Below are 121,896 nucleotides of genomic sequence, written 5' to 3' on the forward strand. Positions count from 1 at the left end.
CAAAAACAAAAACAAAACAAAAAAACCTGAATAGACATTTCTTTACAAATGACATAACATATGTCGAAAAAGCACATGAAAAGATTAGGGAAATACATGTAAATCAAAACTACAATGAGATACTACTTTATGCCAATAAGATTAAAAAAACTGGAAAATAACAATATAACAAGAAATGTAAAAAAAATGGAATTCTTATGCCCTGCTGGTGTGACTGTAAAATGGGGGCCACTGCTGAGTGGACACGGAGTTTCAATTGGAGAAGATGGATTGTGTTGATGGTTGCATGACAACGTGGATGTGCTGGAACTGTACACTTTACAGTGGTTAAAATGATATTTTTTGTTGTGTGTATCTTCCTATGATTAAAAGCTGAAAAACAAAAATAAATGAATGAAAAGAATCACTCTAAATGAAAAGCATTTTGGTAATGAAGTCTGAGAATCCCACCCAGATTTGAATTCTGATGTTATTTTCCATGTAGGCTGTCAGGCTTCTCTGAAAGGCTAAAGGGCCGTGGCAGCTGAAGCAGACAGAAGAGAGAAGGTAGGTTGCAGGCAGTGTTTGGAGTGAGGCTGGAGTTTAGGAAAACCCAAAGACATTGGCCTGCAGAAGCTTCACTTCCTGCTTCTTTAGACACTCGTCTTTTTCAGGGAAATGGACTCCATCTGGTCTGAGTCATTAGCACTTTTAGAAATGTTGCTTTGAAGGGCTTGTTGATGTGCAAGAAAATCAGCCTCTTCTTGATTCCTTTGTTTTTAATCAAAGAAACTTTGAGATTGGCCAGAAGACTGCACAGCCAGTAAGACTCAAATTCATATCTAAAACTGATCCTGTGGAGTTGGAGCACTTTCAAAACTTGGCCCAGAGGAATCACACTGCAAAGAAATGCTGCAGAATCAAAGCTGTAGAGCTCTGGGTGCCTAAATAGTGAGCTGGGATAACTTTAACTCCTTAAGGATTCTCCCATCAAAAGCAGGAGGACGGCAGGAAGGATGGGATCTGGGTCTGGCCTCGGGGTTGCCTGGCTCATGTTCAGAGACACACATGGAAGAGTGACATGCCCCACCAGGCTCAGACTCAGGGTTCATGTGAACACATCACATTCCAGGAGAGCTGTCGAAGATAGAAAAAGTAGCTGCAAGTGGGAGGAAGGCCGGGTGCAGGAGGATGCTCTTAAGGATGGGAAATGGTATTTTAAAAGAAGATGAACCAAATCTATTTATGATCTTTCTAATATTATTTTGTGAGATTCAAGGAACCTCCACATCAAATTCATCCTTTTAGAGTCATTGAGTGGCCTTCTTTTGTTATTTGGTCCAAAGACTATTCATCAAAGGTGCCTCCAGTCAGTAGCAATGGGAGATACCAAATATACTTGTCCCATGGACAATGTCAACTTTTAGAAGCAAACTATTTCCAAACCTGAAAACAGATCTCCTCCAGCTGTGGATTTGGGCCTATTTCCATATGGATTCATTTAAGAACAATTTCTCTTAGAATAGTTACTTTCAGCCTGTTTTAAGTGGGCGGTGCCCTCATATTTGAGACTCAATGGATCAGGTCCCTCCCTGCTGATAACAAAGAACGGCCCAGTCAAGAGGCACTTTAACCCATTAAGTCCCAAGTTTTCAATTCTGCAAATATTTCAATGAAATTGACACAGGTGCATTGAAATAGGTTGGAAATCATAATCTAGAGCATATATTAATATTGTTATAATTATATCTTTATTTTTATACGATTATATTACACATTATGAGTTATATGTTATATACTATATTTAAGGGTTTTTAGGTGTTCTACATTTGGCACAATGGTACAAAATGAGTTAAGACTCAAAGCCAGGGAAGCTGTGCACATGAGAGGTAGTCAGTTGGGCAGTTCATAAGGGAGGGACAAAAACAGAAGGTGGCATGAAGAAGGATTTTTTTTTCCCCCAGAGTCATATACAAAATTTACTGGGAGAAGTATCAAGGCCAAGAAACAGTCATATGTTTCCCAAGGCTAAGGAAAGGCTGAGTCAATCTAAGGCAGTCTAGAAGAGGAGGTATTTAAATGCCCTGTGGTTGAAGGACCAGAGAAATCACAAAGCCCCAAGAGAAGAACATTGCTGTCAATGGCTTTCATGGAATTTCAGTGAAGGCTGATTTCTGATTTCTCCTTGTTCTGACCCTGGGGTATTTTTATTGTAAAAGGCTTAAAGTAAATATCAATTAATAACCCAAATGTTAACACAGTTTTAAAATGTGGTTTCCAATTTTTTTGACATTTCTCCCATCAAGAAGTGAGGTCAGGGCTTGGGAGGTAGCTTGGTGATAGAGCGTTTGCCTACCATGTACAAGGCCCTAGGTTCAAGTCCCAGCACTACAAGAAAGGAGTGAGGTCAGCATCCCTTTCCATCCCTCCCTTGGATCTAAGCAGGTTTGTATTTCTTTCACCAACAAAATACAGTGGAAGTGGCTATGTCATGGCTTCTAGACTAGTCCTCTTGGGAAGCTCACTCTGGAGGAAACTAGTCACTTCAAAACCCATCAAACTCCTCTAAGATTGCTATGCTGGGGAGGCCATGCTGAGATGGTAATGTCTAGGCCTCTGGCCAACCACCCAGCTCAGCTTCCAACTGACAGCCAGCATCAAATGTCAGTCATATAAGAGGGTTCTCTTTTGTTTTTGTTTTGTTTTGTTTTGATTTAAAGAACAAAACAAAAATATAAATAAATAAAATAAAATGTGTGTATAAATTGATCCTAATTATATTGAACACAATATACAATGAAGTTTTTATATTAACTTCCAATTTTTCCTTCTAGCAATTACTGAGTCCTCAACCATATGTGCCTAAGGAACAATTTCTGTTCCTGCCTTTCTTCCTTTGAATATTGTTCTTAAGGAGGCCAGTTTCTGCTCTCTTCTTGTGTGTTCTGCAGGTGTTATGGTTTGGACGTGAGGTGTCCCCCAAAAACTCACATGTGAGACAATGCAGGGAGGTTCAGAGGAAAAATGATTGGGGTTGTAAGAATCTTAACCTGATCAGTGAATTGAACCCTGATGGGATTAATTGAAGTGGTAGGGTATGGCTGGAGGAGGTGGGAATTGGGGCGTGGCTTTAGGATATATATTTTGTATCTGGAGAGTGGAGTCTTTCTCTCTCTTCCTACTTCCTGATGATGCAAGTTGCTTCCCTCTGCCGTGCTCTTCCGCCATGCTGTTCTGCCTCACCCGAAGCCCCAAGGAATGGACTTCTATGGACTAAGACCTCTGAAACAATGAGCCCTCAAATAAACCTTTCCTCCTCTATAATTGTTCTGGTCAGACATTTGGTCACAGCAGTAAAAAAGCTGACTGAAACAGCAGGGCTGCTGAAACAGTCAGTTCCTGACACAAGCACAAGAAAGTTCCCTTGGACATCCAGCCCATGGTGCACTCAGATGATCCATCTCCATCCACATGCTGGCTAAAAGTACTTAGGAGAGGCCAAATGAGCTGCCCCACTGAGCTGTTCCTGAGTTCCTTATCTGTAAAATTGTGAGCAAAATAAAAATGTTGCTTTAAGCCACCAAGTATTAGGGGTAATTGACTACACAGCAAGAGTAACCTGCATGTGATCTGCTAGCAGTTTGTGGTTTCAGAGGAAAAAGTCAGGAGACAACTTTGTTTACATGCATATTACAAATTTGCAAGGCAAAGCAAGTTATGGTTTTTACAAAAATCCCATTCTGTCCTCAATAACCATTATGTTTTAAGTTACACATCTAGCATTAGAATTCTAGGTGGTCAGTTTGTTATGGCTAACAATCAGTCAACAGTTCATTATATTTGCATGTTATTATTTGCAGTGAGTAAAATTTATATTTTTCATTTTTGTTTATGTATATGTATATATATATACATGTGTGTATATATTATATGTATGTGTGTATGTATTATATGTATGTATAATATATAATATATATATATTATATATATGTGTGTGTGTATATATTTTATATATACATATATATATTTTGGGGGGTAACCAGGGATTAAACCCAGTGGCATTTAACCACTGAGTCACATCCCCAGCAGTTTTATTTTTTATTTTGAAACAGGTTCTTGCTAAGTTGTTTAGGCCTTCACTGTGTTGCTGAGGCTGGCTTTGAATTTGCAATCCTCCTGCTTCCGCCTCCTGAGCTGCTGGGATTACACGTGTATATCATCATGCCTGGCTCTTTGTTATACATATATTTTCATTTGTTAGATGGAAAATATTTACAAAGCACTTACTACATACCAGATATTGTTTCAAGTGAATATACTTAACCTTCAAAATGAGTACATGGACAGGTATTATTATTGTTAACCCCATTTTTGCAGATGAGAAAACTGAGTTGAGAAATTAAGTCTCTAGTTCATGAGCATATAAATTACAAGTATTGGATTTGGCATTTGACTTTAGGCAATCTGGCTTAAATACATAAACTTCGACCCTCTTCTGCCTCTCAATTTTGTATGATTTTATTCCTGATTTACACACATACACACCAACTCTAATGTGGTACCATGAAATGCAAAAGAAGTAAAATAATAGTAATAAAAATATTACACTTTAAGAGAATGTCATAAATGTAGGTGGTCACAAGAACTCACATACAAAATATAAAATATGTGTATATATGGACTGGGACAAGTGAATCAGAGTATACAATATCTGAAAACTAGATTATATAAGATTATTTATTCATCATCCCTATCTCTAATACATTCTCTCTTATGAAACTTTGTCATATAGAGTCACAAAGTGACTCAAGCCTTTCCCTTATATTTTTAACACAGTACAACAACCTTTCTGATAAACCAACAGAGTTTCTCTAGAACAAGTGCAAATAATACTATCCAATAAAATATTTATAAATCGTGTGGCTAAGGAACAGTAAATACCAAAAGTACAGAGGTATTAATTAAACTGTCACTCTCTACAGCAAGACCAGTCACACTGTTGCCAGTAAGTTTTTAAAGCCAGCTATATACTTACTTATTGAGGTATCATATTTGGCAAGAAAGCATTAGAAGCCATTGGAGAAGCTCTCTTTCCAAATGGCACTGTGGGTGTTACTTAATAACAATGACATAAAGTGTGGAAGAGTCATTACTATCCTGTGTAGTGATTAACAGCATGGACACCAGAGCCAGAGTACCAAAATCCACATCCCAACCCTGCTTCTTGCTAACAAGGTGACCTTGGGTGCTGAGCTGTCTGTGCCTCAGTTTTCTCATGTGTAAAATAAGAAGAATAGTACCTATCTCAGAGCTGCAAGGAGAATTCAGCAAATCCATGCTGCAAACCATTTAGGACCATGCCTGGCAGTGGGTGCCTACCATATAAATGTTTGTCAAATAAGTAAATAAAATGTGTGCTAATAGATATTTCATGCTGCAGTGGGACAAAACCACTGGTATATAGTGTACAGATGTAGAATATTTACAACACATAGACAAGGGAGAAGTGTTAGGATTTTTGTGTTGACACTGAAAGCTAATGTTATAGAAGAGAGTTGTTTTGTGAGGTTAATAGTTACTTTGTGGGATATGCTATAAATGGGAAAATTGAGCTCATGTGAGTATTGATGAGGTGCTTAGCTATGTGTGTGCAGCAAGAATAAAAGAATAAAATAATTGTCCATAAGTGTCAATCCATATTCAACTTCATTCACAAAGAACAGGGCTAGCAGGAAAAAAAAAGCCTCCAAAACTTAATTATTTGTTGAAGGAAATAAAGAATTGTAAATACAATCAATTCACAACCCTGAATGTCTTTTTCATGGACTGCATGAAAAAGTAACAGTAAATACAAGGACTCTGGTTCTCCATGCTGAGCTCTGTTGCCTGTGGTATTGATTATCTATGGCCACAGTTATTCCTTGCAACAGAGAATCACAAAGTCCTTGTGGCATGCTACAAGCAATGCATTGCCCATGCATCTGGAATCACTGGGGGATTAGCTTGGTGGGCCTATTGAATTTATTTGGGCTCACTCCTGCCCAGGGCTTGGCTGGTGATCAGCTGGGGGCTACTGGGGCAAGCTGGCTTAGCTCCAGTGTCTCTTATTCTCCAGCAGACCATCCCAGGCAGGTTCTCTTGGCAATGAAGTAGGTGCAAGAAAGCAAGCAGAAATGCACAGAACCTCTTGAGATGTAGACTCTGAGCCAGCACATCATCACTTCCAACACATTTGATTAGCCAAACAAGTCAAAAGCCAGACCTTAATCAAGGTATAAAGAAACAGATTCCACCTCTCTAGTGACCTAAACCACCAAGCTATATGGCAAAGGAAATGACTACAAAGACATGTAAAGTCACAAACATTTTTAATGATTCAAAATGTATTATACTGGACATACAATGCTATTTATTTATTATCCAAGATGAATAATCCTAGATATGCATTTTAAAAATATACCTAACATTGAGGAGTTGTATGTATATGAATTACTCATAATGGGCTCTAAGGTTGCCAAAAGTTTACAACTCTCTGATTCTATAATCAGCACTAAGGATATCTTAATTTTTAAGTTAAAGCCATAATTTCTAAATAAGACCAAAGTGGAATGTAAATATCTAACTATCAAGCTTTTCTGGTAGATGACCATAAAAATGGTCACTTGTTGGAGAAAAAAATATCAGTAATATATTATTGGATGCATTTTTTAAAAAGTTTGTTTTAGTTGTTGATGGACCTTTATTTTCATTCATTTATTTTTATGTGGTGCTGAGAATCAAACCTAGTCCCTCATACATGCTAGGCAAGCGCTCTACCACTGAGTCACAACCCTGGCCCCTTGGATGCATTTTTTTGTGGGGGATGGATATCAGGGATTGAACCCAGGGGTGCTTAACCACTGAGCAACATTTCAGCCTTTTTTATTTTATTGTATTTTTAATTTAGATACAGGGTCTTGCTAATTTGCTTTAGGGCCTCACTAAATTGCTGAGGCTAGCTTTGAACTTGCAATTCTCCTGCCTCAGCCTCCTGAGCCACTGAGATTACAGGTATGTGCCACTGTGCCTGGCTACAGAATGTATTTTAAAACTATAAACAATACCACAGCAGAACAGGAAGAAATATCTTCCACAACCATACGTAACCAGAGTGAATTACAAAAACATTTGCCTTCAACTCTCAGGTTGAAATATCAAATTTCCAACTTCGAAATGGTATGCATTCTTCAGGTTAGAGTCTGGCCAAGTGCTAATAGTAGTTTTTCAGTGATAAAGTTCTCTTATGTCCTAGGTTTGTGTTTAACCTGAATGTTGATGACTCTCACAGACCCACCAAATACCTGCTGCCAATGCCAATAACTTAAAATTGGGAATCGAAGATTTCTAAATTGCAGGAAATAAGGAAAAAGAAAAGAAAATGACAAGATGAGAAAATGGACCAATAGGTCAGTTTATCCACCACAGAGTCATGACCAGATGACCTTCCTGGAAGATGACTTGGGAAAGATTACATCATTACATCATTCTTCTAGTTCACATGAAAAAAAAAATCTGATGGATTTTAAAATGTTTTATTATTTCAAAACTTACGATAACTTCTTTAAAAATACACCTAAAATTTGTGAGCTACAAATGTGCTCTTTGTCATTACAACCTCTAAAGACAATGACAATTTGGAAAAACAAGTACTGATCAATGTTATGGACTGAATGCTTATGTCCTCTCAAAACTTACGAACGGAATGTTTATGTTCTCCCAAAATTCTTATGTTGAAGCCCTTATTCTTGATTTGGAGATGGGGATGTTGGGAAATAATTAGTTTTAGAAGAGGTCATGAAGTTGGGGCCTGATGATAGGAGTAGTGCCCCTATAAGAAGAAGAGGGAACCGAACTTCTTTCTGCCCCTCCCACCACAGCAAAAGGATACAGCAAGAAGGTGGCCTTTTGCAAGTCAGACCACAGCCCCTTAACCAGGAAACTCATCTACCAGCACCGTGATCTTGGAATTCACAGCTTTTAGAACTATAAGAAATAAATGTCCTCAGCACTCTATGATATTTGTTAGAGCAGCCTGAAAACATTGAAGAAGTCAGCAAGTGTGTGAAAAGAGCTTATGAAACAGCTTTGTCCTGAGATTCAGAAGTGTGCAGATTCTGTAGAGAGCAAATATTTGGTCACAGTTAAGGATGGTTCTTATTAGAGAATGTGGTCATTCTGCATTGCAAAGCAGCATGGCAAACCTTAAGCAGAAATGAAATTATCTTGGTGGAGAGAATTATCATAGAAGTGAATACAATTCAAATTAAATATTGCCACTTGCTGTTTGCAAGATGTTGGGTTATGAACTGCAATAGTGTATTAGTTTTTTAGAACTTATGCAACAAATTGGTACCTTTAAACAACAGAAATTTATTCTATCAGAGTTCTGGAGGCTCCAGGTATCTGAAATCAAGGTTTCAGCAAGGGTCTTGCTTTTTCCAAAGGCTCTAGGGAAGAATCTTTCCTTGACTCTTTCAGTTTTTGGTGGTTGCAGACATTCCTTGGTTTGTAGAGGTCTAACTCCAACCTCTTCCCATGGACTTTCCCTCAGTATGCCCTCTCTTCATTTGTCTCCTCTAAGGACTCATGTCATCGGATTTAGGATACTCCTGGATAATCCAGAAGGATCTCAAGATCCTTAACTTAATTATTATCTGTAAAGACTTTTTGCAAATAAGGTCACATTCACAAATTCTAAGTGGACATATCTTTTTTCTTGGTGCAGGGGACACAATTCAACTCACTTCATGGTAAAGATCATGATAAAAACAAAAGAGAGAATACAAATAATGGAATCTTGCAATTCTCTTATTAAAGATATTAAAAATAAAATAGAAAGAATGTTGCTAGGTGCACATACATGTAATCCCTAAGACTTGGGAGGCTAAGGCAGGAGGATTACCAAGTTCAAGTCCAGCCTGGGCAATTTGGTAAGCCCTTGTCTCAAAATAAAATAAAAAGGCCTGGGGATGTATCTCAGTGGTAGAGCTCCATGGGGCAATCCCCATACCACCAAATTGATTAATTCATTCAATTTTATAAACAAAATAGACTGGATGCAGTGGCACATGCCTGTAATCCCAGTGGCTCAGGAGGCTGATGCAGGAGGATAATAAGTTCAAAGCCAATGTCAGCAACTTAGTGAAACTCTGTGTCAAAATTAAAATTAAAAAGGGCTGGGAATCTGGCTCAGTGGTCAAGCATCCCTGGATTCAATCACTGGTACCAAAAAAATAAAAATAAAATTGCTATCGCTTATAAAGTGTGTGTGTGTGTGTGTGTGTGTGTGTGTGTGTGTGTGTGTACTGTCTACCCAAGAGAAAGGAAAACTGAAAGAATTTGCAAGTCCACTCCCCACTTTATTATATGGTAAGTTGGGGACTAAATGTTCTGTTTTACCTAGTAGACACCAAATAATTGATTTTGGTTGAGCCTGGGATCCCCCCAAATAAGTACTCTCTTATAATTGGGTGCATGTCATATATAATGTCTTAGTTTTGTTTGTTTTAATCTGAAGGATGAGAAAAGGGAATAATTTGGTATGACAGCAAGTGGGGAAAATTTCTGCCTGTGAGTCGCCCTTTTAGATGACAGCAAAATGATCTGACTTGTTGATTCTGGCGTGTCTTTCTGGGTTTCTGAAGCCTCCTACCAAGTCAAAGGGAGGAAGAGAAGTTCTTGGTCCCTCCGTCCCTTGTCTCTCTTGCTATCAGAGTGAACCAATGAACTCTTTTTGGTTTTCCTTATTACCTAGAACCCTCATGTAAGAGAATAAAGAAATACATCTGATTTTATGATCTAATAGAGCATAGGATTTTATTGTTTTAAAATCTAATAGAATTTTATTGTTTTTATCTCTTCACAATCTTTTGAAGCTATAATAGACTATTGAAAGATGCCATTTCAAATTCAAGATCTCAGAGTCAGTGGTGTTAACTTGGGAGTCTAGGCTGCTTCCCCTGAAACTCAACATGGACTTTGGTGTTTTGTGAATGTTTTTGTGGAACAGTCCATTTGTCTCACATTCCCAAAGAATTCTATTACATCAAAAATGTAAGGACATCCACAGATTGGCTCATTGCCATAAACCATCAGTTTACTGTTGACCTTTGGGAAATTCTTTGGTTTTCATGTGCAAAACTATTATCTACATGGTGTGACAGTGATGATCAAATTTTTTTTTAAATAACAGGAAAAAAAAAACAAAACTTTCAAATGTGAGACAATTGCCCTAAGGAAGAGCAACCCAGGTATCCACCAATGCAGGAGTTCCCACTGAGCCCACAAGGGTGATTCCTTGTGGTAGCTGCTTAATTAGGGATTCAAACATTTGTGAGTTCATTTCAACTCACATCTCAGAAAGCAACTCCTTGGACTTGACTGAACTCTTCCTTTCTCCAGGGGAACTGGCTACTTTGTCAAATCTGTCCCCACTGGTTCTAGTATAGCTTCTTGCAATTTCTATATTTTAATTGATTACGTATCTTTCTCGCTGCTTCATATTTTATAACCTACCATGCCCTATTCATTTTTGTAAGAATTTTTAGACTTTTAAAAATATTTAAGAGGGTTTCATAAGTGGATGTATGAATGAATGGATTAATAACAAATAATAGTTGTCTAGAAATAGAAGTTTCATTATAACTGACAGAACTATCCAAATTAGAAGGCTGAAAACCACCAACCACCCAGCTGTTTGGTACTACCCTGCCTTTCTTAAGAGGGGACTGAACTGGGCCTTTAGCCTGACTGAGAAACAAGCTGTACAAATAAAAGAGTTCATGTCTATTCTCTTTCCTTGAAGAATATCCGGAAGGAGACTTGGGTGTCCCATGATTACAGAGAACTACTATATCCAACATAGATCTCCACTTCTGAGGAGTCTTTTTTTCTCAAGAAACATTTGCATGTCATTCCTGGGAAGAGGACTATCCATACAGTGCCATAGAAGAATCAAGATAAAATTCAACTCTTCATTTCCAGTTGGGGCTGGTCACTGAACATGGCCACTTTGGGAAGAGATAGCAGCCTTGTCAGCTATGTGCCTATTGGACATGATAATTTTCACATTTATAATACTGGAATAGTCTGGCACTTATGGAAAAAGACAAGAAATTAAAAATGAAGTATAATACACAAACCCCAAAGCTCTATCTTTCCTGTGCCTTAGACCAAAAACCTTAGAGTCATCATTTATTCCTCTATTAATCTAATATCCAAAATACAATCCTCAGCAAATCCTGTCAGTCTTTAAAATATGCCCAGAATCTAACCACTTCCTACCCCTTTACCACTACCACCCTGGGGAAAGGTAGCAACATCTCCGTCCTGAGATATCCACCTAACCATCTCCTATCTCCAGCCCATGTTCCCCTACAGTCCACACTCAGCTAAGCAGACAGAATGATCATCTGCAGTCAGAACACGTCCTGCCTTTGCGCAAAACCAGTTTTTCCCATCTCACACTGAGATGCCAAGTTCTCACGGTTCTTCAAGGTTCCGTGTGGTCCACTCTACCTCTTACGGTCTCCCCTCTTTCAGTCTACTCCAGCCTGTGTCTTCCTTGCTATTCCTTGGAGCTTATACTTTCCCCAGTCAAGTAGAACTTTATTTTTCAACAGAACCAGAGATAAATCAAATTGCTGACTTGGTCTTTCTAACTGAAAGCCCCTGGTCCAGTATATTTTAAAGGGTCACAAACCCAGTTCACTCTCAGAGCAAGAGATTTCTGCTCCTCTCCAAGGTTTATGGGACTAGAGATCAAATGTTAAGTCCACCCTAACATAGATGGTGGCTGACCCTCTGTGCCTGAGTTTGCTGGAAGTAGACTTTACTTAGTCAAGCAAATGAGCATGCAAGCACTTGAGAGAGAAAAAGAGTAATCCCAAATATATTCTAATAAATCACAGGGATGGTTTTAATAACCTTTCTGCGAGTTAGTTCTATTTTCCAGCTAAAGCATCCCTGGCAAGAGTTTGTTGACTGCCTACTACCCAAGCTGCACATTAGAACCAAACAGTTTATTCTTGAGGAAATGACCAACCTGGGGCTGGGTATACAGCTGCATGATACAATGCTTGCCTAGCATGTAGATCATCCCTGATTTGACCTTCCACACTGAAACAACAACAAAACAACACAAAAAAAGAAGACCCAAAACCATGGGAAGAGAAAGACAGAATCCAAGGGCAGATCAAATCTTCATAGAAATGTTTTATTAATCAGATATATTTACATTTCTTAGTCAATGATCTCTAAACGTGTGCCTGTTTTTCATTTAACTACAATGCAGTCCTGGTAGATTCTATCAGAAGAATACAGGCAGCATGCATGATCTCATTGGTCTTTTGCAGTTTTTTTTCTTTTTAAGATGTGGGTTTAATGAAGTTTAAAAAGGTGAGCAAATTGTTTACTGCTCTAACTTCAGGATAGTCCCTTTTGTCTCATCAGTAGCCCTTGTAGCAAGCTGTCCACGCACTCCTCAACACATAGTGACTTTTTCCTCATTCTCTTAACTGGTTTTTTTAAAAAAACTTTTCAAACTTCAGAAAAAGAACTGAACTAAGCATTCACCCAGCCATTTTATTTTGGTGGGAAGTTGGAGAGAGACATGTCACTTTTCCAATGAGGAACAATTCATAGTAAAGTTAAAGTAATCATATTCAAGAACCTTACACAATGCCCTGGTAGCATCTAAACATACTTCTATCAGCATACATAAGAGATGGATGCCTTCCCCTTAGTATAACCAAATAAATTAGTCAGGAGACATTAGGTTTTCAAAATAATTTTGCTGATCTGAGTCGAAGTCTTCCTTCACACTTAGCACACTTGTCTTTTGCATTTTGAACCCTGGGGGAGCCACTTTTATAGAGTACTTGACACTTCCAAGGAGAATCAGCCTCTGTTTTTGCTATTTCATTCTCTCTGAATTGAGATACATCTGAGAGTGTGTGCTTGATTGTTCAGAGAAAGTGAGACTATAGGGCTGATTTTGTTAGCATTAGACAGCGCTCCACTGTGGATCAACAAGACTGCATTGGAGGACATTTGGTCTAGAATGGCTGCTCTCCCAAACATGTGGGAATCACCTGCTATGGCAGGATTTTTTATTTTTAACACAAAGAATTCTGCTGTAGAAATATATCTCCAATTTGTTAAGTTTATATCAAGATTGTTTTTGGTCAAGAATAACATGCCAAGCTTTGGGGAAGAAAGGCAGCAACAGGGATGTTTTGTAAGGCAGGGAAACAGGAAATACTAAGAGGCTGCCATGTTCAACTGACTCGGAAAACTCATTCATTGTTTTAACAAATGTGCCTGTTAGAATCTGGAAGAAAGTAGCACACCCTGTGGCTTCAATACCACAGTAAGAATTGCCTGCTAACAGAGCCAGTTCATGAAGAAATATCATAAACTTACTTTTTGAACAAACCTCACAAACATCTAGATTATGCCTAGGAACTTGAACCAGGTCCTTGAGCACTCCACACATGTAACTACAATATTTATGCCTTTGACGAAGGGAACCTATAAAGACTGCAGTCTCTCTCCCTCATTGCTTTAAACCAACAACAGGCTAACCACATAAGCCCATATTCTTAATGGACACAACTGCATAATTGCTCCATTGATGCCTGAAAGGTAACTCACTTAGCATTCAGTCAGAACAAAGAAAGAACACTAGATTTCACGTAGTGCTGTGCAGGATGTGTTTTCACTTGTCGATAGTGTTCAAGCCTCCTTCTCTTTTGGCCACTGTCCAACATAACTGCCCTTCCCTCCTGTTGCCATTTGTCCTGATGTGTTTCACACACTTGAGAGGGTTATTATTTTTTTTAATGTGGAATTTTAGTTGCGTATTTAGAAAAACAAAAAGTGCCTGCCAGCTATGAGATGTTTGAAATTCTGCTACCCAGCAACACAGAACCGGAGATTACAGAATCAGCAATGATGATGATGCATAGTTTAAGTATTCTAGCATCGTTTTTACCAACACATTTTATAAATAAATTATACTTTGTTAATTTCAAAACGTTTTTGTTCTCACAAAGCTTTGCAAAAGGACACATTTTTCCTTTTTTAAAATGACATGGTTTTGGAGTGGAAGAAAAGATGTTGCTCGAAATAATATTGTTAAAGTATATATAAGAACAAGACAATGATGTTACCTTTATTACAGAATAACTGAGGAATAAGTTAGATAATCCATGTAAAGCAGTTAGAACAGTGCCTGACAGTAATTGCATAATGTAAGTTACAATCATTGTCATCATTTCCATTGATATCTGAGGGAATAAGCTCAGAGTTTCCTTATTTTTCCATTAATAGTCACTTCTCAAATTCTTTTCTATCTACAAAGGTAGTATCTTCAGTAGGCAGGGAAGACAATGCAACAGTTTTGTGCTTTTGCCCTGTTTTCTAATATATTTTTGGTTCTTGTCATTTTACATATTGATCTGATGAACCATCTGCCCTTATTACTTAAAAGGGGAAGCTAAATTTTTTTTAAATGTTATAACCAACTCTGGATTATAGCCTAAGCATCTGTGGCAAAGCTTCCAGAGATAGAACAATATTCTTTTCAGTTTGACTCTCTCTGATGGGTTCTACCTGGCAGCTGATCTTTGGGTTTGTAGAATTTAATTTGGAGGAGGGTTGAACTATGTGCTCTTCCCAGGATTCCGTTGTTATCTTGTGGCAGTTCAGATAAATACTAGCAATGAGAAAACCTCACTGGGTGATAAGTACCCAAATATCTAACCACTTCATAAGGTGTCTCCAAAGTTCTCTACCTCCAAAGGATCTGACAAAGGAATGACATTTCTAGAAGTTACTGTTATCACTTAAATAACCATATCCCTTAGAGTTATTTGGGATTTGATGTCAAAAATTAGTGAAGCCTAGTCAAAATAAAATTAAATTCACATCAAGGAGTTTATCTGTTACTTTTGACTTGGTTTCTTTAGGCATGTGTAGCCTTCACAGGAGAGCAATGAATTTGCTCCCAAACACTGGGGATGGATGCTCAGAATGACCACTGGCCCCACACTGCTCTGGAGATGTCCTGCCTTGTGAGATGTACCATGTTTCCCATTTTATACAACTCAATAGATACTTGCATTTGATTTTCTTAAATTAGTGCAAAACAAATATAGTAATATTCCTACTTCTGCTATGAAAAGCAATTGAATATTAGTTTCTTACTTGAACAACTCCAATAACCAGTTACAGGAAATCAGTTTTACAATGATGTACCCAGAGACCTGGAGCCTCAGAGGATGGTGCCACTGAAGAGAAAGACCTTCCAGTTTTAATACTTAAGGAGTTTGATGGTGAGATTAAAATAGTAAATTTAACCAAGCAATTGCTATTTGTAAGCCACTGATGAAGACGGTGCGCTCTGAAGCAACTGAGTACAGTGAGGAACATTCTGAAGAAGACACCGGGGAGTCCCCACCTCTAGGAACACCACAGTCACATGCTGGGGCCAGGGGCGGCATTGGCTAGTTTTGTCACAAAGGAGTCAGCTCACATCTGTTCAGGGTCTGTAGAGTTTCTTCAGCCAGCAACTCCAGCCCTGTTCCCATTTGTTGTCTTATCACTGGAATAGGGTTGTAAAAACCTAAGACATTAGCCCTAGTCCTGTTTCTTGATATTGTTAAGAACCAATAGCCTGGTGGGCTAACCAAAGACAACCAAGTTGTGCCTCTGAATTTGTTTCGAAACATACCACTTTCAGGTCCCTGACTGAGTTTTATCTTTCAGATTCTCTCCATTGCAGAAATCTCCGTAATTACGCTGAGACAATGGTCCAAGGGGACTCAGGTTATTAGCTGGTCACTTAGGAGACTATTATTTTCTCACCAATAATTACTTAAATAATGTTACTTACAGTGAACAACTACATTGGGGTGTTGATACAAAAAAAAAAACAGTTCAGTAAATATATGTTGAATAAATGAATGAAACAATGAGTCAATCAATTAATAAAAAACGAATGAGTTGGTAAATGTTTATAACTATTTGTATATCTGGTCAAGAATGAAGTTTTTCCAAGGTACAACCAAGAAATTGTAATCCCTGTGAGACAAAGTATATCATAATCTTTTCTGTTAGATGTATTTTTTCAACAAAGCTACACATGAATGAGTATTCAATACAAATTTACTGAGCCAAATTATATAAATGTTTTAAGAGTAAACTCTACAGCTTTAATACCCACATAATAACTTTATAAAAACATATCTGCCCTGAAAAAAGTAATTTTAAAAATGAAAATAAAACCCAAAGGAAAAGTTTATTTGCAAAAAAAGAATACTTCTTGGGAAAAGTATTTAACTTTACTTTCAGTTACTGAGATTTTCCTAGAAATGTGATGATCTGTAGCTCCACCCCACTTCCCCTGCCCTGTTTTTCACCTGGCATTACCCTTAGGCTTAGACTCTTAGCTGAACCAATGAGTATATATGCTAGGATGGAAAGTCTTATTCTAAAGAAAAAAAAAATCTGTCCCATTGATCAAAAAGGGTAAAGAAAGATTGCTTCAAGAGCCAGCCTATAACTCCAGCACACACCCAAAATCCCAGTGACTGGAGGGGGTGCTGAGGCAGAAGTTTCGCAAGTTCAAGGTTAGCCTCTGCAACTTATTGAGACCCTAAGCAACTTAGTGAGACTCTGTCCCAAAATAAAAAGGACTAGGTATGTAGCTCAATGGTGAAGTGCTCCTGAGTTCAAACCCCAGTACCCCACTCTGAAAAAGGAATGCTAAACCCTGATTCGGTTCTGACAGTTCACCTTTCTCATCTTAGATATCCTGTTTACTCCATGACTCAAAGCTTCTATTCTCTTCATGCCATTATAAGGTAAGAAGTTGCTAATAAGGAAAATGGGCAAATCTTTACAACTGTAGTTTCCACCACCCAATGACTGTGTCTCAAGGGATTGGGTGTACCTTTTAAATAGAAACAGTTGAAGCCTTTCTGTTGTTGGGAAGTTTCAAGGAAAAATCTGCTTTCTGTATACACATTGATTAAAAGCACTTGGGACCCAAATGATGTCAGTACCTGCTCCAGGGCTCCAAGGCACTTTGCAGGTACAGGTCTGTGTTACGGACAGATGGCCTGGGCTGGTCTGCTGGAAGCTGGGAATAGCTCAGAAATGTGAAAAGTGTGAATGTCCCCAAATGTGTGGAAAATTACAGTGTCCAATTTTGTTTGTTATGAGAATGTTTTCTGGCCAGATTTGGTTGAATACATATGATTTTTTTCTTAGTAATAGAGGAGAAAAAATAGACTTAAATGGAGAACGAAGAATCTTTTGGTAGAGGTTACTCCCACATGGTGGGAGTTTGGGACCAGCTAGCAAAGCCATTAGGGTGGTAGAGATCACAGCTATAGAAACGTTTCCCATACCAGATATCAAGGAAGGAGGTGTTCATTCCTGCCAGTGCAATCCATGACACCTGAGTGAGCTTTGTGTTCAGTTAGGAAATGGAGCAATGGATGAGCTGATTTTTCTCACTAAAAAAAAAAATTAGAAACATTGAGTCCCTTCTTATCATTTTCAAAAAAGTTCAACCACATCGTACAGCCTTAATATATGGAACAGTTTGCTCATCTCCATAGGTGACCTGTCTTTTTTTTTTTTTTTTTTTTCAGGTTTTAGGTAAATGTGGATACAGTTTATTCACCCTTCCCAGTGACAGACGTTGCTGGCAAATATATTCATGACTTTGGGCAAGGAATGTAAAGTCTCTACCTACTGGAGAGAAGACTTTCAGTCAGCAAGAGTTACATAGTAGCACAGATCACTTACTATTTCCAGATTTGGCAAGAGAGGTCAGAATTAGCCAAGTTTTTTTTTTTTTTTTTTTTTTTTTTTTTTTTTTTTTTTGTGGCTCACAATCCTAGAGATGATTCTAACTACAAACATGGTTAATGAGGCCATATTTTATCACATTTTAAATGTGGCAGTTGGCTCCTATGGGATAGAGAAGCAAAAGTAAAAGACAAAAAGATTGTCAGAGAACCAAATACATGGTGACAGATTAAACTGAACCACACAGTATTCTTGAATTTCAGTAGTGAGCTTCTTTTTGTTTTTTGAGGGAAGACAAGAGAGAGTTTGAAGACAAGTTGTTCCTTAAAAGGCTGTGCCTTGCTAACGGGTGACCAAGAAATCTACAAACAGAAAGTGTTATTGAATACTCTAAATAAACTATTTAGCTCTTTTTCAACTGGCATGGAGGTAGACTCAGCCTCTGAGTTGCAGCTGGGAGCTAATGGACCAAGAGCTACAGGAGACATCATTTCTTCCTGACATGGCATTGTTTCATGGAATGTGATCCAATTTTATTGAGCACCATTGGTGAAACACCAAAAGGCTAGCTGAAGTTCAACTCACTTTCCAGGCAACTCAAAGAAAGTGAAATTGTGTGAAAATTCTTTCCCTTTTGATGAGTGTATCTGGAGAGAGGAAAGGTAATTCCTATTGCTAAAATTAGCTGCTCCTGGGCAATGTGGTCTAACCACAAGCCCCTTGGTAGCTCCTCCTCTCAATGTTTCCTTGTCTGACCTATTTTCACCCATCACTGCAGAAATACTCCTGCTGCACTCTGGAGTAAGAAAAGGAGCCTCTTGGGCTTCACCTGAACCAGCAGGAAGACGAAGGTGCCTAAACTGAAGCTGTTGACAATGAGCACGGCACCATGTTTGTTCACATATTCACCAGTTGCAAAGAAAGAACAAAAGAAAAATTACTTGAAGCCTAATACCTTATATTCAGCCTCAGAACGAAGAACTTTATTTCCATTTTCTTTCTTTCTTTTTTTTTTTTTTAAGCTAAAATGTTTTTGAAAACAAAATTTTCTCAACTAGCTGCTTCGGAACAATGTACTGTATTATGAAGCTCCAAACATTTTAAATGTTTTTGAAATCCTGACAGGACAAAGTCATTCCCCCACTTTCTCCTCTGAATTTCGAAACTGAAACCATTTTCTTCCTGTCCCAGGCTTTCCTGCATCAGGACCAGGCTGCTGGATGGAAGGAGCCACGTGAAAGTGCATGAGAAGTGAGAATACGGAGACGGCTGCCACTGGAGCTGCAGATGGTGCTGCCTTAGCGAGGGTCTCGCTTCTGCTTCCAGGGTCCCTGCTGGGGCAGCCAGTATCGGGCCAGGCCAAACCAAAACAGCAGGAAGAATGGCTGCACACTGGGTCTTGAACATGCTATGAAAAAAGGTGCAACGAGAACCAAGTCCCTGTGCATTCTTAGTCACAACCGTGGGCAGAAGAACCCCTCTGATTCCTCACTTTGGTATTAAATAACAATTTTAAAAAAAGCTTTTTAGAAACAAAGCAAATACATGGTGGGACTGGAAATGTTAGCCATCCCAGGTTAGTTGTCCACTGAAATCAGTCTCATCACTAGTCATAAATAAATAATCTCTTTCCTGGTCTGACTTCCACGCCAGGATCAATATCTCTTAACATCTTACTTATTTTATTACTGCTTTTGGTTTTCTGGGACTGATTGAAAGTTGCTCAGAGGAAATCTTTGGTTTTGCTTAAGTGTCCGTGACATTTAATCATGACTTTCCTTGCAGTTTAATTCCAACCAGTCAATCAGTTAATCCACTTCGATTGATTCTGGGCTCTCCGTTATTGGCTTGCACTCATTGGGCATCCGCTGGTGTCGGCTCAGCTGGGTGGCCTGCGTGAAGCTCCTCTCACACCTCTCGCACCTGGTGGAGGCAAGAGAGAAAATTGAGACCAGGGAGCGGGGCCTGCAGGGTGATGGGCTTCCTCTCATCCTGCCTAATCAGAACAGACACTCCAAAGTGGCTTCAGATTTTACCGGCTCAAGAGGTTTAATTGGTGGCTCCTTCCAAGGCCTGGATGCCTGGGATGGGACAAAGCCCGTCTGATGCAGAACAGAGGGATCTGTCAATAGGCAGGGGGAAGGTGATTTCTCCAGAGAGCCCTGTCCTGCTGCAGCTCTGATCACTGTCAGTTCAAATAGATAAAGAACAAAAAGAGATTTTTAGGAGTGAGCCATCAAAGCAGCAGCTTGTCTGCAGTTTTCTGCTCCGTAACCCCAAAGAGAAATTGATGACAAATAGAATTTCACCTGCTGCTAATTTAAAACCCAGAATTCTACTCCCCTCAGCACAACAGCCAAAGAACGATCATCTCAGAATTTGGAAACTAATGGAAGCAATACATTAGTTTGCCGTTGACTAAGAGGTGGGGGGTGAGGAGGCTGCTTTTTTGCAAAAGCTAGTTACAGTGTCACAACCCAAACCAAATATAGGGTTAGGACAATTTACAACACTAGGGTTTATAGTGGTGTCGGGGAAACTCAGAAAAAGTGAGAATCAAGAGATATTTGTGTGGTTTAAGTGATCAACCCTCCAGAATGTAGAGGAGAAATAGTGTACATGTGGGCCACAATTAAAGGCCCCTATGTCTAAGAGGAGAAAACTGGCTTCCTACTTCAATAATATTGCCTCTCCTTAACTTAAAAAGAAGGAAGGAGGAAAGAAAAAGATTGTTATCCAGAGACCCTGGGTGCATCTCCATCTCCCACACAAGCCTCACTTACTAGTTCAGTGGCTACTTGATCTATAGAAAACAACACACACACAGACACACACACCCTGGTGGGGACTCCAGTCTTTCTGTGACTGTTGTTCCTGGCTAAATGTCCATGACTATGTGTACACACACCACTTGCAGTTGAACCGTGGCAGCAAGCTGGGCATAGCAACTTCCCGTCACCATCTTACACATCTGGGCTGCTGGGAGCACTGGCAGGCAGTAGCCACCTCAGTCATCCCATTAATGTTCTCTCCTCCATCCTCCAAAGGAAAGAATATTCAAGAGGAGCTGCAGACAATTATCCTCTGTAAAATATCACAATCTCCAATTCTCAGGTCCCTACACTGCTGGAGCTGTGGCAAAAGCCACCACAAGAAAGTCCCCCTGCCCTATCACAGAGGAGGAGGCCATGTGTCCCATGATGTGTCCCCCTTTCCTCCTCACTAGTAAATCATAGAAAGTGCCCTGCCACAAAAATAATCTCCCATAGAAACAGAGCACGCCTGTCCAGTGTGGGGTTCTGGCATGTCCGCGAACGTGGGGAGGCTGGGGCTTCAGCACTTACTTGGATTTTCCAGACTCTTGTGGCCAGCTGAGTGTGTCAGGGTGAAGAAGTTGCGTTTCTGTGATTGTCTTTCGGGGAATATTTTTAGCAGCCTGTTCCACTGTTAAAAACTGCACTGTGATCTTGACAAATGTATAATGTCAGCTTTAATGTATCAGACCTATCAGTTCAATGAAAATAACTCAGAAGTATTGATCACCTAATGATTTTGGGTGTATTCATTAACGTCCGCAGGCAGCTCATCCCCTCTCCAGAGCTCCTGGAGTGCTGATGACATGTTAGCAACCGCTGATTGTTTATTAGAAAACTGATTAGTTACTGGATTAGTGTGTCAAAATATACTACCTTTCAACTACCTGACAAACTTTCAAATTATTATATTCTTTTTTTTTTTTTTTAATTTTGAAGCTCTAGGATCAATTTCAAAGAGAGCAAAAGAGTTTGAACAATTGTGAAGAATGACACTTTACCTGAGCCAGGCCTCTGCCCCGCTAATCTTGTATATTAGAATATGAAGACTTCGCAAATGGGAAGCTTAGTGCTTCAAATAAAGCAAAAGTGTAACACTTAAATTCCCACAACCATGGAGGTATTAAGGGCAGAGTTAAACTTTTCTTAAGGGTTTGCCTAAATGTCTCACAGAGACTTACATGTATAGAGCAATTTGTTGGAACAGGAAACTTTTTCTGATCTGTAGTATGCTTGCAAAGATCATTCCTGAAAGATCATCTCTAGGACCATCTTCCCACCAGGTATGAGAGAAAACACATGCAGATGTGTTGAAAAATGCCTGAATTTAGATCCTTTTCTCAGTGATTTCTCCTTCTTAAGGAAAGTGGGCTAATAGAAATACTATCTATGTGGATTGAGAACTATAAAATAATTGGTATATTTGAGGAATTAAAGACAGCTAGATATAAAAATACATTTTTGAAAAAAGAGAAGGGCTTTATGTTTATCATCTTAAATTTTGGAGAAATCTTGCCCACAAAATATTTTTACAGCCTTATGAAATTCAACAGAAAGACTAACCAAATTCAAGTACCTTGGTTCTGGGAGGTCAGAGACGGATTTTAGGTGAGTTGGCATTAATTAACCCTGAATTACAATCTTATGCAAGTGATGGGGTTCAGGCATCTCTAAACCTGGACTTCATGGAATATAGCAGAATAAAGAAGGAAAGAAAGAAAGAAGCAGGGGTGAGCCCAGAGGAGAGAATGCTCTTGCACACAGGGTCTTCCTTATTGTGCCTTCACTTGGCATAGGTGCTGATGTTGTAGCCTTGAAGAAACACATGTGTGGAAAATCTTCCAAGCATTTCAGCAAAAAGAATGTCCCCAACTTCCTACTGGCATGAGAGTCTTAGACTTGATTTCCTTTTCAGTTTGGGATCCTCCTTTACTCAAATGTGCTGGTTGATTGGATTATATGTACCGGGAGCTTAATAAATGATATAAAGTTCTGTTACACAGAAAACATGCTAGAAGTTTTCTGTGCATCTGCAACATGTCACAAAATACTTCTTGAGCTGGACCAGATTGCACAGGGCTTCATACATGTAATGTGCTCCATGCATGTCTACTGATTTGCTTGGATTTTGTCTAGGTCTTGTTCAATTGTTAGGCATCCTTTGGAATTTCCTTTGATTTTTTTTTTTTTGTTCTCAGACAAACTGCTTTATTTGAGGCAAAAACATAGGGCACTATTTCCACTTGCTTGTAACGAGGGTGAAGAGCCCCTCTATGGACAGTCCTGGACTGCTCGTGCAGCTTCCCAGACTCAGAAGCCAGGAAGGCGGCTCACATGGGTCCTCCCAGGCAGAGCAGAGTGGAGCAGAGCAGCCCACCTGAAATCTTGAGATTCTGTGTTTAGTAAGAACGGGTCCTCGTCATAAAGAGGTGTTTTCAGACTGCCAACTTTCCTCCCTCCCTCCTTTTCTTCCTTCCTGCAATAAAGTGCTTGGTCATTGCTATTTAATGAAATGATGTCTTCCTTTCGTTCCTTGTTCTCCACAACTCCCAATTTCAGAACAAACTGAAATCCAAGACCTTCAATGTGATCTTTGACTTTTTTCATTTTTCTATGTGCTCTTGTATCTCGGAAATTCTAAGTCTACAGCCTAGGTTAGCTGTCAGCAGTCCTGTGATCTACCTAGAACTCGGGAGATAGATTCTTCCAATGCGATTTCAGCTATGCAGGTTGTAAGAAGCCTGGAATGAATTCTGACATTTTAATGGCAAATCTTCTCCTGCCTTCTTTGGATGCCAGCGGTCTTGATCTGCCTCCAAAATCCACTGCTGAGCAGAAGATTTTAGAACTTGGAAAGGGCTTTCCTCTGATGTGGCAGGCTCAGACTCGGTAAAGGCCCCAGAGTTCAGGGTGGGTGGTACAACTTGGGGACTAAGCCATTTGGGTCATCTATTTGGAAGCTGCTCCAGTCATAGGGTTTAGGGTTGTGCATCTTTACAAGATTCTTCTTCTCTTCCACATTGTTTAAGCCAATACCCATTAGCTGAAGTAGTAAAATTAACCATCCTGACGAAACCCTTTTTATTGACTAGTATGCAACAAAAGTTTTTTTGAATGTTTGTTTTATAAGCTTGTAAAAGGATATCTTCATAATATTTACAAATGTCCACGGGTTGGATATCCATGGGCTGTAGTTGGAAGATTCCCAAAACTCCCTTGGGATAGTTCAATTCTGAAAGACCTGGTTGTATACACTAAAGGATTTAACTTTCCATTTCCTAGAAGATGTTTAAGTCTTGCACTTTCCAAATAAGCATACACTCAGCTCTTCTGTGGAGATATATATTTGATAAAGTAAAATTCTCCCCCCACAAATGATAGCCTGTGGCTATCTTGATAAAAGTGGGAACAGAAGGAACTATAACGTGTATATTGAATGGCATCCAACAACACTGCTTGTTTCCTTATTTTTTCCTTTTGTTTCTTTTTCCCAGATGAAATTAGGTATGGTCACAAAAAATACTGTTGGAAAGGGGGAAAAGATGCAATTGCTAAATTCCTTCAAATATTAATTCAACGAATTAAAATTAAGTTAAGATGGCAACTCTATTGGAAACATGACAAAAACAGGATGTTAAAGAAAAAAATTGAGTGGAGTCAACGAGGTTACACATAAGTAACACCTTAACATTAATAGAAATCTATTTCCCATTTTGACCCTGGAACCTCTTCAATTAATTACTAAAATCTATTTACACAGCAACAAGATAAAAATCAATCTGATTCTTGGCACTGTGTCTGTCTGACTGCCTGTCTAATATGAGGGACCAGAAAGATCCTCAGACCTCCTGCACCTCTGTTTTTGAAAAAACTCTCTTGCTCAAAGGCACAAGAAATGTGCCCTTGTCACTTTCCACCTCCAAGACAGTACTGAAACCAGAATCTGTGAAGCCCCTGGGGGTCAGGCCTCAGGATGGTGGCAAAGTCCACCAGCAGGACACAAGCACCAACGAAAGGGAACTCCTGCAACTGGGGTGAGCCCTCCAGTGCCTCAGGGTGATTACAGAAAGGTGCACCACTTCAGCTAGAGGTTCCCATGCTATAAGCCCAAGTCTAGGGCCCATCCTACCCTATGAGCAAGCTAGGCCTATGTATACAGACAAAAAAATCACTATTTTTATTATTAATATCAATTAAATCACAATGGAAAATAATGAAGAATGATGAATCAAGGTAACTTAATTCTTGGGGAGATGACCAAAGATCACAGGCTTTTATGAGGTCCTTCCTTCACTGGAAGATCACTGAAGCAGGGAGGACCCAGATCTGCAGGACTCTGTTACCCTAAGTTCCACCTATCAGTGTGAGCACAACAATATGTCCAAACAGCAGATTCAGAGGGAAAATCATGGGTCACGAGACTTTTGGAAGACTCTCGGAAGAATGAACAAAGGGGCTATCTTCTATGGACTGGATGGTTTCCACTCTTGCTTATCTTTTCTTACTGAAGGCAAATAAGGCTGCACATATACGCACTTTTAATTTTCTTTCTCAAACAGGGAAGCCAGTATGGGAAATGAGTTGAGAGAAATGTAAGAAGGTTGAAGGGAAAAACAGCTCACTGCATAGTTAAAACTGCTTTGAGACCACCAACCACCTATGTATATAGGTTTACTCTCCCAGGCCTTTCTGCATGCTGTTTGAGCTACTACTATTGATAAACACCTCTATCCCCTGTACATCTGGTAAGCTCCTACTCATTCTTTAAAACACATCTAAAGCATCATCTCCCAGATAGCATTGGTTATTCCATTTCTTTGCTACTTTCAAACATTGTATGTACATGTCTTATTGCTGCACATTTCACCCTGTGTTGTTACATTTGTTGATTAATTGGTCTTCCTCTTAGAGCATGAGGTCTTCAAAGTTGGGGTGGGAAGGAGCTGAGACTCATTTACCTTTGTATCTCTTGTCCCTAGCCAGGCGCCCAGTATAAAAGTAGGTGCTCAATAAATATTTGTTGAATGAATAAGCATATATAATTGAATAAGTGAATGAATAAATGAATGAATGGATCAATGAAGGGATGAATGAATAAACAGGTCATATCACATGATTCAGCAGTCCACTGGTTTAATGACTGGGTTATATTTTGAACACACAATCTTATGCAATTGCCCTGACCTTGCCAAAACCTTTAGAATTTAGTTTTACCTCTTTTGATGTTCCCTTAAAAACTTTATGAATCTTCAAAAAGTCAAAATGCCCTGTGTTTGCTTTGCTTTTTTGTTTTGTTTTGTTTTTCACCAACATGATAATTTTGAGTTCTGAGTCACAAGTTGGCTACTATAATAGATTCAAACTCTTTAACACATGATAAACAGGAGGAAATGGTTCATCAGGATCCTGAAGGGTTCAAGTTCTCCAAGAGAGAATTACTCTGACATCCTAAGTTTATGCCCACCCTTAGGGCAATAGGGCTTGCTGATGGCCATGAGTGCTGTGTGGCTCCTGGATAAAGTTTAGACACACAGATCCTTAGAAACTGGAAATATGCAAATTACTTATTCAAACTTCCTTATTTTGCTGATGAGAAGACGCACCCAGAAAGATCATCCTAAGTGTAAGGTAACAAAACTTGAACCAGAGAGCCTTTTCCTGAGGGGAGCTGGGCAGTGCTGTGCCAACGCATCTGCTGGCTCTCAGGAAAGGCTGAGAGGAAGAGGACGGAGCCACTACTTACTTGAAGGGCTTTTCTCCAGTGTGGGTTCGGATATGGTTGTTGAGAGTGGTGGCTCCCGCAAAGGCACGGCCACAGTAGCCGCACTTGAAAGGCCGGTCACTGGAGTGAGTGACCACGTGGTTCCTCAGTTCAGAAGGCTGGGAGAAGGACTGAGAGCAGTGGCCACATTGATAGGGTCTGAAACAAATAAAGAGACTGCCTGGTCATTATTTTCCATGTTGGTTAGTTGGAAATCAGCATGATGAAACAAGAACCCAAAACTTTTTGGTGATATTTTCATACTTTTTAAGACAGAATACAGAGTTTTGGCCTCTGGGTCCCCACTACTTTACTTGTTGCCACAGGAACAAAATTCACAGAGCTGCTGAGACACATAAATTCCCAAATGAATATTCCCTTCCAGTATTAAATCATACCATTTCAAAATCCTCTACTTTCTTGTCTTTATCTCCCTGCAGGCAAATATTAGTGTATCTTTGTAAGCCTTAAAAGCACAGGCCTCATTAAGCCAAATGTTACAAGAGAAAAGCTGTAATCGTCTCTCATGTTTCCCTGGCATTCTTAACTTTTCCAAGTGCTTTAAAATCGATTATCTAGTTTCATCTTTACAGTAACCCTCTAGGTCAGGGAAAGTAGTTATTATTTCTGTCAGTTCAGAAAACTGAAACTGTCCTCACAGGACATAAGTAGTTGATGCCAAGGTCATTCTAGGGTTTGGATCTTATTCTAAGTGCCAGTTAAACATTTGGGCAAGATGCATGCATGTTTTAATAAATCCTAAGCTGTCTTGGGATCTGTGTATAGTACCAATGCTGGTATTGCACAAGTTGAACTCTGATGTGCAGCACCCAGATGCATCTCTTTGTAAAAGAAATCCTGACTTTGACCTCCTACCCACCTCCCGAATATTTATCCATTGAGTCTTTTTCTTGAACCTCGGCTCCCAGTTTAATCTGGTAGCAAGGAATGATTTATAGCAGCATACAAATGACAGGATGCCACTATGCTTGCAGAAAGATGACTCTGATGCAAAAGCAAATGGAAGGAAGTTGTGACAAATACCTGATAATTAGCAAGATTATCAGAGCACATTCTTTCCAGCTCATGAGAAGTAAATCAATTTTTGGTTTTCATAAAATAGATTAAAATTCTGTCTTCTCCACAGAAGTTCTTCTGCTTACTTAAGCAGAATCTGGTGAGTGATATAAAACCTGAGGAGTTTTCCCTGTTCGAAGCTATTTCATATCATTCCTTGACAGGTCTCTAATTTGTTTATCAAAATTTTTGTTCAGAAAATTAATTTGTCATGAGGGATAGTAACAGAGCTCAGTGAGCCCTGGTTTGTGGCCCAGACATTTCTGGCTACATTTAGAAAGCCAATAGCAAAAGCAGACTTAATTGCTCTACCTTTAGCAAATGCATAAACCCCAATGATCAGAAACCAAAATGCAGGACTGGGAGACAATGGTGACCGAGCATGTACAACAGTTCAATTAAGTGCAGAATAAAGTGTACCCTCTCATTTGTCAAGTGAAGTGCTTAATTGTGGCTACTTGCCTCACTGAACACAAATACTATTATTTTACCCAGCTTCAGCACACTGAGCACTGATTGTAGAATTTTTTAGCTTGATTAATAGTCCAGGATTGGTCAATAACTCAATACTATACAATTTTAATTACTTACATTTAGAAATCTATCTAACTGCTCTCAAACAAGTTTCAAAGAAATATATAAGAGTCCTTGGTAAGGAGTTTATCAATCTTGACAAATCACACATGCATTTTACTACAATTATAAAACGATGCTTTGAAAGCCATTAAAATTATATGTGGATAAAAATATCCTCCTGCCAAATCTGCTTTGGTAGTAGATACTAACCTTAAAAGAATTCTTCAACAAATAATTCTCTCAGGGATAAATTTTTTTAAATGCTACTGAAGATTATAATCAAAATAATATATTAATATATGCTATATCCACTGACAATTGATTTTTTCTAATAGTGAAGGAACCATTAACATTTATTAGCCTCTGGTTATCTATTTTTAATAGCTATCACTATAAACAATAAGCCACTAAATAAAACCAATTAATCTTTTCTTTTTTTTTCTAATTCTGCTGTCAAAAGTTGGGGTGATTTATTTCCCACAGTCAGAAGTCAATCCATCCTTTTTATGTTAATAGTCAGAGTGGCAAAGATTTACACACAGAAGAGCAGAAATGACCAGAGAAAGGACTAGTTGAATTCTTAAATGAAGGTAATACCAATGAAAAGTGAAAGGATTCTAAAACATCACCTTTATCCAAGACCAGCCTGAGAGGCATTTGCTAGGGGAGCAGTGGCCTGCCTATATAGCACTATTTTTAAAAAACCTTGCAGAAATGTAGCTTGACTGAACAGAAGGACCTAGAAAAGGAGAGAGAGCAGAGGTGAGTCTACTTCAGCCTCTGACCCCAACCAACTGTGGGACTTGGCCAAGTCACTCAGTTTCTCTGACCTGTTTTCTCATCCATCTGGAAAAGGGAGTGGACTGAGCTGAATGTTCTCACATCCCATCATGCTTTGCTCTTGCTTCTGGGTAACTGATCAACAAGCCTGGCCTATGGATTGGTCCAACACTGCCTTACAAGACACAGCATCACCAACACAATCTCCATCTTGCATTGTGAGTACCAGTCAGTTCCCTGGATGGATGTGGAGATTTCTGTTTTTGTGTTTGTGTGTGTGTGCACAAGCTCACTAGAATATGGACAATTTTAATGTTTTGGCCAAAAGTTGAGAATTTCAAGCAACAAGAAAACCTAGTACCATAATGTAGGACCAAACCTTATTATAATTAATTTCAACAAACAAAGCTATAATCCTTTATTTTTAGGTACATTGAATAACATTTTAGATCATCTGGTCACATTCACCTTTGCAGAGCCTGATTTCATGTAGAATTTAGAACTTAATTATCTATCTCCCTTGCTACTATAACAGAATGTCTCTTTCAGTCTAGAAATTTATAGAAAGTCAGCCCTCAGAAAGTACAGAAGTTGCACATTTGATAGACAATATTCCCTTAAACTTTCTTGTCCTGTATTTCCAGGATTTCTTTTTAAATGAATAAAATAAAATAATCAAAAAGAAAATGTGGAATATATACATAATGAGTTTTACACATCCATAAATAAGAGTGAAATTATCATACTTGCTGATAAATGGATGGAAATGGAGAACATCATGTTAAATTAAAAAAGCCAGACTCAGAAAATAAAGGGTTGAACACTTCTCTCATATTTGGAAACTAGAGCAAAATAAGGAAAAGAAGGCAGTGAGGGGGTGGGGGGACTGGATATCAAAAAGATATAGGGAATATCAGTGGAGTAGAAGAAGGAGAACAAGAGGGAGGGAGGAGGAAAGGGAAAGGAGAGGAAACATGGAATAAATTTTATAAAATCATGTTATATGCATATATAAATATAACACAGGAAATTTCACCTTTAAGTATATGTTGAAAATTCCAGTGAAAAATAAATAAATGAAATAAACGAAAGGAAGATCAGTAGAGTAGAGGAAGGAGAAGAGGGGGAGAAAGGAGGGGCTGAGGGGATCCAGGATTGAAATCATATTCCATGCATGTATGATTTAGTCAAAATGAATTCAACTACTGTGTATAATTATAATGTTCTAATGAAAAATAAAATAATCAAAGTGTTTGAAAATTTATTATGTGTCTAGGACTTAAGGGCACAGGAAGACATTCAAGACAGAACTAAGCTTTTTTTAAAAAAGTTTTTAGCTTAGAAAACATCATCACTTAGGAATCTCAGATGTCACAGTTTCTTTTGGGACACTGGCCACAGGAGTTAAGACTACTTATGCATATTTATATTAGCACACCCATTTTCACACCTCCCAAATTAAAAAGGAGGGTCTTTGACACAGAATTAGTTGCTCTTATTTAGCTTTTTATTCTGATGACCAACTTTTCCAATGATTTTTTTGAAGTCTGGTACAAAGATAAGATTGATTTGGATATAATCAATCTTAACTCCAAAGCTCTGTCTCCCTTCCAGGTATCCTATCAGAAGAAGCACACAAGGACTGACATCCATGGGTGCTGTGTTTAGCTTTACTCTTTTCAACATCTCACATCATTGTATTTGGGACCCTTCTTTCTAAAGCACCTCATTCTGCCAACTCATCATGTGCACACAGCATTGCGTTGTTCTCAAAGCAAAGGGATAATGTTTTACAACCACAAGTACCCTGTGGCTTTGTTGTAACGTGAGACCTCTAGTAGTATTGTCTAATGATGGAGAGTTCTAGGTCTAAGTTAATCCAGTACAGGAGCCATTAGCCACATGAAGCAGTTGAGCACTTGAAATGTGGCTAGTACACCTGAGAAACTGAAGTATTATTTTATTTACTTTTTTATTAATGTAAATAGCCCCCTGTGGCTGGTTTCCAACACAGAAATATCAAGCTTCAAGAAAAAACTATAAAATGCTCCATACTCAATAAAAAAATTAAAAAGAAAGACTGAAAAGCAAAGTGTGGTTGAATTTAGTAAGCATATATCAATGGTAGTAAATTTTTAAGCAGAAAGAAAGCAGCAAGAAGATTTTGTACATCCCCTGGCTTTCTCTGTCACTGGCAGCTCCTCTGCCAAAGATTACGCCAGTAAAATGTGCAATTCATTTGCTCTGAGTCTGTAATTGGTTTAGTGTACACATAGGAAAAGGATGAAACATTTAACAAAATTAAGTGTGGTTTGGTTTAAAATTATTAATCCTTCTTTGATTTTTCTTTTATGGAATGAACGCCTCCAGGACAAAGTTATTCAGTTGGAGCTACATTCTCTCCTTGCTCCACGACAGCCAGCTGAAGCGCAAATCTCCCAAGACTTCAAAGGGACCCTGCTTAAGTCACTGCTGGCTGGCTGGGTGGAGTAGGAAAAGAACTTAGCTCTCTATAAGGAGAAGAAGATTCAGAAAAGTGACAGAGTACAGAACCAGAGGGTTTGCTGAACACTGAGAACTAGAAAGAAGATAACCCTCACACTCGGGTGGGGGAGAGGCAGAAAGAAACAGGAATACAAGAACATTGATACATTCCAAGAAACTATTATGGTGATGGATTATCTCCAGGCTCCTCCCACCACACAGCACCTTTTAAAGTCATGTCCCCTCTGGCACCATCACATCCAATTATAAACAGTGACTTTTCCCATGTGCCACAAACAATCAAAAGGGAGAGAGAAAACGAGAAAAAATGCAAAATAAAGAAGCATTATAAAGATACTTTCTGTGAAAAATAAAAGAGAACAAATTCATCAGAAAATAATCCACTGTGATTGAAGGTTTTGGTTACCCCTTTCTGAAGACCCCCAACTTCTCAACGCCCCAGTGGGACTGTTGAGAGTTTTTGCAGCAGAAAAACAGAAGAGAAGAGGGATTTCTAACTCCCGATTCAAGCAAAAGTCAGTCAAGCTGCCCTAGCCTACACAATCAGCTTATGCAAAAACTCAAATGTTTATGAAATCTCTAAATAAAACCTTGGTTGATCTAGATTCCAATAGCTTCTAGCCTTTGAATTCACCCAGAGGGAAATGCAAGCATGACCTGAGAAAAAGAAGAGACTTTTGGTTCTGTTTGTTCAATATTAACAGAAAAAAATATATCAAGAAATAGCAATCCCATGGCTCTTAGACCCCTGTGGATATGTCTTTATCTTTAAGGCTGATTCCTACTTTGTCAGATCACACATAAGTTCCTTCTTCATTCAATGTGAATAACTTGGTGGTGGGAAACGGCAATGCTGGCATTGCTGGGTACTTGCAGATCTCTTTCCTTCATGTCAAGGCATAGACTTTAAGATGGTACCTGACATGAAAAAGCTCATGAATATAGACACACCAAGTGTCTTTGATGAAGGTTCAAATGGCTGAGGTTTTTGTGGCCAAATATTCAATCTCTTGAGTGAAAAAAATCTTTTGTACTTCGGATTCCGAGGCCCATTTCAAACTTGGACCCTTTTGAAACTCTAACCCCTTTACCTTCTGATTTTTCTTCTGTGTCTCCCTTTCCTGCCTCTGATTCTAACAAGATTTTCCAATCAAAGTAAAAGCACCGAGTTTTTCAAACATAAGGGAAATGGTTTCTGATGGGTTTAACTTTTTCACTGGAAAGCTGGCCCTCCATCCATAGATGTGGATCCAGCATACAGGGATTTAACCAACTGCAGACTGGAAACATTCAGAAAAAAAAAAAAAATGTGTCTGTACTAAACATGTATGGATTTTTTTCTTGTCATTATTTTTAAACAATACAAAATAACAATTAGTTTCATAGTATTTACATTGTATGAAGTATTATAAGTGATGTAAAGATTATTTGAAGTGTATACAGCAGGATCAGCAGCATGTGCACAGGTTATTGCAAATTCTATAGCATTTTATATGAGGGACTTGAGGATGCATAGATTTTGGTATCTGCCATGGGGCTGGGGCATGTCTGGAACCAATCCTCCAGAATCTGAAAGACAACTGTATATGGATGAATGGGCACAAACTTCCAAAGACTATGGAGTCAATCAACAAAGAATATATGCATATTCAGCAATTGGAAGCTTCCGTGCGTATAACAGATAAGTTTCCAAATTGAGCAACTATCATGAATAAATCTGATATTCCATTGTGGTTCTGTGCATTTCTCCTATTTAGCAATTCACTGATGTGGTTAAGAATTATGGAGAGTATTTCTTACTTCCAAACTTTCTGGTACCAAGACAGCATCCTGGGTTCTGGAATAGAAAAGAGCTATTCCAGTCCGATGATCTAAAAGCAAATTATGCAGCTAAAATGAAATTAGTAGATCAAAGTGCCTGGGTATCTCCCTTTACTTCCCCTTATTTCCTATAATCAACACAGATGTGATGGACTCAGACTCAGTTTATCTACCCATTGTTACCAAGAAACATAGTACTGATGTTTAGAAGTCATAGTCTTCGTTTTAACTTATTCATGAATGATGTCAATCACCTCTCAAGTCTTCACCAACAAAATGTAGGGGAGAAGAGGGAAACCATTGCATAAGTAACTTGATCTCATGCTGGCTATTAATCTCAATAACAACATCCATTACTCCACCAAATCTGGAAGGCTGGTCACAGCACACCTGGGTGTCTGAGTCAAATAAGCCCATTACAACCTAGCACAGGATGGGAGTCTCACACCATCTAAGTTTTCCCCAATAACTCTAAATTAGCTAAGAATCAGCACTTACCCAACAATCTCTCATGCAGGTATATCTTGTATTATCTTGTACATATAAGCTAATTTTAAGGTATTTTTCTGATAATTTTCATGGATATGTTATAAATTATGACTATTATTTTACATGATAAGCGTCACAAGAATATAAATCATAATACATGCATGATTTTCTAAATATAACAGTCCAGTATAATAAATAAACAGTCCATTTCAGTATCTTTGTTAACCTTAAAACAGTTTCATTGTTTTATGACTTTCACCAAAATATCCAGAAACTTTCAACTATTGCTTCATTTTACCTTGCACACTCAGTTACTAAGACTACAACAAACCTTTGCAAATAACAGATCCATATATTTGAACTAGCTCAATTTGTAAAGCAAGTTTATGAGATGATTTTAATGCATCTTTTATATTTTAATTAAAATCACTAAAGTGCTCTGTAAAACTTAGACTGTATCTTAGAATGTATCTTAGATGTATCTTGAGGCTATTTGCAAGGAAGGTAAACTTAAAAAAAATAATTCTTTTTGAATGAGGACAAGATTTTCAAACTTTTCTATCACCTCTAGAGCCAAAAGTACTAAGATGTACAAGTCTATTGAACCCTTTACTAAGACATAGCTATCTTCACAGGCCTAATTACATGTTTCAGCATTAATTAGTTACAGAAAGGCTTGATGCAAGTAAGTAGTTTCTAGAATGGCACACAAAAAATGTATATACCTGTAAATGTGCATATGTACCCTAAAATTATTATTTTTAATATATCCAACCCCTCCACTGCACCTTCATCTTTGCTCATACTTGGATTTTCCAAGAACACTGTGGTATCCTAAAAAGCTGGGAGTGAAGAGCTAAGCATATGTTATTGGACAAAGAGAGTTAAGTGGATTACTTAATTAAGGCTAATCCGTGTCAAAATTAAGAAAATAATTCAGGAATCCTGTTTCCAAACTCCTAGTTCCAAAAATCATTTTCTGCTTTTATATTCAAAGTGCATTTTCAAAGCTATACTTAGATATTTTGGTTTTAATCAAGTTTTCATGACATGAAGGAGAGATAAAACACAAGCAATCCTTTCTTATTGAATTAATTTGATTTTTGTCTTTTGCACTCCCAGCTATCAAGACTGTCGAATAAACCAGTTTTGATTCATAAATAATAGTTCCATTATATCTACTGTGCCACTCGTCAGAGTACCTGAAATTTTAATTCACTTGTTCAGCTAAATTTCATCCTCAGTTCATGGCCATAAAATTCTTTATTGACAAACTTTCAAACCAACTTTGACTCTGAGGTATCTAGTCAACATTTTTCTTCTGTGTGGATATTAGTTTATTGAATAAGTGGCATCTGTTTTCCTCCACATCACTAGCAGAGCAGGTATTTCCTTTTGACAGCTTTGCAGGATTTATGAGTTTGCATGCTCCGAAGAAAAATAGTACTAAGCAAAAAATTCCAATTCATTACCTCTTAGTACTTAATTAAGTTCATACCCACGGCACACTGGAGGTGAACTCTGAAATGACTGTGACAGCCGCAGAGCAGCCAGCTATATTATCTTTGGAAGACAGAGAGGATTCTAATCATCCTGACCTCATTTTTCCACCTATGATATTCATAAATGTTCCTTCTATTTTGCTCCCTTTTAAACTTGGACAGAACTGTTTGGATAGCAAGTGCAGATTCCTCTCTGTAGTCACCAACCTGTCTGTGCAGCCCTTATAAAGCAGAGAGGCAAGCAGTGGCCTAACATTACTCTGCAACCTTTCTGAATGCAGACAACTCTTAGCACAGGGTTTTCCCCAAGATGTGGCTGGAGGCGGTGACTGGAAGCTGGCAGCAAGGCAAGCAGCGGATCTCACTAAGCAAAGACAGCATGAGCAGTGGGAGTCGGGGTTACCTGTCTGGGTTCTGTGTGCACACGTGCATCTGGAGGAGGATCCGCTGGGTGAAAGTCTTAAAGCACTGCCCGCATTTCCAGAGATGCCAGTCACTGAACTCCGAGTGGAGCTGGCTTGTGGAAGTCGGGCTGGCCAGGACTCGCTGGTTTTTCACGTTGATTTGGTTAAATCCTGATTCAATGGGCCCGGACTTATCCAGGAGGGAGAAGTTTCTGCTGCATGGAGTCTGTGGGAAAACGACGGAGCGCTGCTGGGTGGCAGGGGAGAGTTTGCTGCTCTTGTTGAAGGGCTGCAGGGCGTCTTGTCGGCACATGGCTTCCATTACAGTTGAAGGGACATTTACTGGGAGAACAGCAATAGTTTTAGAAGATCAGTTTTACTAGCCCTTAAAATAAACACAATAACACATACTTGAAAAAGTTATATAAATTAACATTGTAAAATTTAAATGTTAAAATTAGCATTTTAAAATTTAATTTAAAATTTTGTGGTTTTTTTCCCCCTAGACTCAAAATCAACATAATAAGAGAGAATTAAAACACTATAATCACAAATTAATAGCTGGTCTATTGCCTGTTTATTAAGCAACTACCATATGTTTGGGATGGTTCTTACATGGGCTTTACCTTCAGAGTTCACTTAAGACTTGAAACATGTAAGACTCCATTATGGGGTTCCACCTGCACCCTGTTTGCTGGCAGTTCATTGGGAGGTACAGCAAAGGAGAAGAATAGAGCATGGGGGCTTTCTAGAGAGGGTGCCTTGAGCTGTACACAGAGGGTGGATTTGGCTTCAGTAGGTAGAGAATATCTCCCCAGAACAGGTATTCAGGAAAAGTTGGTTGAGGAGATGAAGGACACTTGAAGACAGGGGAAGCCTGGAATGCTGATGGGCTAGGAATGGAGACAGGCCGACCTGGCAGACACAGATATCTGGGCACTGTGGGAATAAGAGTTGGAGGGATGAGGAATGGGGGTGGGGACAGAACTCAAAGGAACTTACAAGTCCCAATAAATAATTAAATAAAGAAATATAAACTTTAGGCAGAAGAAATAGACATCGCCGACTCTAGGTAGATAAATAACAGGAAAAGAAAAACTGTTCAAGGAGGGCCTGAGAGAGGCATGATTGACAGATGAGTACACAGGGTAAAGGGGGAGTGGGAGGCAACAGAGGTGCCTGCAGCAGAGACCTAGGGGCAAATCCCAACTCTGCCTTTTATTAGCCTGGTGATCTCAGGCAAGTTATTCAAGGACCCTGTGCCCCAGTTTCCCCTTCTGTAAAATGAGAACCGTGGTAGTAATAATCCTAAAAATAATAGCAGCACAGCTTAGTGGTTAAGATGACCTAGATTTTAACTCTGCTATTTACCAGCATGTGACTTTGAGCAAGTATGGAACATCAAAATCCATGATTTAGTCCTCGGTAGAATGTAAAATGGCCTCTCTAAAGACTGAATGAGATAATGCACAGATGGCATTTGAAGGCTCCACCTATGGTTGACAGGAGCTCCATGAGCCCTGGCTCCTCATCGTTCCACCTCTTCTTCTGAGGGTTAAGAGTGATAATGAGAGCACACATCAGAAAGCCTGACAGCTACGGTATCCACCTTCCATATGGTAGAAGAAGAGGCTAGAAGGAAGGGAATGGCTAGGGTGGTGGCAGTGGAAATGGAGGAAGAACTAGAAATAAGAAACATTTTGATGAGGGAAATCTCATACACTTTAAAAGTATTGTTCTTTTCTAAAAGTTCTAATATTTATCAAGTATTCACTGATTAATCTACGGGTCCAAAGACGATTAGAACCTACACAATAGATTATTATTTTTTAAAGCAACTACCATGTCAAAATAATGAATTTATTTGTCATTTCAGGGGTCAAAGAGATTAAAAGTTGGAGGGTGGTCAAAAGAATGAAATTAGAAACCAAAAAATTTTAAAAGGATGATTGGCAAAAAGAATGGTAATGTCAAGTATAAAACCACGTAAAACTGCATCCATTGACCACTGGCTCAGGATCATGTGGAAGAAAACATCAATGGGGGCTTTCATTCTGCCCAACCCAGACAATGGCTGTGCTTCCTAAATCATGAAGACTCAACATCCTCAAATAGGGCAAAGAGAACAGTAAAGGACTGTGACTGCCAGAGGCTCTGTGCTTGATGTGGCAGGCAGATGACACACTTGGGGACAGTTGGTGTGCTGCTTCAGGACTCTTATCTCAGGATGTTCTGCAGAATCACATGCGCTCAACAAATCCAACAGAAAGAGTAGCCCTGTCTACAGGGCTCTTAGCTCAGCCCATCTCGCTTAGGAAGGAAAAATAAAGCAAGAGACTCACATACCTGGAAAAACCTGGAGTAGGTCAAACCTGTATTTCTTTCTTTCTTTCTTTCTTTTTTTAAATATTTTTTTAGTTGTCAATGGACCTTTATTTTATTTATTTATATGTGGTGCTGAGAATCAAACCCAGGGCCTCATGCATGCTGGGGAAGTGCTCTACCACTGAGCTACAATCCCAGTCCCGAACCCGTAGTTCCTGACCCTGGCACCTGCCCATTGGACTCACAGAGGAGTATCTTTAAAAATTAAATCAGTCTCTCAAATAGGGCGTAGGCATCTACATTTTAAAAAGTTACCTGAGTGATTCTTAGTGAAATCAGAGAATCACTGATCTAATCCTGTCCTTTCTCATTACAAATGACAAAACTGAATCTCAAGAGGATCTGTTAACTTGCTCAGAGTCACACATTCAGAGGGACACATGGAGGCTGGAAGTTTTCAGCTTTCTGACTTTCAGGGAATTTTGTTTCTGACAACACATCTATATCATCTCTGCTCATTAGCCGTGTTCAAAACTACACAGGACATTTACATAGAAAAGTTTGTGTGTGTATCAAATATATCAAGTCATATGCTATATGGACATACAAGTTATATGTACAGCTAAAGATTCCTATATATGTATTTTTGCATACTGTCTGTATTTTAAATAGAAATATTTATGTATAATTTGACGTTCTGAGGCAAAAATGTATTATCAACATGGAATTTGTGGACATTTCTCAGACTTTCAAAAATCTTTTATTGCACACAGATTGTTACTTTTAAAGTAAGTGCTGAAAGATAATGTTTTGCCATGTTTGGGCCTGTTTTTAATAAAATATAAAAACAGCAGCATTGTCAGAGATCAGGGAGGAACCCATCTTGTTTAGCCCTTTCATAAGTAATCGGGAAGGGGCAAAGCACAGGGAAACCCACAAGTCTTCAGGCGACACTAAGCTCTTGCAGGCCAGGAAATATCTGACTAGCAGGAAGGAATGCACAGGGGAAGACGGCAGAATAAAGATGTCATCAACATGCCAGAGAGCTGGCTAAACTGGCTAGAAGCTTCACTGTTGGAAAGAGGAATATAATGCCTTTGGGGGAAGTAATTCAAAGAGTAAAAAGTATAGATGATAGATTCTGGCTTCCCACTTATGCTCCTAGAAAGTAACCTAGTCTGTTAATTTTTTAAATTGCTAAGATCACATAATATTTATACAGAAACAAAAGAAGTTGTGGGCCAATGATTTTTGTAAATTTAATGGTCAATGTCAAATGGCAATAAAGAAGGATTTATATATCTAAAAGTTTGTGTAATAATTGAGGGTTTATGGAATCTGAGTTAATGAAAATACAGTATAATAGCATTTAGACAATAAGAAATGGGGATGACTGGAGTCAAATTATTCTCCATTTTATTATTTTCTTTTCCAGAACACTCCATAACAAGTGTAAAATGTTTTCCAGTTAAAGGTAGCAATACTTGCACCCTGTATTCCTCTTTGAGCATGGCACTTTACTATACTTATGAATAAATTCAATCCTATCAAATGAAACAATATATAATTTTTAAGAAGCAAGTAATGATAGGAATGAATAATTTTTACAAAAGCAACCATATCCCTAAGCTGTCCTGCAGAGTTCCTGCACACTTCCACAAGATCCTGTTAGTCTCAAAAGTGTCTTGTTTTGCTTTTTTTAAAAAAAAATAAGAACTTTTCAAAAGACAGACTATTCTTCCTATATATCGGCCTCTCTGGCTATGGCAAATCCAAAGTATTAATAAGATTTAGGAAATTATCACAAAGGGGACAGAAATGAACCAGAAAACTCCCAGACTCAAGAAGGATGATACAGACACAGGCCAGACGTGGTAACAAAAATGAAAAGATGAAGTGGCCTGTGCACAAAATGATCCTGAGCTAGTAAATTTCTTCAACCTATAAAGACAAAGACGAAGGGAGAGAATACAAAGCCCTCAAGGATGTAGCCAAGGTAAAGCATGAACTCATTAAATCTGGACAGTAAAGACATTGGGAGAGACAAATTCAGGATCCATAAAATAAACTTACTTTACACCCCACTTGTCCATTCATTCAGTCCACAAATACTGAGTATCTATTACATGCCTCACATGGTCCTAGGTACTGAGGTTAGAAGGGGAGCAAGAAAGTTCTGCGTCCCTGCCCTCCTGGCACTGAAACTCTAATTGGAAGACAGATATTAAACAGATAAACATTCACTCAATTTCATCAAATCTAAAATTCCATTAATTGCACCATTATAACTGTAAGTCACCATTCATTGGCAAGATACCTGCCAGTTTCAGAAGGATGAAAATATGAAACACATGAATTTCAGAATTGACAAAATGCAGTTACCACAAGTGTGAAAAGTGCTGTAAGAAAGAAAGGGGTGCCAGGGAATCATATATCAGAGAAGGTTAAATTTAGGGTATGAGGGAATCTGCCCAGGCGTCAGGGAGATGGGGAGGAGGGGAAAGCACTGCAAGAGAAAGAACACTGGCTGCTTTGCCACAGAGCCATGCTGAGGGGGAAGGAACACAGGGCCCTGAAGGCACTGAAAGAAGAACAATGTGGCCAGAGAGGGAAGGGGAGATGGGCAGCAGCTGGGGCTGGAGACAAAGCCAGCCCAATTGCCGGTGTCTGTGTAAGTTGAACAGGGAATGGAAACAAGCCATGGGTGGTCGGAGGCAGTTCATACAACAGGGGGAATGACGTCTATAGCCAACTGAATAAGCATGCACGCGAAGGATCTTGTAAAACACTACGTGAGCCATGCAAAATGTTTCTGAAGACTACATGTGGCCCAAATGATACCATGTTAAAGTATCAAGTATTTAGCATAAGAGTCATAGCAAGTCAAAAACTGGTTTTGAGCTAAGGATGTGAAAACATCAGATTTATGCTTCCATGAGTCATCAGTCTATACCAATAAATTAAAAAGCGAACTTCAGAACAATGTATATAGCATGCTACTGTTTGTATGTAAAGTTGTGGGGCAGGGATGAGAACCAGAGAAAGAAAAGGAGAATATGCTTAGATGTCTGATGGACAAAAATTATCTCTGAAAAAAAAAAAAAAAAAAGCTAAGAACTTGTCAAGGCTACTGATTGTCTCTTCCAAGGAGACTTGCATGTATGTGGTACTTCCTGAACTTTGATCTATGGGACTGAACAACTGTTAGCAAAACAAGTTGATAAACTGAAACAAAATAATCTAATCAATGAAACTTCACTCTGGCTGCTGTTGATACTAGAGAGGGAAAGGGAGGCTGCTGCAGTGGTCCAGGCCAGAGAAGACAGTAATGCTGATCAGCATGGTGCAGTAGAGGTAAAGAGGAGAAAAGAATTAAGAATACACAATCAATGGGACTTGGTGACAGAAGGGCAAGTGAGAGTGAGATGTCTAGGTTTCTAGAAAAAGCAACTGGATGAATGGGAGATTAGATCTGGGGGAGAGGCAGTGAGTGGGAGTGAATACCATGGTTTTCCTTGTACTATGTATAGTTTGAGACTTGAGACATGAAAAGTGGAGATGTTAAGGATGGTTGGATGGGAGACTGGCTCTCAGTATGGAGGTCTGGATTGAAAATGTAAATCTGGGAGTACCTGTCTCAAGTCAGGTTCCCTGTGAAACAGACTCTGGAATGGAGATCTGAAGCTGTGTGCAGGAAATTCACTGGGGAGAGTGTTCTCAGGATCAATACCTGTTGGGGAGTGATGGTGAGCAGAATTGGGCTGAGGGAGGTTTTTAACAGCTCTGGAGCTGGGAATGTTCTTCAGAGCCGCCTGCTTTGAGGAAACAGAAGCAGTCCCTTATACCTCACACTGACCAACATGGATTGGCAAGGGCAGGATGTACGAGGGAGGTGGTTTTCGTATACTGGAGTTAATTCCTAGAGACAAGTTCAAATGAGAGATGTCTTCTTTCCACACACCCATGAACTGCAACGAGGCTGGGAGAGATGCAGTGCCACTGCGTCCTACAGTACTCCACATTCAGATCTCTCACACGACAATGGCTTTCCCTAAGTCGTTTGTCACTCTTCTCAGTGAACACACTTTCAGTGCTTTGCTGCCTTCTCTTGGAGTCCTGATATGGAGGCATTCCTGGGTCATTTCTCCATTACTTTTCCTAGATACTTAAAGGTTTCTCCAGCTCTAGACCAACTTTTATATTAGTTTCTTGGCCCAGGTGTTCCGTATCTGGCATATAGTGTAAAGTCAAGCTCCATGCCATCCTACAGCTTGTTACAGCTAGTTTTTGGAGTTTGACTCTTCACAGTCACCCAAGATGGACAGTTGCTTGGCCCTTTGGCTTAAGGGCAGCATTTTTGTAGTCCCTATTGGGGGACAGGATAGTACCTTCCCATTCTTGACTTATATAAGGAATTCAATCTCAGCCTTCTCTGTACACAGGCCTGGAACTCTGGCTCCTCCCATTATACTCAGCCTAACACCCCCAGCTCAGGCTCAGTGCTGTGGCCACCTCACTAACCTGCATGGTGTCTTAAGTTGAAGTTGTGTATTTATGCACCTTCTGTCTTTCTCAGCCCAGAACAGGCCTTAGTTTTGCACACCATCACATGCTTCCCTTAGGGCTTTGCACACGAACGTTCCTATTGGATGTTACACTAAAGGTCACAGTGAGTAAAGTTTGAGAAGGGCCTTCTTTCACTCTGGGCCCGGTTTCCCATTCTTGGTGGGATGGTAGGGATGAGAGGCACGGTGCAGAAGTGCCCCTTTTTATTTTCTCTTCTTTCAAATCAAAAGAAACAGGCAGGCCTCCCCGAGGCAGGGTCTAACCCAGCACAACTCCCCTGTTGCCATCGAGTTTCACATTCTGCAACCTCAGCTTCATATGCCGAGACAGAAAAAGCAGCAGGAAGACTTGTTTAACATTTATTCCCAGAATTTTTTTTTAATTTCCTCTGAAACGAATATGAATGCACTATGGTCTTTACACTCTGCAGGAGCTAATCCCCCACTGGAAGCTTTGGGGAACCTCGTTCCTTCTTGCGGATGCGATCTGTCGGCACCAGCGTTCCTTCAGGCTCTTTTGAAAGGCCCACAGTGGATGGAGGGGCTCTCTCTTTGGAGCTCTATTACATGTATAACTGTGATTCTTTAAAAAGAAAATAACACAGGAATTGCTTCCAGAACCCAAATGCCTGTGTGAAACCCTGACTTCTCTCTGAGTGCAGGCGGCTTTCACTGGCTTGTAGGGCAGCGAGTATGCCCAGCGCGCCCCACTGCTGAGGGCCGCTGACGGAGGGGGGCACTTACGCCGACCTGAGCCCACTGCACACGCACAACGGGAAATGTGTGCTTTCAATGTTGAAAGAACCATGGGAAGAAAATGATATTTTTATAGATGAAAGTGCTTAATAAGTATTATTTGCTAAGTAAAATCATATTTACCTTGAATGTCTTGGTCCGGGTGTCCATTTCATTAACAAGGAAAAATCTGGCTGAAGTACTTAATCTCTTCCAATAATGGCAATAGAAATTCTTTCATTTATATCCAATGAGCATTTATTAATTGTTTACTGTATGCACGGCAACATAAGGAGGCTCTCTGGGGGCATTTTAACCAATCAGTCTTTGATCTCAAGAAGCTTCTTTTTAAGGTAACTAATTTATTTGGGGGTTAGCTTGTGCGATAAAAATGGTCCTAGAATTGCTAATCCAGTTGATATGATTTAAATTTCTCAAGGCTGTGAAAGGCTATCTGTTAAATTCTCTGTCCATGCCCTTTCACACATTTGTGCTTTTAAATCACACAGAATCTTTTTCTCTGCACAGAATAAGGAACCCTGATTATAAAGCATTCCCAGGTCTCTCGGTGAATCATATGGAATGAGAATCCATCTTAGAGTTAAAGCCATATATCTCTCCCACACTATCTGATGAAGCCTTCTGCAGGTTTCTTGGGTGGCCAATCACATGACAGATATATGACTTTGAGACAGGAACTGAAATAAAATTCCTATAATACCCTCAGGGGAGAGGCATTGTCACTGCTGAGCCTTTTATCCATGACTTAATCCCCTTTAAACTTCCCTTAACCCTTACTTAGGATTCTGAACTGAACCCAAGAGAGCTAACTGCTCAGTTTTCCTACTGAATCCTCAGTACTTCAAACTGCTATGGCTCTATGAATTTTCTTTCAAAGATTTCAAGTGCTCATTGATAAAACACAGGCCCTGGTAGACTTTATTCAGTACTGTAATCAGCAACTTCAAGAGTGTTTCACAAAGATGGGACCACAAGAGAAAGATGGACTAGACAGCAAACCATATGCTGTTTCCAGAAAGTACACTTTCAATGGCACTACAGCCCCAAACTGGAGACCACAGGTACACTCTTGGCCACACGTGTTGCCCGATGGTAGAGAACTGCAAACATACCCCCAAATTCTCCAACTGACCCCTCCATCCTGCCCACCCTGGAACAGCATGGTAAAGTGGATAAGGGGCTCCTGCTCCAGAGACTCACGTCAAAGGCAAGAAAGGCAATCCCTAAGCAGTCATTCCATGGTTTCCCTTTCAGTCTCAGAATTCAGTAAACGGTCATCCACCCTTTTAATTCCTCAGACCAAAACCTCAGGATCATCTTGACTCCTCTTTGTCACGGCATCTAACATGTCAGAAAAAGCTATTGGCTTTACTTTCAAAATATGTTCAGCATCCAACTTCTTCTCACCACCTCCACCACTTCCATGCTGGTCCAAACCACCATCATCTCTCCCCTGGGTTCCTGCAAGAGACTCTAACTGAATTCCTTGCTCCCTTTCACCCCTCCCTGCCTACTCCCACTCAGTAGACAGAATAATCCTGTTAAAACTTCAGTCAGATCATCTCACTTTCCTGCTGGAAACTCCACACTAGCTCCGGGCTGGCTCACACAGAGTGAAAGCAAGGGTATTGTCAGTGGCCTCCAGGGCCTGACCAGACCTGTGCCCCTGTACCTGAGTTATCGTCTCCTGCTCACTCACTCTGCCATGCCCATGCCAACATCTGTGATGCTCCCCCATCTTGGGCCTTCCAGTTGCCTGCAGTGCTCTTCTCCTTGTGCTTATCTCCTTAAGTCTTTGCCCAAAGGCAACCTCCCTGTTGCGGCCTTCCCCAGTCACTCCCGGTAACTGCAACCCCCAACTCCTGACCCCACTTACCCTTTTCTGTTGTATTAGCTCTGCAACACATGACCATCTGGCCAACTATTTATTTACATATTTGTGGATTCCCTCCCTCTGCTAGAATGTGAGCTCCGTGAAGGCAGGAATTCTTGTCTGTTCCCTCCTACATTTATAGCAGCTAACAAAGACACTGGCTCATGGAAGGTGTTCAGTTAATACCTGAATAATGAATGAATGAATGAATGTTAAGACTGTGAGCTGTACTCTTTAGGACTCGGCTTTGATGTGTTTACTCCTCCCAAATATTCTGCAATACACATAGTGTCCAATGACTTCAGAGTCTATAAGCAGGTGTGTTAAAGGGGGGAACAAGGGCCCTCACAGGATGTCTGGAATCCTTTTGAATCAAACTCCATACTTTAGGAGGTGAGGTTATGGTAAGCTTCCACATACAGACAAGCCCATGTCAGCAGATCAGGGGCTGATACTGGAGCTGTTCCGTGCATGGCCCTAGATCTAGTTTCAGTGGAGGGAGGTGTGGAACCATTCTGGGCAAGGCAGAGCACAGTGGCCTCCATGTCCATATCTGCCTCTAGCACCAACCGCACACTCATGTCCAACACTGAGATTTTCTCCTATGAAAACAGACACTCCCTCAAATAGGAGTATCACTGCAGAAAAGAAACTTTCCAATGGAAACTTGGTGAGAGGAATGTGCTATATGTCCAAAGATTCATTTTTTTGATTTGAGATTGGTTTGGGGTTAGGGTAAAATAAAAAAGGAAAGTTGATAGTAATAGGCTTTTTGAGGACTTAACTTTTTGACAAAGAAATTAAAGACAACATGAGAAAGAAATATCTGATTATCAGCATTTTGACCAGCAGTAATATGAGCATGTTTTATTAGAGTTTGTGTGTGTGCATGTGTGACTAAGAAAGTCAATGGAGAAGGAAAAAGAAGAATAACACTTTCTTTAAAATGAAGTTTCCTATTCATTAACAAATAGACCTGTTGTCTCTGTTTCTTTTTGTAGCATAATCTCAAATTATCAGTTCACAGATCAGTCAATTTAGGGACAAGAAAACACAACATCACTGAAACCAGTGTTTCTCACTGAAGCACATCAGTATTAAAATGTTTTCCAAAGAATTGTAAAACAAAAATACAAAGTTCTAGTGAAAATTTCTTCTAGTTCATGGTTGCCTAAATGTTAGATTATTCCTTTAAAGATAATGGTTGGCATGGTAACAAAGATAGAAGAAAATTACATTCTAGACCTGGTTTTGGACAAAGAATTAGAAAGACACAAATTCCACCATCACCTATCTATGATTTTTACTATCATTGTAATGAATACTTAGGAGGAAGCACACCCAGTCAATGACTTCAGGGGTGTTACCCCTCATTAAAGGGCATTGTTTTCTCAATATTTCATTTGTGCACAGAGCATGGGTCAAACAAGACTGTGCATCCTTTCAGAGCAGAAGCTGCATCTTACGCTGCTCTTATAACCCCAGGTGGCAAGCACAGAACCAGACACATAATAGTAGGCACTTAGTGAATACCAGCTGACTTCACTTTGTTGTCAGCAATTATTTAAAACTCTGGCAAAGGCTTTGAAATTGTGCACAGACAAAGAAACACCAGCCAGCACAGGTTAAGATGCCCTACGAAAAAGCAAACATCATACAGGATAAAGAAAACCATAGAAGGAACTTGTGCAGGTTTGCATCAGGTATCACAGTGAACCACATTTCAGAAATTTCAAAAAACACTCTTAAAAAGTTAGCTTTGAAGTAGGTATTTTTAAGACGTGAATTCAGAGCTAAAATAAATTCTTACAGTTTTCATCCTGGGCAATGCATTGTAAGGGGATCCCAAAGAAAGACGTATAGCTGTCATTGTACCACACCAGAAGCTCGGTGCCCCTGGGGATATCTATACAGGCTCGGTAGAATATATTCGACCTATTCAAAACAAAAGAAAACCCAGCTTAGTAATACGCAGGACTCATGTGCCCCCACCACATTTTTATTGCCCTGAAAACTTTCTGCCCAGCTCCACCTAAACAGTTTGTTTGTAATAAATCTACACCCACCTTATCGTCCCCAGCAATCAATCAGAGCCTGTAACTCAGTATGATAAACAGCATAGAGTTTATTTCCACTGTGTGCCTCCATAGAGGATCTTGAAGAGACAGATATTTGGCCCAGGAGACAGCAGAAAGGCAAAGTTCATTTAAAACAAATTCCATCTCACACTAATGAGAAAATTCCCTCTGTTGGCAAACTGCAAAGACAGTGGTGCCTCCACCTCATATATAAATTAATACTATTGATCTCCTATTTGAAGGAAAAGCAGTAAGTGTATTCTGGCAACATGGCATTGGGAGTTCCCAAATTTGTAATAAAAATGAACAGCTTTGTGATATAAGGACTAAGAGAAATAAAAATCCTCTCCACTGCCTTTTTATTCTGAAGTTTGATACAGGAGAAGAGAAAAACCCTCTTATGTGAAATGGATGGAAATTCAATAAATACAAGAGGAGCACTTTACGCTGGCTGAAAGATTACACTCTGGAATGATGCAGTGAAGGTACCAAGAAATAAACATTTTTTATATCAGCTTTGGTACCGTAAAGAAAGATCTACAGATTAAAAAAAAAAAAAAAAAATGAGGAGATGGTGACTGGTTTTCTCAATGAAGAATGGCTACAAATATGAGCCTCAAGTTCCAGATAAAAGTGTTTGGGGTTGGTGGGCCTTAAATTTCGCCTTTCTGTGAAGAATTGGCTGTAGCAGGGCAATTTGTTCCTTGTACAACACTGCAGACATAAGGCGAATCCTTCTCCACATTTTTCATGGCAGTGAGATATGCACTTGTCAACATATTTTGTCACCACAAAGTGGCTCTTGGCAATAGGATCATAAAGATCAATAAAAAAGTGCAGATTCTCAATATTTTACTTGCAGCTGCAAAAATTTCATTTATCTTGTTATTTTCCTTACTTGCTGCCATTCTGTCTCACGAGGGCACTGCTAGCTAAGCAGAATGTTTTTTTCCCAACATTCTATGAATATCTGACAAAAACTCCAGCCAGTTGTCCGGCCCCGCCACCCTTCCTCCCTCCGCATCTCTAGGAGCTGTGCATTTTATTAATTCTTTCCACTGCTACATAAAAGAAAAAATCAAAATTGGAGCGAGCTATAAATCACTGGCATCTCCTAACTTGAGAAAAATTGAGTCTACTTTGTACTTCACCCTTGCAACATTTCATCTCTCGGTTTGGCTTCTCTTAATATAAACACAGCGCCCGGCAAATGAATGTGCTAAAACCAAATGACACACTTTGCCGCTGAAAGAGCAGAACTGTTTTTGAGCAATGGGTGGTCTTCTGAGGCACAGAGTAGGCCGAAGGAGGGAAAAAAATGTGTAAGTGTACACCGTTCCTTACAAGCGGGCAGAGCTTCCAAAACTCGCAGAAATCTCTGCATGTTGAAGCACATCAAAGGGATTTTTCCCTTTTCAGATAATATTTCCTTTGCTGACATGTATTTAGTATTGTGGTTGGATGACTCATAAAGATAGCTTCATGGCGTCCCAACGCAGTTGAAGCAGAACACATGCCAACAAACATTATTGTCAGCCTCAAAATAAAAACAAAACGTTCAGCTAAGGGTCAATCAATCAAGGGCGCTTTGAAGAAAATTCCATTTAGATATTACAAATCATAACAGAATGAATTTAAACCAGCTGACTTTTTGTGAAGAGGACATTCATGTACAATAAAAATTAGGCTGGCTCTTCAGGGTCCAACTTTTCTATTTTCTTACTTTTGGACGTGGTCACTGGTGATGGATGCCAGTTTTTAAAATTGTGTTTTTGTAGCTCATTTTATAAAGATCTGAAGTAATCGAAAACAGATCGTCTGAGAAAGCTCGTAGCTAAAGCGCCGTCATGAAAAGGGAGTTGTAAAATCCACTTAATATTGACAGATAGGTAATGACTTACTCATGCCCCCCTTCCTCTTAGGCGTTTCTTGTCCCAGATTCAGAATTTGCCTCAAGAGCTCCCTGGGTACCCATTACAAGAACCAGCCAAACTATCTTTTGATGGCTGGAAAAGAACAATCTTGACTAATTTTCTAGCTCAGAGTTTTGGCAAAACTTCATGACAGTAAAGGTGGGTAAGGACTGTAGACAGCAGTGTAACCAAATACCGTCTTGCACTATTTCATTTAAACCATTATTTAATGAAATAAAACTGCATAGGAAACCAAGGCAATGAGTCAGATGGTGCCCAAATTTTCTCCTTTTGAACTGGAGACCTTTAGAGAGCAGGCCAGATTTGTGCAGCCTTTAAGCTATAAGGCGAAGAAAGTTAAAAAAAAAAAAAAAAAAAAAAAAAAAAAACACTTCATTAAAAAAAGGCAGAAAAATAAATAGCCACAGGCAGAACTCCAAGTTGCCAAGCACAGGGCCCTTGGCTTTGATGTGTCTATGATGCCTAATAAAGCTAAACAGTTGCTTCTGATTCTAAAGAGAACACGGCTGTTTATAACTGAGCTCATATATTTATATGGCACATGTTTTCGAGGGATTTTGAGAAAAGAAGGCTTAGTGGTGGGTTTTTTTTTTTTTTAATTTTTTTTTTTTTTTTTCCCTCTCATCTCCACTCCAGCCTTCTCAGGCAATAAGTGGAAATGCTTGCACAGCAGGTGCACTGAGGTGGCTTAACTTCCTGAGAATCCACCTTGCTTCTCAGCTCCCCCAGGGGCCTCCCTATGTGATTCCCTGTGGGAAAGGGAGCTGACTCCACTTTGCCTTTGCCAACCTTTGGGCTGTGGCCTACACTTTGAAACTAACTCATTTTCCGAAACATATCCAGAGTCATCAAAGGACCAAACCCAAATGTTCTGGAACCCTTTGAGGGAGCAGGAGAGATAACCCTGGCTCAGTCATTGTTGCTGAGCACAACAGGTTTCAGCAGGGCAGTCCTGGGAAGGTTGAGAGTTCCTAGATTTCCATGCCTTTATGCAAACGAAACTATCCTTCCAGGGAGCTAACCCGAGGAGCTGAAAGCAAGGGATCTGGGGACTGAGCCTCTGAACTACTGATCTGTGGGTACCCATCTGCTGGGGAGCCATCCCAAGTAAGTGGCTTTTCTGGACTCAATCAGGCTTTTGTGGAAGTTCAAGTGATGATGTGGAAGTAACTTTGGCATGTGCACAGAGTGCAAGAGGCCATTCACTAATCCCTTTATAAGGAGGCTTCAGAAAAACTAGCAAAAAAAAAAAAAAAAAAAAATCTCTGCCAATCTGTGCAGAGTTCGACAGGATTTTTCCAACCACTAGCAGCAAGCCTGAATTTATATATATGCAAGCCATAGGGCTTCAGCTTTGTAAGTGGTAAATCAAGATATACTTTACCTGTACTGAACTACTGTTAGATTCTGTTCTCCGCAGTGCCTTGCACATCGGATATACCTCATCCAGCTCGACTTACTAGGTTCCCCACCATCAATAAAGTGCTGTAGTGTCCCATCTTGATCATATATCTGGAGAAGAGGTCAGAAGGTCAAGTAGTTAGAACGAATCATCAGCAATCATTTTCCCTGCTTCCCTTGGTGTCTTTATGTGTCAGCTGCAGAAATTTATTGCCCTCAGGTTTGCTAGTGCTTATTGATGCTTGGAGAAACTCAACCGGAATAACAGGAAAATATTTTTTGGTGATGCAAGTCGATCACGTTTCTCTTATCAAGCCAATCTTTCCTTTATTAAACAGATTTGGGGTATCTCGAGGATGTGGTGATATTTCCCAAAGAAATATTTAACCTACTTTGACAGGCTAGTCTTAAGTAATGAGCTGCTGGATAAACAAAGCAAGCTGAAAGAAGAGGCCACGCTGACATGGTTGGAACATCCACATAAAGGGCCCCAGTCTCGAACGTGTAACTATTCAAAGGCATTTGGGAGACAGTCGCTGTCTGTCCAGCAAGCTGGGTGACACCCAGCAGAAGGCAGTTGGAAAGTTACAGAGCTGTGAAGAACTGCTTAAACAGATTCTGGTTTGGATGAAATAAAGGGATTCTCACCTCATAGTAGATGTGGGACTTCAGCTCTCAGGACCTGACACTATTAGGAGAGGAGTCATCAAAAAAGGGAGACCCTCAAAAAGGCAATGAAAAAAATAGCTGTTTCCTATGGATTTTAAATTTCTTAATGAGGTTGCTCTCATAATCATTGCCTTAGGCCAAGTCAAGCAGATTTTCTTTCAAGATAAGATATAAGAAAACAAAATCCGCTTCAAACCAGGTAAAAAGAAAGGACAAAAAGTCTTTTGCAAAACAACTAGCTAGCCAAGCACACAGAGTCAGAGCTGACAAGAGAGGCCACAGCTCCCCTTCTAGAAAATACTTCCAATACAGGGCACCCCGGGGGACATGGTGTCTGGGGCAGTGAGAGATGACACAGTTACCTATCAACAGCAATTCTAGAAGGAATCCCTAGTCCTAGGGGCATCTGGAAAGCAAGGTGCAGTTAGAGTTTCTTAGAGGTACAGTGCTCTAAAGGACGATGGTATAAACTGAGAGTTTTCAAATAAAATCAGCAATAGGACCGTCTAGTAGCCACTGAGGTGTCCCCAGAGCATACTGGGAAATCATGTCTCTTATTCTTGCTACTTTGTCTTCCCACTTTCCTTTTCCAAATACACATGGAGAGTCAGTCTCACAGAGAGACTTTCTGGTTATATTTAGGCCCTAAACTTAGTATGGTCATTCATATTAATTTAGCATAGTACTTCTATTCTGGAGGGCCACAGAGTTTAGTGATAACAGTTTCTACTACCACGAGTCATTTTAAAACAGTTGAATTTTTTTCTGCTTTTATTGAACTCATTCTTCTTCACCCCCAACCTTTCCACTAACCCCCACAAATAAAAAATAAACTTAATCTAATAAAGATGATCATTTGAGAAGTTATGGCTTTATAAACACACCAGAGGGATCATAGCTGATAATCAATTTAGCCTGAGAAGAATGAAGAGATTCCTGGATTATATTACATGTAAAGCTAATGACTTCTTTAAATTCCAACTTTGTGGATAATGACAGAGAACAGAAACATTTATGTGGTGGGTACATCTGCTGTGTGAGCAACCTAAAGACAGTCATCACGCTTAGATTAGATTACACTGTAGTTGTTTTGTGTTTTTGGTTTTTTTTTTTAGGAAGTCAGTTAATATTCAAAATTTCAACTCAGCCTGCTGTTGACAGCTAATGCAACATTGAACAATGTTCCCTTAGTGCCACTGTTGAACAATAATGGAATAAAAAATGTTGATGACTGTCCCCCACCCCAACTCTCCTCCACAAACAAACCTTCCATAAGGACTACCGGTGGATGGTAATACTAAGCATTTTGAGAAGTGCCACACCATCCTCTTCAGTGCTTCTATCCCATGTCCTCAACAGCAAATAACACTAGCATTCATAGGTTGAGGGGTCTATCTTGTTAGCTCACTTGAAAACCATGAACTCACCCAATTTGAAAATAAGTACAAACGTATTTCTTCCTACACTTCTGTTTCAGCAATAATCTACTTAACTAAGTATACTGTGACCCCAAGGAAACCCACAGTCTTTGGTCACTTGATGTATACTGCTACTTGTCTTGAAGAAAAAGTAGATGCCTATTTGTCAGTAAATGTCATGTGATGCAGAATCTGACAGGAAGTTGGGCTTCCCTGGCTTCAGTTAATATTGATATTATAATATTTCTCATGAAATTGTAACAAAATTCCCAGGCACCTACTTAAATCTTGTAACTGCATACCTAGAGTTGAAGAAAGTCATTTGATCTTGATACCGCTTTTGGATAGTGCCAAAAAACAGAAGGAATTTAAGGAGATGAACTAATGCCAAGACCAAGAGTTATTTTGTTTTTATTATCTTTCAAAAGATTTAAAATAAGCAGGAAAATATCAAAAATCATGCACAAAGTATTTCAACAGCCCTCTCAGGACCTATGTAAAATGTTTAAAAAGCCTGAAGTTTTATTCATTCAAATAGTGAGAACAAAGGCAAGAGCATTACATTAAGACTAAGGAAAAGATTCATTCTGAAAAAAAAAAAACAGTTGAATGCAGCAAACTTTTGCTGAAAGTTGTGCCATTTATTCTGAATGAACATGAATGACATTTAAATATGTACTCCATTTTTCAGAAGGAAGTTAAAAAAAATGAACCTTCAGAGGTAAGAGAAATATATGTGAAGAAACGTACAGGACACTGGGGGTGGGGGTAAAGTCTGGAATGGAAAATCCTCAGAACCATAGAATGTGCATTTGGCATATTTTTAGAAAGCCTGGACCAGCGTTGCTGAAAAGGAGTATAACCTGGTACAAACACATTGGAAAACATTTTGACAACACCTAAATTTGATAATGCTTATATCCTGTGATTCAGGAATTTCACTTGTAGAAAATTACCCCAGTGAAGTTCTGATACATGTGCTTAAGAAGACAAGTTCAAGGACATTCACTGAAGCATCACTGTAAACGCAAACAGTTAGGAATAATAGAAATATTCATCATCAGAAGAATAAATAAGTTATCTTATTCATTCAAAAGCATTTGTATGAAACACTTGAAATTAATGCACTAGACCTGCTTGTATTAAGATCCAATTAAGGGCTGGGGTTATGGCTCAGTGGTAGAGCACTTGCCAAGCAAGTGTGAGTCACTGGGTTTGATCCTCAGCATCACATAAAAATAAATAAATAAAAAAAAAAAGGTGTTCACCTACAACTAAAAAAAATATTTTAAAAAAAGGATCCAATTGAGGGCTGGGGATTTAGCTTGATAGCAAAGTCCTTATCTAGCATGCACAAAGCCCTGGGTTCAATCCCTACCACCACAAAACCAAAAATAAACAAACAAAAAAATCCAGATGATAATATTAAAAACATAATGTTGACTGAGAAAACTGAGTTGCAAATCATTATGAAATCATTTATTAAAATTTTGAAATATACAAAATAACACTCTAGTATATTTTATAGTAGCATATAATTTAATAAATATGGTGCTGAAAATAGAACCCAGGATCTTGCACAAGCTGAGCAGGCACTCTATCACTGAGCTATACCCCGAACCCCTACTTTGTACGTTTCCGATGTTTTTTAGTCAAAGAGAAAAATAATAAGCAAAAAGAAAATCTATTCCTTTATTTCTTTGTGCTTCAGTTTTGTATGCATTGTTAAAATGAAGACACTATGTTACCCAAGATTAAAAATGCTCTGTTATCCTCCTGGGAAAATATTTGTAATATGTATCACTACATTATCAGCCTCTGATTTCTTTTGTGATTGCTGTTGCTGCTATTTTAAACCACTGCTTCTGGTCTGTACTTTCTCTTTTATCTTGTATCAATGGGAGTAGAAAGATAAGTAAAGGGGAGAGGTAATTTTTACCTCTAAGGGGACTTTAACAGTTTTCAATCCAATAATAGCTATTGAGACACCACACACATGGTTTAAATAATGATCACACAAATGCTCACTCATTACAAACCACATGTGGCACTGACTGGAAACCATCGTTAGACAGCACTGTATTACAGGCCTGGATATCAGGAAATACACTCCCATGATCATATTTTCCTAGAACAAAACTCTACTTTAAATGAAAGAACAAGAATAAGATATGTACTGGTATCATGTATTATAACAATAGTTTGTGAGTGGCTTGCCCACAGTTTTGTAGTTTATGAATCCTGACCCCTCACATTAACAATAATAATCAAAGAAACACTGTAAGCCAAAAACTGATTTGATCTCATTGTAAAATTAATAGCAAGAAACTACCTTCCAAATGATAAGAATCTGTGTACCTTGGTGATCTGAACAAAGTTTCTCTGGAGCAAGATTTATAAATGAGTGGCTCCCAGGCTAAATTCTAGTATGTAGTATAGTATTTTAAGTGTTTTAAAATTTTTCCTAATTAGATTTCCAACTTCTCTTAAAAAATCAAAAGGTGGGCCCCCAATCTTATCATCATGCACTGAAGATACACCCCCCGTTAGGTTGGGTGTATGATTTTCCAGTTCTCCATAGTCCCTACCCTTCCCTGTTCTTATATGCTACTTCCTATGTGTATTAACTTACCTGCTTGACCTCATTAAACATTTACATTGATGACCACAGCTATAAAGGAATGACTGCTACCACTGAAAACCAGTCTGTTGTAGCTGGGAGCAGTCTCACAGAAAACTGAAGCAACAGCCTGGAAGCATTACAAACATTCATTACTCCTGTATCGCCCAGGAGCCTTTGCCTGACCCAAGGAACAAGGCTTCAGTCCTTTAGTTTTCCAGGGAAAAGAGAGAGCACAATCCCCCTGCCTCCCCATTTTTACCAGCACAGGCTTCCAACAATCTTTTAAAGCAAAGAATCCCTTTTAATTGAAAGATTTAAATGTAATTCCACTATAAAAACAAGAAAGCTTCCCTGGTTAAAGAATCAGGAGGTAGCAGAAGCACCACACTAGTTCAATTAATACTACTGTTGCTTTCTGAGATAGTTCCTGTGACATCTCTAGGTACTGTAGTGAGCCAGGGGAGCCTGTGCAGAAAACAGAGCATTTCCTCCAGGAGATAAGGCCTCCTTGAAGATTTCAGTCACCAATTCTTCTGCTAGAACACTGAGTACCACGGCTAAATTTAGAGCTCAGGAAAATCAGATCTGGAAGGAACCCAGAGGCTGTTCCAACCTGATCCGTTCATACATAAGGAGATGAGGTCTCTCAGTGACTTAAGCAAGTGAAAATTACTAGTCGGCAACAGAACCAGGTCTCCTCCCCTGTGTCCACATCTCCCTGCCTAACTGGAGTTCACTGAGGCCTCTCTCACATCCTTTAATTCTCTCAATGCCCTGACAAGATACAATGTCCTTAAACAAAAACAAACTGAATTGTAACTCAGACACTACGATTTGCTCCTCCCAGCACCTGGGTCCCTGAATTTTGTCATGGCAAGGCAAGAAGACAGATCCAAAGGGGTTACATATAAAAGGATTAGCTGATTTTCAGGGAGTGGGGAAATATTTCAGTCTCCCTCTCCTTGTTCCCAACCCTGGCATGTTCCTGTGCTAAGGCTAGAGACACAGGCATTGGTTTTGTGCTGAAGAGTCAGTCTCCTTCACTTCTTGCCACCCAGCAGAGGTGAAGGAGTGTATTTTACGCCAAAGCATCTAAGGCAAGACCTAGCACGTGGCAGGAAGGCAGTACGTGCTGAAGTGAACTGAATCCAACTCTCACAAGAATCAACGGCTTTGTAAAGATCTCGGATTTTATTCAAAGCTTGAGAAGAAATTACCACTAAATGCAATGAAACCTGATTCTAAGTACTAACAACTAGGGTCAGGAAAAAATTACATTCTCCTTTAAGCCAGCCTCTTTCAATTTTATGAAATAGAAAGGTGATGATTAAATATGTAATAAATTTACCAGAAAGTGCCCAGAAGTGGTCACTGGGAGTTTCCAGCTTACACCTGTGAATTCAGAACTGTTTTTGTTTTAAATCTTTTTACAGCACAGGGAGGATTCAGGGAAGAACAGATTTTAAAAAAATGGTTTCTAAAATCTCCTCTTCCTGTTCTCCACACAGTGCCTTTATACAACCTCAGCTTTCTGTAAAATTCTGAAAATTATGGGTTCAACAGTCCAGGGTACTAGCAATTTGAGAAACTCAAATGAAAAGTATAGAGCTTGCCAAGGTGGATAAAACTGTTTTACTATGAGATTCCTCTATATATCAAACTTTGGACTCTGAAACGTTAATAATTAGAATACTTTTATTGGAAAATAGAAGATTTCACATTCAGCAATACGTTCATTAGAGAACTTAAGTATTATTGGTGAAAACACACAATAGAAGCCACCCTAGTTAGGGGTGATAGCACAGGACACAATACAGAAGCTAGGAGTGTGCACCTGAGTGTCAGTTCCAGGGCCTATGAGTGACAACTGTGGCTCCACCATGAGTTGGTGATGTGACTTTAAACAGTTCTTTAAATTTTCCAGGAAGCTGAGACATTCTTTTTATAAACCGTTGCTAAAGATGCTCCCTACCTTAAAACACTGACGTGAAATCGGATAAGTAAGTAATGTTGGGGCGTTAAAGCCCAGTTGGGCACCCAAGAATTACTGAAAGAACGTTAGCTACCCTTCAGCCAGCACTATTGCGAGATGAGAAATGTCAGCCCAGGCAAAATTTCCTAACCTGCTTGTGGACCTTGACCACAATACAGGTGTGGCATATGCAAATACATTATTGCTGAGGTTACCGGACCATAAGCTCATTGAGGGTAGAAACACATTGTAATCATTTTAAAATTTTAACCATACACACCTTACACAGAACTTTATATACAGCAGGAAATCAACTTTTGTTGAAAAAGAGGGGAAGAAAAAAAGTTGGTCATATTTTTATCTCCTAAAGTCTGTTTTAAAAACAAAAATGCTGTATTAATGTAAATACTGTCCAGAAAACAGTAAAGATGGATATCTTCAATTCTACATTTTCCATTCCTAAATTTAATCCATTTTAAGTTTAACACAGTGTCCCTTTTCATCCAAAGACACAGGCACCTACTATACCTTTAAGAATATTCTTGGCACATGGACTGGGGTTGTGGCTCAGTGGTAGAGTACCTCCTAGCACATGTGAGGTACTGGGTTCAATCCTCAGCATCACATAAATAAAGTTATTTTGTCTATCTGCAACAAAAATATTAACAAAAAAAGAATATTCTTGGAGCATACTGGAAGCTAACAGATATTTATCATGAGTGCTTTAATTAGTTGTGGCTTCGAGAGACCAATATTCCCGTCCCAGAGCATCACCTATACGGGATTGCTTGACCACTGAAGTCTCTGGCACTTTGACCAGACAAAGTCCAAGCATATAGTATGTTATTTCTACATAGACACTCAACATGTTTAAGATAGTGAAACTGTGCAATCACATGTACCTGGATGAGGAGCAGAACGTGTGTGTGGGTTTCAGCCTGGATCCTCAGATGAACAGGGACTTGCCAGAGCTTCTCTGTAAAAAGGAAGACAGCAAGACCACACCTGTGTGGTCTCCTTGTTCTCAAACTTTCAAATGGAGCTAAATTGAGTCTTGAGAAGAAAGATCACAAAGTAATATGGGTTGAGCATCCCTAATCCCAAAATTCTAAACCCACAATCTGAAACTTTTTGAGCATCCTGACACTGCTGAAAACATTTCAGATTTCAAAGCATCCTGGATTTCAGATGTTTAGATTAGGAACGTTCACCCAGTAAAGTCTATGCACACATTCCCAAATCTGAAAAATGCAGAAGCATTTCTTAACCCAAGCATTTCCAATAAGGGAAACTCACACTGTACTTTCAAAATGAGTAACAGCATCTGCCTCCACCTTGATGGGAAGGAAGAATAGCACCAGGTCATCCATTCCTGTGGCATTTGAGTTTCTAAAGTACTTTCACAGGGTAATTTGATCCTTATCTGTGACCTAAGGGGTAGGTTGGGAGTATGATTCCATTTTATAGACAGTAAACCTTGGACAGAAAAAGGAGAAATGACTTGCCCACAGCCATACAGTTGGTAATGGCCACTGTGTCACTGCTTTCTTATCTCATCCTATTTGTCCTATCAGGGAGAAACAGTAGAGCATTTTCTTTAAAAGCATCGAAATTTTTCCAAATGAGGGTCATAAAAATGTTCATAATGATTAATAGTGTCATTTATCAAACAAATTCCTATTTTCAGAGCAAATGTCAATTTAGTGAGAATTACTTAATCTGTTAGTAAAATTTACACAACCAACAGTGCAATGAATAAAGACATAAATCCCCAGTTCTGTGTAAAGTCACTCTCCTTCCACTGGCAATGTGCCATAGTGACCAGAGACATCAAAAAACAGACAAGGCACAAGTCATTGGATAAAGATGCATAATTTATAATAAAACTTTCTTCATTAAAGCAAATACCAGCTAGAGTGTCCATATTAGCCGTGTCCAATTTTTAAACTTTTCTCAAATATATAATATTGTAGGGCTTTTTTTCATTTTGACCAATTTTCCCTCCTTATTAATATGTTAATAAGAATTACCTTATTTCATTGCTTCTAACAAGAAAACCCTCTCCTGTCACTTTGTTTTGGAATATTCTGGAATGTCTGGAATCCCAAGATTCTAAAACCAGACTTCAAAGGTCAAGTAATAAATGCCCCATAAAATAAATGAGTAATGATTATATACACCGTTGCTGTATTTTCAGTAATGCTGATATAAAGCTATATACTGTACTTTGTCAATTCACATTCATCAAGTTCCAGAAATATTAGAAAATCATTACAGGTTTATGTTGAGTGTGCAGATAATACTAACATATAAGTCAAGACTGAAATATGGTAATCAGAAAAACAGTTGAAAAGTGTCAATAAACTGTAAAACACCCGTGGTGGTGTTGGCGAGGCCTTCATCAGAGAGCTGGCCATGTGAAGAGATGGAAATGGGTATTTTTGTCACACTGGAGGTCAGCTGCTGCTAAGTGTCGGGTTAGCAGAGGAGAGGCGGTGACTCTGAGGATTATGACACAGGGACTCGGGAGCTCCTGAGAACTGTGGAGCATTTGGTGAATCCCACTTATCTCAGAGGACGGCGGCGGCCGTCAATACCAAGCCTGCCACCCGTCAATCTACAGTCCTCTTCAGACATCTTCTGTCTGTTGATCAGAGGAGGACTTTGGGGAATCAGGCTTCCATTATCAGGATTTTGTCTGTGATCTGAACAAGCCACTGAACCTTTAACTTTTCACTTGGCAGAAGAATCTATGCTGGAAAAGTCCTGACAGTTCATTCATTTTGCTCCATCCTGGAGCCAGCTGATGTCTGACTGGTGAGACCCGCCCTCTTTGATGTTGTACTCTTTTGAGAGTGCCCTGCTGTGAAAAAAATTTTATCCGTCCAAATTAAAGAGAAATATTTCTGCATCCAGCTGTTAGCTGTGACATGTTTGCCATTTTTCAGGGCACTGGCTTGGTGCCATCCACAAGCTCTGCTGCAAACCTATCTTTTTCCCTCCTCCGTCGCAACAATAATATCCACAGTGCACAACTGTCTCCAGTGTCCACACAACAGCAACTCTAAAAAGGAAAATGCTGGTAATCCTCCATTGCTAAGAAAAATCTTGGAAATATTTGCATATAGCAATTTCTTTTTAATTTCTTTCCTTCTCCTTTTTTTTTCTTTCTTTTTTTCTCAGTATCAGAATTAAAATAGTCCACAAATGTAAAACTCTTTGACACAACCCATCCATTTAAAAACTGTTTAATCCAGTTGAGTTTTGGGGTATGTTTTTGCAGTGCTGGGGATCCAACCCAGGGTCTCTAGTCAAATACTCTACCACTGAGCTATGTCCCCAGCCCTTAAATCTAGTTTTTTAAAAATGCAGTTTTAATCAAAGCAACCAACAAGTCCTGACATCTGTTAAATACATTTACTAATGAAATGAATTTGGATGAATCTGAAAACCTGATCTGTATAAACTGAATTCACATTTAAAAATGGACATTTACTCAATGGAGAGAGTTCTGCACAAATGAAGAGGAACACTCATGAAAGCTTGAGTAAACATTTAGATCTAAGTAATCAAGAAAACCTGTATCTTCTTATACTTATTAAGTGCCATTTAAGGGCTTATAAAGATTGCTGCCATTAATTGTGTGTATTGTAAACATAGGGCAGCTTTTATTATTACCACGTTTTTCTCATATCCTGAGATGACTGTAAAACACCCATTTCCAGTTTCCCTCCCATCCTGGCCTTGCTTCATCCTGTCTCTCATTTTCACTTTTGCTGAGATGGAAAAGGATCAGTGAACAAGATCTCAGCACTTGGCATCAGGGAATCCTGTCTTGCGACGGATTGCAGACAGACTAGAAAACGTGAATAGCTACTTGCCATTGTTTCTCCCACCAGGAAAAGGCGGATTTGAAAAAAATATATATATAAAAAATATGCTATGTGTGAGAAAGAAGCTTTTTTGGAAAATAAACCACAGAGAACTCTGAATTCATATCCTCCTCCACTTGGAAAAACAAAGTCTTAATTTTCTACCAAACTGGAAAGGGGACCATTATTTTGTTAACATAATCCTAGAAATAATACCAATATGAACTGACGGGATTCACACATCACCTGTAACAGCAACCAAACAGTTCTGCACTTAACTATAAAATCACATCTTGACATTCATGCACACACAGCAAAGCACACATGAAATCTCCACATGGATCACACAACATGTCTCATGGAGTACTATTTAATCCTTCATTGGAAATCTTTGGTTTATCTATTCTAGTAAGATCACTGTATAGACCTTGGTGAAAACTTACTGATTTTACATCTTGGCAATAATAGCTACTGAAGAGCATGATTTTAAGAAGTAGCATGAACCAAAGACTAAGTGCAAATTGCTACATTAGACGACAATGATATTAAAGACTTACAAGTACTAAGTGGGGGTGTTTGTAAAGAGAATGCCCCTGAAATATCATCGACTACGTCTATATTTGTGTAGACACACACACACCATGCCCTAGAGCTCACCCCTTTTTTTAGCAAGAATTTTCTGAAGAAGCAGAATGTTTGTCCCAATGAAGTAATGGTTTCCTATGGTTTTATTTCTTTTCAGAATAGTCTACTTCTTTATTTCTTTGCTGAAATGTGTCTCTCTTTAAATTATTATGTTTTTCTAGGTCTAAAGCATTCTTTTCCTAACCACACCAATAAAGTGTGATTGTTAGACACATTTTATTAAAGGGAAAGTGACCATCTGAGGACAACAGAAAAAATATTTTCAGCTCCTAAATAATTTGGGAGACATTCCTTAATCAGGTTGGAACAGTGCTGAGTGTGCTCTCAATTCCCAATTTACACCATCCTGTTCTGGACCTTGGACAATGGCAGAAAGGAAGCCAACCCTCAGATGCAGGGCACTCAGGAAACTGAGAAACTGAGAGCCACAACTGACCTGAATCAATTATGGGCCCCACAGAGACTCCCCCAAGGTTGTTGTCACCCTGAGATAACTTGCTCAGGGGAAAAACTTCATGAAATTCCAAGTTTGTCCTGGAATAGGACAAGAAGAGATGTGAGAATGGAATGAGATGGATTTTGTTGTCTCTGGGCCATTTTTCTTGAAGGAAGAGCTGTACAGTTGCAAAGAGGACTAAACAAACATATTTGTTTGCTATCAGTCTCTTTCCCACCAAAATCCAGGAAGTGAGGATGGAAGGTGATGGCTGTAATGGCAAGTCTCACAATTAGACCTCTGACTATCCAGATAACATTATTTCAACAAACATTTGCTAAGCAGCTACCATGCACCAGCTGTTGTTCTTGCTGAAGGGCATTAAGAACCTAAGATCAAACTCCACCCTCAAGTCATTTACATTGCACTGGAAGAGATATGCATAAAACAGACCATAGACCTTTATTCTGGCATCAAAACATGTAGATTTTCCATCTGATTCTTGGACATTTGTTTTTTAGAATAGGGTTTGTAGATGTGGAAAGAGTAATCTTTTATAATTTTGAGAAAAGGACATCAGGACTTAGAAAGTCAAAGCTAGTTGTTTAACTCAATTTTGAACTGTGAAGGCAGCCATTAAACAACCATTTGATTAAAATCTGCCAGACCATATCACCTCAATGAGGACAAAGATAAAATTCATCTTCTTTTTTATGGCATCACCAGTTATTTACAGAGCACTTTAGCACTCTGTAGTGCAGGGGTTCAGGAAATGTCTGTTGTTTGGCTTGTTGGTTAGATGGATGAATGGATGGATATATAGATGGATGGATTGTTATTTGGATGGGTAGCTGGATGGATGGGTGGACATCAGGTGGGGATGATGAAAGGACAGGATGGCTTGTGACTTACCCAAGCACTAAGGGCTGAACCCTGTCTTTCTGCTCTTGGGTGGGCCAACACAGCTAAGGCAGAGTTGAATATTCAACTAGGAGAATTTCAAGGGCTACACTGTTGCCTTAAATAGTCTGCCATGCCTCACCAGATAAAATTAACATGCCCTTTAAAAATGCCCAAGAGTTTCTGCAGAGTTGAGGCTGCTGCAGAGTATCTGGATGGAGACCAGTTCACAGAAGGACCAAAGGATGCTCAGGGCCCCAGCATGTACCTGGGTCTCTCCAAACGTCAGTGCTTCCCAATCCAATTCCCAAACTGTCCCATGATAAGGCTTATTGTTACCATTCTACTCTTCCCTATTAGGGGCTCTTTTAATCCCCCCATCCTGCTTCCCTGCCTTTCTTCCGGGCCCAGTGCTTTCTCTCATAATGATCCTGATGGGTGTGATTTATACCTAGCTGTGAATATAGGTCAAGGTGCTACTCTTGAAAAGAATATTTTCCTTTGGAGCTTTATCTTCAAGAGAAGCTTGAAAGGGGGCAAGGACCTCTTAAAGGAATTCAAAGACCACAGTAAGGGCTGACGTCATCCATCATCAGCGCTCTTATAGAGAGTCAGAGGAAGGCTGCCCAGGGTGCTGCAGCTCTAGGACTGCAGAACAAGCTCCCTAAGGAGAGGAAAGTGGGTGCCATGGGGAAGGTATGGGATTATTGTAAAGGAGTAACCCCCGTTTTTCAGAAGAGTTTTCCACAGCTCCTTTCCAGGGAGGGGCAGTGGGGCCATTCAGCCCTGCTTTCTTAAAGGGCCTCAAATTGAGAACTTTGGTGTCATTTCCGAAGGAGGTTATACATACAATCACAAAGACAGACTGACGGGACTCTCAACCTGGGTCCCAGGCCCAGACCACACTGCCTGTAGTGAACCATAAATTAACATTTTTATAAATCCTGTAATTAACTTATGAATAGCACAATTATATGTTTCTGGTATTAAAGGCATTAAGTTGTTAAAGGTAAACATTTTGTAACCCTGTTTTGGCATATTTTTTTTTTCATTTTTCAATATATCAAGAGTCTTAAAAAATGGAAGTGGCCCAGGCCTCTAAATGGCCCCAGTTTAGGTTTGTTAATAAAGCGCCTTTCATGCTGTTGGGCCAGAGGGCTGGCAAGTGTGCCACCAGCACTGAGGCACTGTGCCTTCTTAACAGAGAGACAACCCTGTATTTGTGGATACGCATTCAAGTCCATGAGGTGTGATTCCCTATGAATCTAACCAAGAAACTCAGTAAACCTGAAGGTCTAAGGCACAAGTTTGCCAATCCTTTGGTCAGCAGAGGTTATGACTAATGTCAACCCCAAAAGAAAAGCAACCACCTAATTAGCATACTGCTATAGAACCAGCTTCCTAACATGACTTAGGATTCCCTTCTTTCCACAGGAAGCTCCAGTAGGCTGGAAGGAAGGAATGGAATGGAATCTCTTGCACTGTGGTCCACAGAGTTTTCAAGCAGGGCAGCAAACACCTTGAAATTGCAAGAAATTGGTGAATGTGCATCTGAGAATCTTCTGGGGAGGAAGTTCATGGTCCTTATTCTCAAAGAGGGTTTGTGCACACAAACATGTTACAAACTGTTGCCAAATCCATGCTTTAAAATAGGAGGGTAGTGAATGGAGGAACAGAAATGAGAACACCTGTGGGTGAGTCGGAATTCTTGGGGTGTTTTATACATTTTGGGGGAGATTCTCTTCACAGGTTGACAGGTTTCTTTGGTTTCTGAAATATCTGACCTTTCTCTTTTCTTCTCCCTCTTCTTCCTCCCTCCACCCCACCGCCCCGGCCCGCCTCTCTCTCTTCTCTCTCTCTCTCTCTCTTCCTCCTTTGCAGAGCTACATAGCCTGGATTTCCATGTGCCTTTCACTAGACCTTCATTTTGTATTTACTTGCAATTGTGTTTTGATGTATTGTGTTTTGATGTCTCTGAGTACATTTTCAGGACCACTAGAGATATGAACTAGGGTGCAATCTTTTGGTCAGTTTATTTCATAAGACAGATATTTTTAGGTTAGATATCATACACAGGCCAGATCACACTGGACAGGCTCAATGTTTCAGCTTTATGAACATTTAACACTGCCTATTGCTAGATTTAGTGAATCAATGGTTATTAATAGAGCAAAGCATTCCCTTTCAGTTTGATCAAACCCTCTGATGCCACCATTTTTTTCAACTAAAAATAAACATATAATCACACTACATTAGTCCACCCAAAAGAACTGATTGCTTTGTAAGTTATAATTTTTTAATAAGTTAGAACCATATGTCTTCCTCTGGCTCATGTCCTTATATTTCATAGTAAGCTAGTTGGTTAGATGAGCTGCATATTAGGTGATCCTAAACTCTAATTCTGACTTAAGCAGTACCTGCTTTGGGACCCAATGAGTCACTTAATATGACTCTCCATGTCTTCCAAAATGAAGCATGAACATTGAATTGGGTGAAGTTTGGGATCCTTCAGCCCATCTTCAATGACTCCACAGAAGCTGATGACTATGTAAATGTATCTTTTTTTAAAATATATTTTAGTTGTAGATGGACACAATACCTTTATTTTATTTATTTATTTCTGTGTGGTAATGAGGATCAAACCTAGTGCCTCACACATGTTAGGCAAGTGCTCTACAACTGAGCTACAACCCCAGTCCATGTAAATGTATCTTAAATGTAAGTACTTGACTGCTGGAATCCAGAAAGATGAAAGTCACATGCAGTCATTTCAATATATAAAAAATTTTCAATGCCCAATAATGGGGAAATAGGATAACATAATCATACATGACATAATCTTTTATTAGAACTATACACATTTAGTTATAATTTATACCTTCCAAACTGTACAGTACAACTACTCAAGAATAAAACCTTGAAAAGTTATAATAAAAATTCCATGTTATTGAAAGTGAATTCAATTATACAAACCTGTAATCTATAAACTGAGAAAAGGAGGTGTGGTAGTGGAGTGGATCAGACAGCCTGAGTCTAAATCTTGGATTCAGTAATTACAAGTGTGTCATCCTATTAACTTATCTGTAAAATGAGGAAGATCTTAATATCAACTTCAAAGGATTTCTGTGAGGATGTAATGATATATTCCATGTAAGTGCCCAACACATAGTAAGTGCTCCATAAGCAGCAACATCACTATTGCTTTTTCTGGTGGGTTTCAATTTTCCCTTCCAAAATAAATTTCCTTCTATTTTAATGTTGCTAGGAAAACTAGGTAAAAATAAGTACAGTAGAAAACAACACAGAATTCTGAATCTCTGAGTTTTGTGTGTTGTGTAGGATTGGGCAGAGCAGGAATCAAGTCTTCACTGTGTGAATAGACAAGTTAATTAATTTCTCCAGGCTCATTTTCTTACATGTAGAAAAAGAATAGTAACAACTCTGAATGGTGTGCAAGGATTAAAAGACATATGGCATAAAAAGAACTGAGAATTGTGCCTGACATACAACCACAAAAGGGAATTCCTAGAAAATAAAAAAAAAATTTTTTTTCCATAGTTCAATCACTCCCCAATTGTAAATACTAAATAAAAGTGCCTTTCACAGACGGTAATAAATTCTGATAATTGTGTAATGAATTAAAACTATAAATGCCAAGATATTAAATGATGTCTAAAACATTCACTGAGGTACATTCATACTTGTAACTAGATTTCCAAATAATCTCAAATTTATCTCATTGGATCACAACATATTTTTGTTAAAATAATCATTTAAAGGAGGAAAATAATATCACACATCCTCATAATTATCAGAAATTAATATATTTATTTTATACAACAAATCTAAACTTGGGATATAATTACTCAAAATTTATACCAAAGGAAGTAGAAGCATAATAAGCTTCACAGAATTTGTATTTTCTCTAGTTTTGTGATCACCTTTGACCTAACTATCAGAATTCACTTTAAAATGCTTTTTTTTTAATTTTTAAAATTAAAAATATTTTCACTTAGAATCTGAGGTTCAGTTTAAAAATGAACATCTGATTTAAAAAGAAGCTCATAAACAACTTTAGAAACAATAGTAACTATAATCACTATTTAAGAATTAACACTTTGCCTTCTCTTGATCAGTAAACCATTTACAAATCCAAGTCAGGAAAAGTAAATACATGTAACAATTCCAGGCATCAGAGGGAAGGTCAAATGAAAGATTCTATTTCATTAATAATACCCATTTCTCAGAACTTTGCAAAAATTCCATCAAAAAGCAAAAATAACAGTCTTTTTATATTAAAAAATGTGCTATTTTTAAAATTTGGTAAAAACTTCTATTCTTTAGATAACTTTGCATTTCTTCTGCAATAAACTAAGTACATGTCAAATTCTAAATGGTATAATTAAAACTTGACAAATCTTATCTTCTTTTTAAATTGAATAATTTTGTCCTGCTGAGAAGCTGCATAAATCTTGACTAGTTTGTACATTTTTCCTTTCAAGGATGTAATATAACCATCACAGCTGTTACATCATGTAAATAAATTTCAAAGATGGTATTAATATAAAACTATATCACATAACCCTAAAAATTTAATATAGCTGCTATGGTAATAACCAGATCATTTTTCCAAACAAATATATATTCCATCATGTCATTTTGAACTTTTTCTGACCTGTGTGTGTGTGTGTGTGTGTGTGTGTGTGTGTGTGTGTGTGTATGAAGGAAGAAAACTAAAATTGAGACCAAATGTTTTATGAAAGAAAATACAGACAAGCTGATTTGGTCAAGTGCAATTTCAGATTCAAGATGTTATTCTATCTTAAAACTTAATCCACTTTTTTCATAAGCCACAGTAAGTATGATATCATTTAGGAGGCCTATGGGCTTACAATAGTATTTAGAATGTTTTTTAATGGTTTAATATAAATTATGACTACCAGCTACAGTTTCTTTTTTTAAAAAATCAAATTCAGGGTTTACTGACAAGAGAAATAAGGGCTACAATCATTTCAGCAAATTTTCATAATAAATGACAAAAACATTTGTAGTAGTCCCTCCTTATCGACTGGAGATATATTCTAACACCCCAGTCATTGCCTGAAACCAAGGATAGTTCTGGATCCTATATATACCATGCATTTCCTATATGTTTATACATATATTAAGTTTAATTTATAAATTACGCACAGTAAGAGATTAAAAATAATAATAATAAAATAAAACAACCATAACAATATACTATAATAAAAGCTATGTGAATATGCTTTCTTTCTCTCTCTCTCTCTCTCAAAATACCTTGTTCTGCATACATTGAGTTCAGTACTATATGCCTTGCCCGTGAGTAGCTGAAAGCATGGATCTGAGGGTCTAGACTATATCAAGTGGAAGTTATCCCTGTCGTCTCCTTTTTGCCACCAGCCTACCACTTCCAGGTTGTCATCCACTTCACCCAGCCCATTCCTCTTGTTCCTCTCTCTTAATCAATTCAACCTCTTCTTGGTTCCAGAATCTCAGAATCTTGATTCTGATTTGTTTCAACTCAGCTTTGCACGTAATAAATCTAAGTTCCCAATCCCCATATTTTAGGCAATGACTGGATTGGTCAATGAAATCAAAATGGTAAATGTAGTGATCTGTAGAAAGGAAGTCACCAGGGCACAGGGTCCAGCACAATCTGCACACAGTAGCAAAGCATACATCAGGAAAGAAATCACTCTCCAAAGACACAGTCAAGAATGGCTGACCATTCCATGGACCACGTCATCCACATCCTTTCTGGCTCATGCCAAATTTCACACAAAAGCATTGGCCTGTACAAACACACACACACACACACACACACACAATGAAGACAAAAAAAAAAAAAAAAGATGCAAGACCTCACTTTGACCAAATACCACCCCAAAATTATGAGTTGTGCCCCTTCTGAATGTTCCCATGAAGATCAGTTCATGGACTGCCTATTATACTTTTATATATAGAGATTCCCTATTATACTTTAAAATTCATTTCATCCAAGTTAGATCTAGTTTGAGGATAATACACTTCTCTTTCTTATTGTCTAAGAACTGTGAATTTAATATTAGAATTTTCATTTCTTAAAAAAAGTGACCTAGTATACTTTAAAGGGAAGGTGGGGAGGAACGATGTTTAACAAGGGTATGAAGAGCCATGATCCATTTCTCTTCACCAGAGCAACTGACATTTCCAATGGCTTCCTTCTGTGCCTTCAGAAACAGACAATGAGCAGCATAACAAAACCAAATGCTTGTTACCTGATGTGCTCAAATATTGAAACTTCTCTGATTATATCTCTTTTGCTTTAAGAAAAGGTAATATATAAAAATCCAGACTTACCACAGAGATAAAGGCGTAATTTTTGCTTGACAAAAATCTTAACTACTTTTCCTTAAAACATGCAAAAAGTTAGGACTCAAATAAAATGCATTCAAATTATAACATTTAAAAAAACATTGCTACTGTGTGAAATAGGAATCACCTGTGTGTACACAGAGATAAAGAGAAGACGTGATATAGGCATTTAACAATCTTTGCTGAAAGCAGATGGGTAAATGCCCATTGAGTGTGATAAGATAACCTGCTATCAGAACCATTCCTGACATTTTGGTTTTCATATCTGCCTTTTCCCACTAAGTATATTTCACACTTCCTTCAGCTTGGTACAACTGCCAACAGCTACTGCTTTCCTTTAGGATTCCAGAATAGTGTGTTGTATGGTTTACCAAAATTCTCTCATGTACTTATTTTTTCAAAAAATAATTATTAGAATAGGAAAAATTCCTCAGGCCAAAGAAGTTTCTTCTCTTAGGGCACAAAATCATGAATGAAAAGAAATCCTACATCATCAAAACCCAATGGACTATGTGAATTTATCAGGATGAACCGAACTACTGTATGAAACTATAAAGCTCTAATAAATTTTTTTTTTCTAAAGAAAAAAAAAGAAAGAAACCCAAATGGGTTGTCATATTATTCTGGCCTCTGTTGGTATCTGAAAGGGAGTGAGGTGAAACCAGAGGAGGCAGGATTTTCCATATCTCAAAACCTCATTCATGGTTTTTGCTGTCTCTACACTACCTAGACCATTACATACTTAATATTATTCTTAAAATGACTTTAAATCAATTTGTTCATGGTACTCAGCATCACCTTAGGCAATAATATTTATAAAGTTACAAGTTTGGTGTACCAGATATATTTTTAAAAACATTTTTCTGCATACCACCTGAAATTATTTTGATTACAACAATGTGCCACTCTTTGGGAAATGCTGGCCTAGGAACAAGAACACTGCACTGATTTCCAAGGCCAGCTCTGCCCTAGCTATGGGAGCTATAGGGTGGGTAATGGTAAGCTCTAGGGATCTCCTGTTTGCTCATCAATAAATAAAGTGCCAGGGAAACTCAAAAGTCTCTAAATTCCAAAATTCAATGACCTTATGACTACAAGAATGATTTGCACAGTCACCTTACATAGTAAACCAAAGCAAAATCAGGCCCAGACCTCAGGGTTCTGACTCCAATTTAGTGCTCCTATTTATTATTCCCTATCCTGTCACACAAAAGTGGGAATGATTTGGAAACATGTATATTGGGAAATGACAGCAAGCACAGATTTGGTCCTTACCCTTATGCCAGGGACCACTCCAAGGATGCAACATGTAGTATCTCACTTCATCCTCAAAGCAGTCCAGTATCCTCTTTTGCAGATAGGAAATAGATAGAAGGAGGAGTACATTGCCAAGACTACAGGGTTAGGAAAAGATGGAACTGGGAATGAAAGTAACTTGCCTGCAGAGGGTGGGCTTTTGCCACCAAACCATGTTGCAAATTTGGGTGCCTCTCAGCTGCTGAAGCTGCCATGCATTCATGGCTGGCATAACTGTGAGGAGGAGTGAGGGAGCAGTGATGGGGGAGAGGAGGAAACACGAAAAAGAATCCTGTGGAAAGTGAGTGACAGTTTGAAAATGATAAGGAAACTGAGTAGAAATAAATACACTGCAATGTATTCATTCACCTAAATTCAGCATAAATAAAATCAGCAACATTAAATCTTTTTTTAGCACTAAGAGCAGAAAAAAAGACAAATGATCTGAATAATATATTTCCTAGCCTCTTGCCTCAAAGAAAGGATTAAAAAAATTTTTTAAAGAAAAATGTGGCTGAGCACAGTGGCACATGCCTATAATCCCAGCGACTCAGGAGGCGGAAGCAGAATTGCAGAATTTGAGGCCAGTCTCAGCAACTTATCAAGGTCCTGAGCAACTTAGTGAAACCCTGTCTCAAAGTAAAAAGTTAGAAAAGGGCTGGGGATGTAGCACCTCTGGGTTCAATCCCCAGAACCCAAAAAACAAAACAAAAACAGAAACAAAAAAAAAAGGAAAAATTGTGACCAAAAGGTTTCAACCTGAAGTCAAATGTGCTAAAATATATGCATAATCTCTTCGATTGACTAGCTACTTAAACAGTTTCTAATTAGTTTTTTTTTTTTTTCATTTTATATTTTCATTCTTTGTACCAAAGGAAAGAAAATAATAACAATTAAAAACACTTGAACTGGTCTCTTGGGTATCTGCTCTGTAAAATAGTCTACTCTATTGTGTGAATAACATCGTATATCTCACTGCAATTCTTGGCCAGTATGAACCCTATAAACACATTAAAATGGCCAGGACAGAAATAAAATAGAAGTGGTGTGTGGGTCACCATGTAACATGCCAAAGAATACATTCAAGCTGTAGTCTTATGATCATAGTCTTAAAAGTCATAAATAGAATGACTTCCAAAAGAGGATAAAGGTCTGTCTTCAGAGTGAAATGGGGCTAGAAATGTAATCTTATAATTAAAATTTTCCCCAAAACCCTAACAAGAAATACATTCATTCTCCCTTCAAAAAGGCCTCTGCAGAACCCTCACACATCCAGCAGAACAGTAAGAACTGGCCCAACAAGAAAGTTTCATTTCTACAATAAGAAAGATTCTAGACCATCTGAAAATGTCATTTTAATACTTTAATTTCCTTTACTTTAGTGAGAGTGAAAAAGTAATAAAAATTTTTTAAATATCCCAAGGCAATGTGACAGTTAACAAAACAAACGAATGAAATGTTAAAATAATTATGTTGAACTCAGCTGTCCAAGTGGATTGGTCTGGTTATTTTAATATTTGTGTATCATGGATAAATATGTGTGTGTAGGGGGGGTATTTGTATGAATAGATTCTTAGGAATTTAGAAGTCCATCCAAAATTCAGCAGTTTTAGATGACTTAATGAGTTTGATAATGGGATACAGAAATTTTAATTCTTAAATCATTTGTTTTATTTCAAAGCAGTCAGGGTTGATTAATCAGCTTTAGTAATAGTTTAGGGCTTAGATGTCATTCCTGGGGCTCTGGACTAGAGAGTTGCAGGGGGCGGGGTTGGTGTAATGCTGCCTCACCAACTTCCCATCTGCGGCAACCATTAATGGACACACTTTAAAGTTTTGTTAAACCACAGGTCTTAATAGGAAGCTGAGCTGCAGTCCTTGGACAAGTGCAGAGTGGAGCCACCTTGGGGAAATGCCTCCATTCACTCTTGTAGCCAGAGATGCCTTTCTGTTTTGTTTTGTTTTGTTTTACATTTGTTTGAGGGAAACAACCTTAACTTTTTCAGTGTGGCGAATTTCGAAAGTTCCACATTGCCTTAAAGATTTTCCATGACCCACTCTGAGCTGCCGATTCCTAAACCTGCATTTGAGAGGATGAGTAAACATAAATGCAGAGGCAAAGGTAGCTTTTACGTTTGCTCGTGGGACAACACTTGGTACTCCTGTAAGACTTGATTGTTTTCAAAATACTTTCACATATTTTACCTCACTATGGTTTCTAGTCTGTGCAAGCCATCTAAGAATTGCAAATTCTGGGATAATCATGACCTTTTAAGTTAAGACAATCATAGAGATTATTTGTTTTCAGCAATTGTTTTAAATTACTGAAGGCCTCAGTGAATTTTCTTTAAAGAACGTTTATGCTTCTTTATGCATTATTTTGATAAGATCTGGTTGTCTTATTGCCTGTGGAGGCTGAGTGTGTCAACCACTGCAGGTTGAATGTCCCTGCATTGTGATGTAATGAGCTTCTTCAAACACTCATGTCTTACATAACATTCTACTGCACATCTCTGCCTGTGGAGCAGTAACTTGAGATGAGGCTGTTTATTGAAATGAACTCAAAAATATTCATTCCTAGGACCTAAACCATAGATTGTTTAGCAGAAATCCTAACTGAAAATGATTGGTAGAGATATGAGCTTAATAATTTTCTGTTGATAGTTATTCTGGTTTAATTTCATTTAATTAATCCATTTTATGACAAACACATGAAAAATTCAGTTCGTTTAAAAAATCCTTTCAAAAGGAATGTGGCTCAGTTTTGATTACTTGCCTAGGGTGGATGAGGCCCTGGGTTCAACCCCCCTCCCCAACCCCCACCATGCCTGCACAATAAAAATGAACAAACAAAATTACATTTAAATATGCCCATAAATTAGCTTTTGTGTGTGCTACTGTAATTTAAAACACATAAAAATTTAGATGCTTTTTAAATATATGGCAGGGATCTAACATTGAAACCTGTGCACTTATGTCAATTCATAGCTGGTTAACAAACTATATATAGTATTCCTCCACATTAAAGGAAGTTTCATTTTTTGCACTGAAATGAACATGTGCCACTTTTACTCCATTTCTTGTAGATGCTAATTTGAAGCAATAACATAAACATCTCTACTGAAAAACTTAACCAACTTTGAGTGCATCTACATTCCTTTTAAATGCTATGTTTTTGAGCTAAACTCTCCAATAATTGAGTCTAATACAATTGTTAAGAAAAAGAGAATGAGGAATCCAAATGCAGTAGTAAAATCATGCCAGAAGAATATTAAGTAAATCCTACATTTATTTTCAGATACATTTTGAGTTTTTACAAGGGGAAAAAGTACAACTTGGCTAACAATTAGAAAAAGATATTTAGTAAAAGGATAAAGTGACTTTGAGTGTGTTGGAACTATTTACATAGAAATAACCCAAAAGTTTGTAAACCGATCCTTAACTGGTTTGATTAAAAGAGGGTAATTAATAAATGACAAGACAGAATGAAAAGTTCATTGTGGCATTTGATAAACCACCCAAGAAGTTAAATCAGTGCTTTTCTGTTTAATTTCACTATTTGTTTTTCCATTTGAGCTGCCAGTTTTCTAACATGCTACACAGGATCGAGGAGACTTTTCTTTTTCTTTCTTACTTTCTTTCTCTTTTCCTTTTTGATTGATAAACATCACAGATTTTTGTCTTAAATCAATTGAACTTTTTCTAGATGATCTTTGCATTTGTTGTCACAGTCTGGTGAAGCCAATATTCCCCCAAAACTCCTGAAATACACTCCCCCGCCCTGCTTTAGTTACTTTGACAAGAACACCATAACAGTTCACATCACCCTTGACCTTCTGGGTGTACATCATCTTGTCAACATATAAACAAACACACTATTGGTTGTATTTTAATAGATTTTGTAAATATCAAAATCCAATTTATCAAAAGGTTCACCCTAAGTGACAGCTCTGGATTTCTGGATTGTATTTGCAATGCTAATTATGACTTTTAATTTTTTTTAAAAGAGGATATTTTGATTATGTTTTGTTCTTTGGTCTCTTTTTTTTTCAGGGAAGTGCAAGAAACTACCAGAACTTTTTTTACTTTCTATGATGGAGGCTTCGACTCTGATTCTGTTTCAAAGGGACAAGAATGCTAGTACTATCAAAGGTGGTTATTTCTCTCAGTTGTAGGGAAAAAAACCCACACATTTTGCATAGAAAGTTTTTTTGGTTTTTCTTTTTGGTTTTTTTTTTTTTTTTTTTTTTTTTTTTTTTTTTGCTGTGGAAGGAACTTAGGGCCTCACTCATACTAGGCAAGTCCTCTACCATTGGACTATATCCCTAGGAAGAATTTATATGAGATTCCTACTACTGTCCCCTTTGCTTAACAAAATGTATAACCTATGATAATCAGAATACTTTAACTGAAAAAGCAAATATACCAATGATGACATTTGCATTTTTCTGCAATCAAGTATTTTCTTTTTACCCTCATATTCACAGCCCCAGGGTTTTTCTAACTGCACCTTCTTTCCAAAACATAAAATGTGTTATCAATATTAATGTGTCCTCTCTCCTTTCAAGGTTTACTAGGGAGATAACTATAGGAATACTGTACACTCTGTAGTCTATGAGAATTGAACTGACATGATGTACTATTCCTCTAAAACAGTCTTCAAGATAATGTTTGTTAAAGATAGCATGTAAAAATTTATCAAGCTTTAACAACTGTAAAGATATAATACTTTTTGTATCACTGAAGACATGTGAAAGGATGAATTTGATGAAAAAACAAAGCCAGAGCTGAGTTGAACACACAGTAGAATAAGTAGGAAAGAGTGACTGCAGAGCATAGGACACAAAATAAAGACCAAAACACTCCTTCTGGAGAGCTAATAAATAAATTAGGAAAAAAAAAAAACAAAAAAAAAAAACGGCCATGTGCTGGAAAATAGGGGGGAAATCAAAAAGCTAATACATCTGGGAGAGAAAATTTTTTTAATAATAAAGACTTCTAAAATAATGCATTACACAAAAGGCAGGGTCCTGTAAAAGATGCTAAACTGTACACACACACGTGCATACAGCTGCAATTCTTTCATGTTAGAGATCACATTTACAAACTACCTTGTTTAGGCATATTCCTTGAATCTGAGCCAACCTCTAAGCAGAAAACACGAATGCATTTAGAAACAGTCAACGTTTCCTGAAATGTCAACACACTTGGAGAGTGTTGCACCAGAGATACGGGAGGATATACCTGCTCTTGTGAAAAACTAAACAATGAAACCCATTAGAAGGTACTTAACAAAAATCCAAGATTCGGACACTTCTCTTTGATAAGTTAGGAAGAAGAAACAAACACACACACAGAAATAACCTACATAACTTGTTATCTAAACAAAGAAATTTGTTTATCCTATCACCATGTGAAGTTTGAGCCAGCAAAAATTCTCATTTTGGAAGGCCTGAGATATTTCTCCACATGTTACACTGCATGTGCTAATGGATGGGATCTTATCTCTGAAAAGATCACAGTATAAAAATTCATCTCCATTAATAAACAAAAGAAGTTTTGAACTCTCTGCAGGAACATTTTTAAGAAGACAGTTGCTATCAAAAGGGAATAAAATTCAGAATGAGACATGCCCAGGTTGGAAATAATAGTGATAATTAACATTATAAGCTACTCACTTATTGCCAGGTACTGTTCTAAGTGCTTAATATGTAACTCATTTCATCCTCAAATTGCCTTGTGGAAAAGATGCTATTACTATGTCCATCAAGTCTTCGAGACACAGAAAGCCTAAACAACTAACCTAAGGACACATTCTACTGGGGATAGAGCTCAGATGCAACTGGAGGTCATCTTAGAAGCAAAACATCTGGCACAGTACCAGGCACATAATAAGCATAAAATATGAATAAGTAACTGATCATCATTGTTCATTCAGCCAATGTTTATCCACACTTGAGGATATTGAGTTAGCTGCAATCTTTGATCTCAACTTGTTCTTATTCAGTCTACAGAGAAAGAGAGATATTAAAATTTATGAAAAGAAGTGGGGTACAGTGGCACAATTCTGTAATTCAAGTGACTCAGGAGGCTGAGGCAGGAGGATCACAAGTTCAAGGCCTGCCTTCGAAACTTAGGGAGACCCTGTTTTCAAATAAAAAATCAAGAGGACTAGGGATGTAGCTCAGTGGCAAAGCACTCCTGGGTTCAATACCCAGAACAACAAAAATATGTATTCAGTCAGGTGTGGTGGCACACTCCTGTAATCTCAGTAGCTTGGGAGACTGAGGCAGGAGGATTGCAAGTTCAAAGCCAGCCTCAGCAACTTAGAAAGGTCCTCAGCAACTTAGTATGACCCTATCTCAAAATCAAAAATGTTTAAAAAGGCCAGAGATATATCCCAGTGATTAAGTACCCCCAGATTAAATACCTGGTATCAAAAAAAAAAATGCATACAATGTATCATGGTGTCATGATAGATACAAGCAGGCTCTCAGGGCCTCAGGCTTTTTGGTGGTTTCAATGGGAATAATTAAATCATGCCAAAAGGATGATTCAAGGCTAAGGTGGATACATAATATGTGCAAAGTACATGGAACAATACCTGGTACATGATAAATTCTGAAAATATTAACAAAAATATTTTTAACACTATGAAAAGCATGTAGTGGCAGACAATATTGATTATTAAGAATAGGCTGGGCATATAACTCAGTTGCTAGAGTGCTTGCCTCACATGCACAAGGCCCTGGGTTCAATTCCCAGCACCAAAAAAAAAACAGTTTTCTTGGATGGAGTTGGGGAATTTCATGCTAAGTGAAATAAGCCAATCCCCAAAACCCAAAGGCTGAATGTTTTCTCTGATAAGTAGATGATGATACATAACAGGGGGTGGTGGGGATAAGAGAAGAATGGAGGAATTTTGGATTGTGTAGAGGGAAATGAGGGTATAATTACACGAATGGTGTGAATCTACATCACGTACAACCATAGAAATGCAAAGTTGTACCCCATTTGTGTATAATGAACCAAAATGCAGTCTGTAAAAATAAAAGAATTAAAAATAATTAAAAATAAAACAAAAAATACACACAGAATTGCAGCTGTACCAAATTCTCAGACCACAACTTGAGATAATTAGGAAATGTTTATTGGCTATCATTTGGTTCACATGCAATTTGTAATCTCTTAATACCAAAACACTTCCATAGAACACATGGATTTTGTCATTTAAAAAATATCCCTAAATAGCCAGGCACAGTGATGCCTGTAATCCCAGCAGCTCTGGAGGCTGAGGCAGGAGGATCACAAGTTCAAAGCCAGCCTCAGCAACTTAGTGAGGCCCTAAGCAACTTCGTGAGATCCTGTCTCAAAATAAAAAATAAAAAGAGCTGGGGATGTGGTTCAATGGTTAAGCACCCCTGGGTTCAATTTCTAGTACCCCCCCCTCCAAAATAATAATAATCCCTAAATAAATGACAGAATTTAAGTAAAGCTACCACAAAAAGAGATCCTTTATGCCTGAGTCTAATCAAAAAACAAATGTGCGCTGCTGCCTGTGTTAGGAAATCAGTTGTTCCTGTGCCTGAGGGTTTCCTGATTCCTCCAGATGTGTTACAGGGTGAACTACTGTGGAAAAAGAGAGATAATAGGGAGAAGGAGGGAGGAAAAAAAGGATGCTTATTCTTTCAAATGCTTATTTCATAAATAGGAACTGCCTCGGTTTGAAATACTGGATTTTCTGACTCTCCCTTGCTTATATCATAAGTGGAACAGAACTTCATACTCTAGATATTTTTAAATGCAATCAATGGGAAGAAACATTACAGAGATCTTTCTATATGATAAGCAGGATGCTATGAGAAACTTAGTTTCATTAAATTCTTATGCAAGTTAAGTAAGGTTGGTATGTTCCACTTTACAAATAGAAAAATGAAACTTAAAAAAGTTAATAGTGACTTGACCAAAGACACACAACGTAGAATATGAATTTTAAGCATCCTATGTGATCACTCAAGTCTGTTCATATATTATCTTACACAGCTCCAAAAGATCCATTCTTTGTGACTAGAAGACAGAAGGATGCTTAGGAAAATCATCTAACAACCTTCATTTAAAGTCCTCAAATTCTGGGTTTTTTGCAATGTAAGGCATTTTCCTTGAACCTTCGTTTTGTGGGTTTAAGGTAAACCTTCAGGTTTAATGAACACTCCAAGAATTCTTCCTGCACCTGCAATTTAAGGATGTTACTTGCTGATGACAATCTATACAGCAAGTCCTGAATTCAAAAGGATCCTAAATGCTTCATAGTGACATATCATCACTCCCTTCCTCCTTTCCCTCCGCTGTGAGAAAGCCATTAAAACAGCATTTCTCTAAAAACTTTGTTCTAAGATCAAAAGTATTTGCTTTATTTTCATCCATAGATTGTTCCAGGCATAGATTTAAAAGTTAAGCCTTGACAAGGATTGTGCCTTAAATTTTTCTACCCCAATTAAGTAATTGTTTTTCCACGGAATTCTCTTAATGATGCTGCATTCGGAGACTGGATCTCTTACCTCCAAGGAACAGAAATGAAAACTTCCCAGGTTTTTGATTTTTTTCTTCCTCCTCAACTGACAAATTTACCCCAACACTTTCAGCGAATAGGAGTAAAAGAAAAGAGGTGTTGGGAGTGGGAAGAGGTCTTTGTTGAAACTTCAAATTCAGTATTTTTAGCAGAACTTACTGCTAAGTCATTTGCGCCAAAATAACATCAACAAACATTTATCAACCATTCCCTACCTCCAAAGAAGGAAACATGTTGTATCACAAAATAAAACTCAAAAAGTTTCCTAATGACTAAGCTAATTATGACTATGGTAATAACAAGGATAATATGGATCAGGTGAATAGCTGGAAGATTTCTTTCTCAGAAACAATGGCAATGGCAGGGGTAAAATCTTTGAAAATTCTTGTCATTGGCTAAGAATATTCTCCTTGAAATTAATCTTATTTCCTACATCCTAAGCAAGTGTATGAATATGTATCATCTGTTGTCAAGGAGATACATCTTGCTTTAGCAGAAAAAGAATTGGTCAAGCTGGGCAGAGTGCACGCCTGTAATCCCAGTGACTTGGGAGACTGAGGCAGGAGGATCTTGAGTTCAAAGCCAGTCTCAGCAACTTAGTGTGACCCTAAGCAACTTGGCAAGACCCTGTCTCTAAATACAACAATTAAAATGGTTGGGGAAGTGGCTCAGTGGTTAAGCACCCCTGGGTTCCATCCCTGATACCAAAAAAAAAAAAAAAAAAAAAAAGAAAGAAAGAAAAAAACTGGTCAAAATGGAATTTAAGAAACCAGTAGCATCTTAAAAATTACAGGACCAATTCTGAGGCCATGAGACCATTTCCATAACTAATTGATGTGATGATAGTGGTTGGCATGAGACCATTTCCATAACTAATTAGCTGAGACCAGAGAAAGTGTTCATCCCAAGTAATGTGGGTCCACTAGTCACTGCCAGGGCCCTTGTGTTACTCCAGAGATGTTATACTAATTTCACCAGAAAAATCATGACCAGTTAGGGTCAAAGGCTCCCTGCTTTCAGACTTTTAAGCAGTCACTAACTACTTTGGTATTTCATCCCAAGCAAAAAAAGATACAGCAGTTGCCACAAGTGTGAAATAATTCATGGGATCCTGAGATAACCTTCAGTCCCTCTCTCTGCCTTCACCCATGCTACCCAACACCTTCTCATATTAATGGGGAAGACTTAGCCTCTTTATGCATGAATGAGAGTTATTCACAAAATAAATTCATGACGATCCCTTGCAGGTTGGTCCTCATTCTCAGAATTTGTCTACTGTGCCAACTTAGTCCCTACTTCTTAGCTATTAAAATGTAAGTTGTTAATATCTTAAATTAATACCTGTCCAGCTCTAAGTGAACTACTACTTCTCCTGACCCCCATCACCACAGACCACACACGCGCGCGCGCGCGCACACACACACACACACACACACACACAACAGAGTAAACACATATGAGCAATGACAAAGACTGTATGTAGTTTGGACAAGGTCCTGAAGATGAGCTGTTCTCCAAGATCTCTAAGAAAAACATTCTATAGTTTTTCACCAGAGCCTAAACCCTGGGGCCCTGTGCTTTTCAAACCATGAAAGTCCCTCTGTTCAATGAGATCACTTTGGGTAAATGACTGTTCTTCAGATGTCTGAAGTAAAAAAATATTTTTTTTCCAACTTTCCAGTCTCTCCTACTAGAAAAGGGAAAACGAATGGAGGAGGAAGTATTTCATCCTGAATATCAGGTAACTTCTTTCCCAAGTCAAGTGACAATCTCCCCGAATCCAGAATATTCATCTAGCTTGCAATTTGCCTTGATCCAGCAAAGCACATAGGAGTAGCAAGTTTGGAGGAGGGGCCATGTCAAGTAGACATTGAATTTCTGGCAAATGGTTCACTGTATATTTCATTTCAAAGACCTAATTATGTCTGCATAAATAAACTGTGCTACGCAGCTTGATGCATGGCCATTTGTCATATTAAAACAATGGCATCCAAAGTAAATCCCCATTAACATTGTTTAACTTTAATGCTTTGGGGTGTTTGCTACTCAAATGATTAAAAAATGGAGTGATTTATGATACTACAATTTAAATGAGGCAACAAAACAAATAGACTGTGAGTCACCAAGACTTAAAATGTACTAGGAGCCCAACTGGGTGAGCAGTAGAAAAAGGCACCCACAGCTGAAGAGTCCCTGGACTTTGCACTCTGTGGCCTTCGCTCTGTGTGTGTGTGTGTGTGCATGTGTGTGTGTGTGTGAGAGAGAGAGAGAGAGAGAGAGAGAGAGAGAGAGAGATTTCATATGGATTCAGCATGGTACTGAGAGAGATTTCGGGAAAATATAACACAAGATTTTTTTTTTTAAGTTTTATAAGTTGCCTACACTCAGTCTACACAGTAATGTTAAAGTTCTAGCATTAAACCTTTGGGACATACAGAACGTAAATCGAGAATGAATAAAAATTTTTCACAGATTTGGACACAACATTATAGACCTTTCTGTATTCCTTTATTTCACTTTTTAAAGAAAACTACAGGGGCTGGGGCTGTAGCTCAATGGCAGAGCACTTGCCTAGCATGTGTGAGTACAATCCTTAGCACCACATAAAAATAAACAAAATAAAGGCATTCTGTCCATCTACAATTGCAAAAAAAAATTTAAAAAGAAAAAGAAAACTACATTGAATATATTTATTTTATGCATAAAAAAGACATAGAACTTGAAGACATATCCTTTCAGAGGTCAGAGATTACTCCTCTGAAGTAAAACATGTTACATAGGCCAATAAATTAATAAGTGACAGAGTTGTCCAACTTTCCAGACTTCTCTAGTCTTAACCATAAATTTTCTGGATGCAGCAATGTCTTGGTTTTCACTGTTGTCAAACTTGTCTACTTTCCTCCTGGGTAGAACCATTTTAATTCCTGATCCCTATCCCACCAAAATTAAGGTGTGTGATTGCCAAAAACAACATTTCTGAATTAAGACACTGTACCTGTAAAAGGCGAGAGTTATTCCACTTAATGCCAGCTCTAAGCTGGTCTATTGTCTTAAAAAGTGGATCTGGACAAATGCACTTACCAATGGAGCAATAACATTTTTGCCCTAGCCCTTGAGAACCAAACTTCCTGTGTCTGTTCCATAAAAATACTTTGAGGCCTTTTAAAACAAAGCACCATATGAAGTGTGTCTAAACAGCACAAAAGTAAACTGAAATTTGGCAACATTCATTCTACCAATGTGAGTGGCTAAAGTGGACAATTTAAGATAAAAATCGATTCCACTGGAGTCTGAATTATCCTGCTGGCCATCTACTCTGAAATAATTATTTAGAAAACCACCAGATTGGCTCTTCCTGTTGTGCTACATAAACAGTCACCAACACAAGGAATTCTGGTGGGGCTGCTCTGTTGCAGGACACCTTCGGCACAAAATAGAGACGCATAATCCAACCTGCCTCTGACAGAGAAGGAGCAGTCACCCAGTCTGGCAGGTCAATCTCTAAGGCTGGCGTGTCCTGGACTGGATCGAAATTTGGCAGGGATCCTGTCTTTTCTGCCCTTCCTTATGTCACTCTTGTGAGCTCTGTTTATAGGCTGTGATTCATTCCAAACCATGCACTTCTCCAGTTTTTCACAAGATTCAAACATCCCAGCTCTCCCTCTCCCCATCCAAACCTCAGTTCTCTTCTTTCCTTCTCTACATTATTCCTTTTTCAGTCACCCTGTAATGAGAGCCCCTAGAACTCCTATCTAACACAAGAGACTGGACTGAGGCAAGGAGAAAAGCCAAATAGGAAGTTGGCACATCTAACATTTGGTATCAAATGGGACTTGAGTTCCAAATGTACTTTTCCAAAGTGCTGTAGGAGTTTGCACGGGAGGAGCAAGAGATGCTATGCTTATTTAAAGTGTCAGTATACATGTGGGAGGAGAATGAAGGGTCACACAAATGAAAACAAGACAACTGATTGTAAAAAACTTTCTTCTGCAAACTTGGAGCCCCAAAATCCTCAAGGTATTTGACAAAGTTTATTTATTTTTGGATTCATTTTAAAAAGTTCCACTGAAATGCAGTCACCTCTAGAATGAGGACATTTCAATATCTCTGCCACAAAGCAGTATCTAAAAGTGATCAACAAATGAAAAAACCACATTGCCAGCCACGTGGTTCCAAACTTCCTTAATCTTTCTAAATGACATCATGGGCTTTGAACTGACCACAGGTGGTTCCCCAGACCTCTAAAGGGTATTTTCCTATCACTCAAGAGTTAAAAGAGGCCAGGCACAGTGACACACTGCTGTAATCCCAGCGGCTCGGGAGGCTAAGGCAGGAGGATTACAAATTCAAAGCCAGTTTCAGCAATTTAGCGAGATCCTACATAACTCAGAGAGACCCTGTCTCTAAATAAAATTTTATAAAGGGCTGGGGATATGGCTCAGTGGCTAAGTGCCCCTGGTTTTAATCCCAGTACCAAAAAAAAAAAAAAAAAGATTCAAAAGGGCCAAATACTCAATTATCAGTTGTTATGTGCCTTGAAAGTGTAATTGAGGTTTTCTATTGAAAACCATTAATACAAAAGAGAGAAGGACACATAAATGGCGGAGTGTAGACCAGAATCAGGAAAACAAATAGCCTCTCACCCAATATGGGTATAAACTGACACAGCTCTTCTGAAGGCAAACCGGGCCAAATAAAAAGCTTTTAAAATATAGAAGTATTTTAACTCAAAAATGTTAAAATCTATACTAAGAAAATAGTAATGGATATGCAAATTTTTTTAATCCTATAAGGATTCTGATAAGGATTGCTATAGCAGAGGAAAATTTAAGTGAGTCCAATATCCAAAGTTAGACCGTATCTATATTCTGGAATATTGGAATACAAGTCATTAAAGTTGTAGTAAAGAACTATAGTAATTGAAAAAAATCAGAGTATGTTATGTTTTGAACGTTACAAAAAAATAGAAGAATTTTAAACTTGGTTTTTAAAAAAAGCTTATTGTCACAGGAAAGACTGGACTATAATGAAACATTATCTCTAAATAGAGACATTATAGGCAATTTTTATTTTCTTCTTTCTCTATTTCCAGTTTTCTATAACAATTATCTTCTGTAATCAGAAGAAAATTTTGCAAAGAAAAGATAGATAACTACAGATATGATATCAACGACTGAGAAATTTAAGTAGAGAGTATGCACAGATAGCAATAAAATCACCATTTACCAAGAACAGCCACCAGAAAAAAGAAGCAATGGTAGGAAGAAGCTACAAATCATTTGATCATCATCCTTATAAAAAGCAAGTCCCACTTTGACAAAATCTAACAGCTAAAGTGTTAAAATTTGTAAAATAAATAAACTTGGAAACTTGCAGGTAGTTATATTTCAAAAAGTTTACTCTTTATTAAAGAATTCATTCCAAAGGTATCTTTATACCGAAGTTCTCCAAACTGTTTGTCCATCAGAAACCACAGCACAGCTTTTATAAAATGCATACCCAGTGATTCTGATTCAGTAGAGGCGAGACTCAAGAATTCTTATTTAAAAAAACAAAGAAACAAAAAATTTCCCAATTGAACTATATTACAGATTGAGACACAAGAGATATTTCAGCAAGATGCAATGTGAAGACTTTGTCTTCATTGTTATTCAAACAAACCGATTATCAAAAGATGCTTGGGAGCAAATGAAGTGACATAGAAATTAAATAAGATTAAGAAACTGTTAGGGGCTGGGTTTGTGGCTCAGTGGTAGAGGGCTCTCATAGCAAGTGTGAGGCCCTGGGTTCCATCCTCAGCACCACATAAAAATAAAATAAAGGTATTAGGTCACCTACAACTAAAATATATTTTTTAAAAAAAAGAAACTGTTATTCAAATTGTCAGATAGTATTGTGATTATTTGATATTTTATAAATCCATCCATATCTTTTAGAAATAGGAAGCATAATAAAATGTTATAGTGACTACAATTTACATTAAAATATTTTGACAAAAAATACAAATTAAAACAAAGCAGAAAAAAGAAAAAGCTAGATGGAAAGAAGAAACAAAGGAAAATATTTTAAATGAATGCTGGTGGAAGGAAATTTATTATACTATTTCTCTCCACTTTCAAGTGTATTTGAAATTTCTATAAAAACTTAGGGAAGAAAAAGAAAAAACTTCGTAGCTGCTTGGGGACCTTGGGGACCACTGCCCTAGTGGTTTGAAGATATTCAGTTTTCAGGTGCTAGGACAGCTTGGTGGCAGAGTGTATGCTTCGCTTATGTGAGGCTCTAGGTTTGATCTTCAGCAATTCCCCCCCAAAAAATAATCAGTTCTCAGTTTGCCAAATGAATTCTAAAGCAACTTTGCAGGATCTTGTATAAATCAAGGAATTTTACATTTTTATAATTATCATTTTAAAAATATCAGTGACAATATTTATAAGCATGAACCTACACAAAACTGGGTTCATATTTAATAAATACCTACTATTTATATTATTTATTGTTGACAATACCCTGAAATAAATGATTTATAATATATAGATGGCAAAACTATGGGTCCCAAAGGTTAAGTAACAAGTACAAATGTTGTTCATTAAAATAATGAAAAACTATTAACAACATAGATGTTAAATATCAAACAATAAAGAAGCAAATTCTGACTTGTTCACTGCATGGACAATATATTAAATATAATGACTACAAAGACTATGAATTATACCAGGGTACATTTAGGCAAAAAATTTTTCAGCATAATATACACATGTACACAATTAAAATCTTCTAGGAAAAAAATACATTTAAAATTTTAGAGTTTGTCTCCAGGCTGTAGTAGGCTATACGAATTTAATTTTTTTTCTGTTTTTCAGTAATGTATATTATTCACTTGTTTAATAAGGGGGAAACCCCTTAATTTAATAAAGAAACTCAGCATTGCACTCTCCACAGACTGAGATTCAGGTCTGATTCGGGTCTGTCAGCGCGCATGACGCTGACTCCAGGAGATGGGGCAAAACATCACATCCTAGTCACCCTATTTCTATTCTGCAAACAAACAACGGAACTCCCGGGGGAGGACAATGTCAGGTAACCATGTCAAAACAGCACTATTTGGATATAAAACATTCCAGCATCAAAACATTATCTAGAATATTTTTAAATTATGCACATTTGTTTCTGCTTAAAATTTTCCATTTTCATCTTCTCAAAATATTTATCCATCTCTAAACTTCAACTTTCTAAGATCCACTTTCAATCTCTTTGAAGCAAGGTGAATTGAGGATAAATAAACAAACACACTTAATAAAATGAAAAATAATCAAAATGGACCAATAACTGTACAAAATACCTAATGGATATCGGGCATTGTGGGAGATGTGGTGAAGTAAAAACCTATAAGAACATTCTTTGAACTCAAAATTTTCAAGTTAAAAAACAGTTGAGATATAAATTAAAATACATTTTTTTTTAAACCATGTTCAAAGCTCTGGAGTAAAACAGACTTGGCTTAACTTGCTAATATAACCATGGATATATTTTAATTTAAAATGTCTCCACTTAGTTTGCCTGCTTAAATTCCTTTCTGTTGCTTAATTTCCAAACAAGAGATATTACTGCTAGTTTTAAATGGATGAATCATCTGAGAAGGGTCTCTCTGATATCGCTGACAATGTATTTCTAAAAACAGAAAATTATAGATTATCAGAGAAGGAAGTTAAGAAGTATCAGCTTAGGGTCTGAAGCATGTCTTGTGAGGCCACCCAAAAAGACAGCTTTCCTAGTAGTCCTGGGCCCTGGGCTCTAATCTCTAGCCCACAAACAGATGCATTCCACTAATTCCAAGAGGGGGCAGGGCCAGGCATCACGGGCAGAAGACTCTGGTCACTGTAGCAGACTGCAGATGTTGGAGCTGAGAAAGCTGCGGGGCTCAGCAGCCAGAAGGTAGCAGGACGAAACCCCACCCTGACAGGCACCTGTGCGCCAGCTGCTCTCAGTGCGTCCCTCACTCCTTCAATTTCTTTCTGCACCTTCTCAGAGACTGCCATCCTTTTCCCTAGGCCCTCTTCACAAATCCTAACTTTTATCATCTGTTTTATTCTCATTCCCTCATTATTTTTTTTTAAGTCTCTCATCTTGCTTTTTCCATACTTGAATCCCTACTCATTAAAATTTTGCATTTCTTAGTTTTCTAAGTAGTTTGGAGTTGTTAGGTTCGTTTCTCTCATTTGTTTCTTGGCAAATAATAACAGTTAATGCTACCAACTACCTGCTAGTCACTCCAGTGCAATATCCAACTTTTTCTGGAAGTGTCATATGAACATCCCCTTTCCATCTTTCAACTCTGAGCTCCTCCACAGTTGGAATTCTTTGTTTTTTGTTTGTCTGTTGCCTTCCTCTATGTGCATAGCTCAGGGCTGTTTGTTGAAGGACTGCATAAGGGCAGAGTCACTTAGATCCTGAAACTTGTCAGATGCATTAATTTGTCACAAAACCTAAGAGCCTCCCCGCTGTTCCAGCAGAAGACCATGTAGCTGCATGACCCTACCAAAATCACCATCAGAAAAGAAAAAAAAAAAAAAAAAATTCCAACAACAACAACAACAACAAATTGCTATCTTAGAGAGGATTCTGTCAGTTTTCTGAGGACCCTTCTAGTCCTGCTTGTTTCCCTCTATTCCTGTTCAGATAATCAGACTGTTAATTTGAGTGACATTCCAAATCCAAGACATTATAATATTCAAATGCCCTAACAGTACTGTGCACCCTGACAAATAGCTTATGTGTGAGATGAACTAAGCTTTGGTGCTAAAATTCATGGTGTTCCAGGGATGTCTCTAGCTTTATCAGTCCAAATGAAGGTGAGAATGTGGATGTTGGTGGAACATTCATTTCCCACAGTTTTACCAGGTGAAACCTGGTCTGTTGAGTCAAATTCATGTCCTTTTCATTTGTAACCTTCCCTCCCTCCTCATGTTTCTTTCCTTAATTTTACCTCAAATATCAACTCTAATCAACTTGCATGAAGTGGCTTCCTGATTCTTAATATCACCCCATTCAGAAAGACCCACCTTCCAAGTCAAGCTTTCCAACAAAACTATTTTCTCCTCCTCTGGGCTCTTGTACTTGCTAGTTGTCTCATCTTGATTTCCCTCTCTCCTCTTGGTTACTATTTCATGTTCACTGATTCTGAAACACGTGATAGCAAACTAATTTTCAGAGGAGGCTTGAGATGACTTACCACCCCAACTGGTCCTCCATCACCTTTTCAGTTATCCCTCTGGATTTTCATAATCAGATGCTTTGATACTCATTTAAATTTCTTTCTTGGGTATCTGATGTCTTCCTCATAGACTGTGAGCTCCCCTTGGGCACAGGCTGTCTAACACAATGCTATACTCCAACCTCTTTCAGTGCCCTGTACATAAAGAAATTTGTCAAATATATGTTGAATAACTGAACAGATGGTTCATTCTAGTCAGTGTAGTCCTCTAAAATCAGAACTGTCTTCATTAACACTTTACATATCTCCACAATTTCTGGTCCAGCTCTTAATATGATAGTCATCATGCATGCAAAGCAAATGCTTTCTAGGACTTCACATCCTTCCCTGTATGACATACTCCATGGTTGCTTTGAATGAAACTCCTTACTCTGGAAACTTCGGCAAGATTAAATAGAACTCCCATCATTAGAGATCTTACACCAGCAGGATGAACCTGAGAGAAATCAATCAGTGACTCTAACCAAACAGGAAAGATGAGGAGAGACACACACACATACATATGCACATACACACACAAAACCCATCTTACTTTCTGCTCATTATCCAGTGCTTTCTAATGCATCCCTAAAGCATCCATTTAAATTTTTTCAGACATAAACTTGCTGCACTCTCCAAGTCAAAAGCCTGAAAATTTCCATTATGCCAGGCCACTAAACACAGTTTTCAGAAGTAGAAGTCACTGTTGTTCCTCTCCTTTGGCCAGGAAAAAAATGCCAAATACCAAAGGTACCTTGAATGACCCACTGCCTTCCAGGGCAGGCCAACCTTGCTGTGACTTTGGCTTTTAGCTTTCTAGCAGAGATAGCCTATGTATAGGTTTGTTTATTGCCTTCTCCCCAGACCCAACCTCCATCTAAGAGTTCTAATACTGTTAAAATTGCACAACTCTAGAGTTACTCTGGACTTGGGTCCAAATTTAAATGAACTGTTAGGTTGTTGGACAGCCCAGGAGACCCTCTGGAAAAAGTCATCAGAAAGCCCAAAACTCTGTCAGGGCTCCAGAGCTCCCTGGCATGGTGGCAAGAACCAGTAGAGTGCAAAAAAACAGGAGGCAAGACAAGAGTCTCACAACAGAACTTGGTAGCTGGAGCGCCAGTTTATTCGCGGTACGGAACACAGGAATTTGCCAGCAACAGAGAAGTGAAGTAAATTAGGGAGAACAAGGAAATTACTGGCTAGGAGACAGAATTATTATGGAAAGCTGATTTCACTGTCCAAAAATTTAGCCCACATTTATTCTCAAAATTATCCAAATATTTCAGCAATTATCTATTTATATGGTTGTTGTCTGGACATTTCCTTACTGTTTCTCTCCAGTCTTTTATACAGTGTGAAAGTTATTTGCTCTTGAAACTGTTTCCCTCACTTCCATCATGACCTGCAAGGCCTAGTTTCTCTGCCCTTCTATGTCCCAAAAGATCTGCATTTCGAAAAGGCTTTCAGCTGGTCTAAAACAAATGTCCTGTAGCAGGAAAAAAAAAATTTTTTTTCTTGTGGTACATAATTGAGTTTGATTTGCATATTTATCTCCTTCAATAACCACTGGGGACAGTGATTCAAATGTGTTTTATATACTTCAGTTTTCTTTGATAACTCCAGATCTGGAACACAAGATGTGCAAAGATATGAAGTAACTTTCTTACCTTGAAATCAGTTCAATATTACCTTGGCTATGCACAGTTTGCAAACCAACTTCTTTCTGTTTTGCACATTTTAGAAAACAAAGCTCATAATAACAAGTACATGAGTCATTCACATGGAGGTGACTTATAATTCAAATTGAATTAACTGTAAATGCAAGCAATTTGAAAAAAATTAAGGCCTTATGTTCAGTGTTGTCACTACATTTGTTAGGGATTTCATCACTGTGTGGAGGCGTTTCGTTCCAGGATAACGTTTGGACAGATGGAAAGCTCCCCTGGAACATGTAGGTCAAAAGAGCCAGCTCTGCCCTGCCTTTGGAGGAGCTAAGCAGGCAGCCCCCGCCATCCACAGCTTCCTCCACCTCACCAGCACCAGGCAGAACAGAGCACCTCCTGCATTTGAGAGGGCACAGCATCAAAACCAATGAGTTCAGCTGGTTGTGAAATTTCCTGTAAACTAAAAAGTGGTGGACAAATGTTGATGGTTGTTCCTAATATCGTTAATAGAAAGGGAGTTTCTGTTTGTGCTTTTCCTGTAGGTATTTTGGCAAGCATGCTCCAACACCCTCAGGATATCAAATGATTAGTAATATTTTCAAAGTGAGAAGAGAGGTCAGAGGGAAGAAAGGAAAGAAAGAAGGTAAAGAAGAATGCGGGAGAGGGGAGAGGGCCATCAGAAATGTTCAATAATTGAATCCAATTATTAAGAATATATAGCCACATTAAGAACCTATAGACAATAAAAATTATGTTCACAAAGAATGTTCAATAGGGGGAAATCTTACTGTGATTTTATTGTAAGAAGCAAACAGCATGTTTTCATCTATATCTTTAAAATGCTAACTTCAATAAAAATTATAGAAAATTCATTGTGGTTCATTTTTTCTTTCCTTTTTCAAGCATTTTTCTGCAAGTTCCAAATTCCCTTTTATAATTATTTCAGACTTTAAAATCATAGAAATAATTAAGAAATAATGGCAAGAAATGCTGGGAAAAATTCAAGAGAACGGTGTTTGTGAGGGGGTGTGTCCGGGTGTGCATCCCCAGTGGCAGGCACACCTCAATATGAGCAGAGCAGCTAAATGAGACTTTTGGTACAAACTTTAAGTAACTCAGCTTAAGCCTCCCTCCCTTTGGGGAAGAGTTCTGAGATAGCCTCAGTGGGAATATATAATGTCCTGCAGGTTCACAGACACCAACAACTTTAGGAGTGGTGGCATTTTTCTGAAGTCACTAAATCAATGCCTCACTGTGCTGTTAATCACAAAGGCAAACGTAATCAGCAGAGAAAGGGAATGATATGAGGCATCCAGAAGTACACCCAACTTGCAAGATCATTAGCCCACATTTGACCTACAGGTCTGATTCACAGAGGTCTACAGAACTACAGACATCTCAGAAGCCTCTGGTCCAAGTTCTTCCTACCCTCCCTCCCCAGCAGACCTCAAGCAGTCTATGAATTTAAATAATAGCTGTACCCTTGTGAGTCCTCATTTATTTCTCCAGCCACATCCTGTCCTCTGAGGTCCTCCTATTAGCATCCATCCTTCCCCTACTGCTGTCCATACAGTACCCAGTAGTCCTTTTGAAACATGGCAGTGTATGCTACTGTTCACTCAAAATCTGCTTTGCTCAGAATAAAATGCAAAGTCTTTGCACAGTCTAACTCATCTGTCCCTGACTTCCCCAACCTTATCTGCCACCATGCTCCTCTGAACTTACCAGGCTTTCGGCACACTGGCTTTCTCAGACAGTAACAAGATTCACTCCTTTTTCCATCAGATCTCTCCTCAATTAATACCTTAAATATGGACAGCCAGACTTAGCAAATAAAAATGCAGGCTACTCAGTCACAGTTGAATTATAAACAACTAATTTTTAGTATAAGTATGTCTCAAATATGAGCTTACCCATTAGAGGCTATATGCAATAGCAGGTGGTAAAGCAGAACCTCAATATTGTCAAGGGGATGACTGAAGGAAAGAAAAGGCAGAGTGATGGAGACCTGGGATTCCTAGGAGATGCAAAATATGAATGATCTCAGAGGACCAGAATAAGAAGGGAGAACCTTGATGTAAAAACAAAAACAAAAACAAAAACAAAACAGAAAAACAAAAAAACAAAAACAGCACAGGCACAACACAGCAGTGGAAATCAGCAAGAAATTGGTAAAACAGGAAGCAATTCAAAGAGTTCAAGTGAGAGAGCTAACAGAGGAAGCAGAACTGGACTTGGAAAGACAGGGGAGCCCTACGGATATACAGGGGCTCCCTCCAGGAGCCTCTTCCCTCCCAATTCCTGACTTTCTCTCTATTACCCATCTGTGTTCTCCAGCTCAAATTCTTTCTCCTTCCCTAATTTCCCTCACCCCAAAATGCACTTTTTTGCAAAGTGCTTCCAACTAGAGTTACAGTCCTACTACTTTACAGTCCTTGAAGGTAAAGTTGGCCTCTGCCATCTTGGTGACCTGTACAATGCTTCATGCCTGGTATGTTCTCCATAAATGTGTTTATTTGAATGCTGGGGAGTTTAAACTTTCTAGGATCATAAACATGGAGCTCATGGTCCTGGAACACAAGATGGACTAATGATATCCAGGACCAGAGCTATGAGGTTTCTGCAAAGTTTTGGATGAACTGTGTCTGAGAAACCAATGCAGTGTCCACCAAGAAGGGAAAGCTCACATCCAGGTCCAGAGGCCAGGATCAGTGGGATGGAATAAGCCTGTGGCAGAGACTGAGGCTCCATTATTTAATGAGAGTTCAGGTCAAATAGTGGAGGGGGCACACAAAAAGCAGAGTCTTCAGTTCACAACACCTCCATGAAAACTCTCCCTTTACTATATGCAACTTTGGGCAAGTTACTTCACTTCTCTGCCTTCTTTTGAAAAGTTTCTTCGTCTGGAAAATGAGTATAGTTTTTCTTACCTCATTGGGTTATTCTGAGGATAAATTGAGATAACCCCTATTAAGCTCTTAGCAGAGCACCTGGCACACAGTTTCAGCTGAAGAATGTTCACTCTCATTATTGCTATGGGATAAAAAGTATTCATTAAGTGCCTTCTGTGTGCTTTTAGCTGCCAGGTATACAAGTACTTTAAAAGTCATTAGATTAACTACAAACTATCAGCCTCATAGTCAAAAAGGCTATAAGTTAAAGATTAGGAAATAAGTATATGGGGAGATGTGAGGTTGGGGTGGTAAGTGAACTCAGTTGGAAGCAAGGTCAGGACACTCAGATGGTGATGTCTCACAGACATCAGAGGATAGAGCATGTAGGAGGGATGGGTGCTGGAAACAATCTGAGAGCCATCCCTAGAAAGAGTCACTGAAACAAGAACAGGTAAGCTCTCTGGGTGTGAGAAGATCAGAATAGGCTGCAGGCTCAGACCTCCTCCAACAACAGGCAGCAAGAGGAAGTCAATGAGGAATACAGAAAAAGATCAGCAAATTAGTAGAGAAAGTTGGCACATAGAAAATTTACAGGTTGAAAATCACAAATGTCATGCAAGGAGCATATGGATTCTCTATATGATACAGGACTGCGTAGAAGGGGATGGCAGGAGAGGTAGAAAGGACAGTGTGGTTGATGCAGCACTGGTAAAAGCTGAGGGACTTGAGGTGTCCTGCAAGTGTCACCCAGCTCTGACCCAGTAAGAGCTGGAACTCAGGTTCTGTGTACACTAAATGTTTTCTTCTGGGCCACCTCCTCCTGACGCACACCTTGATTGCCCTGCAGTTCACACAGTATAAAGCTTTTTGTCATTTTGGCTGCTTTCTTATGCCTAACCAAGGGGAGTTCCAAAATACAGAAAAGATGGAAGTCAAGAGAGATCATTTTGTTTTGTTAGTTCTTTAATATTTATAACAACCTTTTTGTATCTACCTATCTACATCTGGATTGGAGATAAGGGGTAAGGGAAGAAGTGGAAATGTGTAAAGGAGAGCAGCCAAGGTGTAGCAGGAATGAAAGCAAGGCTGTGACCAGAATTTATACAGGAATAGGACTAGAAGAGGTATGGAAATGAAGCAGAAGAAAGACCAGGTAAGCTCGAGAGTGGCAAAGACAGCCAGGCGTGTGGCACATCCTGTAATCCCAGTGGTTCAGAAGGCTGAGGCAGAAAGTTAAGGCAGGAGTATTGCAAGTTCAAGGTCAGCCTCAGCAACTAATCAAGGACCCAAGCAACTTGGTGAGATCCTGTCTCCAAATAAAAAATAAAAAAGGGCTGAGTTCAATCCCCAGTACGTGCCTCTCCACCAAAAAAAAAAAAAAAAAAGAGTGGCAAAGACAGGGACAAGGCAGGAAGGAGAGCTAACAACCACAAAGAATATGAAAGGTCAAGTCAGGCCTTTTGGTTTTAAAGGCAGTTCCAGAACCACTTAAAGTAGATTCCTGGGCCCCACTCCTGAACGACTGAGTCAGAAGCATTTGGAGCAGGTCCCCAGGTTGCATGGTGCTTGGATTCCCTGGTCCTATAGATTCTTACATATGCTGGGGGTTTGAGAACTACTGAGGTAGAAGAGTCACTAAGAATATAGATTTTCTGAAAATCTTAAACACAGCTAACATAAAATTTACCATTTAACTATTTTCAAGTGTGTATAGTTTAGTTGTACAACCAGTCTCTAGCATTTTTTCACCTTGCAAACTGAAATCCTACACATAGTATAGATTATTCTTTTCTAATGCTCATTTAATAGATTTGTCAAAGTTTGGCCAGCCCTCCTAGATTCAAAACTGATAGGCAAATCATGGAACATAGTTAACTACTGCAGACATCCTGACTTAATGGTTAGGGTCTAAGTTGGACTGGCTGACATATTTTGATTCCTTGCTTTGATTGCCATCAAAGTAGAAACTGCAGGTATTATAATAGAAGTGATTAATATGAAATACATGTATGTTTGGAAAAAAATACTAATTTTGGCCTAAATTTCTATTCTTTTTGATGTGTTAATTCTTTCATCTATAATTTCTAACCATATTGTCATTTGGAATTTGAGCTTTTCATGGCGTCAACACTGACCTATATTCAGAATTTGTTTGATGAACTGTTACATCTGTATTCACTGGTACACAGCTGCACACACATTTTTACAGGCAGCAGCAAGTGTGTCACGAGGTTGATTTGTTGTCATTTAGTATTTATTGATAAGTTACAACACGCTGAACATTGAGATGTTTTTCTATTCAGAATTCAATATCCAGTGTCAAACCAACCTAATGAATTGCTCCTAATTCGAGGTCCACAGTCTAGAAGCCTCCACATTTCAGGGCTTTTCTCGTGATTTTTCTAGATGTTACTAAGTCATCCCTCTTATATTTTCACATTGCAAGGTCAGTTCTTTTATGTGGGGATTTTGAGTTAGCACTTCACTGACTGAAATTCTGAGTATTCAGGAAATTTTCTTTATGTTTCCAACATGTGTAATTATTCTTATTGCCTTCCATTAAAAACAGAGTTTTAAAAATGACATCACTTTCCTTTGGAGGGAGGGATGGAGAAAAGTTAGTCGACAGGTCCTAAGTTACAGGTAGATAGGAGAAATAAGTTCTGGTGTTTTATTGCACAGCTGGGTAACAATAGAGAATGGTAATTGCACTGTCTACTTCAAAAAATCTAGCAGAAAGAATACTGAATGTTTTGACTTTAAGAAATGAAAAATGTTTGAGTAGATACATATGCTTGCCCTGATTTAAATATTACACAATGTATACATGCATTGAAGCATCACATGGTACCCCATAAATATATGTAATTTTATGTGTTAATTTTAAAAATAAAAAATATATAAAATAAAAAACAAAAAGTCATCCAGGGATTTTTTTAAAACATTCATGTTGTGTAGTTTCCCTTTAGTACATAATCCTTCCTCATTTGTGAGTAGTGCTAAATAAATTTGCACTGAAACACTATTTAAACCTGATTTTATAGCAAATAATTAAATTAAAGATGTATAACATGGCCTGCTGTATATGATCTTATTTTAACTAATAAATGATAAAGTTCTTAATTTCTATGTGCAGAATCCACTAGAGACAAAATTTACTATTAAAATGTAACTGAAAAAAGACAGAAAAACTCTGAAAAGTTACATAAAAGTCATAAATATTTTCTCTTTGATTTGCATAACTGCCCAATATTACTCTGTCCTATACATGGAGAAATAGGGGTAAAAAGAAATTAAGTAGTTTCCCTAAAGTCTCACAGTCAGATAAATTAATGTCTTCCTAATGAAAATAAAAATTTCACACAGATAAGATCATTTTGTTGGTTGTTGTTGTTAATACCTTCATACACAGAAAGGAAAACAGAGATTTCCCCCTTCATTCATGAGGGACCTTTATAATCTTATAGTCCCTGAGAAAGGTTCGGGCTTTATTAAAGACATGTTCTACTAAGCACATGAAAATATCAGATGTGTTTCTATGATATCAGTAGAGTCTATAGGCTGTTAATTAAATTTACCACCAGGAAAGGTAGAGAGGAGAAGATGAGACTAGACACAAAATCAAAATGTTTTCATAAGTAAGCCAAATTTAAACATTTGCAGGAGACACTATGAAAATAGTACCCCTGGTTGGTTTTAAAATATGTTCTGCAGTATCAAGGAGATAATACAAATATCTTGTACCAAAACAGTGAACTGATAAAATAAATGTGGATTATATTACATAGTCATCATTCAAAAGATCATTTTGAAAACCATCAACACTGGTTTATACTTTTACATAGTTTAAATTTCTTATGGTGTGCATTAACTACTTTTAATATAAAAGTCCATTTCCATTATTTTAAAACTTAAAATGAGATTTCCCACTCTGTGGATTATCTGCATCAAAATTTATATTGCAGGGCTGGGGTTGTAGCTCAGGGGTAGAGCACTCACCTAGCATGGGTTTGATTCTCAGCACTGCATATAAATAAATAAAATAAAGGTCCATCAACAACTAAAAAAATTATATTGCAATAAATTACAATTAAGTGCTTTCATGGTAGCATAATATTTTTCAGAACTCTCTCCCCAGGAAATATTTGTATATATCTTATTATCACAAATGAATTTTAATATTATTTTGAGACAAACACAAAAGTTATCAAAAGCACTGTATTCTATACTAAAATTTACAGTATTTAGCAGCTAGCTACCATTTTATAGCATGCATGGGCATCTGAGAATTTAGTACTGTTACTTTTGTGATAAACAATAATATCCCCAGGTGTGCACAGCCCTCAGCTCTTGGTGCTTTACAAGACACTGAAAACATGACTTGATTACATTTAATTTGATTCTAATTAAAAAGCACTTAAGAAGTTTCTATTGAATTAGATTACACTGAATGTTTCTATAGAAGACACTTCATTATCTGAGGGAGCTTTAATTTAAAATGATCACAGAGAGTGAAAAACACTGTTCATTTTAATAAAATGGGCTTAATTCCATATTATTTCACAAGCTCATGCTGTTGATTTTGGTTTATTAAATAGATGCACAGGAACACTGCAAAAACGCTTAGAATACTGAGTATCTCATTCACAGTTCACCAAGAGAACACTGGCCACACAGCTTTTAAGTCTGAACAGCCAGAAATGCTGTGGGGAAAAATTATTTGAATAAAAACAAGGAGAGTGTACCAAGATACTGAAGTGAGAATACTGCCTTTTTACTGAATTTTAAAGCAGTGAATTTTCCAATTAACTAAAAACAAAAATGAACTTCTGCTTATTAGGCAACAATAGCCAAGTATGCAAGGTGCCACCAAGCTCCTCTAGTTTTTGTGAAATGCAACATTTCCCTTTTTAAACAAAGAACCATCTTGACATTCAATTATTCACAATTGGAACAAAAATCAGGACCTTTTTTGGTCTTCCCGACACTGTCAACCATTTTCAAAAGTGTTATTATTTTACAAGCCCCAGTTTGTGTTAGTTTCAAAAGAGGGAAATGACGATTAAAAGCAAATGTCCTCAAGTCAGTTATTCCACACTAAGCATAAACTGCATGGCTCCCTTTCATTGGCCAGAGCCTGCAGACACATTTGGCACACCCATCGCTGATATTTCAGGAATAAAGGCAACTTTGTGGTTTGTGGTTAGTGATTAAGCACCCAGTGAACTTGTTGTGTGTGTTCCTATAGAGGAAAATCCACAGCGTTTTGAGCATCTTACGCTTGTAACAATGTCTTTATTATGCCTTCCAGAATTAATTGACCTAAAACCCAGTGACTCTACGATATATCTATTGGATAATTAGAACTCTAAGGACCAACAAATAAAACACATTATTGACTCTTAGATCTTCAGTCAAACAAATATTTTACAGCTACAATTTGCAAAAATTACTTCCTTTTAAATTGGCATCGTATCAAAATCTGTGCTACTGATCTGAAGCATATCAGTACTATCAATACTCTCTCCAAAATTAGGATTAAAGTCCAAAAACAATGCTATAATGTTTAACACAACCTGCTCTTATTCTCACAAGCTCACTTAACATGGGTCCCATCTGAAGACAAGTAAAACTTCATAATTGTAAGCTTCTTTGGAAGTCGGCTTGACCTTGAGTCCAAGAACAGCAGGGTGGGGGGAATAGTGACCTGGTTTAGTGACCAGTAGCTATAGATACCAGAGAATGTGCTTGTTGTCAATGATCATTGCTGAAATCTGTCTATACCACACTGGAACAATCAATTTTGTAAATGATTGCAATAATCAAGGAAATTGCCTAATTTATAAATCCTTGCATACAGCATTTTAATGGATTCCTCCATTTTAATGCTGATGCCTTCAGAGCTAAATGAATTGTTGTCTAGGCTGTCATTACACAAAATGATAAAAACATTCCGTCTGGTGGAGAAAACACATCTCATGGATATTCAGGCCCTCAACCCATAATCATTCATTAGTGACTTCCATGAGAGTTTCACACTGCTGAGTTTCAGAAGGAGCAAAAGAGTGGGCATGTTTGGCCTGAATCTCTGTGGAAATTCCTGTTGTAGCTTTGCAATTTGAACAAATCACCTTGCAATGAACTTTAATGCACTGGATACCTCACCTAGTTCTGACAGCCCCATATCATAAAAGGAGAATTTTCCCCTCTCCTTTTTGTCTAATGCTGTGCCATTTTTTACCACCAAGCCTCAGAGTCAGCACGCTCAGCCACTCTGAACCGCCAGATCATGAATCACACCAACGTGGACGATGCTGATGTGCTAAAGCAAACGTGTGATGTCCCAATCCTTGTGCTCTTGCTACCAGGTAAATCTACAGAGTCTACCTGGAAACCAGGCTGCACACTTAGCTCTTTCCCTAAGCCCGCCACACGTAGATTGCTCTTCTCACTTAAACGTTGGCCAATTGATTCCAGCCAATAGTGTGCTGTCAGTACTTTACTTACTGCTCAATCTCACTAACCTGACATTTATGGTGCACTGATTGGCCTCTGTCAGTGGTACTGGTTGTAAATTCACTTTGAAAAGCTTTGTGTTAACAGCCTTCAACCAGGCTCCAAGAAGAGTACGAACAGGCAGCCTGACAATTGCTCGACCTCCTGCCCTTATTACAGTGAGTAAATCAGGGTTTGAGCCATTAGGCTGGAGCCTGGGGCCTACACAAAAAGGATTGACATGACTAAAGGTCAACCTCTGTCACACATGTGTAACAATTTGGATAATGGAATTCTGTAACTTATCTGAGCGAGGTGGCAAATGCTTACAAGGAAAAGTATATTCTGCTTTGGCTTCTGCTGCTTTTATGCTGAATACTTATAGCAGAGTCTGTATTTCTTGTGTAAATACACAAGCAACATTTGAACTCATGAAGTCTTGGAGTACATATGATAATAGAAGAGGGAGAGAGAGAGAGAGAATGAATGAATATGAATGAATGCAGGTTCATAGTCCTTCTATACACAGCTGCCTTTAAAATAGCAAAACATTTTCTCTACATTACCAGTGTATCGCATCCATCCCCTGAAAAGAGAGGACTCTGATATTGTGGGCAGGGATCTGCAGTTAATAATAGGTAATTTTTCATATTCAATAAAAACAATGTTTAATCCTTAAAATTATACTAAAACTATAAATGATTCTGGTGTAACAATAGATTTTCTCAAATAATTAAAGCTTCCTTGGGTTGGAGGTATGGCTTAGTGATCTGGTGCTTCCCTTTCACAAGACCCTAGTTTTGGGCAAAAATTGGTTAATTAACATTAACATTGAAAACAGTTTTGTGGGAATTTCATTGTTGTTTATTTTTAGAAAACGGCCTTCATTTTCACAATGAAATAAGGCTACCCACAGTTTTCTAGGGACCAACCACCACAACCACATTTCCATAAGATCACTTGCTGCCATACAGTGATCAGGTTAGGGCAGATTTCATCTACCCAGTAACTTCCAAGATTCTGATTTTACTTTCTACCTCCTACTTTTAAGGCAATCGGAAAAATTTTTAAATTACATGATGGAATAAAATATGCAGTTAAGAACCAAGAAATTCTTGTGAATTATTTCCTTCACAGAGTCAAAATGCTACCAATTTTTAAAAAGCAAATTGTAAACAATGAGAAAATAGTCCTATGGATACAGCACACACCAGTTGTTTTAAACTATTGCAACAAATGCACTATAGTGTCACACGCAGGTTTGGAGGAAACCTCACTAATGTGGGAATTTCCAAATGGCTGCTACAGTTTTCTCTTCCAAAGCAGACTCAATTTGAGACTCAGAAAACCAAAGGTGGCACTGTGTGTGCAGCATGATATATAAACCAAAAGGATCAGGACTTTAAATGAACCTTTTCAAAGGCAACTTAAAGTACCAAGTTTTGATTTTTAACACAATGCTGGAAACCATTCCAAGAGGCAGCAGATGGTTTTACAGTTTCTGTAAAACTACAAAATGCTCACCCTCTATCAAATGGGCAGCACTATAAAAGACAACTTCAAATCAAATGAGGCAAAGCCAGAGAGAGACACCAGCTGTTACTCTGGCATAATTTAAAACATTATGATGGTTATTTTTAAGGAGAAATTATTTGAACTTCACAAAATTGACATATTCAAAACCAAGATGACAGTATATTAAATGACAAATTGCTGAGAAACATAATTTTTACTTCAATATAACTGTGACAGTCACATAATTCTATCCCCTGGTGTTTCAGTAAATCGGGTCAAAATGAGCCGAAGTCTATAAAGCAAAACGTGGCGTATATAATTACAATACTATCACTGGAACAATATTTAAATGATTTTAATTTAATTTAAGATGATTAATTTGAAATTTTTTTCAATATCTAAATATATACAAGCGGGTACAGTACTGTATATATGGAATTGGGTCATTTATAAAAACATATATAACACATTTAAAAACATGAAATCAATTCATTTCCTTCTAGTGCCAATTACTTATGATGGTTTTGAAATACAAACATTTAGCGATGTGTAATATATTTTTAATATTGGTTTTCATTAATATATATTGACCTTATAAGCTACACGGTAATGATGAAAAATTTGCTTAAAAGCAAAACTCTTATTAAATCTACAATATTATGGCACAAAATCAAACCACAAAAAGGCCTATATTATGTTATCCTCTTTGATTTTCTAAGGAAAAATAGTGAAGGTTTCCACATAGTAGAAATGAAAATGACACACTCAAATTTACTCAGGCAAAGAGAAGACAGGTCCTGTAAAATTCAATCCCTTTCTACTACATTGACTGTAATCCTAACAAGTCACTACATTATCTCAATCAGAAAAATATTTTTAGGTTGAAAACAAGTACAATTCATTTTGTCACTGTTGCTCAAGTTTCCTGTTAAATCAGACTTTGAGTTGAAAGGTCTGAGTAATTGTAGTCTATCTTAAATTGCAACTTTATTTTAAACTTCTGTATTTTATTCCAGTAGAATTCTAAGTATATACTGTGTACATTCCTAAGGTCTAGTCATATTAAATTCTGATGTTAAGCAGAAAGGGGAAACCATGTGCAACTAGATTAATTTATCTCAAGGGGAAAGGGGCACATTAATAATTGAGATAATGTTTTCATAAATGTTGGACTAAAATGTGCCTCTTCACTTCTTTATTAGAAAACACATTAGGAGAAAATTATTTCACTCTCATCTATAAGGCCTAATTACTGAGAAAGATTCTATTTTCTTAGAAAAACATTCAGAAATACTTTCCCCCAATACTTCCAAATAAGTAGAAATGTATTATGCATTAAAGACTCATTGGAATAAATGTACATAAGCAAGGTAGTTGTTTAATGCCCTCTGTAATGTTTTTGTTTTAAAGTATATGAATTTACTATTTTTAAGAACACATTAAAATTTTGATTCTAAAGTAAACTGGTCAAAAAATAACTAATACAGCTTTTAGTTTGCTGATCTTCTTAAACTACAAAAAATTACCTTTGAATGATTGCTTTAAAAAGAAAAGGAAGGTGGAAAGGAAAGAGGAGGAGAAGAAAAAGAAAATCTCTTGGAATTTCCCATAAACACTTGAAAGATTCAAAACATATTGAATAGAATGATATTTAACTTTCTTTAAATTTCTGTATTTTTAAAAAGTTGGATTATACACACAAAAAATTAACTAAAAAATGATAGCATGCTTACAAACCAATCAAATCCTTCGTGTCTGATATATATATTAAATATTAAAAAGTCATTTTTCTACAAAGGGAATAGAGTTTTTAGTGATTAAACAAAGGGAGTAACTAAGGTGAATCTGATTGTTTCTGTAACAAGCCTTCACATGTACTAATAAAGTACAACCACACTAAAAACAATGAACTGTAAACTGAAACAAAAATCCATCATCTACTTGGAAACAGTGACAGGAAAAGATTAGCAATCCATTTATTGTACTGAAATAAAGATAAGTAACCCTGGTAAGCTCTATCAGGACCTGAGTATTGAACTCTAAATATAAAGGTATTTCTTCATCAGCAAAAGACTTGAAAAAATGTGAGGCACAGAAATGATTACAGTTATGAAATAGTCACCATTCGACTGATTTTAATGTTTTAAAAATCTGTTTTATGTCAATCTGATATTCTGGAAGATATCTGGAAGGATATATTTTAAAATAGATAATTATTATATGAGTCATTAAACACTATAGCCAAATATTTCCTACAGTGTATTTCAGTTATTGATTCTTTGTACTATAAATAACATATAATGATTAAAAATTTTTCATAATAGCTGGACATGGCCTGTAATCCCAGCTACCTGGGAGACTGAGACAGGAGGATCGAAAGTTCAAGGCCAGCCTCAGCAACTTAGCAAGAACTTGCCTCTCAAAATAAAGAATAAGAAAAGATTGCAGATGTAGCTCAGTGGTAGACTGCCTGCCTAGAATGTACAAGGCCCTGGATTCAAAGCCCAGAAGTTAATTTTTTCACGACATAATTTAGGTTTAAAAGGAAATTTAAGGAATGAGCCAACAGTTAGAATCTTCTGTCATAAATGTACCTTAAAATAGTCATGTGTCATAAATCATGATGCTTAAAATTAAAATGAATTTGTACTTCATATCTTAAAAAGTAATTGTGCTAATAAATCTGAAATATATTTTTTAAAGTGTTGTATCTTACAAAAAGACATTGGCACTACATAACCTGGCCCCAGTTAGTTGCGTTTTTTTAATGAAGTCCCAGAAGACATTTTACATAGCTGAAGTCTTAATAGGCCTTCAATCCCCCAAAAGTATATTATTCTAACTATTGTACAAATGATAAAAATAAATACATTAATTACGTCCTGAATTTAGGATAGGGGCCTTTATATTATTCAGGCATACATCAAGTCTTTCTTATAACACAAAACCAACTCTATATGTCCTCCTGAAGCACTCAACTCACCCCAAACAATAGGAAAGACTTATTTTATATCTACAGAAGCCTCAAGAAAGAGAAGAAAGTGGACTAAATTCCTCAGTCTCTGTAATCTCTGGTCTACAATAGAAGTTTAACTTTATCAGGTACAAGTAAAGGTATCAAACAAAGGTCCCAATGTTTATAGTATTAATATATACTATTACATTTTATATCATAGTGGCCCCCTGTCAATATTCCAATCATTCAAAGTCTTCTAGAAAAAAAGAGTAACTATGTGATCTTTTTATTCACATTTATGGTTTTGTCCTCTGCAGCCTAAAAATGGGCATTTGAGGGCAATATACTAGTGCTCAGTTTAACATTTTCAGATAGAACAAATCTGTAGCACTGAACAACTATTTTATGACCTCCCCAGAAAAGTATTGGCAGACCCTTAATTCTAGGATACTACTGTTCCTAATAACACCACTGGAACCTGAAAAGTGCTTGAAAGTGTTTTATAAACTTTAAACCACATTGGAGGTTATAGCTAAGTAGTCATAAACAAACAAACAAAAACCAACCAGAAAATGATTCAAAACCAGATGCTTTGATTATGTCCCAGTGTTCAGTTTTCCTATGCCAAAGCTCTAACTTCTAAACTACCCAAGGGTATCTACATACCAAGCCATTTTCTCCTGCTCTGTTTTATAAATTAGTTTCTTAAAAACAAACAAACAAAAAAAGCCCCATTTGATGACGTAAATATGCCCATCTCCATCTCCCCTACCTAAGGAATCCTTTCCTGAAAGATGGAAAGGGTATAATTGTTTTCCAGCAACAGTTCAGGAGTGAAGTGGAACCTTGGGGAGCTGGGTGCAAGGCTCTGGGGAATAACTGTGGGGAAGGTAGCCCATGGGCTGCCGTATCCTCACATTGGGCTCATACATTCAGTTCCTCCTCCATCCAAGGGAGCTTTGCAAATACAGGCCTCAACACCCCAATCCCAATAGTCATGTGAAGTTTCTGTACACCAAGATTGTTTTTCATAACACTGTCTCCAGGATGCTGTATCTCTAGGACTTGATACAGTACTGGCCAGAGTAGGGGTTCAGCAAACATTTGAGTGGATTATTGAGTCCCATGAGTTTTATTTAGTGACTGTGAGGCGTCTCACAGTAAAAGTGATCATGTTGACAAGTCACTGAACCAAGTGTTGCAGAAATATTCCATTACTGGAACTCTGAGGCCCATGTCAATTTGGCACTTGGTAATTAAGAAGCTTTCTTTTCTGACTGTTTCTATTTCGTTATTTCACCTGGCTACAGTCAGATTTACATATTAATTAGTGTTATGATTTACAGCATCTTTTATTTCATAAATAACTTTACATAAGTGAAAGTGGCTAAAATCAGTTGGCGATTTCCTAATGATAATTGTCTATCTCTTCAAGAGTGGACCTCAATAATCAACCAGTAAGCCCTGGGAGAAATCTTAGTTTAACATTTTTCAGATAAGTTATTTTTAAATAATAGCATCAGGTATTGGGTTCTTTTTAAAAAGTGCTCAGAGTTCCCCCCATATTTTGATTTTCCTTTTTTTTAAAAAAAAAATTGTAAAATTTCACTTTTTCAGAAAAGAAGCGAAATTTGTCATTTTTAAATTTACAACTATAAAAGTGCTGGGGCACTTTGAAAGTTTTGAAATATTTTGGTCTCTCATTCAGCATACACAGAGAAAATAAACCTGACTTAATCCACCTCCCCTCCTCTTTATGTTGATGTTTCTTCCTGCCCTGGGCCCAGAAACAATGAAAGAGCTTAAATGGGACATAAAAGTCACCCCAAAGTCCAATGCCTCTGCTCCATCTCCTCAGCTGTTTTCTTTTTCTCAAGATTCAGAGACACCAATGGTCAAAACCATCCCAGCTGGAACAGAAGCAGGTTAAGGTGGCTCTGTTTACAGAAACAAGTAGACCTTGGGGGATAATTTGACATTGTGCCAGACCCTGCTCTGCTAGCCTCCTTACCAAAGGTGCTTCAAACGTCAGACCAGGTATTTTGTACAGATCAGGGAAATCTATTGTCCACTACCCTCTTGGAGCCAAGGGAGGCTCTTCTGAGGTTGCCACCCGCTAAGGACCAGGCTCTGTGCTGGCCCAGGTTCCGGATCGGTGGTAAGGTGCTCAGGAGTGGGCCGCCACTTACCTCCCAGAGATGCTGCGTGTTCCTCACCGCGCCCGCCTGCACCTTCTCCGGGGGCAGGAGCACGCCCTGGAAGGGCCCAATCCAGGTACCCTGCTGTATCCTCTGCGCCGCGCAGATGCCATACGCCAGGCCCGGCACGGTGCTGGTGCACAAGCACACTTCCCGTGGCAGGTCCCGAAGCCACTCAGGCAGCTCGGGTGGAGGTGCGGCGGCCGCGGCGCTGCTGGTGCCCACGAGCCGGCGCAGCGAGTGCAGCGGGCCGTGCATGGGGCACTCGCCGTTGCGGTTGTCCGCGCACATATCGCAACCTGCGGGAGACACGCGGGAGAGAAGAAAGAAGAGGATTAACCTGGTATCTGGGGCGGCTATCAGCTGATAATAGCATCTGCGACCGCCAGGGTCAGCCACCTGTTGGGGAGGTGACGCCATGGGGACGCCGAAGCTACTAGGAGTGGGTGAGACTAGTCCGAGTCACTGCCTTAGAATTCCAGCACCCAAATCTGCCTGGTTGGGACCCTGGGATCCCCCCAAACGCCTTCCGGGCTGGATGAGGATAACATCTTCGCGCTCTGCACAGAACCCAATGTCCAAGGCCTCTCCTCCCGATTTTGACCTCTCGGCATTTCTCCCTCAGTCTCTCTGACTCTTCCCTTCTCTCTCTCACCCGAGCTGGGTCCAGAGGATTCTCTCTATCCGGTGTTTCAAGAAGTGTTTACCGTCGTACCCGCCACCCAAAGTCCGTGTTTTGTCCAATCTGATATCTCAGAGATTCTACATTGGTCTTCTGAGATTTGGTTTTCCTCTTTTTACAATTTGAGGACACCTTTTAAAATCACCAAGGCAGGTGGGCAACAAACATCGCGAATTCACAAACGCCTGCGCTCCAGGGCAGAGCCCGCCTGGGACAGGTTGAAGCTCAGGTCCCAGCCCCTGGTGACTATGAGAACCTGGGCACTAGTCTCTGACTTCCCTGCGATGGCCCACTCCAGGGATTCCAGTCAGGAAGGGACGAGTGAGGACTGGGGGACTTGTTCTGGGGAGTTAAGTGTGTCTGTGCTTGCGCACAAGCTCTTTCCGAAGCCGAAATGGAGTAAATTTAATAATGATCATAGTAATAGTTCAATGGAGAGGCCCAACTCCTGACCCCTACGACTGATCCTGAGGCGAAATGCGATTATCTTTTGCTGTAAAGTGAATGAAACTGTTGCTGAAGCTGTCCCTCTCCGACTTTCGCCGGAACAACCAGAGAGCACAAGGGGACCTCCACCCTTCAGCGGGCTGGTCAAGAGCACCCAGTGTCCCTCTACTAGAGCTAGGTGGGAAGGGGCCAGGCAGCCCGGGGAAGGCAGGGAAAGCGACCGCGCTGTCGGATCGCAGTGCCCTCCGGGTTATTAATGGGCCTGACGGAGCCGCGGTGTCTGCGCCCCGGCGCGGCAGGCCTGCCCAGAGGAGGCAGCCTCGGCGCCCGCCGGCGCGACCGGGTCTCCCAGGCCCAGCCTCCCTGGGGAGCCTAGGCGTCCTCATGCAACGCAGTCTGGACTGGTAGAGATGGTGAGAGGCAGGCACCAACAGATGTACTGGTGCTGGGACAGCGGCTCTCAAGGCCTCAGGGCACCTGCGCTGGGCCTTTGTCACAGGTAAGCCTGATGGATCACCTGGGTGTGTCACTGTGCTGAAACACTCTAAGAACTTATAATAAAGTGTATTGATGAGAAAATTCTCAAGAAGGAACAGGGAATCACAATCCAGTATGGTGAGCAAACCTGCCACTAACCATCCATATCAGGCTAGGATTGACTATGTAAGCATCCTATCTCTGTGGAGAGGACTCCAACCAGCTGTTCTTCCCCCTCCACTTTTCCCCAGATAGCCCAAGGAATGAGGGAATACTCTGAATGCAACTTCTTGGAGGTATCCCCAGGTCTCTCAGGTGAGAAGCAACCACCTGTTTCAGCAGGCGGTAAAGTTTCTGAGCCTCCCTTAACACAAAGGTTTCCCTTTGTCAGTGACATAGCTAATGTTAAAACTGTTAAAGCTACACTTTTGAACCAAGGGCCCAGACAGAAGTGGACAAACACTTATCCATATATCAGCTCCTCCAAAACACAAATACTTCACCCATCCTCTCAAGTTTTTGATAGTGAAAATAAAATTTTAACAATGTGGGAATGGAAAAAAAAAAGGCAATAAATACTCACTACTACTGAGTGCCTACTATGTTTCATGCATGTATCTTGAGCCACACTACCACTATAGTATCTAAGTACCATGATTACCATTTTGCAGATGAGTCAAATGAGGCATCACCAGAACTGCAAGTTGACCAAGGACTAAGAAGCTAGAAGGTGCCAGAAAAGATTCCCAGTTGGGTCTACCTGACTCCAAAGACTTCAAACCAGAGATTCAAGAAGACTAATGAAAGTTAGGAGAATTTTATACCCCAAATTGTGAATCAATCAATGGAATTGAAATATTTCACTGAAGTAACTATTTGGGGGGTGGGTCACAAAACTGCTGTAGCATGGTTAAGTTACATAGATTTCTCTCTTTCCCACACTTTTAGATATGGGGAAACTGAAGTAAAATGATGAATAGGAAAGTAAATAGCTAATGTCCATAATTTTGAATGTTAGTGTCTGACTTTGGAGATGGCCTTTCAGCACCTCGCAAAATTAGTTTAAAACAAATGACAATAAGCAAAGGCAATATGCCCATGAAAATAAATATAAATCACCCCCAGAGAGTTGCTTAACTGTTTTTGTTTTTGTTCCTGGTTGACTCAATGAAGCAAAGGGCAAGAAGAAAATCATACCCCTAATAGCCTTTACAAGAGATCTATCAACTTCCAACATCTCCACATGTAAAGTTGTATCAATTAAATCAGTAATAAAATAAGGAGCAATGAACTCCAGCCACTACCTCCACCACAGACAAGAAGCACACTTATAATATTTGTAAGGAATGACAATAAAACTAAAGTTAAGTTCTTTTTCCAAGAAGTCCTCTAAAGCCCTCTCTTCAACTTAAGTCTCATGAAAAAAACTTAATAGTAGCATTTTGTAGAATACTGAAAACCCCAAGCTCCCCCAATACCTAAAAGACCACTTGTACATTGTCCACTGTAAAGTACTGTTCCAATCCATTTTAATGAAGCCACCCAACATGAGTCTTGATTTGTAAACCGCTTTGAGCTTTATCAAAATATTCTGCCAGAAAAGTTGAATTGCCATCAACTATGTTGTATTCTAATGTTTTTAATACACAAGATCTATCTAAAAGCATTTTACTTCTTATTTCTTAGAATCCCAGAGGAGCTTGATGAAGTTAAACTAAGTAACTTACTTCTCAGGGTTGATAAATATGTCACAAGTTGACAAATATTTTAGTGTTTTCTAGCCAGCCAGCCATAAACACCTACATGAAAAGATTTGACAGAGAAGAAGGTTAGATCCCCAAACTACTTGTAAGTCTATATACAACATAATATATTATATATCACCATTATAAATATGCACTTATACACATAGATACACATTCACATTACACACAGCATTTCAATCCAAGCAATACATAATACAAATCCAGTTGCATTCATAAGGAGAAGACAAATAAATATTCCCACTTTCAAAATCAGAGATGGAGTTTTTGTACAGGTTCATGATTATTATTCATAAAAATTTCAATATGTATGAAATTTTCATATTCTCCAAGAGTCTTTGAAACCTCGTTTAATTTAGCATTAGGGAGTATAAATGATCATGGTCCCTTTTCCATCTTAATCTGTCTATGGGTCCCTGATTCAGGAAAGGGTCCATCATTAGGTTGCAGACTTGTTCACCTACTGACTTCAGAAGGCCTGACCAAGTCAAGTGGAGAACAGACTTTCACTCTTCCTTTTACATCCTTATTGTGTGGGTTTTTTTTTTTTTTTTACAAGTGTATTTACTTTTTATCATTTTCATTTTAAATGAATCTATATTAAGGTAAAGAGGGCCAAGCAGGCCATGGTTTTCTTCTCTGGAATTTCATTTCTCCTTCTAGGAAAGGGGAAACATAAAACATAAAACGCTCCAGGACTTTTGGTGTATGGAGAGGCCCAAAGGTACGTGTGGGCATAGGCAAAACCAGGGAGCGCCCGCCGCGCCAAACCTCTCCTTAAAGCCTCTCTAATGCCTCTGCCAGATTTTACTAAGCTCTGGTAGGGGAACCAAGGAGCGGAGAGATGAAAAGCCTGCTTTCCCGCCTGGGCGGGGGTTCACGCTCCGGCCGTAAATCCTTCCCGGACCGCTGAGGTTGCAGCCTTCCGCCGGTCCAGCTGAGCCCTAGGGGCCAACGCCCATCGATCTGCGCCCGGCGATGCGACCCCGGGAGTGCCGCCTGCTGGCAGAGCCGCGTGCACCCAAGGAGTAGCAACCGTGGGCAGAGAGATCAAGGCAGCTGGGAACCTTAGCACCAGGGTTGACGCTCCCCAGGCTTCAGACCACACTGCCCTTCTTGCCTTCCCGCATTACAGGCTAGGTGGAATGGAGGTAGTGCAAATGATGGGCACGATAGGCGCCCAGGCCTCGCACCCAAATCTGCGTTTGAAGGCCTTGTCTCGCTTCTGCCCGCGATGGGTCACCAGGCGTGGCCGCTGCCACTCACATTCCGAAGGCCCAGCTGCACCCCGACACCCACCCCGCTCGCCTTTCCAGCGAGCAAGGGTCTTCGAAGGTCCCCGGAGCAGTTCTGGAAGCAGATCCAGAGTCTGAGGAGGGTTAGGAAAGGGGAGGCCACAGAAGGAGGAGTCGATTGTGGTGTGTCCCAGCTGGGCGCCTTGCTAGCTAGCGGAATATCCTCTTGGGGACTCCCTCTCTACTGGAGTTTAAAGCTCCACACCCCGTGAATTGCAGATGTGCTGGGCTTTCTTTGCCCCGCCTGGCTGCCGCCTTGGCCCTGGGACCAAGTGGGAGAAACAAAAAGGGGAGGAAAGAAAAGGGGGAAGGGAGAAAATGTGGATTTTATTTGTCTTCCGATGACTGTATTAATAAATTAAATGGGAGCGCCTGTGTGTGAGGGTGAGAGAATATTGCGCGGAGATAAACCTCGCCGGCCCCTGCCCCTGTGAGGCCGCCATATACAATGCGGAGATGATGAATAGGAGTCGCGAGAGGAGATCGAAGCGGGTCTGGGCTGGCTCACTCTCTCCTACAAAACTATAGGGCAATTAATTGTGGCTTGTCCCCTCATCCTTCATCTCCTGGTGGCACATATCGATGGAGATTACTGCTGATGGACCATTTTATCACCTTAAATAAACAGTCGCCACCTCTTCTAACCTCAATCTAATATATGACTCTATGTTCAGTTTCAGGGCGCTAGATAACGAATGATGTAAAATAGCTAAATCATGTGTGTTACGGGATGGGGCTGGGCCCGCGCACAAAAAGAGAGAAAAGGGAAAAAGAAAAATAGAACAACATAAAAGCCCACACACCGTCTCTGAGCCTCCCTCCCACCCGGGACCAAGTCTGAAATCTAAATCGCCAGCTGGTCACTGACTGCGGAGACGCTGGACGGGAGGAGCACACAGGATGTGACTCGGTGGCACGCAGAGACTACTGATGGGCACTGGCCACTGGATTCGAAGCTCCCCAAAGAGGACTTGGCATTTTCCAACCCGGAGTAGTGCAAGGTCAGATAACCCTCTCCCTTCTTCATTTCTTTCCCAGATCCCATAGCAGGTACCCTAGCAACCAGACAACGGAGTGTTAGTCCCACATTTCCTTCTCTCTCCAGTCCTTGTCCCCAAGCCATCAGCAAGTGTGAAGTTGCCAACAGTGGGGCCTCCGATCCTGTTCCTACACTCGTGCACACACCGCTGTGTTCCCCCACTCTATCCCTTGCGCAGGAGGGTTCCAACAAATCGGAGGGGACAGAGACCCCCCCACAACTGGGGAAAATTAAGTGTGGCTCAACTCTACGTCTAGACACCCAAACGGTGTCTTATTTCCCGCCCCCCCTTTCTGATACTAGGGGAACTTCTTACAAAAGGGTATTAAAAATTAATCGGCTGTGCGGAGAGACGACCTAGGGTCCTACGTACAGACGGCAGGCACGCCCAGTGACGCTACCTTCGAAGAGTAGAGACAAGGTCACGCACAACATACCAACTCCCAGAATCCAAGAAGCAACCACTCTGATGGAGCCTGACCGAAAGGGCTACAGGCAACTTAGCAGCAAATGGGGGTAGTAATACCAAACGCGGAAGAGCGAGCCCCAGCCCCCCTGCGTACTACACGACGCAGCACTTGACTTTTAGGAGAAGCAGCAGAAGCAGCTGAGCATTTAGAGTTTCAGTGGACGGTGTGGTTCAATCACAGAGTAAACTGATGCACGGAGTTAAATAACAGAAACATACTGGAGGAGTTCCCTTGGGTTAACGTGCAGTTTGAGCCATTTTAAAATCTTTTTGTGTGAAATATCTACTTGCTCCTTCACTGTGGCATTTGCCATAGATGGCCACTAAAGTTTCAGGGCAAAACAAGGGTTACTGAGTTCTTTTCTTACAGAGAATGTTGTGTATTGCTGATCCCAGGCAAAAGTTACTCTTCTAAAGGGAAGGGAAAAATAAGGAGGCCCTTTCTTTGCCTAGTAAGAAAAAGAAAATGACGGGACACCCTTTAAAACACAAAGTGACAAAATGAAGCAATGTTGAGTGGCCACTTCACAGATTTCTGTTAGAGGGAAATGGTAAGAAATTAAAAGGGAAACTAGGAAAATTTATCTACACAAGATAAATTAATAGGTGCTTCTCTTCTGCCTCCACCCTGCCTCTCACCACACCCCACCCACGTACAACAGGGGAATGAGGAGAAGCTTTTATTTTCAGTCTTTCAAGTGACCCACACATCAACTTCCCTAACTAACAAGGGAACGTTTCTAGGTTTTGCATTTCTGATTTGTTTAAGCCCCTAGTTAAGTTAAACTCAATCACTTTTAATCTTTGTAAAATACATCCCATATTTTCATGAGTGCCTAAGCTTACTTCTGCGGAGAAGTTCCTAAAATGGGAGGCCTGGTCTTCCAGCATTACTCAGAGCTACATTAGCTTTCTATTTTCTTTCTCAATGGCTCTTTAATTAGTGAGCAACTTTGGGTGTAACTTTAAGAGGACAATCTAACTTCCTTTTTGTTTTTTATTTTTTCCTCCTGCACTCTGAACATTGAAGCAGTCCAACTGACTCAAAAGGAGATACCAGAAGATGAAAACGACAGGAATAATTTAAATAAAATCATAATTCATGTCCTCCAACCAGAAAAGATACCTAGGCAATAAACTGACTCAATAGCCATATATTAATTAGTAATCTATCCTAATTCTTTCTTCCACTAGTCTACATTTCCTCTGGTGAAAATATACTAAATCTCAAACTGTATTGTAAACAATTTAGGGAGTCGGATACACAGGGCTTTTCGGTGTGCTGCTGTTGTCTTTTCCAGCACAGTTAAATTCAGAAAACTCTGCAAGCTTGATGAGGCGTTCTCAACCTACAATGGCTGTAATCCACTTAGCAGAAAGAAATGCCTTTTCTGAAGCATTTATTATTTCTCCCACATTTTAAAAGAAATGCTTTGAAAAGAACACAAGTAAGATATTCATTAGGAAATAAGTATTTTTTGAAATCCATTACAAGAATATGATTTTATATAATGTTCTGAAACTCTGAAACATGAGTTTTCTTAACTACACAGGAAATTAGAATTGAAACTCATATTTTAAACCAGTACTTTACCCTCAGATTGTAGAAAGGAAAAAAAGTAACTACAACTGCTTTGTTGTTGTTGTTGGTAATTATTATCTCTGGTCATCACAGCAATTATCTCCAACCAAGATTAATATGTCTCAATGACTATGCTAACATCCAATGTTTTCCCATCAAACCAACGACTTTGGGAATCCTTTAAATTGCTATAATTCAAGTTATTTTGCTTTTATAACAAATTAAGAAGTTTGTGAAGTGATAGATATTCTTCAAGAAGAAACTTCTTCAAAATAGAATAAACGTAAATACTTATGATCAACTTTTCTCATACAGAAGCCAGATGAAGGAAAGAGATGAAGAAAATAACTGAAATGCTTGTTGATCCTTCAAAACCTATCTTGCTCTCGGTGTGATTTTCTTAGTCTGCTTTAATGTTATCTCCAAAGGTCTCTGGAAGTATATCACTTATCCCAAAGCTTTAGGTGTACATATAGCATAACTTCTGAAATTACCAAGAAGAAATAGATATAAAGCAATTACATATTCATGATTTTCATTAAGAGTTTTGCTTCAAAATCTCAAAATAGAACTGTACTTGCCATAATCATTTGAAAATGTGACTATAGATACCAAGTTAGAAGATTCTTGACGTTTAAATAGGCAATTACCATTTTCTAAGAGGACAGTAACCTTCTTTTGTTAAATTACTGTCACTCTTAACTTCAATAAATTAATAAACTAACAACATGTACAACTGTAATTTCCCTGAAGTCGGGAATTAGCGGGCATTCTTCTTTTCCTCCTTTTCTAATAAATAGTAGACCTATGAATAATGCCTGTCTGCAAGGAGAGACCCATTGTCATCCAGAACCTCTACTCGAGTGAGGCCCCTCCAGCCAGCACTCTCTGAAGGATTCCCGTCAACCCCGAGGCCAGAAAAGGAGCTTGCTTATGCAGTTAACTCCAGATATGAGGTCTATAGAAGTAGAAACAAACGCGGACTTCCACGTTCCCCAGAAAAGCTGAGAGTCCCTCCTTCGTCCAGGCTAAGGCTAGGCTGGGCCAATCCCGGGCACTCCCGTTGCGCGATGCCAGTACCAGCCCGACCCAGAGCACAGTCCGACAGGAGGGCGGAGGTCTGTCTGGCCCGGTTAACCCGCAACTCCGGTCCTAAAAACTTGGGGCTGTGAAGCAGGGATGAATTAAGGAGACAGAGAGAATACCAAGGTACCACCCGATCATCCCGTGTGATTTCCTCCAATGCCAGAAAACTTTTGCTACAGTGATCTGGGAGGCGCCCGACCGCATCTTGGACCAGCACCCCCTACCCGGTGTCACCCTCATCGGACCCGCCTCTCCGACCCGCGCCGGCTCCAGCCGGCGCTGGCGCCACGGGAGAAAGCGCGAAGGCTGCGACTACGTACGGTTGTTGGGGTCGCTGGTGTGCTGGTTGAGCGGGATGATCTCCATGCGCTGCTGGCCATACAGGTAATAGTCCAGCTCCTCGGCGCTGCAGCGGAAGCGCGGGACGCCCCGGCTATCCCCGCTGCTGCCGCCACACTTGGTGGGTCCTGGGCCCGAGACAGTGCCAAGGCACAAGTCTTTTGGGGGTAGTGACTCCGCGGCCACAGCGGCAGCGGCTAGAGGCGCGAACACTGGCAGCTGCGCCACGGGCAGAGCCGAGAGACCCGCCAGCGCGGCGGCGGCGGCGGCTGCAGCGGCAGCAGCGCAGGAGGAGGCAGAAGAGGCTGAGGTGGATGAAGAAGCCGGGGTGGACGAAGCCGAGGAAAGCGAAGCTGGCCGCGGACGCAGGCTGTCCGGAGGAGGCTCGGGGCGCTCTGGCGGCGGCGGTGGCGGCGGCGGCGGCGGAGGCGGCTGCAGGGGCTGAGGCGCGCCCAGGGGACCAGCGGCACCGCTGCCTTTGAGCGGGCCGCCGCCGCCTCCGTGAGGGAAGAGTTGCTGCCAGTGCTGCAGGTAGGCTGGGTCCACTTTGAGGAAGGCCGAGCCGCCGGGATCTCCCGGCTTCAGCATGTCCGACGCCTGGAGCTGGGGGTAGAGCGCAGAGAGGAGGGCGCACGTGAGCCAGACCCCAGGCCTGGGCAAGAGGGGCGGGAGGAGGGCCTCCGGGACCCTGGAACGAGCGCCAGAGCCCCTGGATCCGCTAGCGGCAGCCGGTTTGGCGGCTCCCTGTTCCCTAACTCCGTTGGAGCTCAAAGTTTACTCCCAAGCCGTGGTGCCACGCGTGTAGCTGCGCGCTCCCTACGCTGCCTCCCAGTATTCGGTCTCAGCTCACACCGTGCAAAGCTGGAACCCGGTGAGAGGGCGCTTCCCGGCAGAACTCGGCTGCAGGACGCAGCCCCCGCCCTCAGTCAGCGCCCTGGAGCCGACCCGAGTCGAAGTGGCGCAGCGCATGAGCCGCTTTGGCCTCAGGCGCGGGGAGGCGGGACAGCCTCGCCCCCCGCCCCCAACCTGAGACCTCCAACCTCCCTACCCTTCTAGCCCCAGAGGGACCTCACTTTACCTGAAAACTCAGATCCGCGGCGGGTACGTGCGCGTGCGGGTCTCGGCGAGCGGACTGGATGGTGTGCGTCCCGAGTGCGCTACATGCCCCTGGCAGTGTGGGTGGAGAGCCTTAGAGATCCAGCCGCCCGGAACCCTCCCGGGATGCGAATGAGGAACTTGTAGGCCCGCTGAGGGCGCCGAAGGGCAAGCGGACCCGAGCCGGACGTAGCCGCCGTGGGCTGCTGCGCTTGGCCGCTGTCGCGTCCCGGCTCCTCGGCTCCACTCTGGCAGCCTCTTGCCTGGACACGTGGGTTTTACGACAGCACAAAATACAAGTGTGTGCGTGTGTTTGTGTGTGTTTATGTGTGTGTGTGTGTGTGTGTGTGTGTGTGTGTGTGTGAGAGAGAGAAAGAGAGAGAGAGAGAGAGAGAGAGGGAGAGGGGGAGAGAGAGAGAGAGACAGAGAGAGAGAGAGAGAGAGAGAGAGAGAGAGAGAGAGAGAGAGAGAGAGGGGGGGGGGGGGGGAGAGTGGTGGGGGAGGAGGCGGGAGGCAGTCCAGAACGAAGGGGAGGGGAGAGGGAAGAAGGAAGTTCTAACTCGGCTGGACCCACTTACAGCCCGTGCGCCTCTCTCGCACAAATACCTCCTCTGCCCTCCCAGCCCCCACTTTTTTTGGCGTGACGTCTCCGGCTCGCCTGTTGTTTCTTTCTGTCCATATGTGTTTTCTAGGTGCCGGAGCAGTGCCTTGATCCTGAAAGCAGTGGGAATGCAGAAACCAGAATGCATCTCTGCAGACGTTCGAGTGTTCGCGCCGGAACAAGCGCGCGCCGCGGGGCGAGTAGACCCAGTCCCGGATCGAGTTTGCACTTTATCCCGGCTGGGTTTTTCCTGGAGTGCTGCTGGGTGCCAGAGTCGACTCGCCCGCCAAGCAGCCTCTACCATAAATCCTCTAGGGAGAAAAGTTGGGGGTAGATTGCGCGCTGGAGGGAAACCCTCAGACTGCAGCTGAGCAGCCAACGTGGAGATCTGGAAGGCATAGGATCGAGGGTCTCTACAGAGCAGCTTGTCCTGGCGGGATTCCAGCCTGGCCACGGGGCTGGGAGTCCGCTGCAATGGAGTCTGCATACCCTAGCGCTCAGTCAACTTGCTCTCGGATTGTCTTCCTGGAGGGCTCTCCCCTCTTCTTGCTGGTAGCTGGAGCCAAGTATCCAGAGCTACGTCTAGTAGCACAACTGCTCCTTTGCCTTAAGCTTCCTGGGGAGCTGCCCGAAGGTCAAGTATAGGTTTCTCTTCCCCAAACCTGGACTTGGAGGTGCAGGGTGGGTGCACAGCTCCACCCCCACGTGTCCTCTCCTAGAGCTTTGAACTCCAGTTGCCCTTCCATGCGCGGTCTAGCATCCAGGAATTAGACACTCTCCCCCAGCTTTCCCTGGCATTTGTGGTATAGGGCACAGACGGGCTGTGTGAAATTGACCCACCTAGGCCCTTTCCCATCGCCAGAGTTCAGTCCACACCTCAAAAAGAAAAATTGGCATTTATCTTTCCTCAAACAACCAAATTTATTTAGCACTTGCCACTCGGAACAATTTATAGCCATTCTTTCCTAATTTCTGCTTGTTTCTTTTTCTCTTCCCACCACTCATTTTGTTCGAGCCTGGGAAACGCGCTGTTTAGACTTTGTCCGGGTCTCACGCAGGATGCCCCGATGCTGATTGGAACAGAGTTGGACTGAAAATGTTTTGACTGGCATCGTTATGACAAGGTCATCTGTCATCCCTGGATAGATTGATAGCACCCAAGTCTAAGGCAAACACCACAAGGGAAAACCCACCGCGCTGTGGACCCCCGGGCTAACCAGGCAGTCTTCATAGACTTTAAGACAACTCTTTCGGGAGGAGAAGAAGTTCCAGGCCCACTTTAAATTAATCGGCTCGAAGAATGGCTGCTGGGCCACGGGAGAAAGAGAAAACTCTCTTTCTCACATTCTCCCAGTTCATTGCTGAAAAACCAGGACGTTTCTCTGTTCGCTTCGAGAGGCAGAAAGCTCTGAAGATGGAAGTCCCAACGCAGAGGCAGCGACCCCGCCGCCCACCTTCTTTTTCTTCCCCAAACTGGCTATTTCCAAGCTCTTGGCTGCAGGACTTCAAGTCCCAAAGAATCCTTCCCCGCGTCCTCTCCCGCCAAAAAGGCTCAGGATTTTGAGATGCTAGTTACTACAACTGCTTCGGAGGCCTCAGGACTACTCTCTAGGAAGTTGTTGTTGTTGGGCGTGGTGGTGGTGGTGTGATGTGGTGTGTGTTCTCATAGTAGTAAGATTAGTCGACCGGTTAATGAGAGCGTTGAACCTGCCAGCGCGGTAGGCGCTTCACGTACTTTTAGTCCGCCTAGCAGCCTTGCGAGGAAGGCATTATCATTAACCCACATTACAAATGGGGACCATGAAGGTTCAGAAAGGCCAGGTTGCCTGAGGTCGTGCCACTAATGAGTGACGGAGGCAGATTCAAATACGGGTCAGTGAGGGTGCCAAGTGCATTCTGCTCACCCTCCTCAAATCTCTAGCCACTCCATCGGAAATGATGACAGAGGGAGGGTACCGTAGGAAATGTTTGACTTGCTTCGGGCCAGGGAACAGGCAGAGAAGATAGCGAAGGTTCCGTATCACTATGCCTATGAATGGAGTACCTGACCTGTCAGACTGTAGCTCCATGCTGGGCTCTGCCCAGCCCCAGCGGCCCCAGGCACAGGCATCAAGACTACCGAAGCCTAGGTCCCAGCGGTCATAGGGACCTCGAATGAAGAAGGCAGGCAGAATTCACGCTCGGAAGCTCTGGGAATTAACGAAAAGGCCTGGGGTTGCAGGGGAGTGTTTCGGGAGTCTGGACATCCCTGGCATGTGGCCGGCTGAGGTAGAGGTCAGCGCGGTCCCGGCACTGGGGGCTCACCACTGTGAACAGCGCAGTGAGCGAAACCGCTGAGAGCTCCGCGGCGTTACACGCTTTGCGGAGTTCGCTTCTTCCTCACCCAACTGACCCTTGGACCCACCTGGTCACGGTCACCCCTGCACGTCTGGCGGCGGGGGTCGGGTAGAAAATGAGCCCACCGACCGCAAGAACATGCACCCCTCAAATTCGCTCCCCTCCTCTTCATTACTCACTCACAAGACGGAGGAAACAAATCACTTCGACCACTTAGGAAGCGATCAAACCTTGATAAAAATCCATGCTCCCAAATCGATGGGTGAATATTTGCTGGGAATTTGTTCCAGAGGAATAAATAAGGAGCGTGAGTGTATTAAATGCAAACGGGGGACACGATGGTGTTTTTCTTCATTGATTAATGACCTCTAAAATAAAACAAGTGGGAAGAGCAGTCGGGATCAATAAATTAACTACCCAAATTCATCATTTTCTCGAGCATTTTCCCCCCGAAAATTATCCTTAGGAAACCTATTGTACACTTAGCTGGGCGGGGAAGAATGGAACCAGAGGCCAGAACAGGGAAAGAGTGGCAGGAAGGGGCAGGAAAACAAGATCTGTCCGGGAGACCCTCTATCTGATTTCGTTTGACATACAATTAAAAAGTTTGCCTTTTATATTAATTATTTTTCCTGATGGGGGAGGGGAACAAATGGTTGTTGCCTTTGACAGGACTCCAATAAAGGATTCAGCAGCAGTCCTCTCTGCCCTGGGTGCTCCTGTTTCTAGGTTTAAGGTCACGGGTGGCTGAGTTAATAATTCATTAATATAGACATTTATTCAGAAGGGTTCTCTGAGATCCACTCTCCTTGCCTCCTTCTAGAGATTTATTTTCCTAGGAATTGGAGGGAGGGGGGCAGAATTGGACTGTAGGTGATAGGAGGGAGGTAAGAAGAAAAGGGAAAATGGAAAGTCTGGTTCATCTAGGAGAAATTTTTGCTTAGCCACATTAGTGGACAGGTCCCTTTAGCCTGCCATCCAAAACTTAGCTGAAAATGTGGCAAACAAAATAGGGATGCTGACCCCCAGTGGTTCTTTTTCCTGATTCTACAGACGTTCATTCACTTGGTGAAAAGCTCCTTTCCACCAAGATTTAGGATCTGGGAAAAGTCATCTAACTGAAGATCTAGGAATGCAAGCAAAGGAGGGAAAGTTCTAGAAAGAGATCACCTCCCATGAAGTTTCCAAAGGAGGAGCTTTAAAACTTACCTTGACCTGGAAGGAACTTCCTCTGCTAAAGGCATAGGCAACCTCTAGTGAACCCTTTGCCCCTCAGAAGTGGGACAGTGGGGACATTACAAAACAGTCAGCTTCTCAAGTTCACATTCTAGAGGGATGGAGATGGAAAGTAAACAATAAATGAAAAATTGTTAGAGAGTAATAAATTCTGTGGAAAGCAATTAAAAACAGAAAAGAGGAAAAGAGTGTACATAGTTGGAGGGTGATACTATTGTACGTATATTAGTCAGTGAAGGCTTCTCTTTGAAGAAATTTGAATAGAGACTTGAAGCAAGAGGAAGCCAGTTTTGTGCCCAGAGAGAGGCATCCTTTCCTAACCTATGGCACAGGGACTAAAGCAGTAAAAGGGGCTTCCACTGAAGGACTGTCAAGGCCCTGGCTCCATACAGATTCTGTCTCTCCAGCTATTAGCCACACTTGCTTCCCTTAGGATGCTGTGAGTTATCTGATATCCTTTCAATACATCCATTCACCATTCGCATCAGCTGGAGTCACCTCTATTGCTAGTGACTTAGACTCTGACACCATGACCCACCTCAAACTGTTTGGGATTCAATTTCTTCAAAGGTCATACAAAGGGATAGGATTAATGATGGCTTTCTGTCCTTAGCTTTGTATAAAGTGGCTACCAAATTTGACTTCCCTCTCGACTATACACTTTATTCCCCACTTCCACGATGCTATGCGTCTAAGATGTGAGATGTGTAAAATATATTGAAAAAACTGAAAATGAGAAATTCCACACCATTTATTTTAATCACTGCAGGCTTCCCATTGATCTCTTTGCATCTTCACTTCTTTGTCCTTACTCAGTGACAGAAACAGTGCCAGTCACTGCTGGAAAGAAAGGGCCTGAGGAGTGAGGTGCATGGTGCAGAAGGCACTTTTCAGCTCAGCGCAGGGAAGCATCTCTTCCCTCAGATGACACAGCAGGAGCCTCGCCATTCAATTTAGCTGACACACCCTCCTCTTGAGGGACACCGCAGTTTGTGTTCCCTCAGTTCTCCTGTCACTCTGTACTGGAAAGGCAAGCTCCTCACTTGGCCTGGCCAAAGATGGCCTCTGGAGTGGAGAGACCAAGCTCAGCCTATTTCTGAGCACTATCTTTCATCCTCTGCCAGGACTGTGGCAGACAGCACCTGTTCACTTCACTTGAAATGTGGCAGAACCCTGAGTTCCTTTCACCTTGGTCACCCAACA

At 39.6% G+C, this 121,896-nt stretch overlaps 1 protein-coding gene across 1 annotated transcript; it reads right to left on the reverse strand.

The window, feature by feature from the left end:
- Positions 1-17,932: 17,932 nt before the first annotated feature.
- Prdm6 (PR/SET domain 6) lies at positions 17,933-116,869 on the reverse strand. The gene is made up of 8 exons (XM_047556995.1): positions 116,503-116,869; positions 115,406-116,027; positions 106,237-106,544; positions 50,482-50,609; positions 46,896-47,020; positions 35,566-35,908; positions 26,395-26,571; positions 17,933-19,761 (listed from the first exon to the last, which is right to left on the reverse strand). The coding sequence occupies exons 2-8, from the start codon at positions 116,010-116,012 to the stop codon at positions 19,647-19,649; spliced, it is 1,803 nt and encodes a 600-aa protein (XP_047412951.1). The 5' UTR covers positions 116,013-116,027; positions 116,503-116,869; the 3' UTR covers positions 17,933-19,646.
- Positions 116,870-121,896: the final 5,027 nt, after the last annotated feature.

The sequence above is a fragment of the Sciurus carolinensis genome, chromosome 6 (genome assembly GCF_902686445.1).
Source record: "Sciurus carolinensis chromosome 6, mSciCar1.2, whole genome shotgun sequence".
Taxonomy (NCBI): domain Eukaryota; kingdom Metazoa; phylum Chordata; class Mammalia; order Rodentia; family Sciuridae; genus Sciurus; species Sciurus carolinensis.

Excerpts from the sequence above, each read along its gene's own strand:
- Prdm6 (XM_047556995.1), bottom strand. The coding sequence starts at position 116,012 with ATGCTGAAGCCGGGAGATCCCGGCGGCTCGGCCTTCCTCAAAGTGGAC. Across the intron at positions 47,021-50,481 it reads CTAACAGTAGTTCAGTACAG|GTCGAATATATTCTACCGAG; the intron begins GTAAAGTATATC and ends TGTTTTGAATAG. Across the intron at positions 19,762-26,394 it reads ACTGGAGAAAAGCCCTTCAA|GTGCGAGAGGTGTGAGAGGA; the intron begins GTAAGTAGTGGC and ends TGCCTCCACCAG.